This window comes from Pinus tabuliformis, chromosome 3_2 (genome assembly GCF_031772625.1).
Source record: "Pinus tabuliformis cultivar Carrire ecotype Pingquan chromosome 3_2, CPIR1, whole genome shotgun sequence".
Classification (NCBI taxonomy): domain Eukaryota; kingdom Viridiplantae; phylum Streptophyta; class Pinopsida; order Pinales; family Pinaceae; genus Pinus; species Pinus tabuliformis.
The window spans coordinates 518,881,832-519,026,010 of NC_142302.1; the positions used below are offsets into that span (position 1 = coordinate 518,881,832).

At 37.2% G+C, this 144,179-nt stretch overlaps 1 protein-coding gene and 1 pseudogene across 1 annotated transcript; one reads left to right on the top strand and one right to left on the bottom strand.

The window, feature by feature from the left end:
* Window positions 1–15,020: 15,020 nt before the first annotated feature.
* LOC149181601 (uncharacterized) lies at window positions 15,021–18,858 on the bottom strand. Its single transcript, XM_089416653.1, has 3 exons — window positions 18,193–18,858; window positions 17,702–18,101; window positions 15,021–16,829 (listed from the first exon to the last, which is right to left on the bottom strand). The coding sequence occupies exons 1-3, from the start codon at window positions 18,434–18,436 to the stop codon at window positions 15,407–15,409; spliced, it is 2,067 nt and encodes a 688-aa protein (XP_089272779.1). The 5' UTR covers window positions 18,437–18,858; the 3' UTR covers window positions 15,021–15,406.
* A 7,918-nt stretch (window positions 18,859–26,776) lies between these two features.
* LOC149181602 (mitogen-activated protein kinase 6-like) lies at window positions 26,777–87,407 on the top strand (annotated as a pseudogene).
* The last annotated feature ends 56,772 nt before the right edge of the window (window positions 87,408–144,179 follow it).

A 144,179-nucleotide genomic window follows, 5' to 3' on the forward strand; every position in this document is an offset into this window, starting at 1 on the left:
TTCAATTTGATCCATTTTTTATGCAAAACTTAGGATAAACTGAGTTATACCATGAATAAACCCTTTTGAAAATTTTCTAAGTTTTATTCTACCCTTTCATATAAATTTTTTACATATCTCAATACTTAAACCTTCACTTGTTCTAAATGAAGTTGTCAAGTGATTCTTAAAACATTTGGACTCTTTGTGAAGGTACAAACCTAGTGCTAACAAGATGAACGGATGAGGATAACATGAAAGCATATAGAGAGGCACCCATTAGAATGAGTTGAAGCAACTAGAGTGGACATGGGAGGATAATGCATGAGTTAGGTGAGCACAAATGACTATTGAGACAAGTTGGTCCAAACTATCTTTTGGTCAAAGTATGTATTACATAAAATTGACCCATTCGAAATGGAAGGATGCAACCTTCTTCAATTTGGAATGATTTCTTGTAAATGTGACAAGAGAGTTGGCTAAGGAAATAAGCCTTTGAACAAGTACCATTTGGATTATAAGTTCCAACGTGAGATGAAGACTTGCTGATGGAATTGGAGGGGAAATGCATAGGTTTATATGGGTTTGGATAGTGTGCAATCACCCAATTTCTAGCATTATTTGGTGGATCACTGCATAAGTCCTAACACAATTTTCTTACATGACAAGGTGCATAGTGATAAGTTCTTGTTAGATAGAGGCAAAGATAAGCAGCTAACACAGGAAAAATAAATACATAATCTTTTGTTTGAATAAGAAATTCATATTCATTAATCATTATCTCATATAAATCCACAGAGCTCTGACTATTTCTTCTTCTTTCTTCATATTACAATGGCCCAACCATAGTATATAAACGCCAAACTTTTTAAATATGGAATCGTGCAAACTCTAACTTTCCTTTGCTCATGGAAACTAAGACTTCACACTTTAACTAAACTTTTCTAACTTTCCTTTAAATTAACTCAACATTTTTCTTTTTCTTGACTCAGATTTTCTAGACAAAGCATTAACCTTCTAACTCTATCTCACTTGACTTCTAACATTAGACTCAATTTTCTTTCCTTAACTTAACTCTACACTTCATGCATTGCATGCATATGAGATTAATTACTATTTCTAATAATCCCCCTTAATTACAATCATATGAATCAACCTTAACTTAATCATGACTCAACTATGCATGCTACACTTGTAATAAAAATTGAATCAAAAAACTTTTTACAATGCAATTTTTTCTTTTCTATTTCTTCCATATTCTACACCCTTTAAACTACTTCATTTTTAGTTGCACTTTCTTGATGTAATCTCCGTATTTCTTCGCTTGTTGCTACTACAATTTTTCTTTGACTTATTTTATATCTATTTTAAAAAACAGTTTAGGCTTCTAGACCCTATCTTCTATAGTTTCCTCTTGAAATATTCGTTCACTCATGGACTACTACCACAACTCTTCATTGAAATTTTCCATGCTTCTTCTGCTTTATATTCGTGATCTTCTTTTTTCCATATTTCTTGATAGTAGAATTTGGTCTCTTCTTGACTCCATTGTTGAAAGGTTGTTTCAATACTTTCTTCTTCGCCTTCAGAAACTTCCATGCCATTTCTTGCATCTTTTTCTTCATCTTCTCTTTCAACTATAACTGTAATTGGATTGTTTTCCTACCTACTTGCACAGTCAAAATCAATGTTAAAAACATCTTCATTATTCTCTGCAGTGAGAGATTTATCTACTTCTCCTTTCTTCTCTACCTCTTCAACTACACTAAGTCTATCTTCCGCAGTTATGCTGTTAGTGTATATTCTCATCAAAAACTCATGAATCACTTTATCCTCTTCTTAATAATCAATTGTTGCTAGATCATGCACTGCTTCATGAGTAATTCTAACTATTGCTTCATAACTTGTTTCTACAGTGGTAGCTTTAACCTTCAATTATTCATCAAACATGACACTTTCCATATTTCCACAATTAATACTTGTTTGAAAAAAGAGACCACAAATTTCATCAACATAATTTTCATCCACTCTGTGGTGAGATATATGAGCATGCATGTGCTCATTAACAATTTCAACTTCACCAAATTCATAATTTATTGTTGGATTCATGAGAGATGCACTTTCAACTCTATAAACCATCAATTCATATGAAAAATTGTCTTTGTTATTCTCAAACTTAAATGCCTCAAACTTTGATGTAAATAGGTCATCATAAATCACAATCATACCAACTAGACCACACATTTTATTCACTTATTTATTGGAAGCTTCAACATAATCAAGAAGGTATATTGTTGGATTCACTAATTCCCAACTCACTTTGTAGTCACCATCCACATGTGTCTCGTCACAATGGGATTAAGCATCCATGTTACAGTGGGGTTATCGAGCATCTATATGCCCTTGCTCTAATTCACATGTAGAAGCTCCAACTTCTCACTCTGCAATCTTTTATGTGTCTTCTTCATCCATATGAATGTTTCCATGATGGGTTTCACTTCTATAGTCTTTATGACCATCATCCACATTTGAGTGAGTTTCTCCAAGCTCTATTTTCCTCCTATAGTCTTGCTCATTTACTCTCAGACTTGCAATTGAATTTCTATTGATTCTTCAATAGACTGTAACATAATTTTCTACTTTATGTCACTTTCCTTTATACCAAATTCTACTTCCAAGGTCTTCCATGCTTCCTAGGAAGATGTAGCTTTTGCTACCTTGCACAAGGACTTCTCATCCAATGCATGTTTTATATGATCCAATACTAAGGTATCACATAATTCATCATATGGATTATTATATAGATACTTAATAAAATATTTACATCGAAGAAATTTTTTCCTTTTGACAGTTCCCAAAAATTAATTTTTTTACCAGTAAATTTTGGAAGTGTTACCAAATCTATCCTAATCCATTCATCCTCAAATTTTTCTACTTCATATGCTTGTCTTTTAGATGCCTTAACTGTGGCGAGAGCCTCTATGAGCTCTTCAAAATACTTTAACTCTTCCTTTCAATTTATTTTATTGGTTTTCTTCAATCTTGCTTTGCGACCCGTGAATGTGGTCTTTCTTTTGTCTTTTTTTTTCTTTCCTTATTGTGTCATTATTCTAGAAATGAATATCTCATACACTTTATTATCTTTAAAACTAAACATTTTAACCTTCACTTTAACAGTGGCTTCCAACAACTAATATCAACTTTACTAAGCTCTTCCACACAGATTCTTATGGAGGCTCATGGCTATAGCTTATGGTGGAGACTCCTCCTTTGGTGAGTGGTGGTGGCTCTTTCCTCTTGATATGGTGGTTGCTCTGTAGGATAGTCACCCTAATATTTTAGTAGTTGGGTTTACAAACTCTCAACGACTTCTAGTTTCTACTTATCGACCAATGGATACAAACCTCGAGTTGTGGGCTACTCACAATATCCAAGGCTCTTAGTGGAAGTAGCTCATGAAATTCTTAATTCCTTTGGTTCTTTGAAACCTTGCTAAACCTTGCTCTGATACCATGTGTTATTTAGAGCTACAGATCAACATCAAAACACAAGACAAATAAGTACAAAATCTTATGCTTGAATACAAAATGTCTATTCAATATTAATTATTCTCTCATATACATCCATTGAGTTGTTGTTATTATCTCTTCTTACTCCACATTACAATGACCCAACCATGAGTAAATAAGCACTAAACTTTTTAAATGTGGAATCATGCAAACTCTAACTTTCTTTTCCTCATGCAAACTATGACTTGATGCTTTAACTAAACTTTTCTAACTTCACTTTAACATAAAAAAAGATTTTTCTTTTCCTTAACTTAGATTTTCTTGACAATGCATTATATTTTTAACTTTGACTCACTTGACTTCTAATATTAGACTTAACTTCTTTCCTTCACTTAATTTAACTCTTCATACATTGCATGCATACGATAGTACTTACAATTTCTATTAAGTGAAACAATTTTGATCTATGACAAAGTTGTGATCGATGGCAATAAATCAAATAGGAAATTTAGGGATAGGTTTGTATGAATTGTGTGCTCTTATAATTTTTGAATTGCTATACAAGACTAGAGTTTACTTGGTTGTAACAGATTTAAATATTTGACATTTGTTAGGCTAGTTGGGTTGTTGATTTTATAAGATTACTTTCATTCATATCATTGTATATTGGTTATGTTAAGGCATAATTGTATGGAATGATTATCTACATGCTTCAATAAGTGTTAAACTTATGAATTTTAATAATCGTGAAATATAAAAAGTGAGGTGTAGTATGAAATCACAGTTTCATATTGAGAAAATTGATGAGATGAAATGAGTCATGATGCACCACAAGCCTATAGTGATGGGTCATCTGGGTGCACTAAGTTAGCCTCCGATGTGGGTGACTATAGGGGCATGACAAAGACTTTTTAAGTTAAATTAAAGTTTATGCTAGAGGTACTCTTTCAACCTCCTTCAGAGAGAATATTTAATCTTTTTTCGCTATATTGTATTTAATTTTTTGCAAATTTATATCAAAGTTTTAGTTGTGAAGTGATTTAAAAATCTACACATATTTGAGAAAACAAACAATTTTAGTTCTTGGAGTGTAACTCAATTGGCAATCACCTTGTTATGAAGTATTATGTAAAAAAAATGAGATTCAAAATTCAAATCCCCATAAGTTAGCTCAGCCAAAAAATAATAATTTTTTATCTATTTATTTATTATATTTTTAGAATGTGGTATGTATATTGTAATTTTTTTGAAATCAAATTAGCTTTAATTTATAACTTTTGTGTAATTTCTAATATAATTTTCAAATAAATATACCTTAAATTAAATACTTAAATATTAGTTAAAAATATTCTAACTTTTCAAAATGTTATATTTTAATTTTACAATTAATTCAAAAATTAATATAATTAACTAATTCCGATTTTATATTTAATTAAAAGGGATTAATGAAAAATGGAAAGTATAATATAAACTAAACAAATTGATATGATTAAATTTCATGTGGTTTGAATATCTATTTTCAAAAATTAAAAATATAACTATCCCCTATCCACTCATGGAATCTTTGTGAAAACTTCCTGAATGCAATGACAAAGAATTTGTCTCTAATCATATCAGTAGAGATCGAAGGGACATAAGAGGAATTAATGTCCGAAAAATCTTGCAAGGAAAAGTTGTCGCGTTCTACAAAGTTGGATACCCCCATAAAATGAAGAGTCCAACAAATCATTGTTTTTATATAAGATAACATGAATGGTAAGGGAAATAATAGCCTCGATATATGCACGAGACTGTAGTAGCCTTCAAGCTAGCAGACTTAGGGAACACTGTCAGAGTCAATTATGTAGGTGTTAGATAATATTGTCTTAAATGGATATGGTTTTGTCTTAATTGTTAACTGCCTTAAATGGGTTTCGTCTTAATTGTCATTGTCTTAAGTGACCATTGTTTTAAATATAAAGTTGTGTCTTAAAGTATTTTTGTCTCAAACTTCTTTTGTCTTAAATATAAAGTTTTGTCTTAAAATATTTTTGTCTTAAATATAAAGTCTTGTCTTAAAATATTTTTGTCTCAAACTAATTTTGTCTTAAATACAAAGTTTGTCTTAAAATATTTTTGTCTCAAACTGCTTTTGTCTTAAATATAAAGTTCTGTCTTAAAATGTTTTCGTCTCAAACTGTTTTTGCCTTAAATTTTATATTTAAGACAATTCAATTAATATTAAAATTTATTGTAAAATAACTAAAATAAAAAGTTGTCTTAAAATATTTTTGTCTCAAAGTGTTTTCATCTTAAATATAAAGTTTTGTCTTAAAATATTTGTCTCAAATTGTTTTTGTCTTAAATATAAAGTTGTCATAAAATATTTTTGTCTTAAACCTTTTTTGTCTTAAATATAAAGTTTTGTCTTAAAATATTTTTGTCTTAAACCTTTTTGTCTTAAAATTTTTTTGTCTAAATTTTTTTTGTCTTAAATATAAAGTTTTGTCCTACTTTTTTTTGTCTCAAACTGTTTTTGTCTTAAATTTTATATTTAAGACAATTCAATTGATATTAAATTTTATTGTAAAATAACTAAATTAAAAAGTTTTGTCTTAAAATATTTTTGGCTCAAACTGCTTTTTTCTTAAAATATTTTTGCCCCAAACTGGTTTTGTCTTAAATATAAAGTGTTTCTTTAAAATGTTTTTGTCTCAAACTATTTTTTTCTTAAAATTTATATTTAAGACAATTCAATTGAAATTAAATTTTAATGTAAAATAACTAAAATAAAAAATGACTTTTTAAGACAAGATTTCTTTTGTCTTAAAAATGTCCTTCATGTAGTACTTCCACTCAAGCATAACCATCTAGAGAAGGCAGGGAAAGGACCAGGGAAGCTCAGAGACTTGTGTGGGATGCGAAGGAGAATGTGGATGCTCCTTCAAATCAGCACAGGCAGAGAATGTCATAAGATCGGTACACTGGCTACATGGCTCTAATGACTGATCTTGTATAGACTGAGTTGTCCTCTTTCGAGGAAGAAATACAAAAACCTGTATGGGTTGATGCAATGGTGGAGGAATATGAATTCATTGTAAAGAATATTGTTTGGGAATTTTTCCTACGACCAACAGAGAAATCAGTTGTGGGTTCGAGATGGATCTTCAAGGTAAAGCATGTAGAAGACAAAAGAATATGGAAAGGTGATGGGGAACTGTTTGTTTCTCAAGGCTAGTATGCCAACGAGATGCTTTAGAGGTTCCACATGGATATTTGTGAACCCATGGAGTCACCTCTAGTGACCAACTAGAGGAAAGAGGATGCCACTTAAGGTGAGGAATTGGATGCTATTGTTTACCGATATTTGGTGGGTTCATTAATGTATCTTGTGAACACATGACCAGATATGTGCTATGTAGTCAACCAACTAAGCCAAGATATGGTTAGGCCAACCAAATTATTTTTTAGGGAAGCTAAGCATGTTTTATGGTACTTTAGAGACACTACCTAGTTTGGAAAATGGTACAGATAGAAAAAGCGAGTGAAATTGTGTGGATTCACAGATGCAGATTGGGTGGGGAGTCCATCAGAATGAAATAGTACATCAGACGGAATTTTCAGTGTTGGGTCCGTTGTGGTTTCTTTGTACAATAGGAAGCAAATATCTGCAACACTCAGCTTGACATAAGAAAAATACATGGTTTCTAGTCAAGTAGTATGTGAGGCGATCTGGATGAGAAAGATACTTGATGGATTGTTTGGTCAGATGATGGATCCAACTGTGATCTACTGTGATAATTAGAGTTGCATCAATATATCTGAAAATCCTATTTTTCATTATCAATCCAAGCATATAGATATATTGTATCACCATTTATGGGACTGTGTATAGAGGCAAAGAATGTTGTTGCAGTAGATTCTCACAGAGGAACAAGATGCTGAAATTTTGACAAAGGCCTTATCAAGAGGGAAGTTTGAGTTCCACTGGTGTAGGATAGGGGTGGTTGATAATCCCTTTCTTACTGAGAAGGAGTGTTGAAAATTGCAACAAGAAATTATCAATTTTATTCTTCCTTGATTAAATTGAGAAAATTTGAATTTCCACATTAATAGACAACTTGGATAATGTTAACTTGTGTGACATGGCTTGTGTCACTGAGTTTACTAAGTAGAATCGAGTTGGAAGAGCTATATTTCAGTTTTGCATGTGTGATTGCTAATTTGTAGAAATCAAGGTCAATTATCTCAGGTTATTTTCAGTTAAAATAGTTCCAACTTTTGGAGGAACTAGTCAAAGCTCAATGATCATCCAGTTAACAGATCAATCAACCCAAAATAGCTAGTGCATGTAGAGAATTTGAATTGCGCAATTGAGGTGGTGATTCCAAGACAATGTAACATCAGTTGTAGACTAGTCTTGAGTGTACAGGTGTTGCATGCAGCTAGATGGTTAGCCTAAGGAATTTGTAATTCAATTAAGAAGGATTTCCACTAGAGGAAAGAGGATGCCACTTAAGGTGAGGAATTGGATGCTATTGTTTACCGATATTTGGTGGGTTCATTAATGTATCTTGTGAACACATGACCAGATATGTGCTATGTAGTCAACCAACTAAGCCAAGATATGGTTAGGCCAACCAAATTATTTTTGAGGGAAGCTAAGCATGTTTTATGGTACTTTAGAGACACTACCTAGTTTGGAAAATGGTACAGACAGAAAAAGCGAGTGAAGTTGTGTGGATTCACAGATGCAGATTGGGTGGGGAGTCCATCAGAATGAAATAGTACATCAGACGGAATTTTCAGTGTTGGGTCCGTTGTGGTTTCTTTGTATAATAGGAAGCAAATATCTGCAACACTCAGCTTGACATAAGAAAAATACATGGTTTCTAGTCAAGTAGTATGTGAGGCGATCTGGATGAGAAAGATACTTGTTGGATTGTTTGGTCAGATGATGGATCCAACTGTGATCTACTGTGATAATTAGAGTTGCATCAATATATCTGAAAATCCTATTTTTCATTATCAATCCAAGCATATAGATATATTGTATCACCATTTATGGGACTGTGTATAGAGGCAAAGAATGTTGTTGCAGTAGATTCTCACAGAGGAACAAGATGCTGAAATTTTGACAAAGGCCTTATCAAGAGGGAAGTTTGAGTTCCACTGGTGTAGGATAGGGGTGGTTGATAATCCCTTTCTTACTGAGAAGGAGTGTTGAAAATTGAAACAAGAAATTATCAATTTTATTCTTCCTTGATTAAATTGAGAAAATTTGAATTTCCACATTAATAGACAACTTGGATAATGTTAACTTGTGTGACATGGCTTGTGTCACTGAGTTTACTAAGTAGAATCGAGTTGGAAGAGCTATATTTCAGTTTTGCATGTGTGATTGCTAATTTGTAGAAATCAAGGTCAGTTGTCTCAGGTTATTTTCAGTTAAAATAGTTCCAACTTTTGGAGGAACTAGTCAAAGCTCAATGATCATCCAGTTAACAGATCAATCAACCCAAAATAGCTAGTGCATGTAGAGAATTTGAATTGCGCAATTGAGGTGGTGATTCCAAGACAATGTAACATCAGTTGTAGACTAGTCTTGAGTGTACAGGTGTTGCATGCAGCTAGATGGTTAGCCTAAGGAATTGTGTAATTCAATTAAGAAGGATTTCCAAAATAATAGGGGCTAATTGCTCAAGGAAGAGTGCAAGGAAATAAGAGCTCAAGCTGAGGCAAAATTTTACTAAGTCTGGGATAGAGGCCTTTAGTGAGCAAAGAGATAAGTTGTGCACTTGCAAGGTGATCTCAGTTGAGCAAAGAAATTGTAATACATTTTTATTCATTTTATTAATGTAAGTAGACATTGGGGTTTTTAGCTGATTACTCTCCCCAGATAAAAATACTTGTTTCATGTGTGTTATTTCTTCTTGAATGTCTGAGATTTTTGTTCTAATTTTTTGAATTAATGTCCACAGAGCAGTAGTGTAGGTTTGGGTCTTGTGATTTTGATTAAAACTTCATGAGCAGTTGCAAATATACAACCTAATTTCTACATATTTAAAAGAATGATAAACCCTTGATCACTAAGCTCCAAGCGTAGCTTTGAGGATTCAAGTTTTTCCAAATTTTCTCATCATAACTTTGAACACCGATGCTAGTTTCACAAGTGAGAAATTTTCAAAGAATACGTGATTTTCACCATGAAGAGCCTTGATCAATAAATTCAAAGGGAGGAATAATATTATCCTTTGTCATTTGAGGGATGAATACAAGAAACAATGGTCTATTTTGCAGTGAGAGTGCATATGGAAATTGTGGTAGAGAGTTCTCCTTGTAGTTGGCAACATTTATGTCGACAACTCTGTAAATGGATGCCACAATATAAACATGGAATGTTTTCTTGAACAACGCATAACAATTGGTATATCTCCAAGTTAGAATACATGGAAACTTGTTAAAAATGACATTTTGACCATTCATATCCTTGGGAATTAACCTAAAGCACCTACCCTGAAGCCCATCTTGGATTTTACGATATGTATTAATGTTTTTTTTTATGGTATAACTCTAAATCCTGGCATGGTAATTATTATATAAGAATGCACATTCTACATTAAAAATTAATTACATGCAACTTGAAAAGGGATATATATATATATATATATATATATATATATATATGTGTGGTTCTACAATAGTAAATTTGTAATAGGTTACATGCTAAAATATTATATGAGCATGCACGATCTATATTAGAAATTATTCGCATACAATGTGCAAATTGATTATCTATATATAGATATGCACACACACACACACACACACACACGATTCTACAATGGAAAATAATTTTGCAATAGGTCAACATTGTATTAAGTTTATAAACATTTTTACATTTATAAATAAAAGTTGGCCTCGAGCAATGCATTGATATCATTAGTTGACATCCATAATATTAAAATTGCCCTTCGTGTAGTAGTGCCACTCAAGCAAAACCACCAAGAGAAGGCAAGAAAAGGACCAAGGAATCTAAGAGAATTGTGAGGGATGCGAAGGAGAATGTGGGTGCTCCTTCAAATCACCGTAGGTAGAGAAGGTCATCAGATCATTACACTGGTTACATGGATCTAATTACTGAGCTTGTAAAGACTAAGGCATCCTCTTTCGAGGAAGAAGTAGAGCAACCTGTATGGGTTGATGCAATGGTGGAGGAATACAAATCCATTGTAAAGAACATTGTTCAGGAAGTGGTCCCAAGACCAGTAGACAAATCAGTTGTGGGTTCAAGATGGATCTTCAAGGTAAAGAATGCCAAAGACGAAAGCATAGAAAAGTACAAGGCCATATTTTTGGCCAAGGGATACTCTCAAGATTAGGGGATTAACTATGAGGAGACATTTACTCATGTAGCAAGCTATTCATCCATCAAACCAATTCTTGCTCTGGATTCACAGATAGGGTGGAATATCCATCATATGCATGTAAAAAAAGCATTCCTCAATGGAGTGATTGAGGAGGAGGTGTACATCGAGCAACCAGAAGGCTTTGAGACTTTTAGTAGGGAGTCTCCTGTGTGCAAACTCAAGTGAGTGTTGTATGGTCTCAAGCAAGCACCCCATGCTTGGTACACCAGGATCGATAACTAACCTGTTTGGGATTCACCAAAAGTGAAGCGGATGAAAAACTCTATCATATGTTGGTAGAATGTAAATTGCTTATTATTTTCTTAAATGTTAATGATTTTATTTTAACTGGTGATGAGAAGTTGATCAAATCCTGGCATAAGGACCTTGCAAGAGAGTTTGAAATGAAGGACATGGGTCTCATGGACTACTTCCTTGGAATGAAAGTATGGCAAGTTGATGGGGAATTGTTTGTCTCTAAGGGAAAGTATGCCAACAAGATACTTCAGAGGTTCTGCATGGACAGTCACAAACCCATGGACACACCTCTAGCAACCAACTAGAGGAAAGAGGATGTCGCTTCAGGTGAGGAAGTGGATGCTATTGTTTACGGATAGTTGGTGGGTTCATTAATGTATCTTATGAACACATGACGAGATATGTGTTATGCAGTCAACCAACTGATCCAAGCTATGGTTAGGCCAACCAAATTATTTTGGAGGGTAGCTAAGCATGTTTTACGGTACCTCAAAGGCACTACCTAGTTTGGAATATGGAACAAATGGACAAAGGAAGTGGATTTATATGGCTTCACTGACGCAGATTGGGTGGGGAGTCCATCAGACCGAAAGAGTACATCAGGTGGAATTTTCAACGCTGGGTCTGCATTGGTTTCGTACATTAGGAAGTAAAAGCATAATACATGGTTTCTAGTCAAGTAGTATGTGAGGCGAACTAGATGAGAAAGATACTTATTGGATTGTTTGGTCAAATGATGGATCCAACTATGATATACTATGATAATCAAAGTTGCATCAAATCTCTGAAAATCATTTTTTTCATGATTGATCCAAGCATATAAATATGGTATGACCATTTACGGGACCGTGCATAGAGGCAAATAATTTTGTTGCAATACATTCTGGCAGAGGAACAAGATGCTAACATTTTGACAAGAGGGAAGTTGGAGTTGCAAATGGATTATATATATATATATATATATATATATATATATATATATATATATATATATATATATATATATATATATATATATATATATATATATATATATATATGTACACACACAGTCCTACAATATGTCAACATTGTAGTAAGGTTATAATCATTTTTACATTTATAAATAAAAGTTGACCTTTGGCAATGTATTTCCAATACATTTGTGATATTAATATGTGATGGTTAATGCATTTGATTTTGCATGATATAAAGATGGTTATATTAATGCATAGGAGAAATATGGGTAATTAGGCATGGTTTTCTAACTATATGATTTCTTTAATGCCTCTAAAATATGAGAAAAATAGATATGCACATATAATTGTGTGCACTCGTATTATATTTTGGGAATAAAGATAAAATGATTAGCTATATTTTATGTTATTAATTTATGTGATTGCAATAGTAATAACAAGATTGGTTTTGTAGTAAAGGAAACAAGTAGAATATTACCCATGGCTTTGCAACAAGAAAAATACCTATAAAATAATACCGTGCTCATGCAATATATTCATATGGCTTTGCATTTGGATTAAATGCATTAAAAATATGGTTTTGCATATAGTATTTAAGGTATTGTAAGTGTTAAATAGTTATGGTTATGCATGTAAAAGTAAGAGATTAGTTATAGAGACCACTTTTACTTTGCAAGAAATGTAATAATATTAGAGATAAGAAAATTTCAATTCTCTCACATTATATATTTGATGAAAAATGTCATAATCTTTTGGGTTTTGATAATCGTGATGTTAGAGTCTACCTATAGTAGTGTTCTAGGAAAGAATCATGACTTTTGCAAAGAATGAAGTGATAGTTCTAAACTAACCTCTTTTGCACTCATCAAAAGATGGATTATAATTAATATTATCACAAGCTATAAGGTCAATATGTATAATTAATTATTACATGTTGAGTGGAAGATCATCAAGCACAATTCTCAATGGGTAAACTACCACATAAAAAAACCATGCCACAAAGACATTGTGCTCGGAATTGTGGGGTAAAGTGTTTGAGAAACATGACATCATGTTTAATGTAATGGCCTCTAGATAATTATGCTTGAATTTAACATTATGTTTCTCTTCTAAAATTTCAACAACAGACAAGGATGGACTCTCTTGCTGCCATTGACTGAGAGGTAAAGATTATGTTTCTCTTGTAAAATTTCAAGAGACAACTCTTGGCCATTAAAATTTCAAAAGACAACTCTTGGCCATTGAGTGAGAAGTTAACTCGCTCACAAAAGGTTTAAGGGCACTTCACTTAATGATCATGATTATATCATTTCATTATTAATTAAAGAGTATGGAGTAAGTCATTTGGTAAATTTCTAATCCAATGTATTTGGTAAAAAATATATAAAAGATGGTACAGTTTTGCTATTTAAATTATGCTATTAAATACATAAATAAATTTAACTTCTTAAAAACTATGATATTAAGATTATGTAAAATAAATAATTTTAAATTATAATTTTACACATAAAAAAAATTATGGAAAAAAATTACTTATTTAAATTAAAGCCAACATATTTTTAAAAATGGCCTCTTTATATTATTTCCTAAACAACCTTAAAAAGGAAAAAGCAAGGAGGATTTAGTGAATGGTATGCGAAATAACCTTTGAAAAGAAAAAGCAACAGGCATTTAGTGAATGGAATACAAAGTAACCAATGCAAAATAACGAAGAAAAGCAACCAGCATTTAGTGAAAGGAATGCAAATTAACTATGCAAGATAACGAAGAAAAGAAACCAGCATTTAGTGAAAGGAATGCAAAACAACCTTGAAAAGCAGACGTGCTTAGTGAAATGATGTTGGAAACAGCTTTAACATAATCAGAACCTAGTATTCACTCAGAAGTTGTTGGGAAGAAGTACTGGTCATACCTGTATTGGATCATTATTAAGGTCAATGTTTTATCTGTCAGATATTCAATGTAGAATGGAAAATTTAAACGATCCAGACCGTATAAACCCAAATGTTGAATTTGGGATGGAAAATTTCAAACGAGGCAGACCGTACAGATTCAAATATTCATGGTGGACTGGAGAATCACAACAAACATTCAATGTCGAATTCGTAACGAACCAGACGGTACATACCCAAATAATCAATGTGGAATGGAAAATTGCAGATGAACACGACCGTACAAACTCAGACCTTGACCACTTCCCTCCATTGCCTAGCTTATAGAGATTTTAAATTTGTGTGTGGGAATTTGTTGCCCAAAAAAGTGAGATGATGAATTCGTATACAAGGGAATGTCTCGAAAAGATTAGCCAGATTCTTTTCTTTATACCAGTTTGATAACGATTAATATTGAGATATAAACCAGGTGTCTCTGCCAGATGAAAATGCAAGATGACTATTTCATTAATCATGTAATCTTTTGTTTTTACGATAGTTTAATCGGTGATGAAAGTTTTCTATTTTAAGAAAGAAAGCGTGAGGTTGCTGGTATCAGGTCAGTTGAGATGTATATTTATTGAAGTGTTTACAAGATTGGTAGCTAATATAATAATATTTATAGATACAAATTCATTAGAACAATATTTATCAAGGTATTACAGTTTATCAAGTTAATAACAGTGATTCTACCTAACCACCCTACTGAAACGATAACAATTTCATAGAAATTAAATACTCATGGTGCTTACATCTGATAGACCAAAAAAAAAAATTGAGTTCTTTCCGTTGTCATAGGAGTCCAATTAGGATCTTCATAAGAAGTTCTACTGGCCATCACAGTGTTACGAGGTATTAGGTAAATCCATGCAAATTCAATTGGTGTTCTTTCTCATAGGAAGTTCAATTGACAATGACAGTGTTATGAATTATAATGTAAACCAAGCTAAAACTAAGTGCTGGTGAAGTATTCTAATACACATATAATTGACAAGAAACTGAGATAAAAATGCTCGATTCTATTATTAGGTTCAGCTCTGAAACTTCTGGCTGGCTGCAAAGTTCGGCAACTAACCATTGAAAACCATAATCGAAAATCTCATTCTTTTACCGAAATAATCTTATGGAAATTATGACTGAACGACGTAGCAAGGGGAACAGTCGCCATTATTAGACATGATGTAATGGGGACCCCCGCTATTGTGAATTCTCTTATTGAAACATGGCATGCAGTATTCAAAATATCCATTCAAGAAAATTCAGAGTTCAATTATGCAAGGATCAACTCAAAGCTTACCAAATTTGACATGGTTCATCGGTTTTGAAGCAGCTGGCAAGGATCACACAGAGAATTGCAAAATTCCATTTGCAGGTTGATGGTCCATTCAGGGTTCTTTCTTGAGACCATTTTGAAAGAGCACAGGTCTTGGAAAATTGGATGGGGAAGGGTACTCAACTGGGAGTACCATAGGTGTTTTGTTAGAGTTCTGATCAGGCTGCCATAATGGAGGCATATGGCAGAGAAACTGCTGGCGACAAGCTTGGCAAGTGATCTCTAGGCGAGTTTCATCGATTCGCCTAGTTGCCTGCTCTTTCAAAAGCTGAGCTCTGGCCAGCTGGGCGTGAGCCTGTTCTTGAATTCGCCTTGCTGCTTCGAATTCGGCTTCAGCTAATTCAATCTGCTTCTTCGCCAAATCTCTTGCGTGTTCTGCGTAAGCTTTTTCGGCCGTGGCCTGCCTCAGCTGCTCCCTGGCCTGGTGTTTAAGAAGCTCGGCTCCCGCCATGTGACTCTGGGCTTCGTCTCGTTCTTGCTGGGCTTGTTCTTTAGCGAGGCGGGCAGCAGCGATGTGATCGGACCATGGGTTTACCAGTTGGGTTCTCTCTACGGCCTCGCTTTGTGAGCTCATGCTTTCTACATTGGCTATAGCTTCTGCGGCCATGTGACCCAACTGGTTTTCTGCTTGCCCGGTTTCAGGAAGGGACGGTGCAGGAATCTGAGACCTTAGGCTTACAGGAGGCTGCACTTCCTCAGAATGACGTCTTACCATGTGACCAGGCCAAAGTGCTTGGAATAAGCTCAACTCTTTTCTCCTCTTCTGAGGCGAAGAATCCCTGAAGCTGTTTTCTGCCACTGCGCCTGAGCTGCCTGTGTCGTTTATTAGGCTTGCTTCATAATGGCCTGCTGGCCTGGATGAAGTACTGAAAACATCAGTCATTGCTGCTTCAGTTTCAACGTTCTCAGTACATTGCATTGAATCGTTAGAGTAAAGTGTAAGTCCTAGGGCTTTCTGGTTTCCAGCCCTATTGCTTGGCTGTGTTTGATTAACAGCAGTGAAGTGATCTGGTTTTACATGTGGCTTTTCTTCATGGTTTCCAGGAGACTTGCAGAAGCCTATAGAGAGCTGCAACCTTAGAGCACTGTCATCAAGAAATCTGTTTTCTTTGGCATGTAAGGTGGCAGGATTCGATATCTGGTCAGTGCCCGAGCTAATGAAATGATCTCTGGTTACAGCAGCTGCGTTGTTCGTCGATGTTATTGCTGTTTCAGAAGTATTGTGCTGGTGATTTGCAGAAAGAAATTGAAGCTCTCGCTGTTCTATATTCAGCCAAGCAGCTTGGTCGTGAAACTTAGCAGAATCAAATTGTTTGCCTGCTGTTGAGATCCCAGACCTCGTGACACTGAGTGTATCATTGGAACTGCTGGTCCTGGCTGTTAATGAAGGCAGGCTCGGCTGATCGCTGTATCCAAACGCTGCTCTCTCTTTTGCTTTAATGCAATTATCTTGGTGTTCGATGAAGCTCTCTACCCTGCAATAATAAAGACAATAGGTTGAAATTATTTGGTCGGCAAGATATGACTTTGGCGCACATCCCAATTTTCAGAGAAAGACCAGAAGACATGTCTGTTAACGAATAAACAGACAAGGAAGGGAGCCAATTAAGTATATTCAAGGGATGAACAAGTACAGGAGGAATATGCCTAACAGAGGGGAAGGTTCAAAAATCTGTTAAGAATAGATTTATATGATGTTCTGTAATAGTGATTGTACGAGTAAATGAGAAATTTGTTGAACAGAGACAGAGGGGAAAGTTCAGCAAATATATTGAGATTTATATAATGCTGTTGAAAAGGGCTTTTAGTCAAAATATAATATAGAGAATACATAGTATGTACACTAGGATTTATATGATGTTAGAGATAGTACTGAACTAAAATGAGATACAAGAGAAGGCCCAACAAGCAAATATGTATGAATTACAACAAATATGAAAAAATAACACAGTAGAGTGAGGACTGCAAGATGGGCTGCCCTGCCAGGTTAGCCAACAGTTTAATTACAAATAATTAAAAAGTAATATTTACAGTGAATTTAGACATTATGTTGATATAATCATATAAATTAAATAGTTGGTAAATGAGTACAGACATAAAATAGTTAACATTTCAGAAGAAGAGCCAAATAATTAAAAACAATATCCACTGTAAATTTGATATAAGCTATGTTATAGGTCATACCTACTGCTAATTTGGTATACATTAGATTAGCCCAACTGCGAATTTGACATACATTATGTTAGTCTAACCATATCTACTGTAAATTTAGTATACATTATGTTCACTCAGCCATATAAATTAAATAACTAATAAATACAAATAAACACCAAAATAATTAATATACCTGGAAAAAACTCGGCCGCAGTCACAAGAATGGCCTCTAGTTCCACAGGTCTTGAGATGGGCTTTGTAGTCAGATTGGACTGCATATCCCTTTGAGCATTTCTCGCACTTCCATTGCTTCTCAATGCTGTGTTTTCTGCGGAAGTGCTTCTTGATCCCAACTAGGTCTCCAAGAGCATGGCATGGATCGTTATGAAGGCACGTTGGGTCAGGGCAAACATACACTCGTTTTCGGACTTCTGGAGTAGGTCTCTTTAACAGCTTCCATGGAACCTTGTGCCGGCGCCTGTGCATCTGCAAGTTTTGATCCCTCTGAAAGCCCTGGTGGCATATCTCACAGACATATCTATCAGATTCCATTAACGTTTTGGGCGACAATGCCACCACTTCCGCATCGGGATCTGCATATACATAAAAACAAAACTCAATATCCCAGTAAAATATTTTGAAGTATAAAGCCACAAAAATCAAAGGCTAATCCTGCTACCATACCAGGGGTTCCTGCTGGACGACGTTTGCGTTTGTTGTTGTTGCTGTTGGACGAGACGGGAAACGGGGACGACGCTTGAAGCGACGAAGAATGAAACCCTGGAACGGCTTGAATGTGCAGAGAGCTGCCATGGAGTGAGGCAGAAGTGCCTGAACCAGAGTTCATATTCGATAACGAAGAAGAAGCAGCCGCCTCGTCTGATCTAGGGTTTACAAACAAACTCAACTTATCAACTATTGCAGTCATGCATTTGACCAGAGGGACTGCGCCAAGCACTCTGATTGCAACAAATACACTGAAGTACAGTGATCCCCGCAAACTCTAAATACATATGGGCAGTACCCAGACTGATTGAAGAATGGCCGGGGGCTGAGGGCGAACAAATCCAGCCAGAAACAGCACCAAGCCTGCCAACTGTATAAGCAGTGACCACCAGTAGTGGCCCTAGTGACAGTCTGCAGGCTTTGCGACTGTTATCATAATTAGGCCTGCAAAGAGAGCGGGGGCGCTGTACTAAAACTCTCCCTCTTGGATTAATTTTTTTCCCAGAGGGGAAGATAGAACGAACCAGCAGCAGCAGCAGCAATGTCTGATACTCCTTATATGTTTGAGCTTGGACAAAATTTTCGCTCACCGTGAGGGATATGGCGTTTCCACCCTCTATTTGAATGGTTGAATTGGGATTGGAGAGGTGTTGGTTCTTTCATGTCCGGTTTGTGTGAGATACCAGGCCCGGGTCGGCGGGCCCTTAGAAAAGTTGTTGGCCGAAGAAAAAATTTGTCGTAACGGAGGATTCGGTGTGAAGACAAAACACGTATTAGAAGGAGAAAATAGGGGCAATCGATGCAACGGAAGCGTCCTATCGACGGCCAGATCCACCCGCACGAATACAATTTGCCACGGTAACAGTTCCAGGTGCACGTGCGCTGTTTAAATAAAAGCGATAGAACCCCCTCGAAGTCCGGCGGCCTCCTTCCCGGAATTCCCAACAGTTTATCAATATGCACAAAATATTAATTTTATATAGGTTAGAATACGTTTAAATTAATATTAAATACATTAGAATGTATATTTTAGAAAAAATTACCATCTTAAAACTTACACTCCAATTTAATTATATCTTTTTGTATGGGTTAAATTTAATTATATTTTTTTAATGAGTTAAATATGTAAATAAATATATAGATAAAATGGTTTTTTTCACGATTATTTTTTTGGTTAATTTTAACCAAAATCCCAAAGGAATTTTTAAAACTTTGAGTTTAAATTGTTTAATTTGCATAGGTGAATTCCGGTGAAAAAGACTATTTCATTTATAAGTTAGATTACGTCTTTATTATTGTTAGATTACGTCTTTATTATTGTTGAGTGCCCCTTCGGATCTTTTTTCAAAGCGAATACCAATGAAATCTTTTTGCAAGAGCTAACGAGCATACCATAGGGCATTAAATGCCTTACATGCGTCCGAGATAGCCCGATAATACACACGCGGGTGGTGACTAGATAAATAAAAAATAATGGCGGTGTGTTATTGGGCTATCTCAGAGATAAATAAAAAATAATGGCGGTGTGTTATTGGGCTATCTCAGACGCATGTAAGCGGGCATTTAATACCCTATGGTATGCTCATTAGCTCTTGCCAAATCTTTTCAGTTTTAATTATTGCAACGTCTTTATTATTAGTCACTACCTCTTCCAGTAGTTTAGTCTTTTCGGTTTAAATTATTGCCCCGAGAACGTCTTTATTATTAGTCACTACCTCTTTCGGTAGTTTAGTCTTTTCGTTTAAATTATTGCCCCGAGAACGTTTTTATTATTAGTCACTACCCCTTCCGGTAGTTTTTTCATTGAACGTGAATATCGATGAAGTCTTCTCGATTTTAACTAAAGTTTAGTTTATTGTGCCAAGAGGTGCTCTACATAGGGGAAATGTGTAGATGTAATGTAATAAAGTTTGTCAACATTTTTAAAAGTCTAGTCAGTTAAAGAATAATAAAAATTTAAAAGGATCATGGTAAACATTTAAATTTTGGCTCAATTAATAATAAAAAGTTAAAAGTAATAGAAATCCACAATAAGTGTAAACATTTAAATGTTGGCTCTATTAATAATAAATAATAATATTTAATTTTTGATATTTTGATTTTGTTTTTATTAATAAATTTACAAACAATTTTTTTAGATAAAAGAAAATCATAATATACATTTTACCTTATAAATTAAAATAATGATTTTGCGACGAGAATGTCTTTATTATTTGTCACTACCTCTTCCCGTAGTTTAGTCTTTTCAATTTAAATTATTGCCCCGAGAACATCTTTATTATTAGTCACTACCCCTTCCGGTAGTTTTTCATTGAACGTGAATATCGATGAAGTCTTTTTGGTTTTAACTAAAGTTTAGTTTATTGTGCCCAGAGGTGCTCTACATAGGGGAAATGTGTAGATGTAATGTAATAAAGTTTGTCAATGTTTTCAAAAGTCTCATCAGTTAAAGAATAATAAAAATTTAAAAGGATCAAGGTAAACATTTAAATTTTGGCTCAATTAATAATAAAAAGTTAAAAGTAATAGAAATCCACAATAAGTGTAAACATTTAAACGTTGGCTCTATTAATAATAAATAATAATATTTAATTTGTGATATTTTGATTTTATTTTTATTAATAAAATTACAAACAATTTTTTTTAGATAAAAGAAAATCATAATATACATATCACATTAAAAAATATAACATATAAGATTCATTTTACCTTATAAATTAAAATAATGATTTCATAACCATATTTAAATTTAATTATAAGCTCATGAAAACTTAATACTTACAATATGGCAAGATTCTTAACCATGGATATTCACCCCCACTTTACCGTGGATATTATTAACTTGTAAATAAGCTTTGTTACAATACCATGGGCCAATACCATCACATATCAATACCACATGTCCAAAAACCATAACTTGTTTCACAATCAAAATATTTTATAACAATAGGAGTTGTTTTTAATGCGACTTTTTGGACTTTGTGCTGGAATCAGCAGAAAAATTGAGCTGAAATCTAGATTTGTGTTATTTAAACTGGTTTTTTTGATTGTATATATGGATTCAATACCTTGAAAAAACCCTAGGGCACTTGGACTTTGCAAGGGTTACCCATCAAACTTGTGAATTCAATAAATTCCTTCCATATTTGAGAGAAATTAGACTGGAAAAACCCACCGAAAAAGCTTCCAAAAAGTCGTACTAAAGACAACTCAAGATTCTTAACCATGGATATTCACCCTACTTTAACTTGTAAATAAGCTTTGTTAGGATACCATGGCCAATACCATAACTTATCAATATCACATGCCAAAAAAACCGAAACTTATTTCACAATCAAAATATTTTTAAAATATTTGATTTTAATTTAATTTTATAACATTTTTTTAACAAAATCTAAAAGAAAAAATGTTATAATTACTTTCGATATATATCTAAATCCTCTATACTTATACCTACTTAATCAACGTTTTAATAAAATTAAAAATGAGAATATTTTTTATATAGAGAGATGTGAAATTTATATAGTATAAATAATATTATTAAGAACTAGCATATATAAATATTAACTAAGGACCCAAGCAATGAGAGCAAGCAAAGTGACTAACAATGATAGAAGAAAAATAACATATGATTCTTTTAAGTTTTTAATTATTGTATTCTTTTTACATGATTGATCCAAAATATAGGTTTGAGATTAACAACCAATTGAGGTTTTTTAATTTAGATAATTTCTTAAAAAAATATAATGGGATCAAATTTAGGAAAGAAAGGGGGGAGGGGAGGGGACGCAGGAGAGATAATGATAAAGTTGAAGGGAGAAGAGAGAGAGAGAGAGAGAGAGGCCAGAGAGAGAGGGAGGTGGGAGAGCGAGAGAGTGAGGGAGAGAGGAGAGGAAGGAAGAGAGAGAGGCGATGAGAGAGATAGGGAGAGAAGATGAAGAGAGAGAGAGGCGATGAGAGAGATAGGGAGAGAAGATGAAGAGAGAGAGAGGCGATGAGAGAGATAGGGAGAGAAGATGAAGAGAGAGAGAGAGGGAGACACACAGATGGAGAGGAGAGAGAGAGAGAGATAATGATAGAGTTGGAGGGAAGAGAGACAGAGAGTGTGTGATGGGGGGGAGAGACAAAGGGAAGTGTGAGAGAAAGGAAGAGAGAGGAAGGAAGAGAGAGAAAAGGAGAGAGAGAGGGGTGGATGGAGTTCGAGGTGAAGAGGGAGGGAAGAAGAAAGACATAGAGAGAGAAGGGTGGAAATAGAGAGGGAGAGATGGAGAGAGAGTAAGGGAGAGAGGAGAGTGGGAGGAAAGAGACAGAGAAGGAGAGAGAGAGAGGAGAGAAGGGGATGAGAGAGAGAGAGAAGGGAAAGAGAGAGAAGGAGAGGAATAGGGAGGGAGAGAGAAATAGATAGATATGGAGAGTGTGTGTATGTTTGGGGGGTGAGATAGAGAGAAAAATAAGGAGAGATAGAGATATAGTTGGAGCGGGAAGAGAGGGAGTGAGAGAGAGACAAAGGGAGGGAAGGAGGAAGAGAGATAGATATGGAGAGAGAGAGAGAGAGAGAGAGTGTGTGTGAGTGTGTTAGTGAGATAGAGAGATAAAGGAGAGATGGAGGGATATATATATATATATATATATATATATATATATATATATATATATATATATAGATGAAAGGGGGAGAGAGAGGGAAAAAGAGAGAGGCATAGAGAAGGAGGGATATGTGGAGAGAAGAGAGAGATTAGGGAGTGGGAGCGGGGTAGAGAGAAGGAGAGAGAGGGGGGGAGAAAGACACAAAGATGAAGGGGAGAGAGAGAGGGAATAAGAAACAGACACATAGAGACACATATATACATTATATAGTATTATATAACCAGCCTAGATCCATCTTAACCCCATGTCTATCAAGCACTGATAAGGATCATATCTCTCGAGGTCAAAACCTTTACTCAAGTTTTGCACTCAAAAAAGAGGTTTGCACCTCAAGAGATTTGATCCCTCTTAGTTCTTGATAGATCCAATGTTAAGATGGATCTAGGCTGGTTTTATATAAATGAACTCCCTTTTACTTTTAGCCAATCATTGAGATTATTTAATTCCTTTCAACCAGTCAGTGAAATCATCATCTTATTTGGTCTCATATCGAAGAAAAAATGAGGAAAAAGTTAGAATAATAGGTGAGGAAGAAGTTAGAATACGTATAATTAATGAAAACATTATGAAACTAAAATGAACTAATGGTAGCATGAATTCCCAAACACTATTAAACTGAAATGCACTAATTTGAACTAATGCTAACATTAATTCCCAAACATTTTATGTTAAGAGAACTATGCTTATGGCTAGCAAAGTAAAAGTATGCAGTTTTGCACTAAAACACGGATACATGTCTAAATCTCTACAATATTAGTCAATACTATACACACAAACGTTGAATAAAACCATGTAGATGCAAATCTTGCAGAGGCGCTTCAACAATTTGAAAGACTCCAACCTACCTAAAGATATTTGTAACACTACTTTAGCATCTGGAGCCACGAACCTCTTCACTCTCTAGATTGATTCACATAAGAACCAATGTTTCTCTGCATAACTATCTCCCTTTCTATTTACCACTATGCCCGTGCATCCTACCTTACCCTTTCTCATTACCATTAATCCATTTATTTCACCAAACCACCTTTCTTTTAATGTCTACACCTTCTATTTACCCACCTGCAAGAAAGAAGTCGCCATGACTGAACCGAGAGTTGCATGTTGTCCTCTTGATCCAACAACAATTCCACTGGTTGTCTTATTTCTTGCACCAAGTACCAGTATGCCTAAGTCGTGGGAAGATTTTTCCAAGAAGAATGAACTAGACTCAGTGGCAAAAACTATGAAGACTTTCCAATACTTCCCCCTCATATTATTGAACATGTTCCATGTGGTCTAGTGGTGAATGAAGTTGAGGAACCCAATCAAAAAGACTGCAACCTTGAAATACTCCATCCTACTTGAAAATATATGTAACGCTCCTACTAAAGATATTTATAATACTACTCCTGAATTGTTAAAGGTCCTTGTAACCCTACTCCTAGCTTGCAAGGAGCTAAACAACTTCATATGTTGAGCACATAATCAAATCCTAGAATTCCTCCAGGTATTTTTCACACTAGATTTATTGCAAATTTATTGAAGTAAAATCATGTAATTCAATTGTAATATCAAGACAAATTTTCTAGTTTATTTCTTAGCTAGAGCGGGAACAAAAGTTTCAAAAGCAAGGCTACGACCAGAGCCCATTTATTGATATAGAGTCTTGTTTGCTTTTAGAACATCTTACCCTATGGCTATGGGAATTAGTTCTAGTTCTAAGGTTTCTCTCTGGCCTGATATTCTTGGCTTCAACTGCAATACATAGACTCAATACAAAAAATCTACTCTTTCTTACAATATTGGTTGGACAGGAAAGTATCCCTACATTTTATTTAAGATCTATCTATTATCACTCAGGTTGTTCCCCAAAAATTGTAATAAAGGGGAATACGATCGAGGAAACCACAGACCATTCTTTTAGATGCAGGTTCTAGCCAATCTGCATCGAGAGAGGGCTCCCTCTTTATAATTTAGCTTTGTTTTAAGGTATATTAGGCTAGTTATGAAGTACAAGGGTTTGTTTGATTTTTGGATGGTGATATTCTATAGAACAGGGTTGTAAATATAAGAATTTCAGTCCATTGGGCTAATGGAGTCTATGAGGATGAACTGTTGGATATGGTTTCTTTGATAGAGGGTGGTACTACAGAGCAAGGTAATCAATCATGGAACAATTTATAAGCTGGAATCAGATGGGATGGAGTCAGTGGGTGAAGGGCAATTAAGAATCCTTCATCATGTTGACAAAGGGAAAATGGCTGAGTACTGCTAAGGAACAATTTAAGAATTCCTTAGTAAATATTCAGGATGTAAGAACCAGGGGAAACAGGAGCAGTTAAGAATTCATGTTCATGCTAATTCTGAAGAAAACATTAATAATAACAGAGATTGAACACAGAGTGTAACCAAAAAAATTCTGAGTTATTCTTTTTCTCTATTATTAAGATTATGAAACATATATGATATAGTAAACACAGAAACTGAAAACACAAGTAAAAGAGACTTATTGATCCATAAGATGATTCAGAATTCTGTAACATGGTCCTCTGCTATTAATTCCACATCTATAAAGTCCAACAAAAATGGATTCCAGCAACTTTTGTATTCAGAAGGTTTTCAGAGTTATAGCATAGTCTAAGAAATGTATCACCAACCCCGAACACTTAAGTTGGGGAGGTATTTGTACAAAAATGTTTACAAAATATCTCAATGAGATAATATCTAGCAATAACTCATTCTTCCTACTCAAAAGGAGAAATAAAGGATCTTCGAAATAGGGAGAAATAAATGAAGAAGTAAATGTTGTTGTGCTGGCCACTCAGTTGGTGCGATGTGCTAGTTGTAAGCTCGATGAGTCGGCTGGTGGTTGTTTCTGTTGATATTCCACGCTGCTTCCCCAGCTTCCTCGGGTGTATTTAATTTTGATTTGATACATTGTTTCCCCACATAACTCTCATCCATTCCTATTCTCCTCTTTATGGCATATGGTACCAAGACTTTTGATTCACCAAGGATATAAAAGATACCAGAACTATGTTTATAGAATTTGCAACATGCTTTGCCACCAATGTTCCTCTGGTAATTGATGTCTTTGTAGCTTTCTCAAAGTCTCATCAGCGTCTGTGTACCTATAGAAGTTAGGCTGGACTGTAAAAAGATTTTTTACTTCATGCTCAATATAGAATAGATTTTCCAAGTTGTTGTAAAGGGTTTGGCCAGATGGAAGGGCCTTCTCTCCTAGAGTACTTGATGAAGCATTTACTTGATCAGCAGCATGTTTATTTAACCTGTGTGTGTACTCAACTTGTCTCAGCAGGCGTTCATTACTTCTCATCAGACTTGGAAAGCCCCTTTCATGCAAAACTGCAAATTTTCTACAAAATAATATACCTCCACTTGCATGTCCTGGCTCTTCCTCTCCAAATTCTGCATCAGGGTTCTCATGGTCAGAACTCTTTTGATTGTTAGAATGGTGCCTGTCCTGTCTCTGATGTCCAGTGTTGCTAGTTCTTCACTGGTTTTAGTGTTCAAAAAATGTATTAACCTGTTGGCCTGTTCGGGCATATGTCCCAATAAATTTCTGACCTTTTGAATTTCCACCTGGGTTGTTGCTATCAAGTCAATCTGCTCATATATAACCTGAATAGATCTCCATATATTACAGATGGATTGATTGATGTTAGCCCACAAAATGCCTTTGATTTCTCCCAGAGGCTTATCTAAAGAGAGGTCCTTTTCCAATGCTTTCACTTTGTTCTCTAATGCTTTCACCTCTCTTGTCCTTTCTGCCACAGTCATTTTGGATTTATCATAGCTTATTTCTAACTATTCCAATTTCTCTTTGGCCTCTTTTAATTTTGACACTTGGAGTTTTAGCTCCTCCATGGCTTTTATTAACTGCTCTGTGATCATGGTGGTACTGCTGCCTGCTGCTGGGGTACCTGTGGTTGTTTCAGCTATGGATGCTGGAACAGTGGGAGGCACTGCTTTTATACCTGTAGGACGAGCAGTTGTGACTGCTGGAGCTATTTCAGGTGGCTGGGAGGTCGACTCTCCCTGCTTATCCTATAGTGCTTTCTCCAAGGCTTGCTCTGTCTCACTTAATCTTTCATTCATTCTCATCAGCAAGTCCATCATGTCCTCCTCTGCTTTTTTCTGCACAATCTCTGAAGTTTGTGGATGCATAGTAGTAGGCAGCTTCAGTTGTTTCCTGAGGGCAGCAATGTCCTCTTCCTTCTTCTTAATCAATGCTTTTATTCCTTTGGCATCCTTGGGATCATGTCCCAGCTCAATGATAATATCTTCCAAGGACTTTATCCTGTTGTCCTTGGCTAAAGAAGATGCCTTCTCCAAATCTAGTTTGGCCGATGTGTTGTTCAATGAGTTCTGCAATTTGTGAGCCAACATTGCCTTATCTACTAATGTGGAGTAGACCATCTCTCCAGTTTGCTTGTGCAACTCAATCTGGTCCATTAGATGAATGTCTTTGGCAAGGACCTCCAGATTTGTCCTGATGTAGTCAACTGCTGACTGTGGCTGTTGCACTTTAGGCTTAAAGTGGCTCAAGATTATTTTACCTTCCTTAATGTCATATGCAGACATTAACCTTTGCTGGTTGGCGGGGGTCATTTTGAGAAATTGATTATAAAGTTGCAGCCTCAATGGGTCATTTTGGGCCTTGATGTCCGTGAATGTTCTTTTGATATCAAAAACTTGCTTGCTTTGCGGCCTTGTGGATGAAACTTCCACAGTATGTTGCCTTTCTATGTCTTGCCTGCGAGAGCTGGTGGATGTTTCTATTACTGGGGATGTCTGTGGGCTGGTTGCCCTCTCACCTCTTAGACTTTCTATTGTTTCTTCAATGATTTCCTCTTCAGATAGAGGATCCAATCTTTGCCTCTTTGCCCCTGGCTGCTCTGCTGGTCCACTGACAGGTGTGGTCTCTTCTTTGTCCCTTTTCTTGCCCCTTTCCTCATTTAGAGGAGTCTGTAGCGCTGGTATCTCTAGTGCTTTGGTGTGGACAGGAGGAATTTTCCCTTGGCCCTGTTCCTTTGATGTTGTTGGCTGATCTTTCATTATGTGCTGCTCTGCATCTAGCACTTCTTTACCCTTTGATGTCCCTATAGCTCGTGTAGTGCTCTCTTGTGTAGGCTGTTGAGAAGTTCCAGCAGCGAATGTGTCAACTTTGGTTTACTGAGTCAGTTTGAAAGATACCTATCCAAAAGAGTCCAGGTCAAGAGTCTTTTCTATATTTTTCATAGTTTGTTCCATTTTCTCTTGCTCAGTAAGCTCTTCTATCAATGTTCCCTCTACCCACTCATCTTGATTAGCAAATTGCTCTATTTTAGGGATCCTACAATGTTTATAGGTTGATAGCATGTTTTTTACTTTTATTTCACTGATAAATCCATTTGGGTCATAGGGTACCCACCAAAAACTCTTCTTGAATTTAAGTTGTTCCCCCAAAATTTTGTCAGCATCTTCCCATGCTTCATTTTTGTTAACGATAAAAGGGCCTAACTGGTTTCTTATTTTCAGCTGAGCATTTTTCTTTGCACTGTAAAAGTGAGTCAAATCTGAATTGATAAATTGCCTGAAATATTCTATAGCAAACAGTCTCATAGGCACATATTTGGGCAGCTTATAAGGGCACAGCTCGCAGCCATATATTCTGATTTCAGTGTGATTCTGGTAGAAGTACCAGTCACCTATTCTGTAGCTTTTGGAGAGCTGTAAAATTTTTTGCATATCACCAGAGAGTCTAGGAGGAGGAGTTCTCATTAGTAGAGAGGATACTGGATGTATAAACAAATAAATGGATTCACAGTAAGTGTAAGGAGAGTTATGGAATTCATGGAAGACTGAGGTCCAAAAGATCACAGACCTCCTCTCTCCTTTAGAATCCAATTTTCTGATGGGAAACTGAAAATTGTCTGTTTGATAGTATAAGAATAGATGATATATATAAGATGTGTACTTAAAGACTCCTTCTCTTTCTAGACTCATGAATTGGTCATGGATCTTGTTGGAAATGAAAGTAGCAAAGTCATATTTGACAGCAAGAGGTTGTCTTGGAGTAAACATGGACAACAAAGCTAAGATGGTATCATCAACATATTCACTTGTCTTAAATCCCAGGACATAGGATATCATATCGATAATGAATCTTCCAGCTTCATTGAACTAGACATGGTGAAAAGGAGGCGGCTCTTTGAGCTGGCAATCTGGTCTCATAAACGTTTGAACAACACGGGCTATCTCTACATTGGGTAGTTTAGAGCCCTGCTCAAGCAAGAATCCCATAGAAAGAGGAGCCAAAGGCTGAGTGGGTTTGAAGTGTAGCATTTCATTTATGGACTCAGGAGTTATATGAAAGAGGACAGTTCTAGTTGGAGTCATAACTGCTCTCTGAGTAGGTTCATAATTGGCACAACATAGGTGGATAACATCTGGGAATACATTTACTGAGGGGAGGTAGTACCTGGGCAGATTGGATTCCCATATCCCATAGAGATCAGTTTTACTTAGGTGATTGTTCCTAATTTCACAGAATGCTTGGAGGTGGTTTTTGTCACCAGTTAAGTCTTGTATTTGAAAATCCCTATCAGCCAAGGGCAACCACTTTAATTCTTTGTGAGGTGCATTGAGGGGAGCAACATTGAGGGCCACATGGGCTTCCATTGCTCAATTTTCTATGATTTTCAAATTGGAATTTGGGTTTTTGTAGAAAAAGTAGGCAAAACAATAGTTCTAGGGCTTTTCTTCCAGAATTGCAGACCAAAGTCGATTTGAATTTAGCTCACTAGGTGAAATCTACAGAGAAAAACGAAATTTGTAGGGTTTTCAGTAAAAATGGGTAAAAGAGCAGTGGTTTTGGTGCGCTTATTTGAAGGCAGTACAGTGAATTCAACTAGAATTTGGCTTCTTTGGTAAATTTTGCAGAGAAAATTGAAATTCACAGGGTTTGGAAATCGAATTAAGGTAAATACCTGTATTTGAAGACGAAATGTGTGGATTGCAGGTTACAGGACGAGATGGAGGATAGCACTGTGGACTTGATTTGGCTGGGTGGCGAACTATATGGTTGAGCAGCTGCTTTGGACGTAAACCGCATGCAATAGTTGTGCAGAGAAAAACAAGTGAAAATGAGTGAAAATGAGGTTTTCGCGTCTTTTTAACAAAAAATTGACTTTGGCGGGCTTTTGACGCTTTTTGGTCGGATGACATGAGCATGACGAAGTATTTTTTCATGTAGCAGGGTGACGCGGTGATGATGTCACAGATGACGCAGCGATGATGTTAGCGGGGGGGGTCAACGAGGGTGGTAAGCGGTATTGGCCCGCACCACTTTATCGGCTAAGGTGGTATCGGAGGAGGGGGAGTGAGCATTGCAGGAGGGCGCCACGCGTCCCTGGTATGGCGGAAATATCGCTGGCTCCTCGGGCAGTAACGTACAGGTGACGGAGGGGTTGCGATATCGATATGGGTCATTGGATGAGGAGGGCCAAATCCAACGGTTGGTGGTGAATGGAGCTGGCGGAGGGCTATGGCGCGGGGCCCATTCACTATTTTAATGTTTTATCACATATCGGGGTGATTTACCATGGGTTTGCGATGTAGCGGGCTTTGTGATATGGTTCGTTAATTAACGTGAGGTTAATTAACTCCTTATGTGCGCCGGGGAGGGTTATCACAAGGTTTATGATAAACCTTGGTGTTATAGACATTTTTGGGCACTGCAACCCCAATCATAAATGTCCATAAACCAAGGGCTCTTAAGTCCCTAAAAGTGTTGTTCCAACCTCTAAAAGAACAAGGTCAACTGATTACATCTTCTCCCAAAAGTTCTCCATGAAAAACTACTCAGAACTGGTCAAAACTGGACCATCTCACCTACTCCATGGTCAAAGTGCACTGCATCCCACCTAAATACACACAGGAGGTGCAATGCATCTTGAAAAGCCCTTTATGGGGTGCGATGGGCGAGAATGGATGAATGGCAGGGTCAATCTGCAAGGTGGAGGATCATGGAATCTTCCAGAAACTTCTCCTGTGACACTTGCCTCTCTGCATTCGCCTAGGGATGAGTAAGAGATCATCAATCTCCAAGTGGAATCAAGAACTATCAGAGAGAGGACACTAATCAAATCTCAAAAGCTGACTCACCCCCCTTGCAAACATCTATATATGGATCCCTCATCCCAGAGATCCAGAGGCTGGAATTTTGTATCTTGTAAGGAAGTGCTGCTGGTTTCTTGGTGCAATATCATAGTGTTGGGTGATCTAAGCTTTTCATGAGGTGAAGAAGGGATTTCTTGCTGAGAGGATGATGTTGGGTCAGAACAATTGGTTGTAATCCTCTTTGCTATTCTTGATTATTAATAAAGCTATTCAAGTTTTCCTCCACATTCTTGTATGATTGATGATATATGCATTTGTGTGGTCAATATATATTTGGTCCTATATTGTTTATGATAATAGATCTATGTTCTTGGATAGTGTTATGCTGCTTTGATTCTACAAGTGCTCTTTGAAGCTGGGTAGATGAGGAAGCGAGTGGCAAAGATCTATCAGAAAGGAGAGGAATCAAGCAAGGAACCAAGCGCAAGACAGAGGTTGGTTTCCTTTATTCCCCTCTTATCTATTTTTCATAAAGGAAAACGGAAGTGGTTTTAGTTTGTTTGTTTCTAAGGTAGCTACCAGCCTTAGTGGGACTAGCAGCTCTGCATAGACACTAGTTTTCCCAATAACAAAATGGCGACTCCACTGGGGAGCAAATAGATTGTTTGTTTATCTACATTTGTTTACTTTATAAACTTACAGACAGAGCCTGAAGTTAAGCCAGCTAGCCTTCGAACTGCATTTGCTATGCAAGTGCAAAGTAGATCAATGTTGCTTCAGTCTATCTCTGGGTTTTGTTTATGAACTGAACAATCGATTTACAAGCTCTCTAATTGCCCTTGTGGTGGCTCTAGTAACCTCTGTAGATCTACCCTTGTGATTGATTTACTGATTACCACTTGCTCGACCTAAATCCCTGAACTGAGCTACAAACTGTGACTCGGAACCCAGTTGAAGTCTCGTCCCTGGACCATCGCACTGTCTCTTCTTTGGATTCTGGATGCATCGCACTTCCCGAGTGTAGTAGGTGTGCTGCATCTCTTTTTCCCTGTGTTACAGGTGCGCTGATCAGACAAGGCCTCTTCTGCTCTCAAATTTTGGTTTCTGTGTTCACTCTTTTCAGCGCTATTCAGGAGTTTTGCTGCCTGTAGTCAGTACACCTCTGTTGAAACCCCCTTCCTTGCCATTATTCCACCTCCATTGTGCAAAGAACTGTAAATGTTTTTATGTATAATGATCCATTTTCAGTTCTCTTTTACAAAGAAGTAGCGTAATTGAATTGTCGTTTCTTGATTTGAAAGTGTCACAAGTGTCGTTTTCAGTCATAGAAGAGAATCTGATTGTTCTTGATAGTCGATTACACTGTTACTCTTGTATTTGATTTGAATTAGTATTTTTTCAAGTGTCGAAAGCAAGTTTTCAATTCCAAATTGCAAAGTGTCGTCATTGTCCTCATTTTGTCTTGAAAAGAAACTTACTAGTAATGTTGCTTTGAAAAAATAATTCAGATTTGTGCTTAGCTTTCTTTTTATCATTCACACATTAAGAAGGCTGAAAAAAAAATACATGCATGTGCATTTGCATTTAGACTGTTTGTTGGTTTGATTTAGGATAGTGCATATAGTGTGTGCTCTCTGCTCTATGTTGAAAGAATATCATCTCTCTTTCCTTAGTAGCTAGGATTTTCATTGCAAAAAGAAGATTAAACGATTGTTTATCATCTTAGATTGCATTTTAGGAATTGTACATCTACATCACGTGGTGAACCTGAAAGGAAAATTTCTTAAGCAAGATCAACTGTAAAATAAATTTAATGAATCTAAAAACACTTTGGAACCTAACGCACAACATTTAGAAGTCTAGGCTAGAGACGTATTCCGGCGTCGTAAAGCCTGGTAACTGTTGTTTTCATTGATGGTTGGGTGATTCCTCCACTTTGAGACGATAAGTGCCAGTACGGACTTGTGCTCCCACATACCGTCGAGTATATATTGGGAGACCACAATAGGCTTTATCCTTTATCCATAGGAAGCCATGTCTGTCGCCCTATCGATCGCAATGCACTGAACACAGCATTCGGGAAGATTGACTGCCGTACCGTAAAAAGTATTCTGCAGTTTTGCGATTGGTTTTGTAATCCCTCTATCTAGATTTCCAGAGCAGTCTCTTTCGTTCCTTTTCAGACTTGTTAAAGGAAAAGGTCCATCTGAGCACTTGTCACTTCAGGCTCATTAAAAATTGAAGGCGAATAGAGTCATCTTTTGTTTTTTCTCGACTCTTAAAAATTGAAAAAACAAGTTGTGTCAAAGCGTCTAAAATTAATTTTAATCGGAATAAATATCACCTTTCCTACGTTGGTCTTAGGTTGGGAAAAATGGAGTCCACCAACCAAGGAGTTCCCCTTGGGGGAAATCCTAGTCCTTTCTCCTCTTGGGGAGATGTTGGCGCACCCCATATGGCCACATTGTCGCTTCCAGGATTGACAATCGGCTTGCCTGTATGGCTCTTCTCAACTTTTGTCATTCAGAACACTGTGATTCCTGAACAATCAAGTCAACAACTAAACGATACCAGAGTTACCCCCCAACCCTCTACTTCGTCCAATTCTTCCTCTCCTCCTTCCTCTTCGCTTGATGAAGCTGGTAAAGCCAAAAATCAAGTAACTGAGAAGAAGAAGGAGAAGAAGAAGAAAGAGAAGAAGAAGAAGGAGCCAAAGGTGAAAATGGGTGACCAAGCATCGTCTAGCGAAAATCCACACACTGCACCATCCAGGCCTAAATCACCATGTTTCATTTGCAAAGGAGACCACTATCATCGAGATTGTCCTTGCATCCCTCGATCTTAAGGGACTGGTCTCCTCGTTTGCACAATCCGATGTCATCAACCTCTGATGATCATGTTGAAAGCACACCGTCAACTAGTGAAAGTGAAGCCCTTGGACAAAAAGGAAGATGTAAATTTCCTTGTAAACTGTGTGAGGGCGATCACACCGTCCACCGTTGCCCCTTCTTAGACGAGGCTAAAATAGTTTTGGACGACCGTCCGGTTTCACCATTACGGCTTCCTCCTGGATATAAGAAGCTCTTGCCGAGTCCGTCACTAGTTGAAAATCCGGCTGACACGCCCTTGTGGTCGGCCGAAGCATCTATCATTGAAGATAAACCATCTGAATCCACACCAGATGAAAGTCAAAAGGTCGAGACAGCAGTTGACCTAGTCTTGCCTTCAGAGGATCCATCTTCAGATGATACAGTCACCGAAGAGAACAAGAATGACACCGTTCAAATTCTCTTCGTAAGCACAGACTCCGATGAACATGGGGGTAGTCTACCCATTCCTTTACCACAGGAAGGAAGTTTGTTAGAGTCATATCCGGCCGTCTATTCAGTCCCACCTCAAAGCAACCTGGTTGTTTCCTTCGATTAGAATCTACTAGGCAGACCCCGTTTACCGTCTAGTGTACCATTTCAAATCATTGCTCAAATATATAGAATGGTCATGGCTGGTACCATCATAGATGAAGGGGCTTCTGTGAGTATCCTTTCCTCAACTGCTTGGAAAGCACTTGGTTCGCCACTGCTTTTGCCTGAGATGAGAAATCTAACAGGCATTGACAAAGGAACCAGTCGACCGTTAGGGATCCTTTCCAATGTGCCGATAACATTGAGAAGGAAAACTGTTCACATGAATGTAATGGTAGTCCAAGGACCCCTGGATTATAATCTACTCCTTGGACATGACTATATTTATTGCATGGGAGCCATTGTCTCCTCACTCTTTAGAGTAATGTGTTTTCCGCATGAAGGAAGAGTGGTCAAGCTCGTAGACCAGCTTTCATTCCCCGGTTCACACATAGCAAATAGTCATATACCATCCCTGAATGGTATTTTCACACAAGGAATGTCTCATCAATCCCCAGTCCATCCTCCTGATGAGCGCGAGTGATTCAGAGGATATGACTGAAACCCAGGGGGCATGCACCCTGGCCTGTTTCGACAGGAAAACCTTGGGTATAGGGTAGGTTTCCGCAAAGGATATATGACTGGTTGACACACTCATCCGTTTAGGAAAATGGGGTTAGACCAGAATAAGATACCTCTGTTAAGGTAGGCCTTTCCCGATAGAACAAATGTGTTGTTTGCAAATTGAGGGGTAACCTGGAAAAGGTAGGCCTTTCCCAATAAAACAAATGTTTTGTTTGCAAATTGAGGGGTAACCTGGAAACTCTACTTCACTATGCCTGGGGGCATGCAAACCTTTTGGCATGCAAGCGAAGAGTGACCGTTTATTTTTTTAAATTTATAGGTCCTCTAACCCTTTAAACTCGTAGGATTGGTCGTTTCCTAACTTGCATAAAGAAAGGATGCGGGGCAAAGCTTTGAAAAAATGGCATTTTTTAAATGAGACATCCTTATCATACGACTGGATCGAGTAGTTCTAACGCAGAATTCAAGCTCGTTAAAAAATAAACATAAGCAATGAGCAAATGTTCCCCCAGAGTTTAATCTCATTAAAAAATGAACCATTTTCCAGTAAATAACCTTCGTGAATGTATTAGCGTCAGCCTTTGAAGCCTTGGTCGTGTTCTCATCATCACCTCCACTCTGTATTGGCCGATCATTCACCTCCATTTGATTTTTTACCCTTTTTGAAGAACAACTGCAAAGAGTGATCCTGTTAGCCATCCTTGTGACACTGCCATGATTCGAAAATTCCAAACCTTACCTGGAATCAACTGCTACCCGAATTTATCACTCATTCATCAAAAAACGAGTCTCCATTAAGCTCTTTTCAACTGACTCGTAAAATATGAAAGGATTGCCGAGCAATTGGCCTCTCCAGCTCGTTAAAGGGACCGGAAGTGCTATCCATCCTTAAGATTTTAATCTTTTTGGACTTGAGGGATTATTACACAAAAAGATCGAGCGCTTGTTTTGTTCGGCTTGTTAAAAGTACCGAAAATTCATCCCTTTTGTATTGTTTTATACTTTTTCTGACTCAAGGGATTATATGACAAAAAAGGATTATTGGAGTTTTCTTTACGTCCCTTTTTCAGACTCTCTAAAATTGAAAAGGACTGAGTTATCATTGTCGTTAAACTCGTTAAAACCGAATAGCGACAAACTTGTCCATACAGACAAGAACGAGTTTCACTATCACTAGGCTCGTTAAAACATAGCGATGGGTTTGCCCGAAGGGAAAATTATAGAACAAGCATATGTTATCCTCCTCAAGCTTGACAAAAATAAAGAGGTACTAGTCAGCAATGACTGGGGAAAAATTGGGAAGAAAACTTGAAGAAACTTTATTGGTAGCAAGTCGTCTTGAACATGACACTTTCACTCCGCATCCGAGTCGGGTTGGGTTTTTCCGTTCACTGGTCATATCACCATGGGTCCATCACACCATCATATTTGGGGTTAACGCTACCAATCCATCATGTCAGTGTCGCCGATATGTTCAAGAGAAGTTGCTCAGAGAATTCACCTGTGTCTCACCCACTGCAATACATTCACGCTCCATCCTTTCATGACCGCCACCCTGAACCTTATATCACCAGATCGTTTTCACCTCCATTAAATCATTTGCTCCGTTCCGTGTCATTGATGTGGGATTCACTAAGGCCCTCCTATGACGGATCGCTTCTTGTCGACATCAGCTCATTATCCAAGAAGTTGATCTAGGAACAACCCTTTCAATACTTTGAAACTTGCATGCCTCAATGGCAAGTTTCTCACTTCCGGCGACAGGTTTACATCAATGGCCTTCGACCGAAAGATTTTGCGTGGTTTTCGATGCAAAGTCCCTTATTCACACCACGTGAATTGTACTGTAGTACCTTGAGGGTCATCATCATTATCGATGATTCCTCTCGCACCTGTTAATAGCTTACATCATTGGCTGGTAATCAGGCGATGTCTTTCCATGTTCGACTCCAGAACATCTCTCACATGGATCGACTTGTACTTTGAGTGAAGATCGAATGAGATTGAAGACCCCAGATCTAGTTTCATCCATCCAGGCTGCGATATATATTCAGGAAAATAAAGACATCAAATGTACATCATTGCTGCACAGATAATCATCCAACCTAAGGGATGATGGCTCTACCATAATCATCAGTCTACACTCAGAGGATTGTCTGTCTTATGTACATGAAAATGAATTTATAAAGCTGAGCATGGGAATGCCCGCCTTAGCTAGATCATGAAAATATTATGAAGATAATGTATTGTATTGTATCTTATTACAGGTCGCCTTCCAGCTCGAAAAAACTTCAGATCCTCATGATAAAGCATTTCACCCGACATCAATAGATTAATGACCTCATGCTTTAGGGGGAAACTGTTATAGACATTTTTGGGCACTGCAACCCCAATCATAAATGTCCATAAACCAAGGGCTCTTAAGTCCCTAAAAGTGTTGTTCCAACCTCTAAAAGAACAAGGTCAACTGATTACATCTTCTCCCAGAAGTTCTCCATGAAAAACTACTCAGAACTGGTCAAAACTGGACCATCTCACCTGCTCCATGGTCAAAGTGCGTTGCATCCCACCTAAATACACACGGGAGGTGCAATGCATCTTGAAAAGCCCTTCTATAGGGTGCGATGGGTGAGAATGGACAAATGGCAGGGTCAATCTGCAAGGTGGAGGATCATGAAATCTTCCGGAAACTTCTCCTGTGACACTTGCCTCTTTGCATTCGTCCAGGGATGAGTAAGAGATCATCAATCTCCAAGTGGAATCAAGAACTATCAGATAGAGGACACTAATCGAATCTCAAAATCTGACACACCCCCCTTGCAAACATCTATATATGGATCCCTCATCCCAGAGATCCAGAGGCTGGAATTTTGTATCTTGTAAGGAAGTGCTGCTGGTTTCTTGGTGCAATATCATAGTGTTGGGTGATCTAAGCTTTTCATGAGGTGAAGAAGGGCTTTCTTGCTGAGAGGATGATGCTGGGTAAGAACAATTGGTTGTAATCCTCTTTGCTATTCTTGATTATTAATAAAGCTATTCAAGTTTTCCTCCACATTCTTGTATGATTGATGATATATGCATTTGTGTGGTCAATATATATCTGGTCATATATTGTTTATGATAATAGATCTATGTTCTTGGATAGTGTTATGCTGCTTTGATTCTGCGGTGCTCTTTGAAAATGGGTAGATGAGGAAGCAAGTGTCAAAGATCTATCAGAAAGGAGAGGAATCAAGCGCAAGACAGAGGTTGGTTTCCTTTATTCCCCTCTTATCTATTTTTCATAAGGGAAAACGAAAGTGGTTTTAGTTTGTTTGTTTCTAAGGTAGCTACCAGCCTTAGTGGGACTAGCAGCTCTGCATAGACACTAGTTTTCCCGATAACACTTGGATCCCATATAAATATTAATATATGGCTATAATTTAGCTGGGGGTCGGGATAATAGGATTTGGGGTTTTTATTGCATAGTAATATTAATATGGGAGAGGGAATAGGTCTAGGGAGCTAAATAGTATAGGTTAGGAGTTAATATGGATTTTGAAATTGAATGCACTAAGCATAAAGTTTGACAACTTAGGCAAAAGGGAAAGAAAAAGGATTTTACACAAGAAATGTGGCTTTGTGCCTAAGCAAAGTTTTGACTTCACTTAAACTTTTTCATGAAATGGAGTGATCTAGGAGTTTTAAGCAGATCTCAATATCCTTGGGGGGAGGTTAGTAAGTGATTTGGGAGAAATGTGGAGGGAAGTTAGTCATGCTTCACTTGATTTGTCACCACATAGTTGCCATGGGACTTTATGATAGTAATAAAATGAATCACCTTTGAAAGACAAAATTACTCATAAGCCTGCTTCTGCAACATCAAAACTGCCTACCCAGCCTATTATAGCTAGCATTTTTCTTCCTTTTTTCTTGGGTGCATTTAAACTAGCAAACCCTTACTCTCTTCTTTTCTTTAACTACCATCCTATCCAAGTCTGCCCTTATTTATTCCAGGGGCTCATATTTAACTGTTGAGCACCTTTGCTTCTCTACCTAACTACTTATCTGCCAAGCTTGAACTGTTTGGACATATTTTTTTCTCTATCTCTAAAACAAGAAATTTAAACATGGACTGGCCAAGATTAAACTGTTTGGCCATCCATCAACTGTGGCAAGAGTCAACTGATTGCACACAATGAAATTCTTTTGCAAAAATAGAATAGTAGTGGCATTTTGGACTAGCACACTTTCTTGGTCCTTTGTTTGGGGTTCATTTCTCTCATTTTCTTGACCATTTCATTCTTCTTGCCCTTTGATTTTTCTTTTAGGGCATACCCTCTTTACATTTTTTAACTTTTTTGATTCTTGTGAATATGGAAAACCTTTGCAGCATGGAAAGGATGAACACATTTGGGATTTTACCAGTCAATCATGAAATATGACACCTATTGGTATAGGAGCATAACACTGGCTCCACTTGGAGATGGCTTTTCCTGGTGAAAAGACAAGAACTGCAGGTTAGATGGCCTTATGTACAGTTCTTGCTGTATTATGAAACTTTCCCTTTGTCGTAAGTAAACAAAGCTGTACCTCTGCAACATATATACATTTCTCATGAGCTCATTCAAACAATTGCAGCTCTGCTTCGGATAGTTTGTCTGAATGTTTGTTCTCTTATTTTCATATCCCAAGTCTTCTTTTTCAATTTATGGTAAACTAAAAAAAAGGTAACACAAAAGGGTAGCACAGTTCCTTGACTGTTGCTCAAAATTTCCTACATATTCCTTCCCATTTTATTGCTGTAATAAACTGCAGAAAGTAAACATTTTTATGTACAAGTTAGAGTCCTGACATATCAACAAACTGGATCAAAATAATGCTTCAGCATCCGACCATTGACTGGTCTATCTTCTGCTTCTGTACCATCTAGGCTTTTCAAAAAGTAGGTGTTGTTTCCTTGTGAGGCCTGAATAGCAAAAGATCCCTTCCATAGGAAGTCAAACTTCCTATGTTTTCCTTTATCTTCTCTTCTGGAATCCCATTTCAGTACTTTGTCTCCTATGAAAAAATCCTCTGCCTTAGTCCTCTTATCAAATATCTTCTTAAGTTTTTCTTGTAGAATTTGAGATCTTTGATACACCTCTTCTCTAGTCTGCTGCAAATAAATAGTCTGATTAATTCTTCTCTTAATGTCATTGGGTTCTGCCTGCACTTCTTGCAGCAACTTTATCACAGGGACTCCCAAAGATGAAGGGATACGACCTCCATGACATAAACCAATTCATAGGGGCTTGTTCCAATGGATCTCTTTGTAGTCAATCTGTCTGCCCAAAGTGCATTGATAAGCTTCTTATGCCAGTTTTTCTTGTTTTCCTCCAATACTTTCTTAATGATATTGATCAGGCTTTTATTGGATGATTCAGCTAGACCATTGCCTTGAGGGTAATAGGCTATGGAATGGCCTAGGGTAATGTGGTATTTATGACAAAATATGATCATTCTTTTGGATTTAAAAGTAGCAGCATTGTCAGTTATAATATTTTCAGGACAGCCAAATCTAGACAGGATATTGGTCTCTAAGAATTGCATGATCACTAAATCATTAGCTTTTCTACAAGGGATGGCTTCTATCCACTTGGTGAAGTAGTCTATGGCAGTCAAAATCCATTTATGCTGGCCAGAAGAGGTAGGGTGAATTTCCCCAATGAAATCTAAACCCCATTATTGAAATGGTCTTTCAGTGGAAATTGGTCTGAGGGGTAGAGGTAGAAGCTTTCTCTTGCCTTCAAAGATTTGACATTTATGGCAAGTAGTAACAAACTTTTTGACATCAGCAAATAGGGTGGGCCAATAAAATCCAGCCCTTAGGATTTTATCAGCAGTTGATTTCCAATACAAATGTCCACCACAGTCCCCTGCATGAAATTCTTTCAGCACTTTGTCAGTTTCATCCTTTGTTAAGCAACTCAGTAAAATGCCTTCATGATTTTTCCAAAATAAAACATTATCTAAAATACAGAATTTTGAAGCTTTCATTTTCAGAAATCTCTTTTTAGTTCTGGATAACCCTGGAGGAGCCTGCAAGTTGAGAAATACATAGATTATATCAGCATACCAAGGGGATTGTAAAAAGGCTTGATTGATCTGTGGAGTCGCCATCTCCTGTTCATTATCCAGTTCATTGATGTCAAGGACTTGAAAGTTGGTTTCAATCATAAGTTTAGCTAATCCTTGTCCTTTTATCAGCTTTGTTGGTTTAATTTCAATGTCATATTCCAAAATTTTAGCTATCCACTTGTCCCGTTTGCTTTCAATTCCTTCCTGAGTTAGGATATCTTTGACAACAGTATTTGGCACATAAGCTATTACATGCGAGAATAAGATATAAACTCTGAAGTCCTTAATAGCTTTTACAAGTGCATAGGCCTGTTTTTCCATGATTTGATACTTAAGTGGTGCATCTCTAAGCGCTTTTCTGAAAAAAGCTATGGGTTTTTCACACCCATGATCATCTTTTTGTAGTAAAACAGTAGCAATAGTATGTTCAAATGCAAACAAGAAGATTATGAAGTCTTTGTCAAATTTTGGGCTTGTAAGGACTGGTGTTTTGGTTAAAGATATTTTGATTTCTTCAAAGGCTTGTTTAGCTTCTATTGTCCATTTTACCTTGGAATCCTTTTTCAGCATATTATTCAGCAATCTAATTAATTCAGCCAAGTTGGGTATGAATCTTCTTAGAAAGTTGATTTTCCCTAGGAAAGCTTAAAGTTCTTTGATATTTCTAGGGTGAGGAACTTGCAGAATGGCTTGTATTCTATCTGGATCTATTCTAATGCCTTCTTTGGAGATGATGTGACCTAACAGTTTGCCCTCTTCTAGGCCAAATAATGATTTCCTTAGGTTTAGTGATATACCATATTTCTGCAGATTAAAAACACTTGTCTGAGATTATCTAGGTGTTCCCGATCTGATTTGGAAAAGGCAGTGAGATCATCTAGGTATATGACCAGGAAATCATGAATTTCTTTAGCAAAAGCTATGTCCATGGCCCGCTGAAAAGTTGCGCCTGCATTTTTGAGTCCAAATGGCATCTTTACATACTTGAAAGTTCCCCAAGGATTTGTAAAAGCAGTTTTTTCTTGATCATCAGGGTGAACTAAAATCTGGTTGAAGCCTGAAAACCCATCCAACAGTGAGATCTTAGAGGCACCTACTACCCTTTGTAAAATATGGTCCATCTTGGGTAAGGGGTAGTAGTCTTTTAAAGAGACTTTATTTAAATTCCTCAAATCAACACACAATCTTATTTCTCCTGTTTTCTTCCTAGTGGGCACTAAATTTGAGATCCATTCTGAAAATCTAATGGGTGCAATTATGCCAGCTTCATACATTCTTTTGACTTATTTTTCAATTAGAGGAAGGAGTACAGGGTTGACCTTTTGAGTTTTTGCTTGAAAGGTTTTTTATTTTCTTTGAGGGGTATTGTATCTTGAATCACAGAAGTGTCATAGGATTTGAGATCTTCATAGCTCTATGCAAAAACATCCTAGAATTCTTTAAACAATTCAACATATTTAAGTTTTTGGTCAGGAGGCAAAGTTTTGGACAATTTTATCATTTTGGGATTTTGTTCAGTTCCTATGTTACAGTCCTCAATTTCTACGTTTAATGGCTGCATTTTGGGCTTCCTTGGGATATTATTAGAATCAAAAATGTCTTGCAAAGGAATTAATCTTGTGGGTAAAAAATTATCCTTTAAATCAAAAACTTTAGATTCTTCTCCAACAGTTTCATCAAAGTTTATTTCTTTAAGTTGTTGCAACTATTTGCTGGTAAATTTTGTTGGATGTAGTATTTGAGTTACTGTTTCAACTGAAATGTGTGTTTCCATTTTGTCTATTTGATCAACTTCACAAATAGTGCCTATGTCTATATTTGTGCTGGAAAATTCTTCTTTTAAAGTTAGGAAATTATTAATCTGAGTGTCATTGTCAAACACTTGCTAGTTTTTAACATTGTCAGGTACAGTTGGCCTATGTTTAATCTCAGCAGTAAAATGATGATTAGGCTCAAACGGCAGTTTACAAGTGCGGCCAAATGTTGCCAAACTGTGAGCATGAAAATTGTGATTCCTTGGAATTTTGGCAAGCTGTGATTCTAAAAAGGTTTTGAGTATTTCAATTGCTGCTCCTCTATAAGATCTTAATCTGAGGTCATTTGTGAGGAAGTTTCATTTCATTTGTTGAATAACTAAATCAGAGTCTCCCAAAATTGATATCCTAGCTGCCCCTAAACTTTTGATCAATTTGAGTCCTAGCAGGAGGGCTTCATATTCAGCCATGTTATTTATGCATCTAAAATTCAGCCAGTATGCATGTCCTTTAGCATGATCATTTTCCATGTTATGTATCCAAATCCCTGCCCCTGCTCCTAGTTTATTGACTGATCCATCAAACTCTAAATACCATAGGATTTCTTGATTATAGCTAGCATTAGGAGTTTTAAAAATTTGCTTAGTAGGCAGGTTTGGATTTTCAGTTTCATGTGGTTTCCCTTGTGTGTCTATTGTATCATTGGTCACCAAAATTTCTTAAATCTAAACACTATATTTTTCATTTATGACTTTTTCTTGTGCTGATGCTAAAACCTTGTCATTAGTTGGAGGGTAATTTTTAGCATTGTATAGGATGAAAGAGTCCATATCATAATGCATGGAATAGATGGGAAAATTTTGGGGTTTCTCCTGAATGCTGACCACATATTTCATCAAAGTTTCTCGGTACAATCTCTTTGGCTGGCCAAATACTGAAATGGTCGCATAGGACATGTCCAACTGCAAAGATCCCTGGAGCTTTGCACCCCAAGATTTGGACAAAAGCATTCCATATTTTGGTGGGATATCAGCTACCACTACATCCATTAAAATTATCTTAGCAGGGTATTGAACTAGAGATACACATAAATCTTTGATTAACCCTAGACATCTGACTTGGCTAGAATCGAAAGAGAGCAAGTCTTTGTATGGCCTGGTGATATCTAAGTCCAACTTTTCCATCACAGATTTGGGCATTAAATTATGGGAAGCTCCAGAATCAAACATTGCATTGTGAAGTACTTTGTCATGAATATTCAGACGTACATAGAATGGAGGAACTCCTCCATATACTGATTTACCATTTACTTCAAGGCCAAAAATTAATTCGGGTTGGTCATCTAGGACATTTATTGCATCTCTGTTTTCTGAAATTTGAAGTGATCTGCTGATTTTTTCTCTATAGACATCATGTTTAGCCAATTCAGACAATGGAATGGCTATCTTTAATTTGCCTATTTCGGTTTCAAGATTGAAAGGTTTTTCTATTTGAATTTTTGCATTTCGGGAAGCAAGATTTTCTTTTCCTGGTGTATTCTCCATGTTATTTTCCTTTTCGGGAGTGCTGTTATGAGCCGAATCTGTTTCCAAGTCCATTTCTGGAGGCTCTTCCACAGTTCCTTTAAGAGGAATGGAAGATGAAAGCTGTTGATGGTCTGATATATCTTCAACTATTGGATGATTTGGATTAGAAATTGTTTTAGGAAAGGTTTGTACAAGAGGGTTCTTAACCTTGGCTTTGGTAGGTTGCTTGGTTTGTTTCTGTTTATTGTTTTCAGGGACATCTATCTTTCTGCCTCTCAAGTTGTATTTCTTGTGAACCTCATAGAAAGTTGTATCATATCCCTCCCTAAAATCGAATGATTCCCCAGATTGGGTTTGGAATTGATTAAAAGTATGAGCTTCTTGATCATCCTGGGTCAAAAAAATTTGCTGTTCACTATTGAGACCCATCAAGTTAATTTGAGAGTCTTCTGTTGGCTCATTATAAGTTGAAGCTTCGACATAGTTTTCCTAGAAAGGAGGCCTGATGTTTTGGTCAGGGCCGACCTTCCTAGTATTGGGATTCTGATTTTTCCTAAAATTTGGATTTCTTCCGGTGTTGCTCGGTTGACCATCCCAAGAGGATTTCCTCTCAATTGTTTCTACTCTATCACCCAGTCTATCCATTCCTTTAATAATTGCATCTAACTTTTGTTCAAACGCAGAAGGTTCTTCTTTGAAAGGTGTCCTCCTTTCAGCTCTAGCTCGAGCTCGTTTAGAAATCAGATTGGCCTCTACACTGACAGCTATACTCTGCATGTCTTCTAAGCTTGGAGGAGCTCTTTCCCTAAGCTGGTAAGCCATGTCAGAATCAAATCCATCAGGGAATTTGATCAAGGCCAGGTCTGGTGGAGGTCTGAGATTCTGAGGGATAGCATTGTATACATTATTAAATCTGGCACAGTAATCTTGGACACTTTCTTGTGGGCCTCTTTTCAAGTTCTCATATTCTGTTAGGATGTGCAAAGGGTCCTTCTTCTTTTCCCATCTGTTCAAGAAAAGGGCTTGTGGATCAGCAATAGTGTTTGCAGGGAGTGCCCTAAACCAGGTCTTAACATCACCAGTTAAACTTTGAACAAAGATCTTCATTCTTACATCATCGTCATCAATATCATAATTCTCAAAATAGTCTGTCATCTTCTTGGAATGTTGTTGTGTTGTGTAAGTGCCAGCACCATCAAAATAGGTAATTTTTCTTTGATAATCTTGGGGCATAGCCCCTAGATTTGCAGGTAATTGTAGGAGAGCATATCGGTTTTCCATATTTGCAGAGGCAAGTGTAACAGCCAGAAGAACAGGGATAACAACTAAAATATGTGCAGTGGATGGGGGAGTGGAAAAGATGGTTTGAAGTACTGGTGGTGAATTTGGAAAAGCAACAGTAATGGCAGAAGGGATTGATGCTTTTCCAGCAGTAAGCTCAGTTTGGATAGGGTTCTGCTAAGGTGTATCAAGGTGTGAAATAGCAGAATGTTCTAGACTTTCTTGGCTTCTAAGGTTCTTAGGGATCAAATTAGGATTTTCAAAGATAGGTGGGGGATTTCGATCTAGATTTGATCTAGTGTAACAAATTTTCTTCTTTGGAGCCATCTTCTGAATATATTTTTGGTTTTTCTCGAAATATTTTGAAGGATACAACGTTTGACAATATCTTTTTAGGAAGCTTTAAACTACGAGAGTCTTTAATTTTCCTAAAGATCTATTTAAAAAAGGAAACTGATCAAGTCTTTGAGACAAATGTTCAAAGCCTAAACTAGACTGGAGATAGACTGGAGCAGCTATTATTTACTCCTGTAATTGCATAGCAAAAACAGTTTCAAAGGCTACTTGGTTAGCTTCAGGCTCCATCTGTAGTTTTAGAAAATAGACAGCGGTAACAAACAATTATTCAGTTCCCAAACGGAGTCACCAATGATGTTATCACTCAGGTTGTTCCCCAAAAGTTGTAAGAAAAGGGATTACAGCCGAGGTAACCACAGACCATTCTTTTAGATGCAGGTTCTAGCTAATCTGCATCTAGAGAGGGCTCTTTCTTTATGATTTAGATTTGTTTTAAGGTATATTAGGCTAGTTATGAAGTACAAGGGTTTGTTTGATTTTTGGATAGTGATATTCTATAGAATAGGGTTGTAAATCTAAGAATTTCAGTCCATTGGGCTAATGTAGTCTATGAGGATGAACTGTTGGATATGGTTTCTTTGACAGAGGGTGGTAGTACAGAGAAAGGTAATCAATCATGGAACAATTTATAAGCTGGAATCAGATGGGATGGAGTCAGTGGGTGAAGGGAAATTAAGAATCCTTCATCATGTTGACAGAGGGAAAATGGATGAGTACTCCTAAGGAGCAATTTAAGAATTCATTAGTAAATATTCAGGATGTAAGAACCAGGGGAAACAAGAGCAGTTAAGAGTTCCTGTTTATGCTAATTCTGAAGAAAACATTAATAATAACAGAGATTGAACACAGAGTGCAATCAAACAAATTCTGAGTTATTCTTTTTCTCTATTATTAAGATTATGAAACATATATGATATAGTAAACACAGAAACTGAAAACAAAAGTAAAAGAGACTTATTGATCCATAAGATGATTCAGGAATTCTATAACATGGTCCTCTGCTATCAATTCCACATCTAGAGAGTCTAGCAACAATGGATTCCAGCAGCTTTTGTATTTAGAAGGTTTTCAGAGTTACAGCGCAGTCTAACAAATGTATCACCAACCCCGAATACTTAACTTGGGGAGGTATTTCTACAAAAATGTTTACAAAATATCTCAATGAGATAATATCTAGCAATAACTCATTCTACCTACTCAAAAGGAGAAATAAATGATCTTGGAAATAGGGAGAAATAAATAAAGAAGTAAATGTTGTTGTGCTGGCCGCTTAGTTGGTGCGATGTGCTGGCTGTAAGCTCGATGAGTCGGTTGGTGGTTGTTTCCGCTGATATTCTGCGCTGCTGCCCCAACTTCTTCGGGTGTATTTAATTTTGATTTGATACATTGTTGCCCCACATAACTCTCATCCATTCCAATTCTCCTATTTATGGCATATGGTACCAAGACTTTTGATTCACCAAGGATATAAAAGATACCAGAAATATGTTTATAGAATTTGCAACATGCTTTGCCACCAATGCTCCTCTGGTAACTGATGTCTTTGCAGCTTTCTCAAAGTCTCATCGGCGTCTGTGTACCTGTAGAAGTTAGGCTGGACCGTAAAAATATTTTTTACTTCATGCTCAATATATAATAGATTTTCCAAGTTGTTGTAAAGGGTTTGGCCAGATGGAAGCGCCTTCTCTCCTGGAGTACTTGATGAAGCATTTACTTGATCAGAAGCATGTTTATTTAACCTGTGTGTACTCAACTTGTCTCAGTGGGCGTTCATTACTTCCCAACAGACTTGGCAAGCCCCTTTCATGCAAAACTGCAAATCTTTCTACAAAATAATTTACCTCCACTTGCATGTCCTGGCTCTTCCTCTCCAAATTTTGCATCAAGGTTCTCATGGTTAGAACTCTTTTGATTGTTAGAATGGTGCTTGTCCTGTCTCTGATGTCCAGTGCTGCTAGTTCTTCGCTGGTTTTAGTGTTCAAAAAATGTATTAACCTGTTGGCCTGTTCGGGCATATGTCCCAATAAATTTCTGGCCTTTTGAATTTCCACCTGGGCTGCTGCTATCAAGTCAATCTGCTCATATATAACCTGAATAGATCTCCATATATTACAGATGGATTGATTGATGTTAGCCCACAAAATGCCTTTGATTTCTCCCAGAGGCTTATCTAAAGAGAGGTCCTTTTCCAATGCTTTCACTTTGTTCTCTAATGCTTTCACCTCTCTTGTCCTTTCTACCACAGTCATTTTGGATTTATCATAGCTTATTTCTAACTTTGCCAATTTCTCTTTGGCCTCTTTTAATTCTGACACTTGGAGTTTTAGCTCCTCCATGGCTTTTATTAACTGCTCTGTGGTCATGGTGGTACTGTTGCTTGCTGCTGGGGTACCTGTGGTTGTTTCAGTTGTGGATGCTGGAACAGTGGGAGGCACTGCTGTTATACCTGTAGGAGGAGCAGTTGTGACTGTTGGAGCTATTTCAGGTGGCTGGGAGGTCGACTCTCCCTGCTTATCTTGTAGTGCTTTCTCCAAGGCTTGCTCTGTCTCACTTAATCTTTCATTCATTCTCATCAGCAAGTCCATCATGTCCTCCTCTACTTTTTTTGCACAATCTCTTAAGTTTGTGGATGCATAGTAGTAGGCAGCTTCAGTTGTTTCGTGAGGGCAGCAATGTCCTCTTTCTTCTTCTTAATAAATGCTTTTATTCCTTTGGCATCCTTGGGATCATGTCCCAGCTCAATGATAATATCTTCCAAGGACTTTATCCTGTTGTCCTTGGCTAAAGAAGATGCCTTCTCCAAATCTAGTTGGGCCGATGTGTTGTTCAATGAGTTCTGCAATTTGTGAGCCAACATTGCCTTATCTGCCAATGTGGAGTAGACCATCTCTCCAGTTTTCTTGTGTAACTCAATCTGGTCCATCGGATGAATGTCTTTGGCAAGGACCTCCAGATTTGTCCTGATGTAGTCAGCTGCTGACTGTGGCTGTTGCACTTTAGCCCTAAAGTGGCTCAAGATTATTTTACCTTCCTTAATATCATATGCAGACATTAACCTTTACTGGTTGGTGGGGGTCATTTTGAGAAATTGATTATAAAGTTACAGCCTCAATGGGTCATTCTAAGCCTTGATGTCCGTGAATGTTCTTTTGATACCAGAACCTTTCTTGCTTTGTGGCCTTGTGGATGAAACTTCCACAGTATGCTGCCTTTCTATGTCTTGCCTACGAGGGCTGGTGGAAGTTCTTTTTATGGGGAATGTATGTGGGTTGGTTGCCCTCTCACCTCTTAGACTTTCTATTGTTTCTTCAATGATTTCCTCTTCAGATAGAGGATCCAATCTGTTCCTCTTTACCCCTGGCTACTTTGCTGGTCCACTGACAGGTGTGGTCTCTTCTCTATCCCTCTTCTTGCCCTTTTCCTCATTTAGAGGAGTCTGCAGCATTGGTATCTCTGGTGCTTTGGTGTGGACAGGAGGAATTTTCCCTTGGCCCTGTTCCTTTGATGTTGTTGGCTGATCTGTCATTATGTGCTACTCTGCATCTAGCACTTCTTTACCCTTTGATGTCCCTGTAGCTGGTGTAGTGCTCTCTTGTGTAGGCTGTTGAGAAGTTCCAGCAGCGGATGTGTCAACTTTGGTTTGTTGAGGCAGTTTGAAAAATACCTGTCCAAAATAGTCCAGGTCAAGAGTCTTTTCTAGATTTTTCATAGCTTGTTCCATTTTCTCTTGTTCAGTAAGCTCTTCTATCAATGTGCCCTCTACCCACTCATCTTGATTAGAAAATTGCTCTATTTTAGGGATCCTACAATGTTTATAGGCTGATAACTTGTTTTTTACTTTTCTTTCACTGATAAATCCATTTGGGTCATAGGGTATCCACCAAAAACTCTTCTTGAATTTAAGTTGTTCCCCAAAATTTTGTCAGCATCTTCCCATGCTTCCTTTTTGTTAATGATAAAACGGCCTAACTGGTTTCTTATTTTCAGCTGAGCTTTTTCTTTGCACTGTAAAAGTGAGTCAAATCTGAGTTGATAAATTCCCTGAAATATTCTAGAGCAAACAGTCTCATAGGCACATATTTGGGCAGCTTATAAGGGCACAGCTCACAGCCATATATTCTGATTTCAGTGTGATTCTGGTAGAAGTACCAGTCACCTATTCTGTAGCTTTTGGAGAGTTGTAAAATTTTCTGCATATCACCAGAGAGTCTAGGAGGAGGAGTTTTCATTAGCAGAGAGGAGACTGGATGTATAAACAAATCAATGAATTCACAGTAAGTGTATGGAGAGTTATGGACTTCATGGAAGACTGAGGTCCAAAAGATTACAGACCTCCTCTCTCCTTTAGAATCTAATTTTCTGATGGGAAACTGAAAATTGTCTGTTTTATAGTATAAGAATAGATTATATATATAAGATGTGTACTTAAAGACTCCTTCTCTTTCTAGACTCATGAATTGGTCATGGATCTTGTTGGCAATGGAAGTAGCAAAGTCATATTTGATAGCAGGAGGCTATCCTGGAGTAAACATGGACAACAAAGCTAAGATGGTCTCATCAACATATTCACTTGTCTTAAATCCCAAGACATAGGATATCATATCAATAATGAATCTTCCAGCTTCATTGAACCAGACATGGTGAAAGGGAAGTGGCTCTTTGGGCTGGCAATTTTGTCTCATAAACGTTTGAACAACATAGGCTATCTCTGCATTGGGAAGTTTAGAGCCCTGCTCAAGCAAGAATCCCATAGAAAGATGAGCCAGAGGCTGAGTGGGTTTGAAGTGTAGCATTTCATTTATGGACTCAAGAGTTATATGAAAGAGGACAGTTCCAGTTGGAGTCATAACTGCTCTCTGAGTAGGTTCATAATTGGCACAGCATAGGTGGATAACATCTGGGAATACATTTACTGAGGGGAGGTAGTACCTGGGCAGATTGGATTCCCATATCCCATAGAGATCAGTTTTACTTAGGTGACTGTTCCTAATTTCACAGAATGCTTGGAGGTGGTTTTTGTCACCAGTTAAGTCTTGTATTTGAAAATCCCTATCAGCCAAGGGCAACCACTCTAACTCTTTGTGAGGTGCATTGAGGGGAGCAACATTGAGGGCCACAGGGGCTTCCATTGCTCAATTTTCTGTGATTTTCAAATTGGAATTTGGGTTTTTGTAGCAAAAGTAGGAAAAACAACAGTTCTGGGGCTTTTCTCCAGGAATTGCAGACCAAAGTCGATTTGAATTTAGCTCACTGGGTGAAATCTACAGAGAAAAACGAAATTTGCAGGGTTTTCGGTAAAAATGGGTAAAAGAGCAGTGGTTCTGGTGCGCTTATTTGAAGGCAGTACAGTGAATTCAACTAGAATTTGGCTTCTTTGGAAAATTTTGCAGAGAAAACTGAAATTCACAGGGTTTGGAAACCGAATTAAGGTAAATACCTGTCTTTGAAGATGAAATGTGTGGATTTCAGGTTGCAGGACGAGCTAGAGGACAAGATTGTGGACTTGATTTGGCTGGGTGGTGAACTATATGGTCGAGCAGCTGCTTTGGACGTAAACCGCATGCAATAGTCGTGCAGAGAAAAACAAGTGAAAATGAGGTTTTTGCGTCTTTTTAACAAAAAATTGACTTTGGCGGGCTTTTGACGCTTTTCGGTCGGATGACGTCAGCATGACGAAGTATTTTGTCGTGTAGCAGGGTGATGCAGTGATGATGTGGCGATGACATCACGGATGACGTGGTGATGACGTCAGTGGGGGGGTGTCAGCGGGGGTGGTAAGCGGTATTGGCCCGCACCGCTTTATCGGCTAAGGTGGTATCGGAGGAGGGGGAGCGAGCATTGCGGGAGGGCGCCACGCGTCCCTGGTACGCGGTAATACCGCTGGCTCCCCGGGCGGTAACGTATAGGTGATGGAGGGGTTGCAATATCGATCTAGGCCATTGGATTAGGAGGGCCAGATCCAATAGTTGGCGGTGAATGGAGCTGGCAGAGGGCTATGGCGTGGGGCCCATTCACTATTTTAATGTTTTATCACATATCGGGGTGATTTACCATGGGTTTGCAATGTAGCGGGCTTTGTGATATGGTTCGTTAATTAACTTGAGGTTAATTAACTCCTTATGTACGCTGGAGAGGGTTATCACAAGGTTTATGATAAACCTTGGATCCCATATAAACATTAATATATGGCTATAATTTAGCCGGGGGTTAGGATAATAGGATTTGGGGTTTTTATTGCATAGTAATATTAATATGGGAGAGGGAATAGGTCTAGGGAGCTAAATAGTATAGGTTAGGAGTTAATATGGATTTTGAAATTGAATGCGCTAAGCATAAAGTTTGACAACTTAGGCAAAAGGGAAAGAAAAAGGATTTTACACAAGAAATGTGGCTTTGTGCCTAAGCAAAGTTGTGACTTCACTTAAACTTTTTCATGAAATGGAGTGATCTAGGAGTTTTGAGCAGATCTCAATATCCTTGGGGGGAGGTTAGTAAGTGATTTGGGAGAAATGTGGAGGGAAGTTAGTCATGCTTCACTTGATCTGTCACCACATAGTTGCCATGGGACTTTATGATAGTAATAAGATGAATCACCTTTGAAAGACAAAATTACTCATAAGCCTGCTTCTGCAACATCAAAACTGCCTACCCAGCCTATTATAGCTAGCATTTTTCTTCCTTTTTTCTTGGGTGCATTTAAACTAGAAAACCCTTACTCTCTTCTTTTCCTTAACTGCCATGCTATCTAAGTCTGCCCTTATTTCTTCCAACGGCTCAGATTTAACTGTTGAGCACCTTTGCTTCTCTACCTAACTACTTATTTGCCAAGCTTCAGCTGTTTGGACAGATTTTGTTCTCTATCTCTAAAACAAAAAATTTAAACATGGGCTAGCCAAGATTAAACTGTTTGGCCATCCATCAACTGTGGCAAGAGTCAACTGATTGCACACAATGAAATTCTTTTGCAAAAATAGAATAGTAGTGGAATTTTAGACTAGCACACTTTCTTGGTCCTTTGTTTGGGGTTCATTTCTCTCATTTTCTTGACCATTTCATTCTTCTTGCCCTTTGATTTTTCTTTTAGGGCATACCCTCTTTACATTTTTTAACTTTTTTGATTTCTTGTGAATGTGGAAAAACTTTGCAGCATGGAAAGGATGAACATATTTGGGATTTTACCAATCAATCATGAAATATGACACCTACTAGTATAGGAGCATAACACTATCATTATCCATGGCACAATAAAAAGGCTAGGGAAGGTAGGATGAGGCAGATATGGGGTAGTGAGGAGGGTATTAGCTGTGTCTTTTAGTTTATATTAAATCATGCTGGGTGGGGGTAGAAGAGAACATTTTAGTAGAAGCGATAGAAGAGGACATTTCAGTGAAAGCGGTAGAAGAGTCACACTTACCGCTTGTTTCAACCCGATCTTTTGGTGGCTAGCCAAGTTTTGGAAAACGACCTCTTTGGAACTAATGCAAAGCTTAGGAGCGAAGTTGTTCAACTGTTGAAAGAGGAGTGAAGCCATATTTTTTAGATTCCTTAGGTGTCATGGGATTGGATATGAAACTCGTAGGGATGCTTCGTGGGGTGCGTTATCACCCCAAGAAAATCTCCTAGGTTGTATATCAGAGATACTTGGGAACATTACAAACTCAACAAAAATGTTGGAAAATGGTGGATGAATGGAAGAAATGATCCATATTCAAGCCAGATAACCACTCCTACTATGCTTAACCCCAGACATGGGTGAACACCCCCAAACTACAAGGCTTTAGACCACCAATTACTCACAGCTTGAGGATAAGGTGAACATGGAGAATATTGATCACACCAGCAGATGCACAAGACCCTGTGATGGCCAGCTATAACCAGTAGAAAGGTCTGCAAATCTATTTCCTAATGCACAGACAGGATGATAGTTCTCTTGCATTAAAACAACAAAAACCTGCATACATATTCAATAATACTTACTAGATTCAAACACAAAAGTGGGATGACAACCCCTCTATTGCTAAACATCAAGAGCACATCAAAAATGCATAACAGGCACAGCCTAGAACAAAGAAGAAGTGGAAAGTGGGCAATTAACAACAAAAGAAGCTTGTATTAGTTGAAAATGAAGACCAGAAGCTGCAGGTATCATAATAGTTACAGTCTCCAGAAGTTGAACTTTACATCAAAATAACATTTATCAACCCTTACATTCTGTCTTCTGGATATATATAGAGGTTGATTACAAACACACTCTGCTATGCTATGCATGGAGGGGTCATAATGGACCACCAACCACATTAATTCTTTGGAATGGGCCTCTGCCACGATCTGCTGGCTTTAATGAACAAATCGACCTTTCTCTGGTGTTCTGTAGTCCTTCCCTGTGCAGGTGGAGTGTTGCATGAGTGAAACTCCATAAACTGGTAAATGCCGTTGACTACTCAAACTCTGCATTTTCCTCTTAGGCCATGCTTTCCTTTAAATGCAGTTGTTGAAGCTTTATTACGTAGGGTACTACATTCCGACCTACTTCTTCCCTCGGGTACACAGGACAGGCTATGAACAGAGACAGAATTGTACAGACATGTCAGGGAGAAGCGGGTCAAACAGGTGTGGGCCGTTGGATTGTAGTCGGGCAAATCCGACGGTGATCGGGCGTGAAAGGTGCATGGATATTAACAAGTGAGGGAAGGTGGTTTTAATGGGCAGGTGGTATTCCCCGCACCGCCTTTGGACCTACGGCAGTTTCCGTATGTGGGGGCATGATCTAGTCTTTGCGCGACACATGGAAGATGGGACCGACAGGAAACCACCATGCTCGCGCGTTAACGAGCGGACAGGTCGTGCGAGCAGGGCTTACGACTACTGTATGATGGTGCGACGGATGGTCGGATGGAGGGGAACATGCATGAGGTTTAACGTGCGGGTGGAAAACGCGAAGACCGTCAGATCAAGGTGATCAACGGTGGAGATTTAGAGAATGACGAAGGGTCGAGGAAGGGTGGAGGGTTATGAAAGCACTGAGTCACATGGTTTGGTCATACGGTGGGTAAAGTTTAGCACTCGGAGCTCAGCGGTAACACGGGATTTAACAGAGTTTCAAAGGTAAAATGGAGGTGAAATAGAGTGTTTAAACGTGGAACAAAGAAGTTTCAGGAGAAAAATAAAGATGGCGGGGCTGGGAGAGCATGAGGAAAATTGAAGAAGGAAGGAGGAGAAGACTACTCCAAGCTTTCTTTAAGCACCAACAACACAGACAGACCCAAATTTGACCTTCACATGCTGAAGCTTGTAGTAGAGCTAGCAGGGTGCTTTCACCTTGACTCAGAGAAATGCCTATCGAGGTTCGGTAAGAGTAGTAACTTGGTTAATGGCAGTTCCACTCCTCATCCTGAAGCATGGTTGATCCGAATTTAAACAGGAACGCAACAAATTACAGAAATAACCATAAATACAGAGATGCAGCACAAATAATACTTCATTTCATTAATGTAAAATACTGAAATATGCTTACAAACAAAAGTGGAAATAAACTAGCTTGGGCAATGGTAGCTTATATCTTAGAAGAGATGTGGTGGCTACATGCCTTTGAATTGCATTACAATGAGGCTCAAGGAAATTTTTATTATTGAACAATAAGAGAAAACCATAAACAACCAAAACCCTAACCCGAGGAGATGTAACACCAAGAGTTTATGGGCCCCGTTGGGGTTAGTTGGACAGCCAACTTCCCGGGGTCGTGACTTGGTCATATTATCTCTATTTGACACGCATGATACACCATTGGAAATATCTCTCCGAGGACTATGAAGGAAAAGATGATTTTATCAACAAATCACTGGCGATATATTTCAAAAAAGAATGTCATTTAGGGCCTCAAAACGGCTCCGGAAGTTTAGGACCCGAAAATATGCTAAAAATAGTAAACTGTACTACAATTAAGGAAACTGAAGAACTGAAAGAAACAATGGTGGGTGTCCAAGTGGAATTGTTGGGTGGTCACCAATATCCACCTAGATCATTCCTTCCCCCCAGGAAGCAATGGTCCCCATTGCATTGATTTCCTCCATGAGATGAGGAAACTTCTGCTCAACTTGGTCCCTCGTGAGTCACTTTCCCAGGTAAAGGAGTTGGCCTGCTTTGACAACTCGATACAATTGGATCTTCTGCTGGTGAGTGTGCTTTATCTATGTGTCCATGATCCGATCAATTGCAGCTTGTTCCATGCAATCTGGATTTAACTCCGTTGGTGTGAGTTGTTCTGCAATGTCGGATGTGTCTAGTAATGGTGGAAAGTATAGCCGAAGGTGGTCCACATTGGACACTGGGTGCAGGCCAAGAAATGGGGGAATGCTGAGCTCAAATGCATTGTCTCCCAAAGCCTTGGTAATGGTGTAAGGACCATATCAGAGTGGTCTGAGTTTATGATAGGCTTAGGTAAGGTGTTCCTTTCGTAAATGCAACCAGACTTTGTCACTCACCTGAAACTTGTGTGGCACCCAATGCTGATCATGTCGCTGCTTGTACTTGGCATTTGATTTCTCTAGAATGTCATCGACCTGCTGGCAGATATGTTGGATGTTCTCAATGAAGATGTTTGCCTTATCAGTTTCAGACTGGACATGAAACAAATCTGCCTGAGTAGTTGCAAATGGCATGGCCACATCAATGGGACATAGTGGCTGGAATCCCAAGCCCACCTAAAAAGGGTTGTGGCTAGTCGAGTTGTAGAGAGCTTGGTTATAAATGTGTTGAACATATGGGAGGCTCTCATCCCATGTGCATGGATGCTTTGAGTTATACATGCATAGAATGTGTACGATCATCCTGTTGATGACCTCTGTTTGGCCATCAATTTGGGGATGGAAAGCTATGGAATTAGTCAGTTTGGTGTCCAGGATCGACTAGAGACTGGACCAAAATGTACTTAGGAACATGTTGTCCCAATCTGAGATTATAGATTGTGGGATCCCAAACTGTACCCACACTTGTTCAAAGAAGAGTTTAATAGTGCTTTCTGCTGTGATATTCTTCTTGCACGCTGCCATAATGGCCATCTTTGAGAATTTGTCGATGACCACAAAAGCAAGCGTGTTTCCATGCTTAGTAGAAGGAAGGCTTGACATGTAATCCATGGAGATGGATTCCCAAGGTCGACTAGGAGTAGGTAGTGAAGTATAGAGGCCTTGCTTCTTAATGGTCAATTTGGAAATGACGCAGGCAGTACAATATCTGATGTACTTCTAGACATCGTATCGAAGATTCCGCGAATAGAAATACTTATATAGTACTACCACCATTTTCTTTACCCTGAAATGCCCAACAGCTCGACTGTAGTGCGCTTTCCAAATCATCTTAGCATGCTCGCTTGAAGGAACACAAAGGTGACCCAGGTGGCATAACAGGGCATCTTGGAGCTCAAAATTTGTAACATGTTGACCCTCCAAGAGTGTCTGGTATGTGTGGCTGAATTCTGGGTTGCTTTTATAGAGCAGTGGCCAATTAGAAGTCTCGTGCCCACAAGAGTTGAGAACGGTGATTAATGCTATGATTTGTGGTCGACTGAGGCAATTTGCAACATTATTGATGTTGTCCTTCTTATACTTGATATTCAAATGGAACTTTGCAGGTATGTGGACCACTTCTGATGATGATCATTCTATAACTTCCCTTACGTCTGTATGAATTGCTGGGGTTGGTGGTCTGTGTGGATGACCATTTCCTACCCCAAAATGTAATGCTTCCATTGTCGACAGGCCTGCACAATAGAATACATCTCTTTGTTATAAGTGGGATACTTCCAAACTGTGTCTAATAGTGTCTCACTATGATATGCCACTGGATTCCCTTTTTGATTAAGGACTACCCCAATAGGATAGTCAGAGCCATCTGTCTCGATCACAAATGGTTGTTGCAAGTCTGGTAATGCGAGTATTGGTGCTGAGCAGAGGCAATGTTTCAACTCTATGAAAGCCTTATGCTGAGATTCAGACCAAAAGAATTTTTCTTTCACTCCTCCCTTAGTGACTTGACTCAATGGCCAAGTGATATGAGAGAGTCCCAACACGAACCTGCGGTATAAATTGGCAAGACCTAGAAAGCTGTGAAGCTCTATTAGAGTGGTTGGAGATGGCCAATCCTGAATGACTTGGATCTTGGTTGTATCCACATGCAGCCCCCATTCATCAATAATGTATCCCAGATACTGAACTTAGGTCATGCTAAAGGTGCAATTTTCCAAATTGGCACATAGCTTGTGTTGTTGCAGTGTTTGGAGAACCTATTTGATGTGGTGGAGGTGGTCTTCCCAACTCTGGGTGAAGATCAAGATATCATCCAAGTATACCACTACAAATATCTTGGTGAATGGCTGCAAGATCTCATCCATTGGCCTCATGAAGGTTGCAGGAGCCTTCGTCAACTAGAAAAGCATAACCAACCATTCGAAAAGGCCCTCCTTGGCTTTGAAGGTGGTCTTCCACACATCAAAGGGTTTGATTGGTACCTGGTTATATCTTGACTTCAAGTCGATCTTGCTGAAATATTTTCCCCCCTTTAGTTGGTCTAGAAGGTCATCAATCTGTGGGATTAGGTACCTATTCCACACAGTGATCTTGTTCAGCACCCGATAGTCAATACAGAGTCTCCAAGTCCCATCCTTCTTCTGTACCAACACGATCGGGCTCCCACAGGGCAATGAACTCAGTTGGATGTGACCTTGCTCCAGCAACTCCTAAATTTGCCTCTTGATTTCATCGTTCTCCAGAACGGAGCGCCGATAGATTGGTCCATTGAGTAGCGGCGCGCCTGTGGTCAGATCGATGGAGTGCTTGCCTTGACAGTGCAGAGACACCCCTGTGGGGGAGGTGAAGATGTTCTCGTACTCCTCCACGACCTTGTCCATCTGTTGTTTTCATGCGAAGGGGCCTTGTCTGGATGTCGTGGCCACCGTCTACTTCTTTCCCTGAGGGTGTATCATCAGCAAAAAAAATTCCCGGTTTTGGAAATGAGCTTACTGCATTATTTTAGGATATATTAGAATGTATATTTTATCTTAAAATGAAAAAAGTACGATCCTAAAACTTACACTCCAATTTAATTATATCTTTTTGAATTAGTTAAATTTAATTATATTTTTTTGTATGAGTTAAATATGTAAATAAATCTATAGATAAAATGGTTTTCTGCAGGATTATTTTTTTGGTTAATTTTAATCAAAATCTGAAAGGAATTTTCAAAAACTTGAGTTTAAATTGTTTAATCTGCATAGGTGAATTCTGGTGAAAAAGACTATTTCATTTATGAGTTAGATTAGGTCTTTATTATTGTTGAGTGGCTCTTCGGGTCTTTTTTTCAAAGCTAATACCAATGAAGTCTTTTTGGTTTTAATTATTGCAAGGAGAACGTCTTTATTATTAGTCATTACCTCTTCCGATAGTTTAGTCTTTTTGGTTTAAATTATTGCCCCGAGAACGTCTTTATTATTAGTCGCTACCCCTTCCAGTAGTTTTTCATTGAATATGAATATCGATGAAGTCTTTTCAGTTTTTAACTAAAGTTTAGTTTATTGTGCTGAGAGGTGCTTTACATAGGGGAAATGTGTAGATGTAATGTAATAAAGTTTGTCAACATTTTTAAAACTCTAGTCAGTTAAAGAATAATAAAAATTTAAAAGGATCAGGGTAAACATTTAAATTTTGGCTCAGTTAATAATAAAAAGTTAAAAATAAAGTTCAAAGTAATAGAAATCCACGATAAGTGTAAACATTTAAATGTTGGCTCAATTAATAATAAAAAATTAAAAATAATACAAATAATAATATTTAATTTGTGATATTTTGAATTTGTTTTTATTAATAAAATTACAAATAATTTTTTTAGATAAAAGAAAATCATAATATACATATCACATTAAAAAATATAACATATAAGATTCATTTTACCTTATAAATTAAAATAATGATTTCATAACCATATTTAAATGTAATTAATAAGCACATGAAAACTTAATACTTACAATATGGCAAGACTCTTAACCATGGATATTTACCCCCACTTTACCGTGGATATTATTAACTTCTAAATAATCTTTGTTACAATACCATGGGCCAATACCATCACATATCAATACCATATGTCCAAAAACCATAACTTATTTCACAATCAAAATATTATATAACAATAGGAGTTGTTTTTAACACCACTTTTTGGACTTTGTGCTGAAATCCGCGGAAAAAATTGAGCTGAAATCTTCATTTGTGTTATTTAAACTGGTTTTTATTGTATATATGGATTCAGTACCTTGAAAAACCCCTAGGGCACTTGGACTCTATAGGGATTACTCATCAAACTTGTGAATTCAATAAATTCATGCCATATTTTAGAGAAATTAGACCGTTTTTATTGTATATATGGATTCAGTACCTTGAAAAACCCCTAGGGCACTTGGACTCTATAGGGATTACTCATCAAACTTGTGAATTCAATAAATTCATGCCATATTTTAGAGAAATTAGACCGGAAAAACCCATTGGAAAAGCTTCCAAAAAGTCGCACTAAAGACAACTCAACCATTGGAAAAGCTTCCAAAAAGTCGCACTAAAGACAACTCAATAAGGATATGACAAGATTCTTAACCATAGATATTCACGCCACTTTAACTTGTAAATAGGCTTTGTTACAATACCATGGCCCAATACCATGGCTTATCAATATTTCCAAAAAACCAGAACTTATTTCACATTCAAAATATTTTATAAATATTTGATTTTAATTTAATTTTATAACATTTTTTTAACAAAATCTAAAAGAAAAAATGTTATAATATATCTAAACACTCTATCCTTATACCTACTAAAAATATTCTCACGGAAATTTAATCAACGTTTTAATAAAATTGAAAATGAGAATATTTTTTTTATATAGAGATGTGAAATTTATATAGTATAAATAAATATTATTAAGAACTAGCATATATCAATGTTAACTAAGGACCCAAGCAATGAGAGCAAGCAAAGTGACTAACAATGATAGAACAAAAATAACATATGATTCTTTTAAGTTTTTCATTATTGTATTTTTTTTACATGATTGATCCAAAATATAGGTTTCAGATTAACAACCAATGAGATTTTTTAATTTAGATACTTTCCTAAAAAATATATAATGGGATCAAATTTAGGAAAGAAAGGGGGGAGGGGAGGGGAGGGGACATGGGAGAGCTAATGATAAAGTTGGAGAGAGAGAGAGAGAGAGAGAGAGAGAGAGAGAGAGAGAGAGAGAGGTGGGAGAGCGAGAGAGTGAGGGAGAGAGGAGAGGAAGGAAGAGAGAGAGAGGCGATGAGAGAGATAGGGAGAGAAGATGAAGAGAGAGAGAGAGGGGGAGACACTTAGATGAAGGGGATAGAGAGAGATAATGACAGAGTCAGAGGGAAGAGAGATAGAGAGTGTGTGATGGGGGGAGAGAAAAAGGAAGGTGTGAGAGAAAGGGAGAGAGAGGAAGGAAGAGAGAGAAAAGGAGAGAGAGCGAGAGAGAGAGAGAGAGGGATGGAATTGGAGGCGAAGAGGGAGGGAAGAAGAAATACATAGAGAGAGAAATGTGGAAAGAGAGAGGGAGAAATGGAGAGAGAGTGGGAGGAAAGAGATAGAGAAGGAGGGAGGAAGAGAAAAAGAGAGAGAGAGAGAGAGAGAGAGAGAGAGTGTGTGTGTTTGGGTTAGTGAGATAGAGAGATAAAGGAGAGATGGAGGGATATATATATATATAGAAGGCAGAGAGAGAAGGAAACAAAGAGAGGCATAGAGAGGGAGGGATATGTGGAGAGGGAGTAAGGAGAGAGAGGGAGTTGGGGAGAGAGAGAGAGAGATTAGGGAGTGGGAGGGGGGGAGAGAGAAGGAGAGGGGGGGAGAAAGACACAAATATGAAGGGGAGAGAGAGAGGGAATAAGAAACAGACACATAGAGACACATATAGATATTATATAGTATTATATAACCAACCTAGATCCATCTTAACCCCATGTCTATCAAGCACTGATAAGGTTCATATCTTTCGAGGTGAAAACCTTTACTCAAGTTTTGCACTCAAAGAAGAGGGTTGCACCTCAAGAGATTTGATCCCTCTTAGTTCTTGATAGATCCAATGTTAAGATGGATCTAGGCTGGTTTTATATCAATGAAATCCCTTTTACTTTTAGCCAATCATTGAGACTATTTTATTCCTTTCAACTAGTCAGTGAAATCATCATCTTATTTGGTCTCATATCGAAGAAAAAATGAGGAAAAAGTTAGAATAAGAGGTGAGGAAAAAGTTAGAATACGTATAATTAATGAAAACACTATGAAACTAAAATGAACTAATGGTAGCATGAATTCCCAAACACTATGAAACTGAAATGCACTAATGTGAACTAATGCTAACATTAATTCCCAAACATTTCATGTTAAGAAAGTATGCTTATGGCTAGCAAAGTAAAAGTATGCAGTTTCGCACTAAAACATGGATACATGTCTAATATCTCTACGATATTAGTCAATACTATACACACAAACGTAGAATAAAACCATGTAGATGCAAATCCTGCAAAGGCACTTCGACATTTTGAAACACTCCAACCTACCTAAAGATATTTGTAACATTGCTTTATCATCTGGAGCCGTGAACCTCTTCACTCTATAGATTGATTCACATAAGAACCAATGTTTCTCTGCATAACTATCTCCCTTTCTATTTACCACTACTCCCGTGCATCCTACCTTACCCTTTCTCATTACCACTAATCCACTTATTTCACTAGCCCACCTCTCTTTTAATGTCTATGCCTTCTATTTACCCACCTGCAAGAAAGAAGTTGCCACAACTAAACGGAGAATTGCACGTTGTCCTCTTGATCCAACAATAATTCCACTAGTTGTCTTATTTCCTGCACCAAGTGCCAGTATGCCTAAGCCCTGGGAAGATTTTTCCAAGAAGAATGAACTAGACTTGGTGGCAGAAACTATGAAGACTTTCCAAGACTTTCCCCCTCGTATTATTGAACATGTTCCATGTGCTCTAGTGGTGAACGAAGTTGAGGAACCCACTCAAAAAGACTCCAACCTTGAAATACTCCATCCTACTTGAAGATATATGTAACGCTCCTACTAAAGATATTTATAATACTACTCCTGAATTGTTGAAGGTCCTTGTAACCCTACTCCTAGCTTGCAAGGAGCTAAACAACTTCGTAAGTTGAGCACACAATCAAATCCTAGAATTCCTCCAAGTATTTTTCACACTAGCTTTATTGCAAATTTATTGAAGTAAAATCATGTAATTCAATTGTAATATTAGGACAAATTTTCTAGTTTATTTCTTAGCTAGAGCGGGAACACAAGTTTCAAAAGCAGGGCTATGACCAGAGCCCATTGATTGATATAGAGTCTTTCTTGCTTTTAAAACTTCTTATCCTATGGCTATGGGAATTAGTTGTAGTTCTAAGGTTGCTCTCTGGCCTGATATTCCTAGCTTTGACTGCAATACACAAACTCAATACAAAAAATATACTCTTTTTTACACTATTGGTTGGACAGGAAAGTATCCCTACATTTTATTTAAGATCTAACATCCCTGCATTTGTTTATCCAAGGCACAATAAAAAGGCTAGGGAAGGTAGGATGAGGCAAGTATGAGGTAGTGAGAAGGGTATTAGTTGTGGCTTTTAGTTTATCTGGAATCATACTGGGTGGGGGTAGAAGAGAACATTTCAGTGGGAGCAGTAGAAGAGAACATTCAGTGAGAGCGGTAGAAGAGTCACACTTACCGCTTGCTTCAACCTGATCTTTTGGTGGCTGGCCAAGTTTTGGAAAACGACCTCTTCGGAACTAATACTAAGCTTAGGAGCGAAGTCACTCAACTGTTGAAAGAGGAGTGAAGCCATATTTTTTAGATTCTTTAGGTGTCATGGGATTGGATATGAAACGCGTAGGGATGCTTCGTGGGTGCTTTCACCTTGACTCAGAGAAATACCTGTCGAGGTTCGGTAAGAGTAGTAACTTGGTTAATGGCAGTTCCACTCCTCATCTTGAAGCAGGGTTGATCTGGATTTAAACAGGAATGCAACAAATTACAGACATAATCATAAATACAGAGTTGCAACAAAAATACTACTTCATTTCATTAATGTAAAATACTGAAATATGCTTACAAACAGAAGTGGAAATAAACTAGCTCGGGCAATGGTAGCTTATCTCTTAGAAGAGATGTGGCAGCTACATGCCTCTAAACTGCATTACAATGAGGCTCAAGGGAATTTTTATTATTTAACAATAAGATAAAACCCTAAACAACCAAAACCCTAACTTGAGGAGATGTAACACCAAGGGTTTATGGGCGTCGTTGGGGTTAGTTGGACAGCCAACTTCCCGAGGTCGTGACTTGGTCATATTATCTCTGTTTGACACACATGATACGCCATTGGAAATATCTCTCTAAGGACTATGATGGAAAAGATGATTTTATAAACAAATTGTTGGTGGTAGATTTCCAAAAAGAACATTGTTTAGGGCCTCAAAACGGCTCCGAAAGTTTAGGACCCGAAAAACTGTTAAAAATAGTAAATTGTGCTACAATTAAGGAAACTGAAACACTGTAAGAAACAATGATGGGGATCCAAGTGGAATTGGTGGGTGACCACCAATATCCACCTAGATCATTCCAACCCCCTTAGGAAGAAATGGTCCCCATTGCGTTGAGTTCCTCCATGAGATGAGGAAACTTCTACTCAACTTGGTCCCTAGTGAGTCACTTTCCTTGGTGAAGGAGTTTGCCTACTTTGACAACTCGATACAGTTGGATCTTCTACTGACAAGTGTGCTTGATATATGTATCCATGATCCGATCAATTGCAGCTTGTTCCATGCAATCTGGATTTAACTCTGTTGGTGTGATCTGTTCTGCAATGTCGGATGTGCCCAGTAATGGTGGAAAGTATATCTGAAGGCGATCCACATTGGACATTGGGTGCAGGCCAAGAAATGGGGGAATGTTGAGCTCAAATGCATTGTCTCCCACGGCCTTAGTAATGGTGTAAGGACCATATCGGAGTGGTCTAATTTTATGATAGGCTCGGGTAAGGTGTTCCTTTTGAAAATGCAACTAGATTTTGTCGCCCACCTGAAACTTGTGTGGCACCCAATGTTGATCATGTCACTTCTTTTACTTGGCATTTGATTTCTCTAGAATGTCGTGGACCTATTGGCAGATATGTTGTATGTTCTCAATGAAGCTGTTTGCCTTATCGGTTTTGAACTAAACATGAAACGAATCTGCTTGAGTAGCTGCAAATGGCATGGCCACATCAATGGGACATAGTGGCTAGAATCCCAAGCCCACCTAAAAGGGGTTGTCGCCAGTTGAACTGTAGAGAGCCTAGTTATAACTATGTTGAACATAGGGGAGGCTCTCATCCCATGTTCGTGGATGCTTTGAGTTGTACATGTGTAGAATATGTACGATCATCCTGTTGATGACCTCTGTTTGGCCATCAGTTTGGGGATGGAAAGTTATGGAGTTAGCAAGTTTGGTGTCCAGCATCGACCAGAGACTAGACAAAAATGTAATTAGGAACCTGTTGTCCTGATCTGAGATGATAGACTGTGGGATCCCAAACTGTACCCACACTCGTTCAAAGAAGAGTTTAGTAGTGGCTTCTATTGTGATATTCTTCTTGCAAGCCACCATAATGGCCATCTTCGAGAATCTGTCGACGACGACAAAAACATAGTCATTTCCATGCTTAGTAGAAGGAAGGCCTGACATGTAATCCATGGAGATGGATTCCCAAGGTTGACTAGGGGTAGGCAGTGGAGTATAGAGGCCTTGCTTCTTAATGGTCAGTTTGGCAATGGCACGGGCAGTACAGGATCTCATGTACTTCCTGACATCCTATCGAAGATTCAACCAATAGAAATACTTATGCAGTACTGTTGTTAGCGCTTGAAATTTCACCTCAGGCTGAGAAAGGTAAACTCCAAGGCAACATCAAACCACTTAGCCTCGTAGCTAGCCCTACGGGGCAGGAGAGGGCTCTCTCCGGTCTATCTCAGTAAAGATCTTCAATGGGAAAGATGACCAATAGGGAAACATTTATTTTAGACTAGTAAACTGATCAAGAGGTTTAATTTGGGATTTTTAAAGTTTTGGTGGAAAATTGGGGAATGGCAATTTCGGGTGCGGGGATTGGACACATTTTTCGCAGGGAGTTCTTTGGGGCGAGGTAGGAAACAGTTTTGATGCCTTTGATAGAGATGGATGAATGAGAATGACTGGTGAGGAGTTAAGGAGAGCAAGCAATAACCTTGAATTCCCCTTAAACAGTTGAAAACATTGATATTAAGCAAACTTAAAAGCAGAGCATGATAGTCATGAATTCTACTTTAACACTTCATTTGCCTAATTTGCAGAAGGAAAAGTAAGGAAATGATTCACATAACACACTTACAAGTACAAATAGAAACACACCATCAATACATGTGACCACAAGAATCCCAAAAAGGACTGCAAAACTCTGGTCTTCCTTTGCCAAAAATTGCAGAGATACAGTGAATAATACAATAAGAGCTTCTCCCTCAAGAGTCCAACCATGAAAATGAACAAGAAAGTACATAATATAGGAAATCTAACATCTTTCCTTGCCTCTAGGGGTCGATCACATCCTTCTAGGAGTTGTTTCAACCAATTCTAAACTGAGCACTAAAATCTAGGCAGTCAAAACAACTTGCCTCTATAAGCTAGGAAACCAATTCATTCATTAAATGTTTGCTATTTCATGAATGAATCTTCTAGAATAGATAAATAAGTGTCACATCAACATAAAAATACATAAATTACATCAAAGAGGGTGAAAAATCCCATCAAAAGTAAAAACTAGTAAAAGTTGGGCGAATCCATGAGCTGTAGGTGAAAAATTGTGAAATTTGCCTGATGGGTCGCGCGCCAAATCTTGACGGGTCACGCGCCTTTGAGAGCACTTTTGGGGCACTTCCAGGTGTCCAAATGAGGCAAGAGTAGGCTTGCTGGAAAGGTCTAGATGTCTAATTTCCAACACAAGTGGAATTTCTGAATTTGGTGGTCATCTGCCCCTCCAAAATTGCAATCTCCCAAGACTGCTTTCTGTGTGTCAAAAATGTGGCAGAAAGTCATTTTTTGCTTGTTTTTTGACTTTCTGGAGGCCCAAAATTTCATAAAATATCTTGGAAATGGGTGAACATGTGTAACTTTTCATGAAAAATCTGGAAATGCTGAGTTTTTGCAAAATGGAGTTGCCAAGTGAAAGGGTCGCGCGGGGGGTGAGACCCGTCAAGCGGAAAAACCTGTTTTTTGCCTTAAAAACCAAAAATCACCCAAAATGCTCAAAATTTCTTGGAATTTGTGCTGGGAGTCCCCAATAAAGTACCATGCTCATTCAAAGAGGCTTTGGCCAAAATTTGGAGTGGATCGGGCCTTTTCCGTCGTTTTAGTGCCTTGGCCAACCTCCTTGGATCTAGCGATTGCAATTTTGACATTTCTCTAAATCCATGACACCTGTGCAAAAAGTGAAGGAGGTTTTTCTTCTTTGGAATGTTATGGACAAAAACCTCTCTCAGTTTTCCAAAATTCATCTTTGATTTCTCTGAAACATCTTTTGAGTGAAACTTGTCCCGCTGTGTGAAACAAGGAATTTTGTCGAAATGAAGCGAAATGAAGAGGATAGAGGGCTTCTAAATTCTTGGGGAAATTTTTGGAAGTAGGGAGGGATGTTAGGAAGCAGGGGAAAGTGGAATCTCAGAGATTGAGTGAGGGGAAGGGGTCCAAAAGGGAAAAACACAGGCCAAACCTAGAAAATTGCCAGGTTGTAGCTAGAAACTAGGGTTTGTGCAAAAATGAGGATTTTGGGGGATCTCAGGGATGGGAAGCATTTGATAAGGTACATTAAGGATAGGGGAAGGTGTATGGACATCAGGAAACAAGTTTTGCTGATGATTTGACTGTCCAAAAGAAATTGCCTTCAAAACCCTAGGAGAGGGAAATGACCTTACCTAGGCGCAACTGAAGCATGAACAAGGTGTAAAATGACCCAATGGAAGCTGATATGATGATGACAACCCTATGAATGATGATGGACTCAGCTGAATAGTGACATAGACTTACATTTGGGCAACTTTGAAAAGAGTAAAAGCAAACCCTAGACCTAATGCCTAGTGACCAAATTTTGCTTGAAGACTCACTGAAATGACAAAATTTGACCTTGACACTCTGAGATCACTTTGTAAGAGCATATTTGATCACTGGAGGAAGGCTGGAAATACTGACACTAACAACTGCCACCATTTTCTCAACCCTGAAATGCCCAACAACCCCACTGTAGTGTGCTTCCCAAATCATCTTGGCATGCTCGCTTGAAGGAACACAAAGGTGACCCAGGTGGCATAACAGGCCATTTGGTATGTGTGGCTGAATTTTGGGTTGCTTTTGTAGAGAGGTGGCCAATCAGAAGTCTCGTGCCCATAAGAGTTGAGCATGGTGATTAACGTTATGATCCTTGGTCGACTAAAGCGATATGCAACATTATTGGTGTTGTCCATTTTATACTTGATATTCAAATGGAACTTTGTAGGTATGTGGACCACTTCTGATGGAAATCATTATGTAACTTCCCCTGCATTTGTATGAACTACAAGGGCTGGTGGTCTGTGTGGATGAGCATTTCCTTCCCCAAAATGTAATGCTTCTATTGTCAACAGGCCTGCACAATAGAATACATCTCTTTGTCATAAGTGGGATACTTCCAAAATGTTTCTAAAAGTGTCTCACTATGATATTCCATTGGATGCCTGTGTTGAGTAAGGACTACCCCAATATCATAGTTAGAGGCATTTGTCTCGATCTCAAATGGTTGTTGCAAGTCTTGTAATGTGAGCACTGGTGCCAAGCAGAGGCGATGTTTCAACTCTATGAATGCCTTATGCTGAGATTCAAACCAAAAGAATTTTTCTTTCGCTCCTCCCTTGGTGACTTGACTTAATGGCCAAGTGATATGAGAGAATCCCAACACAAACCAGTGGTATAAATTGGCAAGACCCAGAAAGCTGCGAAGCTCTGTTAGAGTGGTTGGAGATGGCCAATCCCGAATGACTTGGATCTTGGCTGGATCCACATGCACCCCCCATTCATCAATAATGTATCCTAGATACTAAACTTAGGCCATGCCAAAAGTGTAATTTTCCAAATTGGCACATAGCTTGTGTTGCTGTAGTGTTTGGAAAACCTATCGGATGTGGTGGAGGTGCTCTTCCCAACTCTGGCTGAGGATCAGGATGTCATCCAAGTATACCACTATAAATGTGTTGGTGAATGGTCGCAAGATGCCATCCATTAGCCTCATGAAGGTTGCAAGAGCATTCCTCAACCAGAAAGGCATAACCAACCATTCGAAAAGGCCCTCCTTGGCTTTGAAGGTAGTCTTCCACACATTAGAGGGCTTGATTAGTACCTGGTGATATCATGACTTCAAGTCAATCTTGCTGAAATATTTTTCCCCCTTCAGTTGGTCCAGAAGGTCATCAATTGGTGGGATCGGGTACCTTTTCCAGACAGTGATCTTTTTCAGCACCCAATAGTCAATACAGAGTCTCCAAGTCCCATCCTTCTTCTGTACCAACATGATCGAGCTCTCACAGGGCAATGAACTTAGTCAGATGTGACCTTTCTGCAACAGCTCCTGAATCTGCCTCATGATTTCGTCATTCTCCATAACGGAGAGCGCATAGATTGGTCCATTGGGTAGCAACGTGTCTGGGGTTAGACCGGTGGAGTGCTTGACCTCACGGTGGAGAGGCACCCTTGTGGGGGAGGTGAAGATGTCCTCGTACTCCTCCACAACCTTGTCCATCTGTTGTTGTCGTGTGGAGGGGCCCTGTACTTCTTTCCCTGAGGGTGTATCATCAGGACACAAATTTCCTCATTTTGAAAATGAGCTTACTGCATTGTTTTGCAGTAACCAAAGAGATGGCAGTAGGCGGTGCTACCTCCAGTATCCTATACAACTTATTTCCCAAAGTAAAAATAACAACACGAGGCCTTTAATCATACATAACATGTCGCTTCCATAAGTATGGTTGGCCTAATAATACATCACAAAAATTAAGGGGAGAAACGTCACATAATACCTCATCCGTGAAGGGCTTGATGTTGTATGGAATGTGGCACTGCTGGCTCATGCAAAGATCCCATCCTTGGTGAAGCCACCCGATGGTCTACGGTTGTGGATGTGTTGTGGTTGGTAAGCCCAACTGCTTCACGACCTCTGCCGAAATGAGGTTCTTTTGGCTCCCACTGTCGACAATGAACTGTAGTGGGGAACCCTTTACCCACACGTGGTAGTGGAAGAGGCGCTCCTCCTCCTCTAGATCTTCAGTTTCCTCCTTCTGGATCATCGTGGTGTAAATGGTGGTTTTGGGCTCCACATCGACATTCTGCTTCCCTTTGTCATTCCCCTTGTTGGGTTTTGACTCAGAGTCATAACATGCATCTGATTCTAAAGCCTTTAGCTCGGCCACAAGTGACTGCTTGGCCCGACACTCACTTGTGTTGTGAGTGGAGCTCTTATGGAACTCACGCCACTTTCCCGTGTCCTTCTTCAACTTCGAGGCATTGTTCTTTGCTTGCAGCTTTGGCAGGTTGTCCTAGACCGCCTTGCCTTGGCTTTGTCCTTTGTTCTGTGATTTGGGGGCACCTTTCCCTTGCTTCAGATTCATAGATCCAAAGTCTTGCTTCTTATGTTTAAACTTTTGCTTGATATTGACCACATATCGGTATGTAGTGCCGAGTGAGGAGATGTCCACGAATCCCATCTCATCCTAGGTGTACATGTGTAACCAGCCTAGGTACTTTAGAACCAAATGCTTCTCAAAATCCTTGATACCTAACTTCGTGCGAAGGGTATGAAAAGCATTGGTAAACTCAAGCACATCTTGGTCCCTTCCCTATCACAGCATTGTCCACTTTATGTATTTATCCTCATAGCTCCTGACAGGATAGTACTGCTCCTTGATGGCATCCCAGAATGAGTTCCAAGTGGGTGCATTGAAAACAGTGAGTTTGTACTTTCATCCTTCTGCTCACACTAGGTTTCCCAGTAGTCCTTGACATGGGGGGCTGCTTTGAGAAGTGCAAAGGTGATATTTTCCCTGCTGGAAAAATCATGAACGGAAAAATATCCTTCTAATAGATTTAACCATTTATCTACAGCGTCTGCATCTATCTGACCCTCAAATATGGGAATGTCAAAGTTAACTTGTACCTTAAAGGGTGTGGCGCTTCCAGAGAAGCTGTTGGAAGTAGATGCATTGCCCCTGTGTATCCGCTGAAAGATTTGGGCAAAGTTGTCCATCATCGCGTTCCTTTTTCGCTTAACGTCTTCCTCGAGCTAGATTTTAATAGGATCTCCTACCCCCTCGTCTTTCTTTTCATCTGCCATGGGAGGGCATCGGGATTTGCGAGCCTGGTCTTGCAAAGGTTTGACCAGTTCAAACCCTAACTCCTTATATCCTGACCTCGTTGGGGACATGCAAAGAAAAACAGAGAAAGAGCAGACTGCTCTCATACCACTGATCCATATTTAAACAAGAACACAACAAATTATAGACATAACCATAAATACAGAGATGGAATAGAAATAACACTTCATTTCATTAATGTAAAATACTAAAATATGCTTACAAACAGAAGTGGAAATAGACTAGCTTGGGCGATGGTAGCTTATCTCTGGGAAGAGATGTGACAGCTACATGCCTCTGAACTACATTACAATGAGGCTCAAGGGCCCTTTTATTATTGAACAATAAGAGCAAACCCTAAACAATCAAAACCTTAACTCGAGGAGATGTAACACCAAGAGTTTATGGGACACATTAGGGTGAGTTGGACAACCAACTTCCTGGGGTCGTGATTTTGTCATATTATCTTCGTTTGATGCGCATGATACCCCATTAGAAAGATCTCTCCAAGGGCTATGACAGAAAATACAACATTAAGAATAATTTTCCAGCAGTAGATTTAAAAAAATAACGTCGTTTAGGGCCTCAAAATGGCTCTGGAAGTTTAGGACCCGAAAAACTGCTAAAAATAGTAAACTGTGCTACAATTAAGGAAACTGAAAAATTGAAAGAAACAATGGTGGGGGTCCAAGTGGAATTGGTGGATGGCCACCAATATCCACCTGGATCAAGGCTTTCTTATAGCTAACAATGACATCATGGTAATCAAAGTATGTTCAATTCCAATAGCTTAGTTATGGTCTATGATTAGTATCAAACCCATTGTTCTAAATGGGTATCTTATTAGAAATAGGTAAAGCTAATCAAGTTGAATAGAGACTCCAAGTAATCATGTGGCATCCTCATGTCTTGCATGGTTGTTTGGGGAACAGAGTAGTAAGGCGTGTGGCCTTCATGTGGGGTCCACATGGCACATGAAGGTCGTAGTTTAAAATTTTGGTTTGACAAAGCACTTTTGTTACTTACAATCTCTGCATGGTTTATAGTTGCATCACTGTGAATTCCTGGGGACTATGCTGAGGAGGGACTATCAATAATGTTAATTGGCTATGATAAATATTTTCTAGTGAGAAAGCATAGCCTCATGTATATTCTCATGAAGAAGTAAATAAAAAACACCATAAATAGGGAGTATGCTTTACCACGAGGTAAGGAAACCCAAAAAGCCTCATATTCACTGTCGTTCATTAGGTTACTTACTTGCTTCCCACCACCCTATCTAACCATCTTTGTTAATTAGAAACTTCCACCTAGGGCTCTTGAATTCCTGGTACAAATTATTAAAGAGATATGAAGGACGGTGGCCAACTAAAAGTCATGGAGTTGTAATGGATTGAAGTTTACAGTCTAATAACAAAGCAAGTTTGTAATTAGAGTTTTTCCATCTTGAACTTAAAATATCAATGATATTTAAAGATTAAAAATTGGAGAAGACAAACTTTTTTCAATTGTTATTCAATTATTACCCACAATGTGAACCAGATCAACATTTCTATTTTCTTTGTTAGAAATTTGGATTTGTTCTTATAATATGTAAATAATAATGATCATTCATTTTGGGATTTTGTATCTTAACCTGCATCATTGATTTTTTCATTTTCTCCCCTGCTCAAAGTTGTTCTTTCACCAGGAACAATATTGCAGTTCTTTCGTGGTTGTCTGAGACACAATTCTTTAAGTTCACCACTCTTTCAATTGCCTTTAATTGTAAAAACTTGTGAAACTCAACTTAGTTTCTCCTGAAGTTGTGTGTATGGCTTTAGACCACTAAGATTAACCTAACTAAACCATTTCTTTGACATATGTACAAGATTTAGTAACCAGTGTTTCAACTTTTATTTGGTAGTGACTGTAATGAATACTATACACTAGCTTATATAATGGTTGTAAGTTATACTATACACTAGCTCGGCATAAGATCTATTCATGTAGAAGCATGTAATGGGAATAATAGTCACTCAAGTCAATGAGATAATAATGAAGGGTTACTGGTAGCTTAATTAATTACAGTGCTATAATGGAACTAATACTCTTACGCAAAAGTGGTAGAAAAAAATCAACTCCTGTTTTAGGGCTACTAAGTAGGCTCAACAGTAAGTATTTGAATTGGATGGAGTGAATGCTCTCCTCCTCTCAATTATGATGATTTGAGTTATCTTAGTTTTAAAGTTTCTTTTTTTGTGAAGAAAGTATGTAGCAATAGTAAATATCACAGAACATTGACATTAACACCATGGCAAAATCAAGGAAAATATCAAACAAGCCATCCGAGTAAATCTATATTCTTATTAAAAAAAATTGACATTTCTAAAGTTGGATCTTAGAAATATAAAGTTGGTTATGAAAGCTAAGTTGATTAAATACAAAGGTCACAATGCACATAATCACCCTCAACAATGTTCAAAATTGTTCTAAACAAAGAAAGATTTGAATGCTCATGTAGCCACTATGCTCTCAGATAAGAAACATGTTTCCTTGACATCCCAAAGTGAAACTTGTTACTGATAAAAGACATTTGGTTGTCACTATAATTGTTTCTATTCCCATTAACCTATTCCTTGGTCATTTATGGTCATTGATAAAATATATTATCGTATGCTACCCATTTGGCAAGGCGCATCTTATCAGGCCTCTTTGACGAATTATTTATACATATTTCTTTGGTTTAGTTTGTCATTGTTGTATATAAGTTTCCAGAAATTAGGAGTTGTAATTTTAGAGGTTTATATTATTTATTCTTTTATGCAGAGTCTCTGACTAATTGGGCATTGGGTTCATATGATTATTAACGCAAACCTCATTTAGTCTGCACAGGTGGATTTTTTGTCCTCATATCTAAGCTCTCACCTCCAATACTATCATTGAAATGTCTCAAAAAACTCTCTGCTAAAGCAAGTAGATGTATTCCTTTTCAAGGAAAATTGTTTACAACCTTTCTCACTGTAAAATTTGAGCGAGGAACTAGTGTAAGTAAAATACAATGAAAGCAGAGTACAAGATTAGCCATATGAGTAAGCATCAATGGTATATCCTATGTAATTACCTATATAGTAGTAATGACATGTATTCAATAACATACCTTGAACAATGTGCTTATCTATGATTATTGACCAAGAAATGGTTAAACTACTTACAAGCTTATACCTTTCATAGATTTAATATGTCATGTTATGGGAATAGTAAACCCTTTCCATCATAAGGAATCAACTTTCATCATTACACCATTAAGCTTACTTATATTAGTGGACACAATGGTTTCGAGACTTGTCATTAGCTATGGAACATATAGAGCATATATGACATAACCAATGATATAAGGATAAGTAATGGGAATGTATCCATTGAATCAAGTTTGCTGGAATGCTCATACTACTTGTATAAACATGGGATAGTAATGGAAATACTAGTACCTGTACTCACATTAAAGGGTTTATACTAGTAAGAGCTTATGCTCTTGCTACTATGCTAAAGTAAGATATAGGGGAAAATGTGAAGTAATTCATAATTGAACCAATCAAAGGTTGTATTACTCATATCCATATATGGGAAACATGAAGATTGTATAAGTAGTAGCATAATTACCATAATTGTGACTATGTGAGCTTAGATTCAACTTATAGCTTATAGCTTGGATCAATTAATATATTTTGACTTGTCTTATTCTGGATTTGTTGGTGTCTTTCCATGGTATCTAGGAAATCTTTCAAAATAGGAATACCTCAGCCTTTCTCGTGAAGCTTTTACCTTCTCTTCTATAGTGCCACATTTATCAGACATATCATGGATTCATAAGTTGTATGCATTGAGTTATTTATCTTTCAATGGGGTCGATCTTAGGAACTTGAGTGATAATTGGGCTGATAGTATTTCACTGCTACCTGAGTTTCGTTATCTTCACTTGTCAGGTTTTCGACTTAGAGGGATTATTCCTTCGTTGCTTTTGAATGTTACATATCTCTTGGATCTTGATTTAAGTTATAATACATTTCCTCCAAGCAAATGCCTCCATGATTATCAAATATGACATCTCTGGTGTAATTGAACCTCAATGGATGTGCACTCAGAAGCCCTGTTATTGAGGTTCCAAGTCTGTAATAGAGTTTTTGAGCCAAATTGCGTTTAAGATTATGAATCTTTCCCACTCAAGGCAGGGACTGCTTCACTGCAACCCCCTTGTTGAAAATTTAAAAGATGAGGTATAGGTATGAGGTATACTAGCCTAGAACCATCTTAACTCCTAATTTACCAAGAGCCCAGACAGATCAAATCTCTTTTCACTTTAAAAGAGGTTTGCATCTCAAGAAATTTGATCCTTTTTGGGCACTTGGTAGATCTAGAGTTAAGATGGATCAAGGCTAGTTTAATTATTAATTGTAATTATAAATCTAAATACAGTTATTAATTTTATAATGCTCATATTTTCGGGAGAAATCACATAGAGAACAAAGGGTCGATGCTTTTATAATGCTCATATTTTCCGGAGAAATCACATAGAGAACAAAGGGTCGATGCTTTTCCAACCCAGATCTAGGTTCATCATCAGGACCAGGATGAGGAGCAAGATCAACTCACCAATAATATATAAATCTCAGAGATGCAACGATAAATTCCTAATGGTTAAAGAATAAAAATTAAAAGTTTTATAAAAATGAAAGGACCAAAGTCAAATTAGTTAATTTTGAATTTTATTTTAATTTATTTTATTTTGAATTTTAATTTTAATTTTTTTGATAGATTCTAATATTTTGTTATTAACAAATTTTATATTATAATTTATTTATTATATTTTTAAGATTCAACTAAAAAAAACTTCTGGATGTGATTTTTCTGGAAAATCTGAGCATTATATCATTAATCACAGAAACATAAAAGCTGAGATTATTAATTTTGTGTTTTTTATTTTATTATAAGAAGTCAAAATGATAAAGATTACAACATCTCTACCTACTTTGATCAAAGGTCTACATAGTTGTTAAGTTTACTTATGAACCTCAAATATAAAGAAAAAATTTAATAAAAGTTGAGTTGGGTGAGGGGAAATCTTGGATAAAGTATAATATTACAATATTATATGTTACCCAATATTTATTACCACACCACCCATAAAAAATGGGATGGGTGGAGGGAAATACTAATTAAAATGTAATATTATTACATTTTACATAATATTTTCCCACCCCTACTAATTTTAGAGTTTAGTTTATTTACTTTCAAACTTCAAATATAAAGAAAAATAACAATAAGAAGTGGACTAGTTGAGGGGAAATATTGGGTAAAATGAATATCATAATATTATATTTTACCTAATATAACCTAGTAAAAAATATATGGAGGTAGGAAAAAATATTAGATAAAATATAATAATTACATTTTTCCTAGTATTTCCCCACCTCCAAACATATCCAAACAAATGGCCAGCTTGAACATATCAATAATTTTCTTTTACCTTTACAAGCTACATGGGTTCAATGCCATCATTTTCTACAGCTAATTATGTATCTAAATATAATATCAAACTAAGATGGATCTAGGTTAGTTTAATTCCCCCCTCAAATAGGTTATATTTCACATGAATACCATGGATTCTTAAAACTGTGAGTCAATACCATGGGTCATTTTTTTATTTTTATATATCCTCATACTAAAAAGTAATTATTTTTTCTTTTACTTTATCTCACTATATAAAGTCTTAAGTAAAATAAAAGTTAAAATTGAAATATTTTATTTATGGCCAACATTGATTTTAAAGTAACGTTATTTTTTTAAATCGCGTTACACTATATATATATATATATATATATATATATATATATATATATATATTATATATATATATAGATATATATATATATATATATATATATATAATTTTTTTGGAAATTTGGGTTACAGTTGTCAAGCTTCAGGATTTTGGTGCCCAGGGGGCTCTTGAAGGTGTTGAATCCATTTCCACCATAAAAAAACGTGATTCAAACACTCCAACACTCCAAGAGTCAAAGTTGTCAAAATCGACAAAAAAATTGTCGTTTAGATGAAATTGTAGCCTTGGTAGACAAAGCCTTTAAAATAATAATTTTATTAATTTAATTTTATCATAATGTTAAAGTCTACCCTTTAAAATAATAATTTTATTAATTTAATTTTATCATAATGTTAAATTAAAAAAAATGATTGGTGTATAAGAACATGAAGAACTAGCTTCTATTGAGGAGAAAATTTGCAACAGTCCAATCATGCACCTCTAGTGAATCTAACTATTTCAGGTTTTCAATCTCAAAGGCCGCAACAAAACGATTTTGATGTTATATAATTTGGTATTATATTAATAGAAAAATATATAACTTTTAAAACTTTTAATTTTTATTTTTATTAATCTAAATAAAGCTCCAGTTTTATATTTAATAATCTAAATAAAGTATTATTTCTTTTTCCATTTTTTTTAAATAAGTCAAAAATATTTTATCAAAGATTCATTGTTAAGTTTGTGTTGTTTATGGTCTAGTTCCTTTTTATTAAAAGGAATACAACTTTGCCTTATTTTTACTAGTTTGTTCTTGACTTGGACTAGTTTGTGGTTTAAGAAGCCTTGACCTAAGGGTATCTATGTTATCGAAATGACTTTGGGGCCTATTGGATTTCCTTCTAAACTACAAGAATTTTCAAATCATGGCCACCTTACAAATGAAACCCTTGAAGGAAATCATGCTAGCTAGATTTGACAAAAAGGACTACAACTAGTAACAATTTTTTTATCAAATTTTTTTTATTTATAAAATCAAAATTAGGGAATATATATTTAAAAAAATGAAACTAGGTTTGCATAAACTCTACATAAAACATAACAACATATTTATATGTAATTTCATATTAAATTGTAACCTATTTTTGTAACCTTGTAAAATGGAAATGTGTTCCTCCTACATCGTGGTGGCTACGGTTTGACACTAATCATCTGCCCCTTCTCTTCTCCCTACATTTTTACGGTCCTTATGGCATTTGGCTCCTCGTCTTCTTCAATGACCTTAAACATTTCTTTGTCTCTTCCTTTTTTCAAGCTCTCTACATTTATGTTTGTAGATATGGACACGATTTCTCCTAAATCTACTGCTTTGTTGGAGGGAATCAAGATCCTAGTTGTGGGAAAGAATGTTAGCAGTTCTTAAGTGACATCATCCACTGTAGTCATTGGGGTTGTTCCCATTGCTCTCTCTTTGATTGGATCTTCAATGCCCCCTTCTCCATCTCTTGGGGCTAAGGATGTCACCCCTCCTCTGACTCATGAGGGATCTCTTTAGGCTCTTTTTTAGTCATTTCATGATATTGCTAAATTTGTTGCAATTTATTCCTCTTCCTCTAGTTTCAAAGTGTTGCCTGTTAGTGAAGCCCCTGTGGTTGAGGTTTTGCTTAGGGGCAAAGGCCTTAAGAATTTTGTTCTTTTCTCAGAGGTTGAAATGATTTGTAGGTTTAATGGTTCGTGGCCTAAGCTGGTTGACCTCTATTGTTAGATCTTTGAGCATTGGAAGCCTCTCATCTCTGTCGATTTGAACATTTACCCTCTGGAAAGAGTTTTTTTCATTACAACTTTTTATAATGCTAATGATCATGTGCATTTTTATGATTTTGGTCCATAGTTTTGGGGTAATGCAGAGCTCTCTATGCAACCTTGGTTACCCTCTTTTGATCCTCTGTCAGCATCAATTGTGACTACGTCGATCTGGGTAAGGTTCCCCAATCTCCCTCTACATATGTGGAATCTTGCTACTTTGAATTCAAATGGTAATGCATTAGGTAGATTATATTCTTGTAGTGAAGACACAAAATTCTATCTAAAGCCCACATATGCTCACATATGTGTCAAAATGGGTTTCAATATGGGTTTTCCTACTGAAATAAAGTTTTATGGCCCTAACTACTTAAGGGTACAATCGCTAGACTACGAAAATGTCTTCTTTCACTATAGAGCTTGCCATGAGACATATGTAAAAGCTTTAGTAACCAGTGTTTTAGCTTTTATTAGGTAGTGACTATAATGAATACTATACACTAACTTATATAATGGTTGTAAGCTATATTATATAGTAGCTCAACATAGGCTATATTCATGTAGAAGCATGTAATGGGAATACTAGTCACTCGACTCAATGGAGATCATAATGAAGGGTTATTGGTAGCTTAATTATAGTGTTTTAATTGAATTAGTACTCTTACTCAAAAGTGGTAGAAAAAAATCAACTCACGTTTTAGGGCTACTAAGTAGTCTCAACAATAAGTATTTGAATTGGATACATTGAATGCTCTCTTCCTCTCAGTTATGCATGATTCAAATTATATTAGTTTTTAAGTTTCCTTCTTTATGAAGAAATTATGTAGCAATAGTAAATATCACAGAACATTGATGTTCACACCATGGAAAGATCAAGGCAAAGATCAAGTAAGCCACCCAAGTAAATCTATAGTCTTATTAAAAAAAATTGACATTTACAAAGTTGGGTCTTATAAATAAATTTGGTTATGAAAGCTAAGTTGATTAAATACAAAGGTCATGATGCACATAACCACACTCAATGGTGTTCGGAATTGTTCTAAACAAAGAAAGATTTGAATGCTCATGTAGCCACTATGCTCACAGATAAGACACATGTTTCCTTGACATCTGAAAGTGAAAATTGTTACTAATAAAAAGCATTTGGTTTAATTCGAATTTAAGCAGGAACACAACAAATTAAAGATATAACCATAAATACAGAGATGCAGTAGAAATAAAACTTCATTTCATTAATATCAGATACTGAAATATGCTTACAAATAGAATGGAAGTAAGACTAGCTCAGGCGATGGTAGCTTATATCTGAGAAGAGATGTGGCGGCTACATGCCTCTGAACTTTGTTACAATGAGGCTCAAAGGCCTATTTATTATTGAGAAACAATGTAAAACCCTAAACTTCTGAAAACCTAACCCTAGGAGATGAAGTGCCAAACTATGGGCCCCGTTTGGGTAAATTGGTAGATTAACTTCCCAGGGTCATAACTTTGGCATACAGTCTTTGCTTGATGTGCACAATGCCTCGTTAGAAATATCTATCTGAGCACTAAAACTTTCAAGTGGCCAACATGGACCTTCGTTTAGGGCCTCAAAATAGCTCTCGAAGTTCACGTCCCGAAAAACTACCAAAAATAGTAAATCATGCTACAAATAAGGAAACTAAAAAACTAAAAGAGACAGTGGTGTGGGTCCAAGTGGAATAGATAGGTGGCCACCAACATCCACCTAGATCATGGTTGTCACTATAATTCTTTGTAGTCGCATTAACCTATTCCTTGGTCATTTGTGGACATTGATAAAATATTTTATTATATGCTACCCCTTTGGAAAGATGCATCTTATCAGGCCTCTTTGATGAATGATTTATACATATTCCTTTGGTTTAGTTTGCCATTGTTGTATGTGCATTTCCAAAAATTACGAGTTGTATTTTTAGAGGTTTATGTTCTTTATTCTTTTATGCGGAGTCTCTAACTAATTGATCATTGTGTTCATGTTCTTATTAACACAAACCTCATTTAGTCTATACAGGCGGATTTGTTTTCCTCATATCTAAGTGATCACCTCCAATACATTGTGCATGAAATGTCTTTGAAATGTATCAACAAAATCTCTGCTAAAGCAAGTAGATGTATGCCTTTTCAAGGAAAAAAATTTAAAACCTTTCTCACTATAAAATCCAAGTGAGTAACTAGTGCAAGACAATAGAATGAAAGAAGAGTACAAGCTTAGCCATATGAGTAAGCATCAATGTTCTTATCTATGATTATTGATCAAGAAACAATGAAACTACTTACAAGCTTATACCTTTTATAGATTTAATAAGTCATGTTATGGGAATAGTAAACCATTTCCATCATAAGGAATCAAATTTCATCATTAACCATTAAGCTTACTTATATTAGTGAACACAATGGTTCTAATACTGGTCATTAGTTATGGAATAGATAGAGCATATATGACATAACAAGTGATATAAGGATAAGTGATGGGAATTTATCCATTGAATCAAGTTAGCTAGAATGTTCATACTACTTGTATAAACATGGGATAGTAATGGAAATACTAGTACCTGTACTCACATTAAAGGGTTTATACTAGTAAGGGCTTATGCTCTTACTACTATGGTAAAGTAAGATACAAGGGAAAATGTGAAGTAATGCATAATCGAACCAATCAGAGGTTGTATTACTCATATCCATATATGGGAAACATGAAAATTGTATAAGTAGTAGCATATTTACCATTACTATGAATATGTGAGCTTAGATTCAACTTAGAGCTTTGAGAAATTAACATATTTGGACTTGTCTTATTTTGGATTTGTTGGTCTCGTTCCATGGCAGGTGGGAAATCTATCAAAGATGGAATACCTCAATATTTCTCGTGATACTTTTACCATCTCTTATGCAGTGCCACATTTATCAGACATATCATGGATTCATAACTTTTATGCATTGAGGTATTTGTCTCTCAATGGGGTTGATCTCAAGAACTTGAGTGATAATTGAGTTGATATTATTTCACAGTTGCCTAAGCTTCATTATCTTCACTTTTCAAGTTGTTGACTTAGAGGGATTATTCTTTCTTCGCTTTTGAATGTTAAAGATCTCTCGGATCTCGATTTGAGTTATAATAAGTTTTCCTCCCAGCAAATTCCTTCATTGTTATCAAATCTGACATCTTTGGTGTCATTAAACCTGAATGAATGTGCACTGAGAAGCCCTATTGTTGAGGTCCCAAATCTACAAGAACTTGTTTTGGATTGAAACTATTATCTAAATGTAAATACCTCAGCTATAACAATATTGCAATCATTTTTCTCCATAAGTAATACAGGCTTTACTTATGTTATGTCTCCAACTGATGCAGTATTATATCTTTCCAACCTACACAATATTATAAAAGAGTTTTTAAGCCAAATTGTGTTTAAGATTATGAATCTTTCCCACTTAATGCATGGACTTGCTGTACTACAACCCCCTTTGTTTAAAATTTAAAAGATGAGGTATAGGTATGAGGTATACCAACCTAGATTCATCATAACTTTGGCTCTACCACATGTCGAGAGGGATCAAATCTCTTTTCACTTTAAAATAGGTTTGTAACTCAAGAAATTTGATCCCTCTAAGTGCTTAGTATATCTCGAGTTAAGATGGATCTAGGCTGGTATAATTATTAATTATAAATATAGTTATTAATTTTATGTTTTTTATTTTATTTTACCAAGTAAAAACGTTAAAGATTAAGACATCTCTACCTGACCGTGATCAAAGGTTTACATAGTTGTTAAGTTTACTTATGAACCTCAAATATAAAGAAAACTTTTAATAAAAATTGAATTGGGTGAGGGAAATTTTTGGATAAAATGTAATATTACAATATTATATGTTACCCAATATTTATTACCACCCCCACCCAAAAAAGAGTGGCCATTGGTGGACAGAAATACTAATTAAAATGGGCATAGTCTAACTTATAGATGAAATGACCTTTTTCATGACCATTTTTCTTATTAATTTTAATAAAAATTCAACAAAGATTTTTAAAAATTTGAGTTTAAATTTTTTAATCTGCAAAATTTGAGTGCCTGAAAGGTTTTCAAGGGTGTTGAATCCATTTATGCATTCAAAAATATATTTTAAACAACAAAAAAATAAAAAAATATTGAAATTGTATTTTCGGACTTTGGTGAATGCTGGTGAAAAAGGTTATTTCGTCTATAAGTTACCCTAGGCCATTAAAATGTTATATTATTACATTTGTTCCACCCCTGCTAATTTTAGAGTTTAGTTTATTTACTTTCAAACTTCTAATATAAAGAAAGATAACAATAAGGAGAAACTTGAGTTTAAATTGTTTAATCTTCATAATTCGACTGCCTCAAGGGTTTTCAAGGGTGTTGAATCCATTTATGCATTCAAAAATGTATTTTAAACAACAACAAAAAATTGTAATTGTATTGTCAGATTTTGGTGAATTTCGGTGAAAAAGGTTATTTCATCTATAAGTTAGACTAGGCCATTAAAATGTAATATTGCTACATTTTACACAATATTTTGCCACCCCTGCTAATTTTAGAGTTTAGCTTATTTACTTTCAAAATTCTAATATAGAGAAAAATAACAATAAGAAGTGGACCTGTTGAGGGGCAATATTGGGTAAAGTGAATACTTACACTGTAAGGTGTTTCCCCCCGAGACTGACTACCCTCCAATGCCACCTATACAGTTGTGATTCATTGATTTTGATGTTAGATGATAGAAATAATTTCTGCCATCATATTATTTGTCAATTACAGTTCATTACTGAATGGCCTCAATGAAGCATAAGCTTGGTTACGGCTAAAGGTTATCTTGTGCGAAGCATATTCAGTGTTATCCTTAAGAGTTGTTTTTCTGGTCGTATAGTGCTTGTGATTCCTCCACTTTCTTCTTCATCCCTCCTCTCGTCGACCATGGTTATATTCCTCTAAAAGGTATATCTCTGATCGAATACTTTTTTTTCACTGCACTACTTTTGTGTTCTATGTTCTAACCCCCTCTAGATTACAAAGAGCGAGCTTACTCTATATCGTATTACTTGTTGTTGTAGATGAGATTTGTTTCAAAAATGGGTACATGGATCAAATAATCCCCTGCATTCCTGGAATGCCCCAATTACGTGTAAAAGATCTGCCCAAATCATTGAAACTCATAGACTTCTCCAATTACATGTTTCAGTTTCTCAGAAGTGAATCACAGGCCACGCTGGAAGATGAATTTGTAATTCTTAATACCTTTTATGAGCTTGATGGCCCTATAGTCAAGGCACTCCGGACTAGACTTCCTACCTTGTATACGATTGGCCCACTTGTTTTGCAAGTTTCCTGCTTGTCACTGCAAGAGAGGGTTTTGTGTCCAGGAAATGTCTCATTTGATACCTCCACCATGGTATTCCATTCGTTTAGCTAGACTTTTCCTACACTCATCTCATCTTGATTCCCCATTTTCCCTTTCCACATAGAAAACAAAACACTGAGTTCCATATCTAGTTATATTGTAACAAGTTTCTATTTTGTGGCAAGACCCTTGGAGCTCTTGTTTGGTTACTGAGAGGTAGATTAGATATTTCTAGAAGATACTGATGGTTATCCTGTGCAAAGCATATTTAGCATTATCCTGAAGGGTTTCCTGTCTGGTCGCATAGCGCTTTCGGATTCTTTGCTTTCTTCTTCATCCCTCTTCTTATCGACCATGGTTATATTACTCTCAAAGGTATATCTCTTATTGAATACTATTTTTTCACTGCACTTCTTTTGGGTTCTAAGTTCTAACCCCGTCTGGATTATGAAGAGTGATATTACTTTGTAGCGTATTACTTGTGGCTGCAAATGAGAGTTGTTTCACAAATGGGTACATGGATCAAACAATCCCCTGCATTCTTGGAATTCCCCAATTGCATGTGAAAGATCTGCCCAAATCATTGCAACTCACAGAATCCTCCAATTACATGTTTCAGTTTCTCAGAATTTAAGAATAAGCTTCCCTGGAAGACAAATTTGAAATTATTAATACCTTTTATGAGCTTGATGGTCCTATAGTTGATGCACTCTAGACCAGACTTCCTATCTTGCATACGATTGGCCCTCTTGTTTTGCAAGTTTCCTGCTTATCGCTACCAGAGAGGGTTTCGTGTCCAGGAAATGTCTCATTCGACACGCCCACCATGGTTTTCATTCGACGCCTCCAACATGGTATTCCATTCGTTTATCTGGAATTTTCCTTCACTCATCTCATCACAGTTCCCCATTTTCCATTTTTGCATAGAAAGCATAACACCTAATTCCATATTTGGTTCCATTGTAATAAGTTTCTATTTTGTGGCAAGATCCTTGGAGCTCTGGCTTGGTTACTAATAGGCATATTAGATATTTCTAGCAGATATTGAAGGTTATCTTGTGCGAAGTATATTCAGTGATATCCTAAAGGGTTGTCTATCTAGTCGCATAGTGCTTGCGGTTTCTCTGCTTTCTTCTTTATCCCTCTTCTCATCATCCATGGTTATATTCCTCTCAATGGTATATCTCTTATTGAATATTGTTTTTTCATCACACTGATTTTGGGTTCTAAGTTCTAACCCCCTCTGGATTATGAAGAGCAAACATACTCTGTATCATATTACTTCTTGCTGCAGATGAGAGCTATTTCACAAATGGGTGCATGGATCAAATAATCCCCTGCATTCCTAGAATGCCCCCAATTGCGTGTAAAAGATCTACCCAAATCATTGCAACTCACAGACTCCTCCAATTACATGTTTCATTTTATTAGAAGAGAAGTGCATGCCTCCCTAGAAGCCAAATTTGTAACTTAATACCTTTTATGATCTCGATGGTCCTATAGTCAATGCACTTTGGACCAAACTTCCCTCCTTATATATGATTGGCCCTCTTGTTTTGCGAGTTTCTTGCTTGTCGCTGCCAAAGAGAGTTGCGTGTCCAGGAAATATCTCATTCGACACCTCCACCATGGTATTCCATTCGTTTGGTTGGCATTTTCCTGTACTCATCTCATCTTGGTTCCCCGTTTTCCCTTTACGCATAGAAAACAAACACCCAGGCTTTAGAAAACTCACAAGGGAAATTGTCCAATCTTGGGCACTTGTCATTGGCCATCTCAGGAAAATTAGCATTCTACTCCTTTAAAGTTAAAGGTTGATTTCTCATGGAAGTTAGAGACTCAGACAACTTCTAGGGAATTACATTAATACAAGTTTCCATGATAACCCTTCTTTCTTCATCTATCCTCTAATATTGAAATACAATCTTATAACGATTGATAATTTTCCTATCAAGTGCATGATTTTGACCTCCCACCACCTGCAAAGTGGGGTTTTGTTCAAAAACATCCTTAGAAGTTGATGCTTGAAAAAAGGCAGGAATTGTTGTTTCTTGGTATTACGTTCTAGTATGCATTTGTGTGCCATAGTTTATATGAATGAGGTCCTTCAAATATTGTTTGTTAGAGGCTAATGTTTGTACGTGGATTGTCTATTGCAGTACTTTCTATATTAGATTTTGCGAGGATTGAAATATATACACTCTGCAAATTTCCTTCATAGGGACTTGAAGCCCAACAATATTCTACTAAATGCAAATTGTGATATGAAGATATGTGATTTTGGTCTGGCTCAGATTACTTCTGAGACCAATTTCATGACCGAATATGTGGTTACCAGATGGTATAGAGCTCCATAATTACTACTAAATTCATCATATTATATTGCAATCATTGATGTCTAGTTAGTAGGTTGTATTTTCATGGAATTGATGAACATACAACCCTTATTCCCTGGAATGAATCATGTGCATCAGTTGCGTTTATTGACAGAGTTAAAGGACATAGCTTGTAATATTTCCTACTACGGCTTGCCCTTTAGAATGCTTGTATACTTTTAAGCCTATTGAAGTTTGAGCCAAGATTCTTGTTCATATCTTGTCTCGGGTTAAAGGACATAGAGCCATTTTATATTTTTGGTTGAATGGTTGAAAATATGGCTATAATTTAAATATAATGTCAGTGCAGTGAGAAAGCATTTATTGTCTTTGCAGTTGATTGGCATGCCAACTGAGGCTGACCTTGGATTTGTTCGGAGTGATAATGCTAGAAGATTTATTCGACAACTTCCACAGTATCCAAGGAAATCATTTACTCAAAAATTCCCTCATGTGCATGCATTAGCAATTGATATTTGTGAAAGAATGTTGACATTTGATCCAAATCAGAGAATCACACGTGCACAACATTACCTCTTTCTCTAGTTGACTGGTCATTTCTTGATTGGTTTTCTAAAGCACAACTTTTTAATGCATCTTTGTATAAGATGGACTAATCCTTTTTGGATTATGGTTGTTTATATCACAGTATTTGACATCTAGTATCGAGATCAATTTTTGTCCCTTGTCCCATAAATAAGGGGGTCTTATACACCAATTTGGTGTCTGACTTGGCTGTGACCTTAAAATAAGAAAAAAAAATATGTACACTCAAGAAGGCCCTATTGTATAGATTTAAGTTCTACCCATTTAAATCCAGGAAAATTTTAGCAGTTGTATATATATATATATATATATATATATATATAGAGAGAGAGAGAGAGAGAGAGAGAGAGAGAGAGAGAGAGAGAGATAGGTATATATATAACTTTACATGACAACATCTCCCTTGTGTACTAGGATTTAACTAAATGGTTATAATTAAAATAAAAGAAATGGTTCTCTCTCTCTCTCTCTCTCTCTCTCTCTCTCTCTCTCGCTATAGATATATATATATATATATATATATATATATATATATATATATATATATATATATATATATATATATATATATATATATATATATAGATATATATATATATATACTTTTAAAGCATAAAATTCACATTGAGAATTCTCAATCTTAAAAAAAATGGAAAAAGAGTAGTTTACAAGGTCACAATTTCACCCAAAAAATAATGGAAAATCCGGTAAGATTTTAACAAAATCCACAATTTTTTTTGGAAATTTGGATTACAATTGTCAAGATCCAATATTTTTGGGGCCCCGAGGGCTCTTGAAGGTACTGAATCCATTTCCACCATCAAAAAATTGATTCAGACACTCCAACAATCAGTTTTGCCTGAATTCGATAAGAAATTTATAATTTAAGTGAAATTGTGGCCTCGGTAGACAAAGCCTTTTAAATAATAATTTTATTTCTCAGATTGGATGCTTCTGTGATTCATGATATAAGCCAAGATCTTCCGGGGAAATCACATAGAAAACTTAGGGTCAACGTGTTTCGAACCTTTATATAAGTTCGTCACCATTAAATTAATTTTATTAATTTAATATTATATTCACACAATTATCATAACGTTAAATTAAAAAAAAAATGATTGGGGTAGAAGAACATGAAGAAGTGGCTTTTATTGAGGAGTAACTTTGCAACAATCCAATCCTGCACCTCTAGTGAATCCAACTATTTTATACACTATTGATATTTCTAGGTCCTCTTGATGGTTTGAGTTAACTTATCATTCTTCTCTTCACTTGGAATTTACTAGTATTGTGGTACAATATCTTGCATAATGAAGTCTTGGTTAATAACTGTGTTTATATGTATCTAGTTAGTATATGGACATTTGGGACAACAAAACATTAGTGGTTGATCACGTTTTCAATCTCATAGGCCACAGAAAAAGGATTTTGGTGTTATATAATTTGGTATCATTAATTGGAAAATAAATAACGATTAAAACTTTTAATTTTCATTTAAAATTTCATATTTATTAAGCTAAATAAAACTCCATTTCTGTATTTTAATAATCTAAATAAAATATTATTTTTTTCCAAAATTTTATTTTGAAATAAGTCAAAATCTCTTATCAAAGATTCATTGTTAAGTTTGTATTTTTTATGGTCTAGTTCACTTTTATTAAAAGGAATACACATTTTTCTTCTATTTACTTGTTTGTTCTTGACTTTGACTAGTTTGTGGTTTAAGAAGTCTTGACCCAAGGGTATCTACGTTATCAAAATGACTTTGGGGCCTTGGACACACCAACATTTAGCATGGTTGGACATTTTCGTTTCCCTTATAAACTACAAGAAGTTTCAAACCATGACCACCTTACAAATGAAACCCTCGAAGTAAATCATGTTGGCCAGATTTGACAAAAAGGACTACAACTAGTAACAATTTTTTTTATCAATTTTCATTTATTTATTTATAAAATAAAAATTGGGGAATATATTTAGAAAAAAAAAATTGCAACTAGGTTTGCATCAAGTCTACATAAAAAAAAAACATATTTCTATGTAATTGCATATTAAATTGTAGCAAGCTATTTCTATGTAACCTTGTAAAATGGAAATTTGTTCCTCCTGCATCGTGGTGGCTAGGGTTTGGCACTAGTCGCCTTCCCCTTCTCTTCTCCCTATGTTTTTACGGTCCTTATGGCATTTGGCTCCTCATCTTCTCCATTGACCTTGACCATTGCTTTGTCACTTCCTTTTGTCAAGCCCTAAATGTTGATGTTTGTAGATATGGGGAAGAATTCTCCTAAATATTCTACTATGTTGGAGGGAATCAAGATCATGATTATGGGAAAGAATGTTGGTGGTTCTCAAGAAATATCACCCACTGTAGTCATTGGGGTTGTTCCCTTTGCCCTCTTATCGATTGGATCTTCAATGCCCCCTTCTCGAGCTCTTGGGGCTAAGGATGTCACCCCTCCTCTAATTCAGGAGGCATCTCATCAGGCTCATGTTCAGTCATTTCATGATATTGTTAAAAATATTGTAATGTATTCCTCTTACTCTAGTTTCAAAGTGCTACCTATTAGTGAATTCCCTATGGTTAAGGCCTTCTTAGGGGCAGAGGCCTTAAGAAAAGAAAAACTTTTCTTAGAGGTTAAACTAGTTTGTAGGTTTAATGGCTTGTGGCCTAACCTAGTTCACCTCCATTGTTGGATCTCTGAGCATTGAAAGCCTATTATCTTTGTCAATCTGAACACTTACCATCTGGAAAGAGGTTTTTTCATTACAGTTTTTTATAATGTTGGTGATTATGTGCCAATTTCTAATTTTGGTCCCTAGTTTTTGGGTAGTACAGAGCTCTCTATGCAACCCTAGTTCCCCTCTTTTTATCCTCTCTCAAAATCAACTGTGACTATGTCGGTTTGGATAAGGCTCCCCTATCTCCCTTTGCATATGTGGAATCTTGCTACTTTGAATTTAATTGGTAATGCATTAGGTAGATTATATTTTCGTAGTGAAGACACAAACTTTTATCTGAAGCCCACATATGTGTGTAAATGGATTTTAACATGGGTCTTCCTACTGAAATAAAGTTTTATGGCCCTAACTATTCTTGGGTATAATCGATGGACTATGGAAATCTTGTTTTACTGTAGAGTGTGCTATGAGAATAGTCACTCCCTTAATTCTTTCCCCAAAGATGGGTAGTCCAAAACAAAGAGCTCAAAAAACCACATTGGTGGGAAGGAGAAAACTTAGACCATTACTCAATTTAAAAAGAGGACTCCCCTCATGCCCATTGCAATATATTGTGTGCACAAATGAGTATCAAAATATCAAATTCTAAGGGTGATTCATCACAGGAGTCTGTTGTTTCAACCGTAAACCTACCATTGTTAACAAGTGAAAAGGAGGCTACCAACTATTACACAATATTTTGTCACATTCCCAACTCTATACCTGAGGTGTCGTCCTTTGTGCCGCTATCGTCACAAATGTCGTAAAGTGACAAAAGTTGTGTAAACTCATTCACCATGAATTATATGTTCAATATATCCCTGAAGAGATGGAGAACTAATGTATTGAAGCAATTTTGGAAAAACTTGTGAAAAAACCCTAATTTGCAAGACCATCGCTCTTTTAGTAGGAAAATTCGTGCTAGTAACCTTTTGTCTAACTAGTGACTAGCACTGTCAGTGTCACTTTTGATAGGAAAATCTGCGCTAGTCCCCTTCAGGCAGTTTCTCCAAAAATGGAGCAAAAGCTTCTCGTACAAGAAGCCCCGAGAATGGTGAGTTGGTAGTTGTTGGATGAAGATATGATCGAGTACTCCCATTTAGAGCACTTTATCCTACCTTTAGGGATCTTACCTTTTGGATAATGACCTTCTTCCCACTTTGGTGGATCTCTAACTCCCTCTCCCTCACTATAAATCCATTCTTCACTTTCCTCAATGGGTTGGTCATTGCTGGTTGCCATTTTTCTGCCCAATTGTGCTTATATGTTTCCATTTTTGTGAGAGAAGAAAGGATAGCTTGTTAAGTTTGGCTTGGACTTGGAACCATCCTGAAGGAGGCCTTCAACATCAAGGCACCAGTTGTATGCTTTCCTCTTTGATTTAATCGTTAATAGAAAGCATGTTTCGCTTCCCATTAGCTTGTCTATGATGGTTTGCTTAGTAAAATACTCCTTGATTTGTTGTATAACTTATATTGGAATGCATATGCTATGATCTCTCTTGTTGTTGTCTTTTGACCTCTCTTGCAGGTATTTGGAAGCAATGAATAGCAAGGAGTTAGTCTGGGAGCTAAGGGATCAGGATCATCATCAAAGGTCGAGCACATAGGAGAGAGGTAGGTCATCTCCCTTTCTCATTTGTCATTATGATTTAGGTTAGGGAAATTTGCTTTTTTTGTCATGATTGTTACTAGACCCACACATTGGGCTAGAGGGATCGCTTATATCCATAGAAGGGATTACCTGGTTAACAAATTGGTGACTCCGTTGGGGAAGCCTACACCCTTTTCATCCTCCTTTCACATTTTTCCTTCTCGTTAAGTTTGGCCAGCCGTCGAAAGGCCCTGTCTTTGGATTGATTTTCAGTTTGTACTTTGAATTGCTGGTGTCTTAGGGTATCAGGTCTAGAGTTTCTTCTAGAGTCTTTCTTATTTTTCCTAAATTTTCCTCGCTCAATGCGTGTTTTATCAATGAAATTTTCATTGACAACACCTGTTTTTCACTATATTGTTGCTCTAAAAACCATGTCTTCCACTGTTTACCCACGCTGAAGACTAGCACAGGGTTTGCTATGAAAAGTAGTGCTTCCATCATGGGTTTTTCTATGAAAAGTAGCGCTGATGACCCTGTTAGCACATGTTTCTCTATATAAAGTAGCATTGGTCCTCGAATGTGAGAATTTTTAGGGTCTCAACTGAAAAATCTAGTGTGTCCTGGTCTCTAAGGTCTCTTCTTTGCTTTATCTACATCAGTCTCTATCTGTATTCTTCTGATTTCTTTGTGGAATGCAAAATATTGTCTCTTGCTTGAAGTGATCAAAAATCAGATTTTGATTGAGTTTTTTCAAGTTTTGAGTTAATTGAGATATTTGTTTACTACTTGTGTGCTTGAGAATTTTTGCTTGTTTTGTTAATTAAACAATGATTGATATTTTGCATTGATTAAAAGAATTGATTTTGCATTGAATTAGTTTTCATTTCGAAAAATTTACTTTTCGTTAAAATTGCATTAGATCACTTGCATGAATTTTTTTTTTTTGGAATTAATTATTGGAAATAGATCACATTTTTCAATAATTGAAAACCAATTGGTGCATTAGTTGCATTAAAACATCCAAAGCAAAAAGAAAAGCATAATTCATATAAGTGCATCTTAGGAAAAGTGAAAATTATTTTTACTTTTTGGCATTGCATTTAGAAAGTGAAAGATCTAGTTAGGAAAGATTTGTTTGTTGCATTCTTCATTGTTGCATCATTATTTGAATATCTTCCTTTACTAGATTAGCTTTCATCGAAACAGAAAGAATCCTTTTCTCATGATAGTTGCATCATAGGAGTTTAGGTGACATTGTTTTGAGCCTTAAAACTGAAACTTAATTGAAGATAAACTTAAAATTTACCTCAATTAACCTAAGGAGCATTTGTAACTTAACGCAAAAATTTAGAGGTCTAGGCCAGAGACGTGTTCTAGAATTGTTAAACATAGGATTTGTTGTTATTTTCCATCGTTGTATCTCCGGGGTGAAATCTCGTTCCGCGTATGGAAGTGTATAGGAACGTTCTCCAATACTTTCAGGTATATTGGAGGCGCTCCACACATGGTAAGTATATGGGAACACTCTCATCGAATGGTTATGCAATAGACAACACTACTATAGACTATACTCCCACGTAATGTCACATATATATTGGGAGGCCCCTATAGGTTGCTATCTATCCATAGGTAACTAAGTCTACTGCCTTGTATACCATGAAACACCGAACAAAACATTCAGGGACATTGGTTTCCATACGTTAAGTCCTTGGTTTCACCAAGGTGTATATTGTAGTTCATGGTTTCATGGTAAACCTTTATGCCTAGTTACCCCTTTCTTATTTCTTTGTTTTTAATTTCTAAAATTAATTGACTGCGGAATAATATCCTTCTTGTGGAAATACTCCTTAGTAAATATTAGGTTGATACTAATGGCAATAGTTCCTGAGTCTACCAATCAAGGAAACTCCCTTGATGGGAATCCTAGTCCTTTTCCTTCTTTGGGAAATATTGGTCCTCCTTATATGGCAATGTTATCCCTTCTGTATTTACCATTGGTTTATCGGTTTGGTTATTTTTGACCACTATGGTTCTGAATGTCAAAAATTCTTCTCAACCAGGCTCTTCTCCAACTGAACAATATCAACCTTTGATTGATCCTAAAGTTGACTCCTTGCCTTCTTCACCTATTCAGTCTTCTTCCACTTCTTCCTCTTCTTCCTCTTCCTCTTCATATGGTTAAAACTTGCAAGTCAGTAACTAGGTGGATAAGAAGAAGAAGAAGAGGAAGATTAAGAAGAATAAAAACAAGAAAAAGGCCAACTAAGGAGTCATTGCTACAGATGCAGCTAATGTTGAGAAACATTCTAATCAACCCCATAAAGTGAAATTCCCTTGCAAGCTTTCTAAGGGTGACCACCTTCTTTGAGAATATCCTGGTATTCCCAAGGTATTAGAAGTGTGGTCCACAAGTTCACATTGACCTTTGTCATCACCGTCTGGAGATCATGCTGGTGATAAATCTTTAATTAATTATGGAAAAGCACATGGGAAAAAGGAAAAAGTTAAATTTCCCTTTAGGTTATGTGAAGGGCATCATCCTATTCACCTTTGTCCTTGTATTGGTGAAGCCTCGAAAGGGTTGGAGAAACATACAACTTACCACCTATTGAAGGCTCGAAATGTCCTTGCCTCAACATCGGGGAGACCACCTGATTAGGAACTTGAATACCATTCCTTTTCCGTTTGGGATAACGGTTCCGACCGGGGATATAGGGACCAGTTTCCCATTAAAATATATGATGGGGTTTGAAGTGTGATATAGATAGGGTGAAAGCATTTTGATAGAATAAATATAAATGCAAATAAATAAATCTATATCTATCTATCTATCTAATTCGTGGGACATAACTAACTTTGCATATGTGATTTTATAAATATTTCTTTATAAATTAAAGACAATATAGATCATTAAACATTTAAAAGAGTTAAAATTAATTAAAGATAATTAAATTCATTAAATAGTTAATCAATTTAATTTTTAAGCACATATCACATAAAAACTATACCATTTCATACATACAACTAAAGATAACAATTAACACACTTTTCAATAGTGAAACAATGCTTAAATGAATTACGATATTGCATATAACAAAACAATAACTTCAATTCTTGGGGATGAGCTGGCTTGATCCGCATCTATCTCGCAAACAAGGCATCTGAAAGAGGTGGGATCATGTAGTCAGTTGCATTAACAAGGCTACAAAGTACTAACCATTGACCATAGGGATTTACCAAGAACTGTTGGTGATATTCAAGATTTAACTTGGTTAAATTCTTGATGCTATCTTATTTTTCCTTAGATTTTTATGCCAATACTCTATGACTGTTTGAGTATCTAGTAGGCATTCTTCTAGGCACTCAGTAATAATATTAGCATCTACAAGAATTTCTCTAACAATTTTGGTAACTTGGCATGCAACGTCTCTTGCTTTGTATATTGCATCTTCAGCCTACTTTAATCTAATATCCCAATTTCTGAAGAGAAGATCCTTGTATGACTCTTGTATTCCGAGAAGATTTTCTTTCATTCCCTTTATGTTGTCCTGCTAAGTAATGAATTCAGAAATCTTGTTGTTGATATCTTCATAGTTTTTTCTTAATTCAGACATTTGATCAGTCAATGAGTCACTGTTTTTGTAGAGGTCATTGATGAGCTTCAATTTCTTATAGAAGTTCACTTGTTGTTGGGCGAGGAGAGAATTGATCTCTCCAACTTCTTTTTTGAATTCTTCAATGTTAGTTTCCTTCTGTATCTGATTTATTTTAAGTTGAAGTTGGTTGATCTGTGCATTTTGGCTCTAAATATCAACTTCGTTTTGAACTTTCAATTGATTAAACTCAGTTTGTAATTTTGACAACTTGAGTTACCACTCCTGCTTAATATGATGTCTTGAATTAAGTAGTGTTTGTTCTAACTACAAGATTTTATCATCTTTCTCTTTAACCAGTTGTTGAACCTTAGTAGCTTTGAAAATGGTGGCCATAGTATAGGATCTCGCATATTGTGATAACTTAGCTAAATCATCAGACGAATTAGCTTGGTAATATTTCCATACCACATCTAATGAGATGCTTTCACAAAGAAATTCCTGAGAATGTTCCATTCTTCTTTTCTTCTTTTGTCGGCTAACAATGACACAGTGTTCGGAAGTACAAAAAATATCAAGAGGTGGAATGTATTCCATTCTGAGAACAATATCAGAGGTAGGGACTGTCCGGATAACTTCTTTATCTATCATTTGACTTGACAACCATTCACAAGAGGCTTTTTCTTGTTGGCTTTAGGAGTCCTATATGTCTCCATTGATGCTGAATTCTGAACTTCCTTCTCCAGTGTGATATCTAGCTCTTTGTTGAATTGATCCCACACTTTATCAAGCTCACTAGTAGATAGGAGCTCTTCTGTTTGTTTCTCTGTGGGCATATTTTATGTTTCCTTTGTAGATGGTGGCAAAGACTTTCTTGTAGGCAACTCTGGCTATAAAGTAATTAAGAGTTCAAAAGGCAGATCTGCAGCCTTTTATTTCCATATTCATGGAATAAGAAAAAATCCTCGGGGACTAGTCGAATTTGTGCTAGATGTTCCACTAATTGTTTGTATGATTCGCACATCTCAAACTAATCATCAAAGTTGTCAAGTTCATGAGAAAATGGCTTTATTTAACCTGAGTAGTGAAATCAAGAATTACCTTTCTGGGGTTGTACTGTCTAAGAGGAATAGTGGGAAACTGCATGCCGTCAATTTTTTTGACTTCTAGGACAATATGATTATAATTTCCTAAAGCATAGACTCCACATTGAATAGGAAATTGTGGCCAAATGGCCTTTTTGGATTCTTTCAAGACCTTAGTCACACCATGACCTACAGTCTGATAGGCAATTTCTCAAGCCAAAAGCTTATCAGGAACATAAATAGGAAGAACATGTGGAGCAACAAGACTCCCAAATACTCTGACATAAGTAAAATTATCTTCAGTAAACCAGTTTCCAACAACAGTGACGTCTGTCTTGGCTTCTTGAGATAAATTGGGGGCATTTTGATAAAAAATGGCTTTGTACAAAGGCATCATCATTTTATTGCAAATTTTGTAAAAATGGGGCTAGTACTTAGACTCCCATAAGATATCATGATATAAGTGAATTGGTGTAGGATCCTTGAGTGTCCATTTCCATCCCATTGAAGGAAAATCAAAAGAAAAACAAATGGCATCCATAATATAGGCACTCATATAAAAAGCTGGCACGATTCTCTTTGAAACACTGTGCTTTTGCCTATATTCTAAGATTTTGGATGCAATATTGTTGGACAAGATAGTAGCCCAATCCATAATTTTAGAATTAGAAGCAGCTTGAATCAAGGGAACCCATTCAATTGTAAATATTTGTGTGTTTGGAGAACCGAACAGTGTACATATCATAGCAACAACATAATACAATGGACCAGTAAGAGAAGCTAAAGTATACATACCCTTACTATCATGCTCGTGCTTTCTTGGGTCTTGTCTCCATTGTCTAATGGGCTCCAGATCTATTTTGTTCTTGTCCACAAACCTTTTAAGAAATTTCTTGTCGTAAATCTTCTGGGGGTCTGGAAAATGATACATTCTCTTCAAATCTACATCTTTGAAGGACCCTACTATTGTTTGCCTTGATGTTAATAATGCCCTGTCTTCGATATTCACATTATCAATCATCCATTTGATCGTATTTGCATAGGATAGAGTTTTAGGCTGTTTCGATGGAGAAACGAATTGGCGACATCAGAGAAGGTAGCTTCAGATGTTGATGGGGCATCTATTGTTGCTTGCTTGACTGCTACTACCCTGGGTCTTTCTTCTTCAAATATATTATACATCGATTCCTAAGAGGAGGTACCAGAATCCAACATGCATGTAGTCTGTGAACAATGGCGCCATCTCTGTTGCTTTTGGTTTGGACTAAGTTGTTTATGTTTGAACTAACAACCCTTTTCCTTTCTTTCCTGCTTTGGACATTTCAACGAAATGTTGTTTATTAGGATTTTCCTGCAGAAAGGAAACACAGAGGAATGTTTAGATCTCCAAGGATGAAAGGACATGTAGGCTATATACAAACATTTCAAATAACAACTTGCTAATCAAATCAATTTCTTCAATCGAGGGACATTAAAACCATTAAATTTGAAATTTAATGAAAATCTAATTACACACAGATCCTCATTAAGTGGAGCTTAGTCAACAATTTTGCATCGCAAATATATTTTGGAAGTGTTTTGTTTGAAGTGATGTTGTGATGTGCGATGTGCAATGTGTGATATGCGATATCATATACATTGCATCGGGGATCAGGCAACATTCTTTTCTATCGCGATCACAACATCGAAATGTATGAGCTAAGGAAGAGTCAGTAGGAATGTGCGATTTGTGATCTGCAATGATGATGTGTCTCTGTGGTGGGTCAGATGAAGCTTTATGTGTGGGGGAGCATTTTCCTTTATTTTCTTGTTTTATTAAGAGAATCTTTATTTGCAAAGGATATTTCGCATCACATTATTTGATACAGGATATTACCGCAGCCTCTAAACATTCATGATGCATGATTTTATTTAAAAAGTAAACCTAAGCTATTCTACTAAGGATTAAACCTAAAAAGATAGTTAGAAATGACATATTTTGGGTTTTTTTTGGAATTTTTGAAATATAGATTGATTATAATTAATATATTTATTATGAAACCTAAAGAAAAAATTTAAAAGGGTCCCCATTATTTAAATGTTCTAACTATAAATAATAGGGGATTGTTGGGTACCACAACACCACCCTAATCTTCCTATTGGTTATCAAAAGCTTTTCTTTGACCCTCCACTAGTTGATCAAATGGTTGATCAAGATTCATATTCGGTCAATCCCGCTCTCTCTGAAAGTGAATCCCATGAGTTTGTTCCCAAACAACCATTGATTGAGAAAATGGTTGACTTGATTCCATCTTTAGTTGATTGTGTCTATCTTGCAGAGAGTGAAGTTCATACCACTCAATTTCTCCTTGTTTCTTTAGATTCCAAATAATTAGGGGGGAATCCTCCTCTTCCCACAGTATAGGGGGGCAATCCTCCTATTCCCACGGTACAGTGGGGCGATCCTTCCATTCTCATAATGCAAGAGGGAAGTCCACCCCATTCCAATGGCACCCTATCCAAGTAGTTTAGTCACTTTCTTTAATTAGAGTCAACTGGCAGCATATAGTCTTCCTTCCTATGTGACCTTTCAGATCATGTTAGAGGCTTATAATGTGGTCGTACTTGGCACAACCATAAATGAAGGTGCATCTGTTAGTATTCTATCTTCAACTACTTGGGAATCTTTAGGTTCTCCGCAGCTTGTGCCTGTTACCTAGAATTTATTAGATTTTAACAGAGGAACTAGTCAACGTTAGGGATCCTTCCTAAGTTTCCTATTACTTTGAAGGAAAATCATCTACCTTGACGTGATGTTTTCCACAACCCTTTAGATTTAATCTACTACTTAGCCATGACTACGTTTATGTCATGGGAGCTCTTGTCTCTTCTCTCTTTCATGTGTTGTGTTTCCCACATGAAGGAAGAATTATGACCATTGATCAACTATCATTCATTGGTCCTAATTCAACACCCATTCAACTATCTTCCCTAAATGGTTGTTACACACAAATGGTATTACCCCTACCACAGGTTAATTATGTGGCCACCTATTCTAAGCCCGCATCTACTAATTTCTAAGCACTTGTCCTTTCAAACGCGTAAAAGTAAATGAAAATATGTCTACTCAGTATAAGCTTAACCCTTTTCTGGACTAAGATAGACTAGCTACGAAAAAATAATACCTTAGTTGAACATGGCTAAGAGGTTCTCTTGAATATTGTTTTCTACCTTTTCAGATTTGAGAGACTATCTAAGAAAAGGGACCTTTGGAGTTTTCTTTTCTGCCTCTTTTTCAAACTCTCTAAACATGAAAAATATGTTGATTTACCCCTCCATTGGACTCATAAAACTTAAATGATGAAGGACTTGTCACCATGATGAGACTGAGCTACTCCTTCCTAGGGCTCGTTAAAATTACTAGTATGGATTCATCCAAAGAATGAACTTATACGACAAGCATATGGTATCTTCTTTAAGCATGTGATTAAAAATAAAGAGGTACTCACTAGTGATAATGGGGAAAAGTGGAAGTAAACATGTCCTGTATTTTGTGTCAATGCAACATGTCGCTCTTGAACATGACACTCATCTACATCTCATATCGAGTTTGGGATATCCTCTCTTCGCCACTTGTCTTCCTGGGTTTGGGAAAGCCATTTGTCATCTTATTTGATCACCCTTGTTGTCATCATGACCTCCGATTCCATTTTGAGTCAAGTGCTACCGAACTCTGGAGCGTCAATATGTTCAAAATAAGTCCTATCTACAAAATTCAAACCTCTTATACCTATGTGACCCTCTCTGCAACAATCCTGAATCACTCTTATCATTTTGAGATATCCTATGTTTCGTGTCGATGATGTGGGAAACTTTATGGCCCTCCTTCGATGGATCACTTCCTGTCGACTTCAACTCATTATCCAGGAAGTTGATTTAGAAACGCCCTTTCACTACCTTGGAGCTTGCATGCCTCATTGGCAAGTTCTTTGTGTTCGACAACAAGCTTACATCATCGACCTTCGATCAAATGATTTGGCAAGTGTTCAAATTTAGCTCACATATCCACACTTGTATACTATATTAGTGTACCTTGAGGGCCATCATCATTATTGGTGGTTTCTCTGGCGGCTATTAACGATTCACATTATTGACCGGTAATCAGGTGGTTCCTACCATGTTTGAAGTGAGCACATCTATTCACATGGTTAGATTCGTACTTCGATTGACATACAGATGAAAACCCTGGATATCATTTGCTAAAATCCAGGTTGCGAGGATTTATTGAGTATTCATGATTGTATACTTGATCATTTTCATACGGATGGTTGCATCCATGTTGTTGATCCATAGACATGATCCTTTTCAAATGGATGGTTGTGTCCATAGCACGGATTCATGTATTATATTTTGATCCCTATTCGTATGTATTATCAGGCATATGTATATATCAAACATGTCATGTATTGTATCATGTTTGATTTGCAGGTCTCCTCACAGTGGTCTTCTAAGTTCCTTACCTTAACTAATAAAGCACTTCAACCATCACTTCATGTTCTGCTTTCATGCTTTAGGGGCCATCTATTACACAATATTTTGTCACATTCCAAACTCTATACCAGAAGTGTCTTCCTTTGTGCCACTTTCATTACAAATGTCTTAAAGCGAAAAAGGTTGTGTGAACTCATTCACCATGAATTATATGCTCAATCATCCCTGAAGAGATGGAGAACTAATGTCTTGAAGAAATTCTAGAAAAACTTGTGAAAAACACTAGTTTGCAAGACCAACATTAATTTTAGTAGGAAATTTCATGTTGGTAACCTTTTGTCTAACTAGTGAATAGCACTGGCATGTCGAATTTTGATAGGAAAATCCATGCTGGTCCTCTTCAAGCCGTTTCTCCAAAAATGGAGCAAAAGCTTCTCTTACTAGAAGCCTCGAGAACGACAAGCTGGTAGTTGTTGGATGAAGATATGGTCGAGTATTTACATTTAGATCCCTTGATCCTACCTTTAGGGATCTTACCTTTGGGATAAGGACCTTCTTCCCCCTTTGGTGGTTCTCTAACTCCCTCTGCCTCACCATAAATCTATTCTTCACTTTCCTCAATGGGTTAGTCATTGCTAGTTTCCATTCTTCTGCTCAATTATGCTTAGATGCTGCCATTTTTGTGAGAGAGGAAAGGAGAGCTTGTTATGTTTGGCTTGGGCTTGGAACCATCTTGAAGGCATCCTTCAACATCAAGGCACTGGTTGTATGCTTCCCTCTTTGACTTAATCATTAATAAAAAACATGTTTTACTTCCCATAAGCTTGTCTATGATGGTTTTCTTAGTACAATACTCCTTGATCCATTGTATAACTTATATTGCAATGCATATGTGATGATCTCTCTTGTTGTTGTCTTTTGATCTCTCTTGCAGCTATTTGGACACAGTGAATAGTGAGGAGTGAGCCTGGGAGCTAAGGGATATGGATCATCATCAAAGGTTGAGCACATAAGAGAGAGGTAGGTCATCTCCCTTTCTCATTTGTCATTCTGATTTAGGTTAGAGAAGTTTGCTTGTTTTTTCACGGTTGTTACTAGACCCACACATTGGTCTAAAGGGATCACTTCTATCCATAGAAGGGATTTCTTGGTTAACACCAATGTAGAAAATTATAAAAAATCTCTCTTTGTCTCTCTGAAGATTCCTCGTGAGAAAAAGTTTGTAGTGATAGATCCCCCAACTTTGGATAAGGGAAAATCTCTAGTTCCATTCATAGGAGACACATCGTCAAAAGAGAACATCCGAAAGGCGCCCAAGTGAGCAAATCAATCAGAAGTGGTTCTCCCTTCTTTGGATCAAAAGGAGGAATCAGATAATAGAATATCCTAAAAAATGGGTGATCCTCTAGAAGAAAATGGAAATTTGAGTTGGACCCAAGTTAAAAAATAAAAGAAAAAAAGTGACTCTTTAGGAAAGACAAAAAGCCACATAAAGAAAAAAAGCTAAGCAAGGAATGGACTATAAATATATCTGAAATTTAGGGATATTGGGAAAGTATTCAGTGGGCATGTAATCAATTTCTCTATAGAAATGTGTCACGGTGCAAGGTTTTTGGTTGTTCCCATGTGTTTTAATACAAACTTTCAAGGAATTTTGTTTAAAGTAGTTTTCAGAAGAAATGTATCAGTTTGGGCCGGATCCCACTTTTATTAATACAAATTTCTATCCGTTTCTTAAAAAAAAAACCTAATTCTATGTAACATCAAAATTCTATTGGTCCTAGAAACATAAAATATATGACAAGTCACTAATAAACAACAAATTTTGAATTACATTAGAAAAAAGACTAGGATGTAAATTAACTCATTATTAGCTATATTCCTTACTAGGTGAGCTTGAAGGTCTTCCACTGAATGTTACATGGAAGAAATTTATGCTTTTGTGTTCCTTTGACATAGGAATCCATGGTTTTCATCTCTAACCATGTGTAGAAATTTTGAATAATATGACACTTATTCACAAAGATTATCCCGATTATACACTATTGTGGAATACATGCACAATACATAACCTCCTCTATGTTGATCATCAATTTAGCAGCATTAAAAACAATGAAACATCAATCGCATGCACACATTAACACAGTATGTAACCCGGGGAAAGCATACAGCTGAAAACCCCACACTATCTATATATTATAATGATAGAGAACATGTAACAATACATAGTACAATACTCCTCACAAGTACTCAGTACTATCTCCACTTGTTACACGCAAACTAGCTCAAATCTGAAGCCTTAAATCTCCTCCACTGTTTGCCTGCCTCCACTGCGCAATCCTGCAAGAGAATCAATCACTCTGTGAATTCGAATTCCCTTGGTTATACTACGCAAGCCTCATGGGTAATCTCCATCCATTCATGTGCAAATCTCATGCACAACTATAGTCACAACTGATAGCAATCTCAACCTCTAACACCTGTCTCCACTAAACTGTACATGCACTGAGTTAACTGATGTATTCTTTAGTTTCTTTATGAGTTAATAATTAGTGAATTAATTAATAATTAATTCAAACAACTCATCACTAGTGTATTCTTTAGTTAGACTAAATACAACTAGTTTAACCAAGTCAAACTGAACACAACTCCATCAACTCCACAATCAACTCCACCAAACTCAACCACATGAGTTCTAACTGAAGTCATGCATGCAATATCTCAACTGACCCACAAGAAAAGCGTATTTCCTTCTGACAGCTGCTTGTGCCACATTTGTAGCTCAAATTGAAGTGCTCCAAGAGGATAAAACAATGTTTATAGTCCAAATATTATTATGAGCTAATAATATTCGACTGTTCTATTTTTAGCCTGGCAATCTAAAAATAGAAACCGCCCATATGTCTAAAAATAGAAGTCCATCTATTTTTACCAACATGACCAATCATCCACAAATAGCATCCTGCAACTCATAGACCATGATCCATATGTCTAAAAATAGATATAGTCTCAAAATAGACTTTGCGCCAAAAATAGCCTGCGGGCCCACTTAGTGAAGGCGACTCCTTTCCACTAAGCTCCATCATCTTGTTGCATTTTCAACACTCCCTCTCAACAAGATATGGATTATCTGCAACCCCTATCCTGCAAATTTGGAATGTTCTGCATGCAACACATTTGCCGATCCACTTGCTCCAACAACACTTAGAACAAAAAACACTCCCAACTGACCACTCTGTTGGGCTAGGAACATACTCTGATGTTGAAGCTCTACCTGCTGCTGACAAGTGCTCCCTCTCTGACATCTGCGCTACTGCAACATCTCCATGCATCTCGCACCATTTCACACTTCTCTGTGCCACCTAGCACTGTGCAAAACACTTGTGCCTCTCACATTGCAGCCTGCTAGCTATGCACTGTCTTGGGATTCCCTACACTGTCGCTCTTTCTGATGCTCCATTTGCATCTGTATCTACCCTATTAGTTAGTTCCTGCAACTCCAAATCGGGGCTCCTGTAGCAAGGTCTCATCCAAGAGATTGGGTACCTCAAGGATCCTGCCCCTCCTGCTTGGGACGATCACTCTATATCGCCCCACCTCCTACCTGGAGGTATGGCTGCATGTGATCCCTCAGCCCACCTGGCTCGAAGTTTCACCATACTAAAGGTCTCTGCATGAGTAGATGTCTCTACTCGATCTCCTCTTAGCTTCCCTTGTTGTGGCTACTCCACAACCTCCTGAAGCTGCTGCACCAATCGTGGCTCCTCCACAATTGTCTAAGACTTATTTTGGCTCTACATGTTGAGAGGTAATATACGCTCCCTCTCAACCACCAAGTCTCCATTAGTTGCCTCACTGCTCAAGTATTTTCATGCATCTTGAACCTCAAGAGCATACAGGTTCTTGACCTGTGAACCAATCTACTTCACCTGTCTAGTGATGATGTGTCTAAGGAAAACCTTTCCCTTACTGAAGACTACATCATAGCCTCCATCTTCCAGCATCACGATTGACACCAAGTTTTTCTTCAGTCCTGGTACACACTTAACATCGGTCAAGGTAAGGTGAGCTCCATTCTCCCTCTGAAAAATAACCATGCCTACACCTGAGACACTATACTTCTCATCATTACCCATCGCTATGAGTATATGGAGATCTTTCTCCTCCAAAGTACTGAACAAACTCTTGTCACCGGTCATGTGGAAAGAAGCTCCACTGTCAAAAACCAACCACTTCCCACCATGGATGAAACCATGCATGCGAAGAGTGTGAAATCCAACTCAAATTGTGAAGCAAGTGCCTCACCTTCAGATCCTTCCCCAGATCCCTTCTTGGATTTCTTCTTTGGGAAATTACTAGCATAATGGCCCAACTCATGACAACAAAAGCATATCACCTTCGACTTGTCAACCTTCTTCCCATTATTGGAAGAAATAGATTCAGAAAGAGAAACCTTCTCCTTCCCCTTCTTTGCTTTGGCAGCCAAAACACAGTTTTCTTCATCAGATGCCTTTGATGAAGATCTGTCCCTGGTATTCTACCTGATCTCCTTTTGCACAAGATCTGACCAAAGTCTCTCCCATCCTGGCAATTTCTCCCAACCATTGACAGAGTCCTGATAGGAATTCTAACTCTTCGGAAGACCAAGGAGAGCCAAGCTCACCAAGTCCTCATCATCAACAATCACCCCCCTACTTCCCAGCTCATCCCAGCACTGGGCGAACTTCGTGAGATACCTAGGCATACTGTCTCCATTCTCACACTTAATGTTTCTGAGTTTATCCTTGAGCGCCAACTTCCTTTGTCGCTCTTGCTTTGGAATAGATCTGTCAATGCTTTCCACATCAAGTATGGAGAAGCCTTTCCATGTAGGCTGGACACAATGTGATCCTTCACGCCCTCCAACAGAATCCTTCGACACTTTGCTGTCTTCTTTTGCCAAGCATCAACTTGCACAGTATCAGTAGGCTTTGGCACCTCAGCCTCTATGAACTCCTTCAGCCCATTGTCATCTAACACCACCTCCATCCTGTCTTTCCATGCAATATAATTCAAGCTGCCCTCAAGAGCATACTCCAATCACAATTCGTTGAAAGACATTGCCATGTTGATACCAAGAAAACGCTGCTGCAAATTCGAATTCCACCACCTCAAAACTCAACCGCCTCTGATCTATAATTCGTGAGAACAAATTATTTCTCGTACAGAGATTGACTGTATGGGCTTTTACTGGATATATCACCTTCCAAAGGAAGGATGAATCCAGAGGCTACCTGGCCCGATTACAGACTCTGCCTGAAGAAATAAAATGTAAACACTTTCTGAATAATAGATCTGATGATCAACAGCTCTGATACCATGTAGAAATTTTGAATAATATGACACTTATTCACAGAGATTATCCGATTATACACTATTGTGGAATACATGCACAATACATAACCTCCTCTACATTGATCATCAATTTAGCAGCATTAAAAACAATGAAACATCAATCGCATGCACACATTAACACAGTATGTAACCTGGGGAAAGCATAGAGCTGAAAACCCCACACTATATATATATTATAATGATAGAGAACATGTAACAATACATAGTACAATACTCCTCACAAGTATTCAGTACTATCTCCACCTGTTACACAAAAACTAGCTCAGATCTGAAGCCTCAAATCTCCTCCATTGTTTGCCTGCCTCCACTGCGCAATCCTGCAATAGAATCAATCACTCTGTGAATTCGAATTCCCTTGCTTATACTACGCAAGCCTCATGGGAAATCTCCATCCATACATGTGCAAATATCATGCACAACTATAGTCACAACTGATAGCAATCTCAACCTCTAACACCTGTCTCCACTAAACTATACATGCACTGAGTTAAGTGATGTATTCTTTAGTTGCTTTATGCGTTAATAATTAGTGAATTAATTAATAATTAATTCACACAACTCATCACTGGTGTATTCTTTAGTTAGACTAAAATACAACTAGTTTAACCAAGTCAAACTGAACACAACTCCATCAACTCCACAATCAACTCCACCAAACTCAACCACATGAGTTTTAACTAAAGTCCTGCATGCAATAGCTCAATTGACCCACAAGAAAAGCATATTTCCTTCTAACAGCTACATGTGCCACATCTGTAGCTCAAACTAAAGTGCTCCAAGAGGATAAGATAATGTTTATAGTCCAAATATTATTATGAGCTAATAATATTTGACTGTTCTATTTTTAGCCTAGCAGTCTAAAAATAGAAACTGCCATATGTCTAAAAATAGAAGTCCATCTATTTTTACTAACATGACCAATCATCCACAAATAGCATCCTACAAATCATAGACCATGATCCATATGTCTAAAAATAGACTTTGCGCCAAAAATAGCCTACGGGCCCACTTAGTGAAGGCAACTCCTTTCCACTAATCTCCATCATCTTGTTGCATTTTCAACACCATACAGAAAAGGAGCTCACGAGTTCCCCCCATGGTGGAGGAATAGTTGTGCACACGGTGACTTTTCTAACCAAGAGGAGTTGTAATCCTATAATTTCCTTTTCCAAAGAAAAAATACACTCAGTTTGCAAAAAAATTCTCATGACAACTTCGTTTGTCATGGCTCCAACTTGTTGATTATGGTGAGAGTTTCCTTCCAAATTTTAAAATGTCGTAAAAAAATCCTTCATCCCATTTTTAAACTACTAATGATGTTTTTTCCCCACAAAAGATTGCCTTCCCTCTCTAAGTTCAATATGATCCATGCTTATCTGATGACCCGAACCACCAAATCTTCATTCAAATGTTCAAATCATTTGTTATACATTTCAATGCTCTCTAGGATGGAGGACCACAAATTAGGTCTCAGGGCCACACCACCTGAACTTCTACTTTGACACATAGAGAAGAGAGAAAAGAACCTCTGAAATAAGAGAAAAGCCAATAAAAGCCAATATATGTCATCCATTAGGTGCACTAAGGAGGCCTTTGTTGACATATTTTTGTTTCCATTGATGTCACATGTTGTAAGTCATGTACTCATGATTCACTATGTATCATCTTGAGTCTATTGTATACTTGTTGAAGGTTGTCATGATGGTGTAAAATCTTGTCATAGTCTCAGAATGTCTGTAGAAGAGGTGTCATGTTGTAACAAGGCATCATTTGAAGCTGAGCTACAAATTTGATAAATTTCAAGTTGATGTTGTGTGTTGAGTCTTGTTAAGTCATTTAGATAGTTTCATGATGTCAAGTTTGGCTTGGAAGGATGTTTTACAGGTCATATCAACCCCTTGAAGCTCTGTTGCAAGTTTGAGGGAAAGAATTTTTGTTTTACATCATGCTCTGCCCCAACTGCATGGATGATGTCTTATGCGTGTGATTGAAAGGCTCAAATCGTTGGTTGATAGTTTTGTGCATGCGGATGCAACCAAAATTTCACAGGTTTGTCTATGTGGTTGAAAGGTAACTCAATATTTTCTTTGGATTTCACGCGCACATTTGATATTATTTTGTAATTGGAAATGATCATGGTTGGAATTTTCTAGAAAAAGGTTGAAATATGTCTTGCTGCCTCTAGCAGGTGATCAAAGTTGAAAACATCAAGTGGTTAGTGGAGTAATTGGGTTGATTAGATCAAGAAGCCTATCTCAATCAAATCTAAAGCATGTGAAAAGGTTTTTGGGCGAGCTCCATCATCTGAAGAATTTATGAACTTAACAATCTCCAAAAATTACAAATATGATAAGAAAAGTTGCTCATTTGGTTGGTTCTCTAGTTGTGTGAGTGAGTGAGTGAGTGTGCATGGAGAGAATGTGTAATAACCAGTAATTATAGCAATGTATTTAGAGCTTGAGAATTCCAGTGTGCTTCAAAAATTGATCATCAATATTATTTCAAAGTTGTGTGCAGAGTTTGAAGATCAGTTTTAAGGAAGTGTGTGTTGGAGATTTTTTCTCTCATTTTAACTATGGAGTTGTGACTGTTGGAGTGTCCTTATTTGATGTTATCTTTGTTTATGCAGCATTGTTTTAGTTCTCAATCATATTGTCGTGATTGCATAATTGTTTCTACTTGGAGTAGAGGCTTCAAGCTAAGTGCATGTTGATTGTCTATTATAGGAGTGGGTGCTCAAAGTTGGTTGTGGCCAACATTTCTCATTTCAGTCAAGAAGTGGGTGCTCCATTGCTAGTGATGGCTAGTTGATGTAATGTAAATGAGAATATTTTGAAGCAATATATAATAATAAGAAGCAGAAAACAATTCAATGGTTTTTGGCCCTCGGGAGGGGGATTCCACCTAAAATCCAAGTGTATACATGTGATGATTGATTGTGCTTTTATTATGCATGTTTTTGATCCTGTTATATCTTTTTGAAGTAAATTTATGAATAAGTTTTATTTGCAGAATTTTTTATAACATTTTTGTAAAATATTGATTGACCCCTGTTGGGTTGTGTTATATTCTTTCCACGACTAGCCCACGTAGTTAACCGAAGGGTTAGAGGAGGGGAAGAGCCGCCCTTCGTTCTGACGATTATGTAGTGGGGGGGGTTCACAAGGGGTTTGAGGCATACCCGTAACCTCACTTTATGGGGTCCAGTGCAGCACCCCGGAAAATTTTGGTTTTGGACCCTATGTTAGGTTGGGTGGACCTACCTATGGTTTTGTGCATGATTTTCGCACATGTTTTTGGACGTGATGGTTTTCGGTCCATGCCATTAGATGCGACGGTTTTTTGGTCCATGGTATTGGATTCTTCGGCATGTATAAATATGTATTATAACATTGAAAGGAACATAATGAAAAATCAAGCTGGGAGTCCCGGTTTTGGTATCCAGGGGAAAATCTCTGTGTATATGTGTTTTATGTGTTATGCTCTCGCATTTTTTTTATTTTAGGTGTGTTAGAATTCGTATGCAGGTAATTTCTGTACGGGGTTAAAACCTACATTTGGTGTCAGAGTAGTTTTGGCTTCAAGGGGACGCCTATGTTGCTGAAGGGTTTCGCTTGGGCCTATGGTAGACCCTATTCAGTGGAAGATCTATGAGATCGATTCTGGTGGTGAAAGAAGATGGTGAGCAATGGAAAGATAGAGATCGAGAAATTTAATGGTCAGAGTTTTGAGTTGTGGAAACTCAAGATGGAGGATCTGTTGGTGGATAAAGGTCAGTGGATCGCAGTAGATCCGGGTACTAAACCAATGGGAGTGTCCGATGAGGAATGGAAGAAGTTAGATTGGAAGGCAAAGATCATAATACTATTATGTGTCTCAGATTCAGTATTATTGAATGTATCAGGGGAAGCTACGACAAAGGCTTTGTGGGACAAGTTAGGGACTTTGTACCAATCTAAGTCTCTGGTGAATAAACTATTCCTGCAGAAAAAGCTGTATAACCTGAGGATGAAAGACGGAGACTCGGTGACAGAGCATATGAAGGCATTTAATACTGTGGTAAGTCAGTTAGCATTTGTTGATATTAAAATTTTAGATGAAGATAAGTGCATCAATTTGTTGTGTTCTCTACCAGATTTGTGGGATAGTCTGGTTATTGCAATAGGTAGCAATGCAACTACCTTGCAATTTGATGAAATAGTCTCATCCTTACTAACGAAGGAGATGAGACAGAAAAATATGGAGAGCCAGAATGGTGATGCCTTGTCTGTATGAGGATGGTCCTAGAACAGAAACAAAAATAAGTCATCGAGTGGGAGATCCAAATCTAGAGGGAGATCTAAATCTCCAAGAAAACCTGTAAAGGTGGTGTGCTGGAAATGCGGAAAGGAAGGGAACTACAAAAGGGAATGTAAATCTAAAGCTCCTGATAAAGGAAAGGGATCTGATGATGCTCCTTCTGTAGAGGTGAAAACCACCTCAGATGAAGGTGGGGATGTGTACTTGGCCTCTTCAAGTACACATGTAGATCATGAGGCATGGTTGATTGACTCAAGTGCATCCTTTCACTTCACTCCCCATAGAGAGTGGTTCTGAAAGTATGAGAAATATGATGGTGGTGATGTCATCTTGGGGGATGACAAGAAGGCTAGAATCATTGGTCATGGAAAAGTAAAGTTGAAGTTGCAAGGTGGAAGTGTTAGAACACTTCCGGGTGTTCTGCATATTCCTACATTAGCTAGAAATCTGATTTTTGTAAGCAAGTTGGATGATGCAGGTGTAAAAACAGTGTTTGAGAAGGATACCTGCAATATGGTTTGGGAAGCACTGGTATTGATGCGGGGAGTTCAGATTGGAACTCTGTACAAGCTGCAAGGTAGCATTGTTGTTGATGGGTGCAACAGTTCTGTCGTTCTTGAAAGTGGAGCAGAAAATCTAGTGGTCTCTAGAGAGAAGACCATGTTGTGGCATCAAAGGCGTGGACATATTGGAGAGAAGGGCCTTCGAATACTTCATGGTAAAGGTATGGTAGAAGGTATGAGTAATAGCTCTCTGGATTTTGATTTATGTGAAAATTGTGTATACGGGAAGCAGAATTGGGTGAGTTTCCCCTCTAGTGGTAAGAGGGCGAAACACATATTAGAGCTTGTGCACAATGATGTGTTTGGACCTGCAAAGGTTCCATCATCGGGTAAGTCTGTGTACTATGTTTCATTTATAGATTACTTCTCAAGGAATACATGGATATATTTCCTTAAGAAGAAATTTGAAGTCTTTGACAGGTTTAAAGAATTTAAGGCTCTGGTGGAAAACCAGACAGAGAAGAAGATAAAGGTGCTGAGGACAGATAACAATGGAGAGTTTTACAGTAAGGAATTTGAAGAATTCTGTAAGAAGTGTGGTATAGCATGACAGAAGACTACTCCATATACACCTCAGCAAAATGGAGTTGCAGAAAGAATGAACAAGACGTTGATGGAAAGGGAAAGAAACATGCTCAGTGGTGCCGGTTTAGGACAGGAATTCTGGGCAGATGCAGTGGAGACAACATGTTACCTGGTCAACTGATCACCTTCATCAGCATTGGAGGATAAGCGTCCACAAGAGGTATGGACTGGTAAGAAATCCTCTCTTTCACATCTGAGGGTATTTGGATGTGATTCATATGTACATGTTCCAAAGGAGAAAAGAACCAAGTTGGATAGTAAATTTGAAAAGTGCATCTTTATTGGGTATAAGGATGGTTTAAAGGGTTATAAGCTTTGGAACCCAGTAACAAGGAAGGTTGTGTACAACTGAGATGTGGTGTTCAGAGAGGTGAAAGATGTTATTAAACATGAAGTCCAACCAAAGGAACCTGAGAAGATAGAGTTTGAGCTAAAGGAGGAAGAACCAGACTCTACAACAAAGGAGGAATCTGAAGATGAAGAGCCACAAACTACGGGTGTGATAAGATCAGTTCGAGAAAGAAGGCAGCCAGAAAGGTATAGTCCATCTACTTTTCGTTCAAATTTTGCTTTGTCTGTTACTGATGATGATCCCAGAACTGTGAAGGAAGCAGTAGATTCATAGGATGGAAAACTCTGGAAAGAGGCCATGGTAGATGAAATGGCATCTTTGCTCCAAAATGAGGCTTGGGATCTGGTGGAGTTGTCGGCTGGAAGGAAACCCATTGGTAGCAAATGGGTATTTAAGAAGAAGACAAATGCAGAAGGAAAGGTGGAGAAATACAAAGCTCGGTTGGTAGCAAAAGGTTATTCCCAGGTTCCGAGAATTGATTTTGGTGATATTTTTTCTCCTGTTGCCAAAGTAACTTCTATTAGATTACATTTATCTGTTGTTGCTGCTTTTGATTTTGAGGTAGAACAGATGGATGTAAAGATAACATTTCTTCATGGGGATCTGGAAGAGGAAATATACATGAAGCAACCTAAAGGATTTGCGGTGAAAGGTAAGAAAGAATTGGTATGCAAGTTAAATAAGTCTTTATATGGGTTAAAACAATCACCAAGGATGTGGTATCAAAAATTTGATACATTTATACAAGGACTTGGCTTCACCAAAAGCAAAGCAGATCACTTTGTTTATTTTAAATTAATTGGTGACCATGTTATTTATCTGGTCTTTTATGTGGATGATATGTTTCTGGTTGGAAATGACAAAGAAATTATCCAGGATTTGAAGACCCAATTGTCCTCCAAATTCGACATGAAAGATCTTGGTGCTGCAAACTATATTTTGGGCATGGAAATTAAAAGAGATTGGGCAAAGAGGAAACTCTGGTTAAACCAGAGGAAGTATGTCGAGACAATATTGCAGAGGTTTAATATGTAGGATAGTAAACCGGTGAAGGTTTCTATTCCTGTAGGTGTGAGGTTATCTGCTGAACAATGTCCCAAGACACAAGAAGAGGAAGTGGACATGTCCCATGTTCCATATGAAATTGCAGTCAGTACCCTGATGTATGCAATGGTCTGTATTAGACTAGACATTTCACATGCAGTGGGAGTATTGAGCAGGTTTATGTCAAAACCAGGGAAGGAGCACTAGACAGCAGTGAAGCGGGTTTTCAGGTATTTGCGTGGCACTAGTGATTATGTTTTGTGCTACCAAGAAAGACCAGGATTGGATAGAATGTTGGATATTTGTGGCTTTGTTGATGCAGACTGGGCTGGAGATCTGGATCAGAGAATATCTACAAGTGAGTATGTGTTTAACCTATTTGGAGGTGCAGTCAGTTAGATGAGTAAGAGACAATATTTAGTGGCACTATCAACTACAGAGGCAGAATACATGGCAACCACTCATGCAAGAAAGGAAGCAGTTTGGTTGCAGAGATTGTGTTCAAGTATGGGGTTAGTACAGGGAGCTATAAGGATAGACTATGACAACCAAAGTGCAGTTTTCTTGGCAAAGAACCCCGCATATCATTCAAAGACAAAGCACATTGATGTTCAATATCACTTTGTGAGGGATATGATAGAAGACAAAAAGGTGTTGCTGGTAAAGGTGGAAACTTTGAAGAATACTGTAGATGCATTGAAAAAATCTGTGAGCTCTAAGAAGTTCTCTTGGTGTAGAGAGACAATGGGCATTTTAGGGCTGGAAAAATGACTAAGCTCTCTTGTGGTCCCCTGTGGAAAGAAAACAAGTGGGAGAATGTTGGGTTGTGTTATATTGTTTCCACGACTAGCCCACGTAGTTAACCGGGGGGTTAGACAGGCAGCATAGCCCCCTTTCGTTGCGCTGATTGTGTACCAGGGGGGGGTCACAGGGGGTTTGAGGCATACCCGTAACCCCACTTTATGGGGTTCGGGGCAGCGCCCCGGAAAATTTTGGTTTTGGACCCTATGTTAGGTTGGGAGGACCCACCTATGGTTTTGTGCATGATTTTCGCACATGTTTTTGGACGTGATGGTTTTCGGTCCATGGTATTGGCTGCGATGGTTTTTCGTTCCATGGTATTGGATGCTACGACATGTATAAATATGTATTATAACATTGAAAGGAACATAATGAAAAATCAAGTTGGTAGTCCCGGTTTTGGGATCCAGGGGAAAATCTCTGTGTATATGTGTTTTATGTGTTATGCTCTCGCATTTTTTATTTTATGTGTTTTAGAATTCGTATGCAGGTAATTTCTGTACGGGGTTAAGACCTACAACCCTCCGCTCCACCCCCCTCCCCTCTCAGCATTAGTTGTGTCTAACAACATTAACAGAGAAAGAGGAACTACGAAATATTTGATGTAGAGGACAAAGAGTCCCTAGAGAATATGAAAAGTGACAAAGGGAATAAAGTTGCCTTATACCATAAGTTACAGGAGAACATAATTTGTAGAGATCAACCACAATTGAATAGATGACACCACTCAATTCCATAAGCCATGCCATTAGTCTTACTCGTATCTTTTTAATCCAGGGAAAATAAATCATAAATAAAGGTGTAGTAGTATGAGAGCATGCGAAGAATAGGGGCGGTTTTATCGACAAACTCCAAATGATTCCATAATTAATAGACATGCATTAATCCATGTGTCATTTATATTCTTGCATTGTGTTGAGTTGATGGAATGAATAAGATTTAGATTGGGCATATTCCTTGTGATGAATTCTAATTAACTTTTCCTTTTGCAAACTGGTTATATAGGTGGTCTACTTCTTGGTTTTGAGCCCATAGCATATGGAGAAAGGAGATTGAGTTCAAAGTTTCTTTCACTTTATCAAAATTTTCCCAAAAACGAGTCCAATTGATAGTTTTGCAGTGAGTGGTTGAAGAGTAGGAATTTCATAACTAAGGTGCGTCTTTGATCATAATCACCCTTGAGACATTAAGAACTTTTGTTATCGAATAAACTTTTATTCCTTTAAAATATATATAAACCCTCACAATTGTCACTCCTTTATTGTTAGCTTTAGCCAACTAAAAAAGAATGAATAATAATAATAATAATAATCTAATTTTAAGTTCATAGCCAAGGAAGACACCAAAATGGTGAGTGAGACTTCCTTGTTTGCGGGACAAGGGACCCGCCACCCCTTTATTATTTGTTTCACTAACTAAAATAGAATGATATTGTTTGTTTTAGCTAACTAAAAAAGAATGAATTAATAATAAATAATAATAATTTAATTTTAAGTTCATATACAAGAAAGACATCAAAATGGTGAATTAGATCCCCTTATTTGTAAGACAATGGACCCACCGCCCCTTTATTATTTATTTTCACTAACTAAAAGAGAATGATATTATTTGTTTTGGCTAACTAAAAATGAATGAATTAATAATAAATAATAATAATTTAATTTTAAGTTCATATCCAAGTAAGACACGAAAATGGTAAATTATTATGAGACAAGGGACATGTGGTCACCCCTTTGTTATTTCTTTTCACAAATATACTTTATTATTTCTGTTCACTAATTAAAAATAAATGAATTAATAAGAAATGCTTGTTTCAATGAATTCCTTTTAGATTTGAACTTGTGATCTAAGAATAATGAACACTTGTTTTTAACTATTAGGCTCACCCAAGCTACACATAATAATATTATTTTAAAGTCAAGAATACTCTAATTTTAAAGTCACAATGAAAATCAAGACCAAGTTAGACACCATATTAGTGTATGAGAACCTATTGTTGGTAAGACATAACATAAAAGTAACTCGATTTTACTGTTAATTGAAATACAGGGAAGAAATAAATGAATTAATAAGAAACCCTGTTTCAGTGATGCCCCCTTTAGATTTGAACCTATGATCTAGGATGAATGAACACATGTTCTTAACTATTAGGCTCAATAATAATATAATTTTAAAGTCAAGAATACTCTAATCTTAAAGTCACAATGAAAATGAAGACCAAATTAAACACCACATTGGTGTATAAGAACCTATTATTGATAAGAGTCCAGATATACTAGAGTTTTTTTTTTCTAAATTTATAGAAAAAATAGTTACAAAATGGATAGAAAGAGAGAATAAAAATTTAAAAAATAGTTGGATTTGTTGACTTTTAAGTGACTTGGGATTTATTTATTTTGGGTAGCTATTCCAAAACCGTCCGTGTGAACGGCCTCGATATATGCGGTTCAACATTGATGTACAGCGAAGAAGGATGAGTGAAATGCGGAGGGTAAAGGGGGGCGGTTTGTTTTGTTTTGTTTAGAGTCACGTTGTCCCCCAGGTCAAAGTCCAGTCCAAGGTGCTTACGTTGCATCGTCGCCTGTGTTTTCCACATGAGTGTGGTCAGACAAATTTATTTCCAAGCCTTCGTACGATGCGGCTTTCATCACTTTGTCTGTATGTGTGTTTGTGGATGGCAATGGGCATCTGGTCTGCCATTGCCGGCATTCACATTAAAACAACTGTCAAATCCTTTCTCCCCTCCACTCTTCTTCCAATTTCAATGCCTTCTAATACAAACAAAATTCTCGGATGGTCCCCTCCCCGCTTCCATTCCTGGCATACACCTAATGGCTTGGGATCTGAGCAATCACATGCTCCGCTATTTTAGGACAAACAATATTTTGTCGGCTAAATTATAGAGGCTTCGGGTGAGTACAGGCCTCATTTATCTCTGCGCACACTATCACTGCAATTCCTGGTTAACTTTCTATGCCAACCATTTCTGCTAAATTGTGGTGGATACAGCTAAAATGACAGCGGGAGAAATTGAACTGATCCAGGAGAACTAGTAGGTGAGCTGTGCCGCAATAAGGTCTCCCATCCCATCCCGCCCAGGGGTCGGGGCCGGGCCGGGCCCTCGGTTTCCCTTCCATTTGTACATCGCTCAGTAGTGCTCAATAATTGATAATTGATGCCCTAGGCACAGCGTCGTCAGCTTTGACGTTATTTATTTGTAATTTGTAAAGCCACAGTTGACAAAGGAATCCCAGTAACGTACTGCTTTGGCAGGGACTAATAAGGCTTAGTATAGTGCTCACAAATAAATTTCAATATTTTATTTTGACAGGTATTAATAACGAATGGTACAGTAGTTAGTGTACTAGTGTCTTATTTTGACAGAGACTAATAATGCACAGTATACTTGTTACAGTGGTAGTATCTTGTTTTGGTAGGGACTAATAAAAAGTCGTATAATAAAGCTTAGTTTAGTGGTCACAAATAAATTTCAATATTTTATGTTGACAGGGATTAATAATGAATGGTATAGTAGTCAGTGTACCAGTATCTTGCATTGACAGAGACTAATAACGCACAGTATACTTGTTACAATGTTAGTATCTTGCTTTGGTAGGGACTCATAAAAACTCCATCACATGTGATTTCTAGTTTAATTACATCAAATTAGTGCAATTTAAATATTTAAGTTTTCAAATTTTTAGCCTTTTGAAATATATATTTTGATTAACTTTAATTAAAATTGTATCATGGTCACAAAAAAATCTTGTTAATTTACATAAAATTAGTGTAATTTAAATATTTAAGTTCCCAAATTTTTAGCTTTCTGAAATACATATTTTGATCAATTTTAATTAAAGTTGTGTAAGGGTCAAAAAGGAATCTTGGTGCCCTGTTTCGACAAAGATTAATAACACATTGTGTAGTAGTCACAATAATCTGTTTTGTCAGGGACTAATAATGCTTTGTATAGTAGTCATATTAGAATGGTTTTTCATTTAATTTACATAACATTAATATAATTTAAATATATATATATATATATTTTTAACTTTTGACTTTTAAGAATATATATATTTTAGAAACTGTTTATAACAATAGATATTAGTTATTCAAACTATATAATTCTAAAGTATACAAAATTTTAAAGAATTAAATTTATTTATGCATTCAAAAATATATTTTAAATTATAACAAATTGTATTTCCAACTAAACTTACTAGATTATGAAAATAATTATCTAAAATCACTAACCTCTAATAATAATTATAATAAAGTGATAAAGAAAAATCAGCCAAAGTCATTAAAATTATATTATTATTACTATTACTAGTGTTTTTTTATTATTTCAACAAAATCAGAATTTTACTGATTGGAAATTCCTAAGTCTAATCATTTTATGGTTTTATCTTTTTAATTCAAATTAAATGATATAATTTTGGGTAAATTCATAATTTTAATAGTTTAAATTAAAATTTTAAATACACAAATAAATATAATTTTTTTAACATAAATTTAACAATTATAATGTAAAATACCTATAAATTTTAATAAATATGGAATAAAAATACAAGAACACATTTAAACTATTTAAATATTATAATTCCAGTTTATATAAGCTTTTATCAAAAATATTTTATTGTTTCCTCAACATGAAAAGAATAACAAACCCAAACCAAATACCACTAATCTCACACCTAATAATAATTCCATTAAAGTAATTCTGTTTTATGAATCCACGGATGTGATCCATGGCATTGCAATAGATTGTTTAATATTGAACTTCTTTTTAAAATGCAGCACTCTGCCCAATTCAACTTTTTTTTTGCTTTCCAGAACTACGGTCCAATATACATCTTTTCTCTCTATTTTTTTATTAGAATTGGATATAACAACAAGATCTGATAGCCTGAAATCTGGTAAAATTATTAGAACTGGATATAGCAACAAGATCTGATAGCCTGAAATCTGGTAAAATCATAGGTTAGTTAAATGGGAATGTGGAAAACTGTACAACGTTGTAGATGGTGACTGTTTAAACACACAGATACACACAACATATCTATTTATATATTTTTAAATAAATAATTTATAATAGTTTTGTTTTCAAATTTAATAATAATTTTGAATGGTTTATAATAGTTTTTATTCGTACTAGGAAAAAATAGTTTTAAAGAAAAAAAAATTGTTGACTAGCAGAATTGGCAATGGCGGTGGTATCATACTCGCGTTACATGGAGTCGAATCCCGCGGGCTGCCACTATAACCTCTAGGAAGAACCGCCTACCACTCTAACCTCTAGGAGGAGCCGCCCAGCCTACAAGAACGACCCTCGATTAAGACGAGACTCGAACTTGTGACCTGCACACCGGCATGGACGACTTAGCAGATCGTCCACTCACCACAAGACCAAACCTCTCGGGACTTTAAAGAAAATTTTAAATGAAATATAATTTTATGTAAAAAAATTATTTTGGTAAAATATGTTTTTTATACACTTTAAAAGATAAAAAATTTAAATGTAATTTATAATAATAATAATTTATTTTAATTTTTTTGGTTAAGTAAGATATTAAATTTCCTTGTTTATGGAATAAGGGAATAATTTCTAAAATATACCTACTCTATTTTTATTTGGATTTGAATTTGTGATTTATTAAGAAAAAATACGGGCTTAATCATTATACCAAGACTATCTCAAACAACTTTTGAATCAACCAAAATACTTAAAAAAAAAAAAAAAAATGTTTGAAACTAATCATAAAATCTGACCCCATTTTGAATCCACCATATACTTGAAACATAAATTGATAAAAGTTCTAAATTAACCATAAATTTGATCGGTTGAATGAAGAAATCGTAATCAATGAAACAAAAATATTATATATTTTACCAATAATCCAATTTGATTTTATATTTTTTCTTTTTTCTAGAGAAAAAAATTCTCTGTATTCAAAAGGATATACAAGCTATGTTCCAAAAGGGACTGCCTAGGCCTTACAACCCTCAAACACTATTGAATAAGCTACTCTTACAACCCTCAAGAAATGTTGATAAGAAATGTTGATTGATCAAAATTGTTAAGAGACAAAGAATAGACAATGAATACAAGTAGACTTTACAATAGAATCACCTTGAACATAGAGGAAAAATTGATGTTATCATTTTTAGAGCATCACCAACTTTGCACTATTAAGAAAAGAAGATAAAAAGCGAGTAACTATAACCTAGGATTCACAAACTCAGACTTTTCCATCAATGAATTCCAGCATATGAAAAGAGTCTATAGGGAGGGAAAGAGCTTCTTTTGAGACCTTCTCACAGTTCAAGTTTAATTTCATATATATGATAAAAAGAAAGTAATTTTAACTTAAGATTCGTAGACTTATAATTTTTTCATCAATAAATTCCAGCCTATCAAAAGAGCCTCTAAAAAGAAAAAAAAGTTTCCTTAAATTTTTTGCAAAGTTTAAATTTAATTATATTTATATATATATATATATTAAAAGAAACCAATCAAAAGACAACAAAACACCCAGTGAGAAAAGTTTTCCACTAATATGCTCTTAAAATCCCATACTTCAAACTTTATCATTATCTTGAGCGACCTCAAACAATGTCCAAAGAGCCAAAATTTCTGGCTTATAATCCAAACCTATTTTATATATAAAAAACTACAAATTTTTTAATTTAGCTGTTTTTTTACAAACACATTTTAAAGCTTGAAACGTTTTTTTCTGCCATAAGTATAGAATATTGCAATTTTATATAACATATTGATAGAACATTAAAAGTAGAAAGCCATAATATATGACAACATAAATCGCTGCCTTGGTCAGGGGATATTGTTTTACCGCGAACACTTCTCTAACCCGGTCAGTCGAGACTCGGAATTTATTAATTGATTCATCCCTCGTAACCTCAGTGTCCACGGGGGGCATGTGAGCGATGAATGAATTTCCCGAATGGATTGGCGTACACGTTGTTCCCGTAGAGGGCTACATGCTGGGCCCTGCAAAAGGTTCTCAGAAAAGCAGGTGATGAAGACCGCATATAGTTTTATAGTCTCAGTCCACAGAAAATTGGAATTTGAAAACGAAAGGAACAGGGAGATCCGAGAAAGTTTTGACGGAGAAAGTGATGTTGGAAGACGAGCGCCATAAAAGCCAAAACGCATGCTAGTACGGTCTAGGTCAGCAACTTCTTCCATGCGCCCCGCAGTCCCAGGTCTCCATTTCAATCCCCTCCCCCCACGTCTGTATGGCGCCTCCCTCACTTCAATTTCTGAAAACGTTATGATTATCCAAAACATAACATACAACGGTATCCCGTTGCAGATGAGCGTAACAATGGCGATAGGGTGTCTCGTGTGGAAAGTGTACTGTGCAGTCTATGGAGACAAAGGAAAAGGAAAGTTGTACTGCAAAGTAAAAGTAGGAATGGACCCGCCAGCCCATGCGCGGCCCCAATATTCAAGCTGGTTGTGTGCATGGCCGGCCCTCTGGCAAGTGGCCGCAGCAGAGATTAGGGGTCTTACTCTGCAAGCTCTGAGCAAGCGTCCATGTGATAAAGTAGAATTTGGTCCAGAGGTTTGGATTTATGTAAGGCTTTGGTAGCCCCATTTTCCCATGGGAATTTAAGGAGGCCGGCCCTTTCTGACGTTTTTTAACGAAGAAGAGAATCCATAGCCTCCTCCCTCATATAGAAAGTTGGCACCCAAAAAGGTCAGTCCCTCCCGGCTGCTAACACGGAGGGGGCCCAGGCCCGGGGCTCTGAGAAGCAGTCGTGAAAAGCCGATTCTGACCCTCGACAAGATCCATCATCTCATCTCATATCGGTCCTCCCTGCTCCTCTTTTTCTCCCAGAGAACAACCTCATGAGCTGTATGTGCCATTATGATCATGATCGCCATCATCTGTTTCTGCTGCGAATCTAGCGGCTATCTAATTTCCAACACTATTTTTAGTGACAGAGATAGGGGGAGGACGAGCAGGACATGTGCGAGGCTATGATGGAAATGCAAGATTATTGAGCCCTCCACTCTACATCAAAATCATACTTCTCACGAGCACAACATTTGTAAAATACAGATCCGATCTTGCTTTATCCTCATTCCAGCGCACTTATTCTTTTCATTATGACCCAGGAAATTTTATTATCATGAACCCCGGAGCAGATTACATTATCAATTTGTCCAAATATAATGTCATTAGATTGCAACATCAGTTTTTACGAAGTTAACAAGTTAAATCATTCAGTTTCTAAACATTTTAGGAGATTATATGTACTGACTAATTATATACAATATCATCACCCTAATATAACTCCATATTATCGTATATTGCAAGGTGGCAGAATAATTTTTGTTTTTGTTTTTCACGTTAAATTGTCAATATTACCGTTCTTTCATTTTTAAATCTTTGTGTAGTGTTTATTATTATTGACTCTGTTTACTTTTTCATATTTAATTCATAATGTTATAAAATTACTATGCCAGTAGTATAAGATAGTTATTTTAGTATAAGATAGTTATTTCTGGGTGTTTTTTTGGGTAGATTTTCTAATTCTGCTAAATTAATAAAATCATAATTTTAAATTATTTGTTTGGCATAATTTAAATCCCATAGGGATTTTTGGAAAATTGAATATAATTTTATTTTAAAAAATATCATTTAAATTACAAAACACCATGATTTTGCTACCAATTTAATTAGAAATTAGTAAAATCATAATTTTAAATTATTTGTTTTGCATAATTTAAATAGCGTAGCGATTTTTTAAAAAAGGAATATAATTTTATTTTAAAAAATACCATTTAAAACATAAAACATCATAAACACCACGATCTCACCATTAATGGTGGCTGTAAAGTTAAATAAAATAAAAAAAAAGAAAGAAAAACTAAAAGTTCACCTCGTGAGATTAAATCGTTATCAAAAAATGTCATGAATGTGTGTGCATTGAGAGGTGTATTGGCTTGGGTGATTGTGAGTGCTCTCACTCTCAGATAGTATAGATTATGGATGTAAAGAAAATTTGATCAATTTAAATGAATAGGTGTTTTCAACCAAATAGTATGGATCACGTGTATGTGGAGAGTTCAAACAGATTCAGATGATGTGTGGAGAGTTGGATGAGATCTAGGTGATAGTAGGTGATTTTATTCTCAATGTTTATGAAAGTTCATCTACCATTTAATTTGATATATTATATCGCAATTAAATTGTTTTCTTACTTAAATTGATGATAGCTAATCCAATTTTCTAAAAGTTCTTTTATTGAAAAAAGTCTCTTCATCGAAAAGATAATGCCAAGGAATTGATGCTAACATACTACCATAACTGTCCCTAATGAAAGCATCACATTCCAAAATGAAATGCTTCTGATTCCACTACCCCAAAAGTACAAAAAGTACACTGCCCCAAAAGTACAAAAAATACACACTGGTTTCTTCCAAAACTTCTTTAGGTCTCTTCCACTAACCCATTTCACAACAAAGTTCATGTGAGTTACTTCTTAATTGAGCAATAATAATCTTAGCTCTCCATGGAATGCTAACTCCAATGTATTCTTTTTGCTGGAGATCACAAGTGGGGTTGAATTCCTGAACATAGAACTTCTTCTTTCTACCCAACTCTTTTCCCCATATAAGCTTAAGGAACTTATCCATAAAAATTTATTTAACTCCTTGCTATTTGTGGGACAAACATTAACGTAAATATTCCATTTTTGCATCCATTTATTGTTTTTTCTCATCCACAAATTTTTTTCTCTCACTCATGCTTTTATTGAAGATAACTTTCGGCCATCTACCTACTCGCAATTCTTTTTAGATACCTTATAAGAGGCACCATAGAAATTGCATGGGAGATGATCTTGTTTCACTCAACATTATCTCATAAGGAATCAAACTTTTTATTTTAAACTTGCTTATGATCAAGAGTTTTTGGATTTTCTCAATTTGTTTCCATTTTGAAATAGTGATGCTACTAGCCCACAATTCACACCCATATAATATCACTCGACAAACTAGGAGTCAGAAAACACTTTAATCGGTTTTTGGATTTTCTCAATTTGTTTCCATTTTGTAATAGTGATGCTGCTAGCCCACAATTCACACCCATATAATATCACTGGACAAACAAGGAGTCTGAAAACACTTTAATTGTTTTCCAATCCCATAGCTCTGCCTCTCTACATTTGTTTTGAAGTGCATATAATGCTTTCCACCCTCCTAAAATAATTCTATTTTTTCGGCAGTCCTCCCAATTAAGCTGCTTGTTGAAATTGATAGCAAGGTCCTTGTATTCATTTACTTCTTCAAGAATGTTGCCTTCAAAGAAGAACATATGATGCTGCCTTTTATTAGAGAAAATCATTATTTTCCTTACTGGTATTGACTTGCATCTCCAATGCTTTACAAAAATGCTCAATGGCATATAGGTGCATCTTCAATCCATGGGCTGATTTAGCAATCAATACAAGATCATCAACATATAAAAGAAGCTTTATCACAAACCCTTCCAACCCAACGCTATCCTCACCTTGCAGAAATGTGAAACAAATTAAAATTCCTTAAAATACTTTTTGATAAGATATTATTTTCATATTGTTAAAAAATTATTTTTAAATATATATAAATAAATTCCTTATTTTGAAAAACTCTTTAAAACATTCCAATTATACAAACTTCAGATATAAAATAAATTTCTTTCAAATTTCAAATAAATTTAAATTCATATATATTAAACAAATTCCTACCGAATTTAAAACAAATATAACTAAAAAATTAGGACAGAAGAACCTCCAAAAAAGATAAAACAGTTAAGAGTACGAAGTCACTAATACTTCCAAATAGCTTCCCACACAACTTAATTTTAATTATGGTAATATTCATCTCTGCAATGCTTCTGCATCGCTTGTCTCCATGAGTACCCTATGGCCAGATGATGGCCACGTGCGCCTGAATCAGGTATCTTCAATTACCTTAAGCAACAAAAATATCTAACTGCCCATGGCACTATATGCCATCTTCTTCTCTTTAATCCAGACAAACTGTCAAACGAAGATCCCCTGCCTATCTCCGTCAATATAATCAATGCACTGCACTGTGCAGCAATCGAGGCATCTTTAACATTAAAAGCCCCCGCCATCCCTGCAACACAAATTATGAGCTCTTCTAACTATTTTGTTGTATATGTCTTAACATGACAATCAATCCATGATTCCATTTCCCGCAACTCCTATTATTATAATTAGCCACTGGAGTCACCTTTACCAGAGGAACCCCTGCGTTGACTGGAGCATCATCATACGTATGCTCGGACATGACCTATTCTGCAACCATTTTCTCACTAAAGTTGGCACCATCCATCCCATTCAGTCAGTAGAATTAGACAAAAGACAGCATGACACAACTTTACAACTGCTTTTCTCACCGTGTGTTTCGTCTGGTCTTTATCGTTAGGACCCACCCCCACGCCCGGCAATAATTCATGCACTCCACAAAATTTAATCTGCTCTGCTCGGCCAACACATGAACGCTCAGATAAATTTGAAAAGCTTGGCAACATAATGAAGATTCCGCACTGGAGAGCTGATGCCCCACGTGGGCCAAACTATTACTACTGCATTACCGTAGCTGGAGAGTGAGAGACAACACTCACAGCTAAACATTAGCCAGTTACAAATAACCAGTGAACACTAATACAAATTTATATAGATTTGAGTAGAGTTTTGTCATCATCAAAGTTTCGTATATCTCATAAAAATCGCATAAAGCAATACTTTTTAAAGAATTGAGTAATTATCCGATACCTAAAAATGTTTCATACAAAATTGAACTGAGATCGAAATCTGTGTGGAGGAGGAGTCGTCCTAAAAACATGCCTATAAATTATATAAATATACTATCAAAATCAATGTAATTGAACCACTTTACTCTTTTTTTTTTAATATTTATAAACACTTATCATCTAAACCACTGTAAAAATAATAAATAGGAATTATACTTTATTATGAATTATATCATGTTTTATGAGTATTATTAAGAATTATATAATTTTTTTATGAATATTATTTAGGTTTTAATTTAATGGTAATATTATTTTTGAAAATATTATAATTTTTTATTCTTTAAAATATAAATTTAAATATATAAATAAATTTAGAAACTATTTTTTTTTAAATATATAAATTACACCAATCTTAAAATTATATCTTTAATATCTTTTTACTCTATTTTAAATAAAATTAACTATAAAATAAATATGATTATAAAAAAATCCAAAAAATTAAATTACAACTATTTTTTTTAGCTGAATACATTCATAATTGGTTTTTTCCATCCAACCTCAAAGGGTTACCATTGAGCATTTTTCTTATAGTTACTTATACATAGTGTTACTCTCTCTGACTTTCGTAGAAAGATTTGATAAGACCTCTGTTTTAGAGTTGACAAATGAACATTTCAATTCTTAAAAAGGCAAAGAAAGGAGAAGTCTTTCCGACGATTCTCTATATTGTGAATAATTCATTGTTGCTCTCTATGACCTTCTTGCACAAAGCCTATATTTTAGGGTTGACGAATGGACATTTCATTTCTTAAAAAGAAAAGGAAAGGATAAGTTTTTCCCATAATTCACTCTCTTGTTAATAATTTATATCATCCCTTAGCAATGGCAACTCAAAGTTTTGATCTAAAATTTAAATTTCGTAATATCTAATAAAATTAATTCGGTAATCTAATAATGTTTTGTTAGGTAGGGTTAGTTGCATCTCCATTTCCATTGCTTTTTTAGAGTTAATTTTATCATTCACTTCTCAATTTTACATAATTTTTACTTATTCTAGTGTCAAACTATTTAGAATAGACGAGTACAGATTCATTTTAAGTATGGATTTAATATGAGCAGAAAAGGATCAAATTTCTTCATGTGCAAACTTTTTTTAGAGTGCAAAATATAATGTGTTATTTTCCTAGAAAGATCAAATTTCTTCATGTGCAAATTTCTTTGAAGTGAAAAATACAGTGTTATTTTTCATTATTTAAATTGTATTTTTAAATGCTAAATAGAATATATATAGGACCAAATAAACCTTCACCATAAAACTTATTTTTTACATGATACATACACAATTTTTATAAAATGATATATAATACATACTAAATTTACATTAAAATATTTTGCATTACATGTATATCCGGACATTTTATCCCACAAATTAAAATGGTTTTTTATTATTAATATATTTTTAACCATATGTCAATATTAATCCTCATTAAAATATTTTATTGATAACCCACATTGAATATTTTTTATAACAACATTAGAATGTATTATTTTAACAATTTTTTTCTATATATAAATATATATGAAGTTGACATTCACATAAATTAGTTAACATAGATCTTCAAATAGTTTATTTAAATCTATTGCTAAAATATTTTTTTAAAGAATAAGATTTAAACATCTGACTCATATTTTTTTATTTTTATTCATTTTTTATTATAACTAACATTATTTTTCTATTTAGAACACAATTTTTAATTTTATTTTGATTTTAAAAAGTGATGATGGATGACAAACTCACTCATCACTTTCATAATGGGTTATAAAATGAGCCTTTAGGCTCAATGAGCTTCTTGGCACAATAACAAAATTAAAGGCTGTAAAATGAGCGTCTAAACTCAATGACTTCCTTGGTTATTTATTTATGTTAATTAGATTCATTACCATAGTTTATAAATATATTCATGTAATTTTTTAATGAAAAACTATAATAATGGAGAAGATCACACATATCTTCCATAACCCACCCTTTATTCACAATTGCCTTTTCAGTGGGTGCCATCGCCATATCAAATCCATCGACTCCTAATTAATACAACATTCGAAATCCACTTCTTTCTCTGTGGATGGATTGGATTTGCTGTATTCGAAAATTAATACCAGACCCTTATATAGTGAGTAGACAGCGTATGCTGTATTGGTGTTGTTGATAGCATGAGATTCCTTTCACAGAAAAATAACAACAGCTTATCACACATTCCCCGTCCCCACATTGTTCCTAATATTATTCTTTAAGATGAGGACAAACATAAACGAACAGCAGCGTAATCCAACGGCTGAATCCATATCCATCGGCTAGATAAGACAAAGGACTTCTTCATCTCGTCCTTCCTTTTTCTCCTCATCGACATATCGCCATCTTTCCAACAACCAGTCGACAAATCAAGAATAATGCGTTTAACAAGGCCCCTCTGGTGGATGTGACAAAAATATTTTTATTTTGCCAAATCCTCTACTATTACAAATTATTATATATCATTTCCTCTACTATTACAAATTATTATATATCATTTCCATGTCAAAAACAAAATTTGTGTTCCTTATATGTCTCAAAGGGCCACTTTTAGTTTACACCGGATAAGTCTATTCTGTGATCTTTTCCAGGACAGCAACAAAATTTGTGTTCCTTAGATGTCTGAAAGGGCCACTTCGCATTCCACACTCGATAAGACTAGTGTGTTCCCACCCCACCCAGAAAAGAAGAAACAAAACGCACTAAAGGTTGAACCAAGAAAAAACAAATGGAAAGTCCAAAAGCAAAACAACAAATAAATCCACTTTATCCTATTACGTCGTAACAGCAAACGAAATTATGGAAGTGAAATCGACCTGCAATATCTCGAATTATAGTGCTTATTCCTATATGGACTTTTTCTTGTGCCTTTTTTTAATCAAATCAGATCGGAATTAACGGAAATATGGCTGCCTGTTCTTCAATTATTTCAAATGTGATTTAGTTAATCAGTATGAATTCTTACCATTATAAGTCACTGCCTGATTAGCAAATGATTCTATCATTTTAACACTATTCTCAGTTTGACTGACTTGACAGTTCTTCACTTACACAGAAACAGTACCCACCACTAATTTTTCCATCCAGATATGTTTTGTCTCATTCAACTTTATTGCTTGCCATTTTATTCAAAAGTTGTCACTCTGGATAACCTCTTCAAAAGCAGAACTATGGTGATACTCGTTTTTTCCTGTAATTCTGTCACAGTGGACCTTTTTTTAAACCCCAATTATATGATTTCTACATTCGCTCGCAGCTCAGGGAAATTAGATCTTTTATAAGCATGACATTTAAATTATTTTTTCATTTTTTTTTAATTCAATAATATATTTTTTTATTTATAATGATTATGCTAAGAGTTTAGTGTGATGGAGATATTGTAATGAAATATTAAATTTAAAATTTAAAAAAATAAAAAATAAAATAAAGAATTTTAAGAAAATTTTCACATATATTATAAGTCATGCAAGGTAGGTATATATATATATTCCACAAATTAGTTTTGAAAATAATGGAAATTTGGGCAAGATTATGACAAAATTAGGCAGAAATTTTTAAAAATTTAGATTACAATTGTCAAACTCTAAATAACCACTGTAAAACTTCATAACTTTGGGTGCCCATATATATATTTATATATATATATATATGATGATGAGGCTTTTATATATATAATAATGAGGCATATGTTATAAAATTCCTTTTCAAATAATCCATTCAGGTATGTTGAAACTTTAGATAAAAAATAACTAGGCAACCATATAAATTAAATGGTTGGTAAAGGTCAGTAAGCATCAATCCAATCCATGATAAACATCAAAACACTTAATTCATATATGTCATTTTGCTAAACTTAAAAAATCATAAAAGTTAACTAAATTATCACTTTATTTAAAATTATTATTATTATTCTTAATTATCAAAATTAGTCAATATATAAATTAAACACACACCCATACATATGCTTGTAACAAGATTAGAACCATGGAGATTCTCCCACACTTTAAGATGGAGATTCATGATATGTAAATAAGTTTTGTTACAAAACCATGGCTTATCAATATCATATGCTAGAAAAATCATAACATATTTCATATGGCACTTGTTCATTTCAATTTTTTTAATTAATAAATTTAATTAAAAGAGCACAAATGAATAACTATTTTGGAAATAAATATCAATCTTTTAAATCTCAAATAAGGTAGATGTGTAATTAATTTTCTTATTTAAAATTATTTCAATGTGGGCCTTAATAAGATATTTGAATAGAATGAAACATCAAGACTTCAGCAGGACCCAAGTTTTAGATTATGATAACATGACTTTTAGACGATGAGAATGTTTTCAAACTAGCCATTTATAGAACACGTGTCCCCATGCTAAAAAGAATCCCCAAAAAAAGAAGAGGCCAACAAATAAACAAAAAAGTTTGCAGTTTATAGATGAGGAAGAGGACAGACTGGAAAATCAACCAGTCCAATCAAAAGAGGATGCTTAGATACATCCTGGCTTACACACAACTGGGGGTGTGGTGGCACATGATGATGCTTCTCCTAAACAAAACATGGTAGATACTGAAATTCTCATGGTTTTAGAACAAAAGACTAATGAGACACACATGGAGGATAGTTTGGGGGGCACAAAACATGTCCATGTATTTGAGAGCTTAGACTCAGACAAGGATCATCCTCTGGAGATATCTGAGTGTTCTTTGGCTTTGGTTCCAGTTGGCACCAATCTGGTGGTTTGGTAGCAGGTCAAAAAAAAGAAAGGAAAGAAGGGGAAGATCAGTGCATCTTGATCTTCCCCAATGTTTACTTTTTTTTTTCGTTGTTTTTTTCACTAATTTGTATGCACATTATTATGGTCATTTTGCCTTTATTTGTTATTCTTTAAGAATATACTTTTGATTTATGTAGGCCACTTATGGATCTAGGCACATCCAAGGAGAATGCACATGTTACAGTGTGTATATACAAAATGCATTTTCTATCTACTATTGAATGAAAGTATAGATTTATTTTCGTAGGACAAAAATAAGATATTTGAATATATGCTGAGTAATATACTTCAATATCAATAGCCTTGATAGTTAGCTCACTTGTTGAGTTCCCACCCCTAAAAACAACTCCCTAATTGGAGGTAATAGGGTCAATTATCCTCGACGCCCTCAGGGTTAAGATAGAGAAAAAGAGAATAATGATGACCATAAATAAAATATTTCATTATGCACATTAAATAAAATAATTTTGTATCAACATAATTGAAAGTAAAATATATGTTTCTTTAAAATTTAAATATCATTTTTGAATATTTCTCATTCCCTAAATCATGACAACATGGATATTATTATTACTAAACGATGTTTAAGCTCCATTTCAACATAAAGAGGAAGATCCTAAGTGAAAACAACTCTGATAACATCGAACCTACAACTTCTCATACACTTGCATATGGCAGGCTCTGCAGGTGGCACAAATCCCTCTTATAGCCATGTCATCTCAGGTTACAATGCTCTTCATAGATGTCAAGTCCGTTCTCTCAAAAAACTCGTCTCTCACTAATCCAATGGAAATGAAGGATTTAATAAAGAAGAGATCACAAATGTAACTTGATAATTTCGTAAGTGCTCTCTAGGTAGTCTCCTGCCAAAAGTAGCGATGGACCCTAAATTTGAAGTAAATCAAATTGCATCAGTGAATTTATATACTATATGAAGGACCACACCATCATTGGAAAATTACTAAGGATTTGGCCCATAGAAAAATCTCTCTCATGGTGGATCCAACAAAAATAGAAACTTAAAGGACAAATCAAGCTTGAATTGAAGGAAAATGGCTTATTGATAATAATATTTGCTAACATAGAAGATAGAATTAGGATATTTGAAGGTGGACCATATTTTTTCAATTTGAAATGCCTCTATCTTTGAGTACAAGTTGGATCTAGATGGCTTAGATTTGACAAACATGGACAAAGCTTGGAAATGAAAAGTCCAAAGAACTGTCTAAGAGCATCAAGTAGGAATATTCAACAAATCTTACCTAAGAGCATAATTACAAGCTCAAAATTATACACTAGGTATGTCTCCATCCGGATCTCAACATGGAGTGCAAACTAAACCTATTAAGTATTCTCCCAAATTACACAAATAGGAAAATAAAGAGAAGGAAATCCAATCAAAAAATTATTGAACAATTAGCCTAGGAAATGCTAGTCAATTCTGAACAAATTAAGTTTATCTCAAAGTTGTATTCCTCCACTCAACCAAGCTCCTAATGAAATTAATATCATGGAATAAGAGGGACCTAAACTACAAAGGAAAGAATAGATCCCTTTCAAAATATATGGAGGGTGGATCCCCCTACTTTTATGATGATATAAGAAACTAAGTGTTCTGGTGAATATATTGATACAATAGTTGAAAGCAAATGGAGAAATTGTCAATTTGTAGCTAGAGATGCACAAGGATTGGTTGGAGGGCTAGCAATATTTCTGGAACATTGAGGAAGTTATGGTGTTTGACATGTTTTCCACTTCCAAAATATAACTATTAAATTCCATCCCATAGGATCAAAAATACCTCCTATCACTCTAATGTATATGGACTATCTCTCAAAAAGAACAAGGCTAGATTATTGCACTTGTTAAGAAAATTCTCTCCTATCATTGGAGATGAAGCATGGATCATTGGAGGAGGCATGAATATAATACAATTCCTATTGGAAAATAAAGGAGGAATTCACAAATTTGAGAACAAGGCTTGTTTATTTGGGGAAGTTTAGAGAAATCCAAACTGATGGACCTTGACACAATCGATGGTATTCACACTTGGAACAACGAAAGAAGATGTTCTCAACAAATCACCTTCCTCCTTGATGGATTTATAATTTCAGAATCCCTAATGTTGAAGGATATGTTTATGGAGGTAGAAATTCTCCCTTACATAGAATCAAAATTGGCTAATTGACCTAGAATTGGTTATCTAGGCTAGTCCAAAAAAGAGGCCTTTTAGGTTTGAGAAATTCTATATCTCTCACCCAACCTTAATAGAGAAATGGTAGAGACAAAAGAACGATTTAGAGGGATTGTCCATGTATTAGTTACAATAAAACTAAAACAAGTAAAAAATCTACTCAATAAATGAAATCAAGAATATTTTGGAATATATTCCAAGCTAAGAATGAACTAGAGGAGAAAGTGGAAACTCTATCACAAACGACATTCATGGAAGATACGATGAGCTAATCCAAGAAGAAACAATTATCCTCACATAGATTGAAGATCAATGTAGGAAAGATGTAACACACTAAACCCTTTCTTTGTGTCAGACCATGAGGTAACTCCTCAAATGAAATTGTATTATTCATTTAGGTTGTTCATTATTATATACAAGAGGGAGTGACTATTCAGTTTCATCTCTTGATGACTCTCCATTTCCTTTATTATTTATTTACACTAATTACAGTTTTTCACCCAATCCCTATGATTAGGTGTCAACATCCCCCCCCTTAATCTAAAGAGATGTTGGTGAGTCCAAGCATCGTTCTGAATCTTTCAAGCTTTTCTCTTCCAAGAACTTTGGTGAAGATGTCTGCAATCTGCTCATTAGTGGAACAATCGTGAAGATGGATTGTTTTGACCTCAACATGATGTCAAATCAGATGATATTTTGTATTGATGTGCTTCGTTCGATCATGGAACTTTGGGTTCTTGGCCAACTTTATTGTCGAGGTATTGTATGGGTTCTTGGCCAACTTTATTGCCGAGGTATTGTCAATCATGAGTGGAGTTGATTGTACTTGTTTTACCTGCAAATATTTCAGAATTTTCCTGAGCCACACAATTTCTTTTGTTTCCTCAAATACTGCCACATATTTTGCCTCTGTTGTGGAATTTGCTAGAACTGATTGTTTGCGTGATCTCCAGGAGACAGATCTTGATCCAAGACTCATAGCATAACCCGAAGTAGATACCCCAGTTTCTTTGTCTCCATCGAAGTCTGAATCAAAGTATCCAATCAAGCTGAAGTCACCCACCTACGTATACTTGAATCCAAAGTCTTGAGTTTCCTTCAAGTACTTTAGAACTCTTTTTGCAACAAACCAATTTCCCTCACAAGGCTTTTGCATAAACCTAGAGAGGATTCCAACAACAAACGAAATGTCTGGTCTAGTAGTAGTTAGGTAGTTGAGACTTCCTACAAGCTGTATATACTTTGTTGCATCCTCAAATTCTTTTCCTTCAATGGATGTGAGCTTTAAGTTTTGTTCCATTGGAGTAGTCAGAGGATTTCATTCAGTCATGCCAAACATTTTCAATAGATCTCCAATGTACTTCTTTTGAGAAAGGAATATGGACTTCAGATGTTGAGTTACTTCAATACCAAGATAGTAATGAACATAGCCCAAATCAATCATTTCAAAACCTTTCCTCAATTCCTTCTTTATGGATGCAATGTAGCTCTCATTGTTCCATGTCATCAAAAGATCATCTACATATACCACAAGATATACAATTGTTTTGCCAACCTTCTTGACAAACAAAGTTGCATCATGAAGATCATAATGTTTGAAATTGAGTTTCAAAAGATGCTCAGTTAGTTTTTCATACCAGGCTCGCGGTGCTTGTTTGATGCCATACAAGGATTTCATAAGTTTGCATACTTCATGTTCATGTCCTTTCATAGCAAATCCTTCAGTTTGGGACATAAAAACATTCTCCTTTAGATCTCCATTCAAGAAAGAAGTTTTTACATCCATTTGATGGACTTTCCAACCGTTATGAGCTGCTAGGGCAAAGAGTGTCCGGATGGTAGCCCATTTTGTTGTGGGAGAAAATGTCTCCTCATAATCGACCCCTTCCTTCTGTGCAAAACCTTTTGCCACAAGCTTGGCTTTGTGCTTGTCAAGTGAGCCATCAACTTTATACTTGTTCTTGTAGACCCACTTGCAACCAATTGGTTTGGTTCCCAATGGAGGATCAACGATCTTCCAATGCCATTCTTTATCAAGGCATTATACTCCTTTTTCATTGCTTCTTTCCATTCATCATGGGAAGAAGCTTCTTTGAAGGAAGTTGGTTCAAAATATGTAGACAAATTCAATTCACAATCATAAGAAACATCCATATCAACAGGTGAATCAGAGTCATCTACATCACCTCCATTTTGTCGATTTAAATTTCTAGTTCCTGTCTTTCCAACCTCATCAGGATGAACACTTTCAAGTGTCTTTTTCAGCCACTTTGGGAACCTTTCTGTGATGGTCCAGGCTGCTCTGTTGACTGAGTTGGGACTGAATCAAGATTGAGTCTCCCAATTCTGTCAATCACATCACTCAAAGTATCATCCGTTGTTGGAGTTTCATTCGGGGGAGATAGTGCTTCAAAAGAAGATTCTGTAGGTTGATCTAGTATAGGAATCCCCCCTTAAAGATGTGGAATCTGATTATTTCATTTGTGAATCTATCCAAGAGATCAAGTTGTATAAATTTTGAATAATATAATACTTATTCAACAAAGATTATCCCGATTATACACTATTGCAGAAAACATGCATAATACATAACCTCCTCTACGTTGATCATCAATTTGCAGAAGCAGAAACAATAACATGTGCACATAGAAGCATCAATCACACATATCAACACAGTATTTTCACTGGGAAAGCATCTCGCTAAAAACCCCAACTATCTGTATATTATATTGATTGAGAACATGTAACAAACATAGTACAATACTCCTCAAAAGTACTCAGTACTATCTCCACCTGTTACACACAATATAGCTCAGATCTAATCTCCAAATCTCCTTCACTGCTTGCCTGCCTCCACTGCATAATACCTGCCGAGAATGAATGAGAATGGCTGATCCAAACTCCTATCTACCTTGTGAAAATCACCCACACTGTAAATCACGTGAGCACAAGCTATATTTCACTTGGAATTGGCCCACACTATGCAGAGATCATTGGCATAACTCAATCCCATGCATGTGCACAATCTCATGCACAACTGATAGCAATCTCAACCTCTAACACCTGTCTCCACTGAACTGTACATGCATTGAGTTAACTGATGTATTCCTTAGTTGCATTATGAGTTAATAATTAGTGAATTAATTAATAACTAATTCACACAACTCATCACTTAGTCTATTGATCAGTTAGACTAAATACAACTAGTTCAACTAAGTCAAACTGAACACAACTCCATTAACTGCTCATCCAACTCCACAGAACTCAACCACATGAGTTCTAACTGATGTCTTGCATGCAATAGCTCAACTGACTCACAAGAAAACGTATTTCCTTCTGACAGCTGCATGTGCCACATCTGTAGCTCAAACTGAAGTGCTCCAAGAGAATAAGATAAAGTTTATAGTCTAAATATTATTATGAGACAATAATATTTGACTTTTCTATTTTTGACTAGTAGTCTAAAAATAGGCTCCGATCACTCCTGCTGTGATCACTCCTGTTGTGATCCAAAAATAGACTTTGTGCCATAATTTGCCTGCGGGCCCACTTAGTGAAGGCGACTCCTTTCCACTAAGCTCCATCATCTTGTTGCATTCTCAACAAGCATTTCTTGTTGCACACTTTTCAACACTCCCTCTCAACAAGAAAGGCTTCCTCTCAAACCCAATCCTGTAACTCTGGAATGTTCTGCATGCAACACATCTGCCCGGTCCACTTTGCTCCAACAACACTTGGAACAAAAACACTCCCAACTGACCACTCTGTTGGGCTAGAAACATACTATGATGCTGAAGCTCTACCTGTTGCTGACAAGTGCTCCCTCTCTGACATCTGCGCTACTGCAACATCTCCATGCATCTCGCACCATTGCACACCTCTCTGTGCCACCTAGCACTATGCAAAACACTTGTGCCTCTTGCATTGCTGCAGCCTGCATGCTATGCGCTGTCCTAGGATTCCCTATACTGTCGCTCTCTCTACCACTCCATCCACATCTATCTCTACCCAATCAATCAGTTCCTGCTACTCCACATTGGGGCTCCCGTAGCAAGGTCTCATCCAAGAGGTTAGGTACCTCAAGGATCCTGCCCCTCCTCCTTGGGACAATCAATCCACATCACCCCACCTCCTACCTGGAGGTATGGCTGCATGCGATCCTTCAGCCCACCTGGCTCAAAGTTTCCCCCTACTGGAGGTCTCTACATGAGTATATGTCTCTACTCGATCTCCTCTCAGCTTCCCCTGTTGTTGCTGCTCCACAACCTCTTGAAGCTGCTGCACAAATCTTGGTTCCTCCACAATTGTCTGAGACTTCTTCTGGCTCTGCATGTTGAGAGGTAATATATGCTCCCTCTCAACCACCAAGTCTCCATCAGTTGCCTCGCTACTCAAGGCTTTGCATGCATCTTGAACCTCAAGAGCATACAGGTTCTTGACCCGTGAACCAATCTGCTTCACCTGTCTAGTGATGATGTGTTTAAGGAAAACCTTTCCCTTACTGAAGACTACATCATAGCCTCTGTCTTCCAGCATCGTGATCGATGCCAAGTTTCTCTTCAGTCCTGGTACATACTTGACATCGGTCAAGGTAAGGTGAGCTCCATGCTCCCTCTGAAAAATAACCGTGCCTACACCTGAGACACTATACTTCTCATCATTACCTATCCCTGTGAGTATCTGGAGATCTTTCTCCTCCAAAGTACTGAACAAACTTTTGTCACTGGTCATGTGGAAAGAAGCTCCACTATAAAGAAACCAACCACTTCCCACCATGGATGAAACCATGCATGCAAAGAGTGTGAAGTCCAACTCAAACTATGAAGCAAGTGAGGCTGCCTCACCTTCAGATCCTTCCCCGGATCCCTTCTTGGACTTCTTCTTTGGGCAATTAGTAGCATAATGGCCCAACTCATGACAACAAAAGCATCGCACCTTCGACTTGTCAACCTTCTTCCCATCATTGGAAGAACTAGATTTAGAAAGAGAAACCTTCCCCTTCCCCTTCTTCGCCTTACTCGCTAAGGCACAGTTCTCCTCATCATGCATAGATGAATAACTGTCTCTGGTGTGCTGTCTAATCTCCTCTTGGACAAGATCCGACCAAAGTCTCTCCCATCCTGGCAATTTCTCCCTTCCATTCACCAAGTCTTGGTAGCTATGCCAACTCTCAGAGGCCAAGGAGTGCTAGACTCACCATATCCTCATCCTCAACAGTTACCCCCACACTTACCATCTCATCCCGGCATTGGGTGAACTTCGTGAGATACTGGGGCATACTGTCTCCATTCTCACACCTAATGTTTCTGAGTTTATCCTTGAGCGCCAACTTCCTCTGGTCGCTCTTGCTTTGGAATAATTCTGTCAACGTTTTCCACATCAAATATGGAGAAGCCTTTCCATGGAGGCTGGACACAATGTGATCCAGGGGGATATTGGTGGCCACCTGCCAAGTCCACCTAGACCCCCACCATTGTTTCTCTCAGCATTTTCAGTTTCCTTAATTGTAGCACAACTTACTATTTTTAGTAGTTTTTGGGTCCTGAACTTCTGGAGCCATTTTGAGGCCCTAAACGACGTTTTTTGGGAAATCTGGGGGCAACATGGGTCAATGGACCGATGTTGCCCTTCCCAAAGTGGTAGTGCTCGGATAGATCTTTCTAACGAGCTATTGTACGCGTCAAACAGAGATCGTATGCCAAAGTTACGACCCCGGGAAGTTGATGTACCAATTTACCCAAACGGGGCCCACAGTTTGGCGTTTCATCTCCTAGGTTTAGGTTTTGGAGTGTTAAGGGTTTTCCATTGTTTCTCAACAATAAATAGGCCTTCGAGCCTCATTGTAACACAGTTCAGAGGCATGTAGCCACCACATCTCTTCTCAGAGATAAGCTACCATCGCCCTAGCTGGTTTATTTCCATTTCTGGTTGTAAGCATATTTCAGTATTTTCCATTAATGAAATGAAGTATTATTTCCACTGTATCTTTGTGTATATGGTTATCTCTATAATTTGTTGCGTTCCTGTTTAAATCCAGATCAGTGGTATCAGAGCGGTCTGCTTTTTCTCTGTTTTTCTTTGCATGTCCCCAACAAGGTCGGGATATAAGGAGTTAGGGCTTGAACTGGTCGAACCTTTGCAAGACCAGCCTTGCAAATCCCGACGGCCTCCCATGGCGGATGAGAAGAAAGACGAGGGGGCAGGAGATCCCATCAAAATCTTGCTCGAAGAAGCCCTCGAGCGACAACGGAACGCGATGATGGACAGCTTTGCCCAGATCCTTCAGCGGCTACCCAGAAGCGACGCATCGGCTTCCAGCAGCTACTCTGGAAACGCCACGCCCTTTAAGGTACAAGTTAATTTTGAAATCCCCATATTCGAGGGTCAGATAGACGCAGATGCCGTAGATAAATGGTTAAATTTGCTAGAGGGTTATTTTTCTGTTCATGAATTTTCGAGTCGGGAAAAGATTGTTTTCGCTCTTCTCAAAGTAGCCCCCCACGTCAAGGACTGGTGGGAAACCTACTGCGAGTAGAAGGATGAAAGTACTGGCTCACTATTTTCAGCCGCACCCACCTGGAATTCATTCCGGGATGCCATCAAGGAGCAGTACTACCCTGTCGGAAGCTATGAGGATGAATACATAAAGTGGACCACGCTGCGGCAGGGAAGGGACCAAGACGTGCCGGAGTTCACCAACGTTTTCCATACCCTTCGCACAAAGTTGGGTATCAAGGATTCAGAGCAACATTTGATACTCAAATACCGTGGCTGCCTGCACAAGTACATCCAAGAAGAAATACAATTCCTGAACATCTCCTCGCTCGGCGCAGCATACCGATATGCTGTCAAGGTCGAGCAGAAGTTTAAACAAAAGAAGCGAGACTTTGGATCTGTGAATCCAAAGCAGGGGAAAGGTGCCCCTAAACCACAGAACAAAGACAAAGCCAAGGCGGGACAGCCCAAGACAACCCGCCGAAGCTGCAAGCAAAGAACAGCGTCGCGAAGCCGAAGAAGGACACTGGAAAATGGTGTGAGTTCCATAAGAGCTCCACTCACAACACAAGTGAGTGTTCGGCCAAGCAGTCACTGGTGGCTGAGCTAAAGGTTTCAGAATCAGATGCATGTTCCGACTCTGAGTCAGAACCCGATAAGGGGAATGACAAAGGGAAGCAGATCATTGATGCGGATCCCAACGCCACTGTTGCTACCGCCAAGATCCAGAAAAATGAACCCGAAGATCCAGAGGAGGAGGAGCGTCTCTTCCACTCCCAGATGTGGGTAAAGGGCTCCCCGATACAGTTCATTGTTGATAGCGGGAGTCAAAAGAACCTCATTTCGGCAGAGGTCGTGAAGCGGTTGGGCTTATCGACCACAGCACATCCACAACCATACACCATTGGGTGGCTTCACCAAGGACGAGATCTTCACGTGAGCCAGCAGTGTTGCCTTCCATACAACATCAAGCCCTTCACGGATGAGGTATTGTGTGACATTGCTCCCCTTGAAGTTTGTGATGTATTATTAGGACAACCATACTTGTGGAAGCGACATGCTGTGTATGAATCAAGGCCCCGTGCTGTTATTATTACATTGGGAAATAAGTTGTACAGGATACCAGAGGTAGCACCACCTACCGCCATCTCTTTGATTACTGCAAAACAATGCAGTAAGATCATTTCCAAAACCAGGAAATTTGTTTTCCTGATGATACGCCCTTAAGGAAAGAAGAAGACGGTGGCCGCAGCCTCCAGACGGGGTCCCTCTGCACGACAACTACAGATGGACAAGGTTGTGGAGGAGTATGAGGACATCTTCACCTCCCCTGCAGGGGTTCCTCTGCACTGTCAGGTCAAGCACTCCATCGATCTGACCCCAGGTGCGCCGCTACCCAATGGACCAATTTATCGGCTCTCCGTTCTGGAGAACAATGAAATCAAGAGGCAGATTTAGGAGCTCCTGCAGAAAGGTCACATCCGTCCGAGTTCATCGCCTTGTGGGAGCCCGATTGTGTTGGTACAAAAGAAGAATGGGACGTGGAGACTCTGTATTGACTATCGGGCGCTGAACAAGATCACTGTCTGTAATAGGTACCCGATCCCGCGGATTGATGACCTCCTGGACCAACTAAAGGGGGCGAAATATTTCAGCAAGATCGATCTGAAGTCAGGATATCACCAGGTACCAATCGAACCCTCTGATGTGTGGAAGACTGCCTTCAAATCCAAGGAGGGCCTTTTCGAATGGTTGGTTATGCCTTTCGGATTGACGAATGCTCCTGCAACCTTCATGAGGCTAATGGATGACATCTTGCGGCCATTCACCAACTCCCTTGTAGTAGTATACTTGGATGACATTCTGATCTTCAGCCAGAGTTGGGAAGAGCACCTCCACCACATCCGACAGGTTCTCCAAACACTGCGGCAACACAAGCTATGTGCCAATTTGGAGAAATGCACTTTTGGCATGACCCAGGTTCAGTATCTGGGATACATCATTGATGAACACGGGGTGCATGTCGATCCAGCCAAGATCCAAGTCATTCGGGATTGGCCATCTCCAACCACTCTAACAGAGCTCCGCAGCTTTCTAGGTCTTGCCAACTTCTACCGCAGGTTCGTGCTGGGGTTTTCTCATATTACTTGGCCCTTGAGTCAAGTCACCAAGGGAGGGGCGAAAGCAAAATTCTTTTGGTCTAAATCTCAACAGAAGGCATTCATGGAGTTGAAGGATCGCCTCTGCATGGCACCAGTGCTCGCGTTACCAGATTTACAACAACCATTTGAGGTCGAGACAGATGCCTCTGACTATGCTATTGGGGCAGTCCTTACTCAACATGGACATCCAGTGGCATATCACAGTGAAACACTTTCAGACACAGTCCGGAAGTACCCCACTTATGATAAAGAGATGTATTCCATTGTACAGGCCTGCCGACAATGGAAGCATTACATTTTGGGGAAGGAAACGGTCATCCACACAGACCACCGACCCCTGCAGTTCATACAGACCCAAGGGAAATTGCAGAATGATCGCCATCAGAAGTGGTCTACATACCTGCAACAGTTCCACTTGAATATCAAGTATAAGAAGGGCAGCACCAATAATGTTGCAGATTGCCTCAGTTGACCACCGATCATGGCGTTAACCACCGTGCTCAACTCTTGTGGGCACGAGACTTCTGATTGGCCACTTCTCTACAAAAGCGACCCAAAATTCGGCCACACATACCAGACACTCTTGGAGGGTCGGCATGTTCCAGATTTTCACCTCCAGGATGCCCTGTTATGCCACCTGGGTCACCTTTGTGTTCCTTCAAGCGAGCGTGCCAAGATGATTTGGGAAGCACACTACAGTCGGGCTGCTGGGCATTTCGGGGTCGAGAAAACAGTGGCAGTACTGCAAAATTATTTCTATTGGATGAATCTTCGACAGGATGTTGGGAAGTACATCAGATCATGTACTGCCTGTGCCATTGCCAAACCGACCATTAAGAAGCACGGCCTCTATACCCTGTTGCCTACCCCTAGTCGACCTTGGAATCCATCTCCATGGATTACATGTCAGGCCTTCCTTCCACCAAGCATGGAAATGACTGTGTTTTTGTGGTCGTCGACAGGTTCTCAAAGATGGCCATTATGGCGGCCTGCAAGAAGAATATCACAGCAGAAGCCACTGCTAAACTCTTCTTTGAACGAGTGTGGGTGCACTTTGGGATCCCACAGTCTATCATCTCAGATCGGGACAGTCGGTTTCTCAGCACATTTTGGTCCAGTCTCTGGTCAATGCTGGACACCAAACTCACGAAGTCCACAGCCTTCCATCCTCAAACTGATGGCCAGACAGAGGTTGTCAATAGGATGATTGTGCACATTCTGTGCATGTATAACTCAAAGCATCCACGCACATGGGACGAGAGCCTCCCCTATGTTCAGCACAGCTACAACCGAGCTCTTCACAGCTCCACTGGCCATAGCCCTTTTTAGGTGGGTTTGGGATTCCAGCCACTATGCCCCATTGATGTGGCCATGCCACTTGCAGCTACTCACATAAATTCAGCTCATGTCCAGTCCGAAACAGATAAGGCCACCAGCTTCATTGAGCACATCCAACATATTCGCCAGCAGGTCCATGACATTCTGGAGAAATCAAATGCCAAGTACAAGCAGCGACATGATCAACAGCGGGTGCCACACAAGTTTCAGGTGGGCGACAAAGTCTAGTTGCATTTGCAAAAGGAACGCCTTACTGGAGCCTATCGGAAATTGAGACCACTCCGATATGGTCCTTACACCATTACTAAGGCTATGGGAGACAATGCATTTGAGCTCAGCATTCCCCCATTCCTTGGCCTGCACCCAGTGTTCAATGTGGACCGCCTTCGGCCATACTTTCCACCATTGCTAGACACATCCGACATTGCAGAACAGCTCACACCCACAGAATTAAATCCAGATTGCATGGAACAAGCTGCAACAGATCGGATCATGGACACACAGATCAAGAACACTTGCCAACAGAATATCCAACTATATCGAGTTGTCAAAGCAGGCCAACTCCTTCAGCAGGGCAAGTGGCTCACCAGGGAAAAAGTTCAGCAAAAGTTTCCTCATCTCATGGAGGAACTCAACGCAATGGGGACCATTGCTTCCTAAGGGGGGAGGAATGATCCAGGGGCATATTGGTGGCCACCTGCCAAGTCCACCTGGACCCCCACCATTGTTTCTCTCAGCATTTTCAGTTTCCTTAATTGTAGCACAACTTACTATTTTTAGCAGTTTTTTGGGTCCTGAACTTCTGGAGCCGTTTTGAGGCCCTAAACGACGTTTTTTGGGAAATCTGGGGGAAACATGGGTCCATGGACTGATGTTCCCCTTCCCAAAGTGGTAGTGCTCAGATAGATCTTTCTAACGAGCTATTGTATGCATCAAACAGAGATCGTATGCCAAAGTTACGACCTCGGGAAGTTGATGTACCAATTTACCCAAATGGGGCCCACAGTTTGGTGTTTCATCTCCTAGGGTTAGGTTTTGGAGTGTTAAGGGTTTTCCATTGTTTCTCAACAATAAATAGGCCTTCGAGCCTCATTGTAACACAGTTCAGAGGCATGTAGCCACCACATCTCTTCTCAGAGATAAGCTACCATCGCCCTAGCTGGTTTATTTCCATTTCTGGTTGTAAGCATATTTCAGTATTTTCCATTAATGAAATGAAGTATTATTTCCGCTGCATCTTTGTGTATATGGTTATCTCTGTAATTTGTTGCATTCCTGTTTAAATCCGGATCACAATGTGATTCCTCACACCCTCCAACAGAATCCTTCGACACTTTGCTATCTTCTTTTGCCAATCCCCGACTTGAACAACATCAGTAGATTTTGGGACATCCGCATCTATGAACTCCTTCAACCCATTATCATCTAACACTGCCTCC

Coding starts and splice junctions, on each gene's coding strand:
- LOC149181601 (XM_089416653.1), bottom strand. CDS start 18,436: ATGACTGCAATAGTTGATAAGTTGAGTTTGTTTGTAAACCCTAGATCA. Junction 18,102..18,192: donor TCGTCCAGCAGGAACCCCTG/GTATGGTAGCAG, acceptor ATGTATATGCAG/ATCCCGATGCGGAAGTGGTG. Junction 16,830..17,701: donor TGCGGCCGAGTTTTTTCCAG/GTATATTAATTA, acceptor TTATTATTGCAG/GGTAGAGAGCTTCATCGAAC.